Here is a 130,681-nt window from a genome sequence, read left to right on the forward strand (position 1 = left end):
AGTAACAGAGACTGTTGCCGAGACACCATATTTCCTGGGTGCTGTTGCAGATTCACACAGGGATGATGGGCCATTTTGATACTGGTGCTGATACTTGATACTGAACATCATGTGTGAAGAAACATTCAGCTTGTTAAATCCTGAGAGAGTGTTAGAGCAGTCAAATGTTACACTGTGTAGTCAGGCCATAGCGGCTCACCATGACGCAGTGGATGGTAAGTCGTTAGGGAAGCACGAACTTGGAACAGGTGCTCCACAGGTTCTGATTATTTCTATAATCTCCTGTGATGTATTTTCTGTGGGACGGTCCCCCTGCCGGTGGACCCGTGTCTCCCTTGGGCAGAGTTCCCTCTGTCCCCCGGTCGCTGTGTTTGTAGAGCTCCTCACCATCGAGGCAGGACCTACCACCACACCACTTCCATAGGTGGCTGGTAAGCCCATGTGACGTATTTTGCCACATGTTAACCTCCCCTGCTGGGTCTTTTCCCCCTGAAAGAATAGGATAGGAAAAGAACGCCTTCCCCGATGCGTGTTATAGCGTTAGATGGCCCCAGCCACATCTAACACTCTATGGAGAGAAAACATAGAGAGAGAAATGGCCACAGCTGGCACAGCTGGTGCGGCCTGCTCCCATGCTAGTTACGTCGCCCCGGGATGTGGGGAACTCTATGATGTCTTTTGGGGCATTGGGGAAGGTTACGTGCAGTCTGATGCACCTGCTTTTTTGCATGCAGCAGCTTGTTTGCACCTGCATCAGCAGTCCATGTAACACAGTTCAGTATTGTAATAACAGAAAGGGAACGTCTATGGAGGGAACGAGACGTTGTGTCCCTCTTGCCACAACACTGTACTAGCCACTGAAATGGCCGGGACCTTACTCTCGGCTCCTCAGCTCAAAACCTGTCTGAACAGACGCACTCTTTCCTCTTTTTATACCCGTATGTCCGGGGGAGGGGCATGCAAATTCTGTTCGCCAATTCTTATTGGCCTTTTCTCAAAGATAAGAGGTAACCAAGGCTCTCAAGAGAGACAAACACACTGCATCAAAGTGATGAGAAAGGACCTCTTAACAGTAATTGTTGTGTAAAACAAACACAGATTCAGCAAACATAAGACTCATTCACACGACTCGTGGAGTGAAGCAGTCAGCGTTTCCTCGCGCCTCGTTGCATTTCTGTTTTACCGGACTATTTGGATAAAGTATAAGTATGAGGGAAGTAGTACCGCTAAAAGCAAAACTAAGCCCTGTTTGGATGGTCATTGTTTCTCAAAGTGATGTCTGTGAAACAATATTTGCATGGCTCCTCTGTGATAAAACTCATGCATTCGGGTAACAATTTATTCACGGTGGGTGAGTTCGGTCATCCCATGAACCCAGACATTTGCTTCTCATGTGGTTAGTCGCATGTAATGTTTGTAATATTTGAATTAGAGAGTAGTTTAGTTTACTTGTTGGTTCGTTCTCCCACTAGTCTCCCATTATGGCCAGTGGTGGCTCAGCGGTTAAGGCTCTGGGTTACTGCCCAAAAGGTTGGGGGTTCAAGCCCCAGCACTGCCAAAATACCACTGTTGGGCCCTTGAGCAAGGCCCTTGACCCTATCTGCTCCAGAGGTGCTGTTTCATGGCTGACCCTGCACTCTGACCCCAGCTTAGCTGGGATGTGAAAACAACTGCATTTCATTGGCTCTTTACCTGTACTCTGCACAATGACAATAAAGTTGAATCTTAATCTTAGTCAAAGCATTGGATTGATGGCTACTAGTCAAGGATCACATTCATTAATTTGCTCTTGTTCCATATGGTGATAGCAAGAGGAATATTCATTAGTCCACAAACTGCGTTTTGTGTATTTTGTGAAAATACATTTTCAAATTCATTTTCAATTTTTCTTCTATATAAGAGCTCCCACCCAGTGTGGTGGAGTGGGAATGTAACTTAATTAATGTGAATAATTTCCAACATCTACACATGTACATTAATATACATCTCGACAAATAAGATGTATATAATGTCATATTTCAGCATTTTATAAATCTGTGATTAACTAATCATCACAATCATTCAGTAAAATATTTTAAACAACATTGCCAATGATGGGTGTTCTTTACATTACAGTACTGTAGTATAGAGGTCATGTAATGTTTTGTGCATGTACTGTATCACGTTCATGACACTTGCTCTGATAATTTGTGAAAAAGGATGCCTTTTTCATGTTTTTCACTTTTTCATGTTTATTTTATACTTTTATATTTGCTAGTGAATGTTTAATTTGAAATATTGCATTGCTGATGATCAGGTGTCTTAATGGCCAGGCAAATCTTTAAAAGCTTTTAAACCTCAATAAACATTTGAATGGCAAGACATTGCTGATTGCTATTAACCCGCATTGTGTTTGCAGTCACTGGTCAAGTTTTGAAGTATTTATAGCACATGTTTAATTTGTAGGAGTGCAGAGTGCAGTTCTAGAGAACAACAGTAGAACTGCAGTACAAGTGTGGTCATTTGGACGCAGTATTCCTGCAGTTTGTAAATACTGCTTCCAATTTACCACACTTGTACTGCAGTTAAAATGCAGTTATTTTATTAAGGGGAAGTGTAGGGAGCTGTCCAACACATCAGTGTGGTGGCCTGGCATCTTGTCTGAAATCAAACAAAAGGTTCAGTCCTGTCAGATATGACTTGAGGTGAAATGAACACAGCAAAAGGAACCTCTCAACTCCTCTCCCAGATAAGCCTTGGAAATACTTGCCAATGACCTGTGTGAGCATGACAAGCACACCTACCTTGTTTTTCTCGCGAATCCTTGAGATAATTCACATGCCAACAACTACTGCCTCAGCAGTAGTGTTAAAAACGAAAGCACTTTTTGTGAGATTCGGCTGCCCTGACAAAATTGTTTGAACAATTGCCCTGAATTTGTAAGTGCTGTTTACATGCTGTACATGTGTTGAATGTATTTCAGTACTAAAGAGATGTGTTTAAGGTATACTTTAATGTTAATGTAAAAAAATTTAAAGGTGAGATGTAATGAGTGTATGATAGAGTGGTGGTGGCGGCGTAGTGGCTAAAGCACAGGGCTATAAATCAGATGGTCACTGGTTCTAACCCCACGGCCACCACCATTGTGTCCTTGAGCAAGACACTTAACTCCAGGTTGTTCCGGGGGGATTGTCCCTGTAATAATTGCACTGTAAGTTGCTTTGGATAAAAGCGTCTGCCAAATGCATAAAATGTAAAAAAAAATGATTAGTTCATTACACTCCATTCAGGAGTGTGTTTGGCAGTTCTCCTTGAGAAAATAAAGGTACTCTGTTGCTCTGTTCAGACAAGTGGCATTTATTGAAGATCATTACAACATTTAATTTGGCACTGCGAAATCCCGCAGGCAAAATGCAGTCATCTCAATTGGAATCTGCGTGAATAGGAATTTCGCCCGATGGACTTCCGGTGGTGAAGAATTTCTCTAAACAGACAGTGTAATCTGTGTATAGGAAGCGGTGGCCCAGGTGAGGGCCATTTTCCCACACCTTTGTCTCTCCTACTATAGACTAATCCTCTTTCACACATAAGCACCAAGACTTTCTCATTTTATGTCACTTGTCTCTGTACTGAATGTCACTAGTGGGCGTTCTGCTTCAACGTTATTGATGGGCAGCACAACTGGCTTTTGTAAATCACATAACATGTGAGTACATTGCCGTTAAAAGAGGATATCAGTCTAATATTATAAGGAATCAGTTTTCTTGCTTTCTAACATTCTGAAATGGAGAGTGTTTTTACATTAACTACAGCAGGGATTATTGCATCTAATCATGATCAAGATGAAACTATCAATAAGTGAATCAGACTCACTCAAAATACCAACAATTTCTGACAAGCTTTTCCATGCATCATTTTTTTAATTATATACATGAATGTGGTTCTAGTCAAATCAAATTGAACAGTGAAATTGCTCACAGAGTTATTTCCTCCTCCATCTTCCCTGCACTTAGCTCCAGTATCAGACAGGACAGACTGATCTCACCATGAATTCGGCAAAAGTAGGTCAAAAGTTCTTCAGCTAATCTCTGTCTATATTTGCCGAAATTTGAACCACTGCCCCTAGAGGTCTTAAGGCCTGTGTAATTCCAATTTGGAGGTTGGAGACCTCCAAATGGGGATGGAGTCTCCAAAAGAGGGCAGGGTTACTCCAGGATGGGGCGGGTTTACTCCAAAAGGGGGTCGTGCCAACTTCAAAAAAGGGCATCACATCCACACACTGATAGGATTAGGGAAAGGTTTAGGTTAGGAGCTCCATAGCGATCCCTCCCAGTTTTGGAGCTCTACCAGCAGCTATATCCTTCTCAGTGTATGGAGAGATATAGCTCCAATATATATGGAGCTCCAAACCACCATTAAAGATGTAGGGAACCCCTATCCTAACCCTTTCTCTAACCTTAACCATGATTGGAAGTGACGCTCTCTTTTGGAGTTAGCACAATCTCTTTTTGGGCAACCACGCCCCTTCTGGACTGACCTGTTCCACTCCCATTTAGAAGTCTCTGGCCTTCTGCTATACCTACTTAAATGTATGGGCACACATGAGCTCCAGTTTTTGCGTGAACTGTCCAGAGATTGATGCCAAAAGCAAGCTGTAAATTATGCAATACTGTACAGAGGAGTGTATCCTAATCCTAAACCTAACCATCAATGGAGTGAAAATGTAGTCTTAGAGGAGAAATGTAATCTCCAAATCGAACTTGTCGACAGTTACTTCCTTGTTTCAACAAAGGACAAGAACCTGGGTGTGGCAGGGCGGAGGGCAGGGCCGGGTCGTGATTCTACTAGGTACTACACTGTTACAGGAAGTACCCCCACCCTATTTAATTATTTCTGTTCCCCTCCCTTTGTCCCCTCCCTCATCCAGGTGGACGGGGATGACCTGCCGGCAGATAGGGCTAAAGGCACGCCGTCTCCAAGGGAAAGAGGGGGCTCCCCTGCCTGAGAGAACGAGGGAGGAATGTGGCAGGGTGGAGGGCGGGGCCGGGTCGTGATTCTACACACCCGGTCCCTTATCAGGCTAATCAAGCCTCCGAGAGGGATAAAGGCTGACTGCGGAGGGTAGTGCGGGAGAGAGAGATAGTTTACGCACATGTCCATCATGTGTGTGTTTCTCTTTTAAGTTTCTCATTAAAATATTATTTATATTGAAAAGCCGGTTCTCGCCTCCTCCTTTCCATCGAACTGCGTTACACTGGGCCTTTGAGACTGCTGAGACAACACAATATAATTCGAGCTTGAGGTAAACAAACTTGGATTGATACAATAATGTGTGATGGGACATGCCATATGTCAGTAACTTTGAATAGTGGGGACAATGTCATGTTACTGGACTATTTGGTAGCAACATTTGGGCTTAATTTGGACTTAATCTCCTGCGTAATCAGGAGATGGAATCTATGAGCTACACAATCTTTACTCCATTAGTAGTCGCTGCCGAAGTTCAGCACACACACGTCGTGTCGCCAATGCTCGCTGTTGCCTGTGTCGTCAATGAAAATAAAGGAGATCAGGTCACTTTGTTGCTGTGAATTGATGACTTTGTGAAAAGGGCTTCATAGTATTGCTAACAGGATTGAAACAGAGGAGAGTGGTGCTCTAAATCTCCTTTCCTGACCTAATTTTTTGAGAGGGTCCTTGCTGCAGACTGTAGCACAATGATGTTGATAACGGGAATGAATACAGTATATATATATACTGTATTCATTCCCGTTAAGTACACTACTGTAATAAAACAAAAGATTAAAATGTGAATACGCATGCGCATTAAAACATCCACTATGTCACTAAAATCCAATATGCATGTAAGTAGATCCACTATGTCATCGCTACAGTCTGCAGCGAGGAGTACTTGAATTTTTTGGCATGCTGCCCTGAAGCTAATGTGTGTAATATTTTTAAATTCCTCAGAAGTGACCTCAGGGCAAAAATGTCAGGTGATGACAAAGCAGGCCAACTAATCGTTTCTATCACTTCCCATTTCAGCAGGCTTAACCTCTAGCAGAAAGAGAGGAAGACACGGAGAAACTGCAAGATGATTGTACTGTTGTACTATGGTGTGTCCCATGTGATAATCCAGAATAATGTAAAGAATCAGCCAAGTAACTCTCATTGAGATGAATGAGAATCTAATAGATAACGCTCTGCAGATATTATAGACCTCCTTGACAGGGGTGGACTGCCCATCGGGAGCATTGGGCGTTTGCCCAGTGGGCCAGTGTGTAATTTGGGCCAGTCAGCTGCTGCACAAGTACTGGACCCATCCTACATGCCATATAGACTGCCTCCCTTGGCTCTAGCATACCCACGCGGACCCCTTATAATATGAAAATTCAATCAACTCTGCAAGGTAAGCCAATTCAATGGCTTTTATTTAGAAATTATTTACACTTCGAAGCTCATATCCATATGAGCGTATGAACTCAATATCTTGCGTGGAACTGACATACAAATCACAATAATAATGAAAACCATTAAGTATAAGATGAGCTCTGAATAATCACAAAATGACAAATAACTGCAAGTTACAGCAAATACAATAACAGCAGCATAAATAAAATGGGCAAATAGTAAAGCTATGAGACGTACACAGCCATTTGAATAATTTATTCATACTGCAAATCATGGGAGCAGAGGTGTGGCTTGCTGAATAATGCTCACGACTGATAAAAATGCAGAAAATAAGTCATAAAAAATATTACTTTGTGGCTATTTGAGTCAACTATTTTGTTTAAAAGATAGCAGAAACAGCACTTGTAAAATCATTGGGCTTTTCACTTTATATCAAGAATAATCTGGGGAAGAAAGTAAAACACTGCAGATTTAAAGACACTAATCTAACATCTGTATGTTGGAAAAATCATTTTCTAACATGTTATTTGTCAGAACTATAAAGTGCTTATTTTTAGTGCTTTCTCTAAAAATTCACTTATCACATTTACAGTGGTTTTATATGTTTTAAAGTTATGCAATTTTTGCACTGGTGGGGCCCGTTGTCGTGACTAGCAGTCAATAGAAATGTCTTTTTATTTTTTCAACACAAATATTGGAAATTGAGCTGTAAAATGAAATTATTGAGCCTGTGTGTTATGGTGTGTGTGGTGTGTTTGTGGGCTGGGTTCGGTGGGAGCCCTGGCCCAGAAAGTCCAGGGCCACTTTTTAGTCCCAGTCCGCCCCTACTCCTTGACTTCGAATGCGGCTCATCCATACAACATATTAAGGTTGTTTAAAAATGTTTGGAGCTTAAGAATTGATGACATGAGATGACATTTACACTAATAAATGAAAATAATAACACATAAAAAAGATGAATAAGAACATATAACATTCGTCTTTATAATATTGACAAATCCTCTAATCATCTTTAAACTAACCTACCTATAACAACAGATATTACATAATAGTCTGACAGTCGTGGGCGACATGGGCAGACTCCCTGGGCGGCATCTTGCTGGGAGCGGCACGGTCCACCAGCCATCTCATCTCCAACCACTCACAACTCACTTAGGAAAAAAGAAAAGAAAGTGCATGAACAAGGTCAACATCAAACCAGTCAGATCCTATGTGAGCTGGACTCAGCAAAAATATTCCAGCTGTGATACGTGCATAAGCTTTGTTCTGCTTGTGGGTGTGCACAGCATACTCTCTGTCTCACCACAAAGGCACAATGTGTACATAGCAATGTCCTCTGTGCAAGAGGAAGTTACGCATATGCTCTCAGCTCACACGTGTTGTCAACATGCTATGTTATTAATAATATAACAAAATGATCTACATCTGATCTAAATAATGACTCTAACTCCAATCTACTGAAAAATAAACTTTTTAAATCTTAATTGTCAAAGACTTTAAGTGTGCTCATGAAATATAATTAAATATTCAGGTGCCATGCATGGCATACTAAGACATATTATGGGGGACCCTCAATATTAAGCTTGCTGACAGGATAAGTGCTGTTAAATATATTGGAGCTGTCCAAAGCTGTAAATTCACAGCCTCCTGCCTGGCACTGACACATGCCTGGTGCAGTCTAAGCAACAGGAGGCCCCTATGCAGAGTACAGAACCACTTCCAAAATGCCCATGCATGTGGTTAAATGTTAAAATGTGCAGATATAATGAACTGAATATTTGGGCCTACAAAAGAGACTTGCAAAGAGACTTTCATGATTGAATATATGAATTGTTGCATAATGTTAACTTTATTGTTGGTATTTAAAACATACAATGAAGAATGCATAGCCTTGTCCCAATATGCAATGTTAACCCACTTTTTGTCCAATGAATTTCAATGCATTTTCCATGATCTTTACAGTCATTCATGAATACTTAATGATTTAAATTAAATCATGTGATAAAGATTTATGTGCAAATTTTTTATTTCAGGTGCCAATCCTTTATTAAACCCTTAAACTGGCTGGCAGGTCCTTGGGTGGGGCCAGGAGAGTGTAATAAGTTTACATTTAATATGTCAAAGTGTCGGATACATAATTAAGTCTTATGTGGTACCATTTGAAAGCTTAATTTTTTTTTTTATAGAACTCCATCACTTTGTATTTATGTAACATAAAATAACAAGATAAGACCTGAAAACCTCTGCGTCACAAATGTGATCTCTGTAAGACAACAAAGACAAACATCTCACATCTGCTCCGACCACTGTGTCTGTAAGCCCTAAATAGCCCCAAACTCTATATCAGCTCTTACCTTCGGCTGTTTTCTTTCAAATTAGTTTGCTTGGGTAAATCCAACAGGAAAAAAGCATGATAACCAACGACACCTAGATTAAGCTTCTAGTCCACTTAGAGGCCGAGATATTCGATGAAACATTGGGAAAGGTGTGTTGGATCACAAAATAGACTGAATGCCTACATATACAAACACTTCGAGTGCTCAGCTGCATTAGAGCACCACCTGCATTTCAGATCTGCATATTGTATGGAAGGTGATAGAGGAAAATGTATATTTCCTAGTACTTGCTGCCATCTAGTAGATTGAACTAACGCTTTTTGCAGGCAGATAGAGCAAACAGAACCTGAATCACAGGTTTTTTAAAGATAGGACAACAAAAAATATGTTATTATTAAAAAAAAACACTATTATTTATGAATTATTGGAATCTTTTTTCTTTCCACTGTAAAATTAGACCAATATTTTGCAGTTAGTCTACTGTATGTGTGTATGGTGAACTTTTAAATCTGGGCTTGAAAATTGCAGGCAGCAGCTAAAATATGCAGCCGATTGTAAGGGGTTTATACATTTAAAAGATTATACTTATTTGAGCACAAATGTCTCTCCCTCGAGACACTCAATGGACAGACAGATGTTAACACTCTGGCTTGCTATTATTTCTATGTATTTTCCAGGCTTGGTAAACACCATTTTTTAAATCTCACAATTTTAAAATCACCTTTAATTTGAGTTAAGGGCTGCATGCATTTAACTTCACCTTTGTACATATTTTATTCAGCTTTGCTGCTATATTCCATATCTGTTTATTTAACAAAGTCACATGCTGGTACAAAACCGTTCCAAAGAGTAAACATGGTCTTTCCTTGTTTGTTTATATCTTGGTTGTGTTTAAGGACACCTCGTAGGTAAGGGGACAGATACCCTGAGGTGACATTTCTGAATTTTCTCCTGTCTGATGACTTAACTTCCACAACCTTGTACTGCACAGTGCATGGCAAGAGTTGTATAACATGTTTTTCTCAGGCCACTTGCAAGAATTGTAGCAATCTAGGTGTGTGCAGATGGTGCTAGCAGGAGCTATTGTACGTGCTACAACGCATGCAAGATCTAAGCTGTTGCTGTTTTTCACTGCTTGAATCTTGGACTAATTTTCCCTTATCAAAGGATGGATGGTAATGATGAAATATGCTTGAAAAATGCATGCTATAGGTTTGTAATGTATAATTTTTAGATTCTTGGTATTACATTTTGTCCATTTTTCAAATAGGGCCTTGAAATCTGGTTTGACACTTTGTGAATCGTGTTTAGTGTAAGAAAGGAGCTGATGTTTTCCATGAAGTTGTTGTGTCAACCTCAACCTTGATATCTGATCTGCTGAGCACACAGAGCACAAACAACATAACTCCATGTAACTGGGGAAAGAAAAAGGTTTTGTGATGTATGCCTGACTACACGTAAACATCTCAGGCAGCACACCCACACTGAAGAGAAAGCTCGCCACCTGCTGGCTGTCTGGTGTAAACGTGAAGAAAAATATTTGAAAAAGAAAACTCTGCCTTTCTTTAAGTTTACTCAACCTTATGCAGTTCCCATGTTCTAAAGGTTTCCCATATGCAATTATTATTATTTTTTTGTAGAGCAAAAAAGTATACGTTTACATAACTCCCTCTATTTACGACTGTTTATAGTTACTATGGAATGGAATCGTACGGAATTAAAAAAAGATAGTTCACCCAAAAATTTATATTCTCTCATCTTTTACTCACCCTCATGCCATCCCAGATGTTTATAACTTACCTTCTTCTGCTGAATACAAATGAAGATTTTTAGAAGAATATCTCAGCTTTGAAGATCCTTACAATGCAAGTGAATGGTGGCCAGTAATTTAAAGGTTCAAAAAGTATATAAAGGCAGCATTAACCCTAAAACGCATATATCGGGTCTTTAGAGACCTGTGACCTCATTCCACCCCATATATATTGAGGTCTATATATATATATATATATATATATATATATATATATATATATATATATATATATATATAATGATTTAAGTACAAAAAGTGTATAGGTCTATAGAGGCCTGAGGTATGTAAGAGTGTTGTTTTTTCTGCACTTCCATAAATTCATATATATTTAAGTTTACTATCACAGGATATCTATTTCTTTGTTTATAACAAGAGAAATGACTTCTGTATTCATACAAATAATCACTATATCACATTGATTTTCCATGCAACAATGAATTATCAGTATCCCAAATGCATGTACGCATATATATTATACTTGTTATTTCTTACTCAAGGTCCCTCTGATGTTTGTGATTTACATTTGACATTGCTAGCTGACGTAGAATCAACATTGAAGTAAACTATAGCAAGTGTAACACATGAACAGTATGATACAACTATTGTCATGGGTGTCACATAGGTGACAGCCAGTTGCAAGTCCTTTTTTATTGTATAAAACTATGAGAAAACTCTCATTTTCCACAGCTGATGTTGTCTGGAGGTTTTTGTCATAGGAAATTTCTTGGAAAGATATTTTTCAATGTTTTGTAAGCAGAATGATCCAAAAACTATTAAGCAACTGTACAATCCATTGAAGAGACTGCACGTCTATCCCTCACAGACTCATTGTCATTCCTGGCGCTGGTGCGAATAAGGTCAAAAGAATATTTAGCAGAGATGGGTCACTTCTATTTAAATGAATGGGAGAAATTGGAATGGTTAACGGATATAGAAAGGAAGTCCCGCCTTAAAGTTAAAAGAGCCAATCACCTTTTAGATACAGACATCACCTGTCACTCAACTCTAGAACGTGCATAAGCAATACAAGCAAACAAAACATTTGTTTTTAGCATAATATGAGGTAAAGAATCAATATTTCTGACACCAGTATTGCCAGATTTTATTGCTGATTTGAAATATGTTATTTGATCGTAATCTTGACCAACCGTTCCCCCATTTATGTAGATAGGATGACTGTAAACATCGTCCAGACCACGTTCCAAAGATGGCTGACAATGGACTGACTTGCTAGAAAGACTTTGATATGGTCTATTGCCAGGATTGGGGAGTTACAGAATACATGTAACAGGATTACATATGTAAAATACTAAATATTAGTAACCGTATTCCACTACAATTACAATTCAAATAATTGGTAATTAGAATACAGTTATATTCAAAAAAATATTGTGATTACTGAAGAGATTACTTTGCCTTGTATTGTAATTTTTTCATTTAGTATTAGTCTAACCCTAAATGCGAAAATGTTATTCTTAATGAGAATTTAAACATTGTTTTTCTGTAAAAATATCTAAATATACTTAAAAACAAATATGTTTAGTTGAGCAGCAAAACAGCATAAGTTTTTTTTTTTCAAAGAATGTATTTTTACAGTGAAGTGTATTTTCTTACATTATTTACTTGTTTATAGTGAAGTGAAATTATCTGCCAATGCGGAAGTAATCCAAAGTATTTAGATTACGTTACTGACCTTGAGTAATCTAACGGAATATGTTAAAAATTACATTTTACAGCATGTATACTGTAATCTGTAGTGGATACATTTCAAAAGTAATCCTCTCAACCCTGTCTATTGTCACTACAGGACTGAAATGTATGACTTTATTCACTGATGATCTTCCCTTATCAGTAAATAATGACAAAATGATTCACTTTTGGGTGATTTATTACTTTAAATAACATTTACGCACAAGGAACGCTCAAAAACCTTAAAACCGTTTAAATTAGACTAAAACCATTTAAAATAGTCTTAACCACCTGTAATTCACAAATCTAGACATTATCAGGTGTAAACGAGTGGTGCACTAAATCCACAGACTAAAGTGTTTTGTAGTGTCCTCTCATGCACAAACAGGAATGATGACCTCTTTCTTTTTTTAAAGCTTGTCCATTTGAGCCAATATATTTGTCTTACTGTAAAAGTGCTCAATGAGATTGTCTTGTTTGGTTTGGTAACATTACAGCACACAGCCAGAAAAGCAGCAGCATGTATGTTGATCACTTTTGCAGTTTATGTCAAGCAGCGTAGAAATCACAGCACAAAAAGACAAACTCAACATCTCAGTAGCAGCATCTGTGTCTCAATAGTATTAGCAATGATATTGAAGTCAGTCACTTGTCATGGCTTGATTCAATATAAGACAAGTTAGGACAGAGAATGTGATTGAATTAAGACACTTATTGTTTACATGCGTCCTCTCCTTGTTTTTTGTATGTTTAACCTGATAGCTTGGCACTCCAGAACTCATTCCTTTAAAATTGCCATCCCTAATGACAAAAACTTCACATAAAATGTATCTTAAAATCATTAGTAGACGGCTTCATCCATATTGTCATCACTCTCTGCTCCTAAATCTTCACCGTTGTCAAAGTAAGACATGATGTAGTCAGTCTCCTGAAAAACAACACAGATATTGTGCTGTTAAAAACACTGAAGTTTCACCATTACTTGTAATTTTAGACTACTTCTGAAAGCTATTTTGAAAATAAGCAAAGCTGACAAAAGATTATAAGAAAATTATGGTGATCTGACAAAATGTTTTCTCCTTACATCTTCAAGCTCTTCCTCATCATAATCTTCATCCCCATCCACCTCCTCCTCATCATTTTTCTGTTTCTTCTTCTCCTCGTCCTCCTCTTCCTCTGAATGCTGCTCCTGCTCTTTCTTCTCAAGAGTCTGTATGTCATTTCACAATATTACAGTTAATAATATATACTACATATACAGACGATCAAATGAAATTTGGACATAAAATTGGAGATCAGGATATCAACAAACCAAATCTGTATTTACAAGCTTTCCATTTTCAAGGCTATTTAGAACAGCTTCAGGATATTTTGTGTTTCATTTAAAAAGCCTGTCACTTAGTATATTTTTCTGATACATTTGAGTCAAAGTGTAGTCAAGATTTATCTCAAAGAATCAGTTTGAGCATGTGACATAGAACAAGAACGTTTTCTACCTCTAGTGTTTTGATAACCTCTTCTTTGCCCACAGATATTTTTGGTCTTTGCTTGAGTTGTGGTTTGGCATCTGTAACAGTAGGGAAAAAATACTGAAAAACGTGGTTTCCCAAAAATGTTGCATTTTAGCATATTTTAGATAGCATTTAAATTAGTATCAAGACTTTGAACCTTCAAGCATTAGTTAAAATAATAGAAGAGTTTCTCTCACTTGGTTTCCGGGGTTTTCGTACTTTAATGCAAAGCTCTTTAGGCAGTCGACTCCAGTCTGGAATCAGTTTGAAAAAAGAACAGAGAAAGAGAGAATTGGCGATACATTTCTGGAAAGGCGTCACTAGGGCTGCACAATTAATCCCAATACAGCATATTTTAGGACCTCTAAGATTTTTTTTTTTGGCTTTCTGAAGTGATTTACATGACAATTAAGCACATTTCCCCCACAAATTCTCATGACTGAAATGCAAAAACATATGATACATTGTATACATAATTGTAACATTTGATGTACTCACTATTTATATTCACATTGGTATTTTTTATTTATTTTTTGCTTTGAAATATTGAGAATGTGGGGGGTGTAATAATTTGTCACGTAAATAACGTCAGAATACATAAAATCCTAAAAGTAGATTGATATATAATTAAATACTAAACCCCAAATTTAGACATCATTTTCTTTATAATTATTTTTTTTTAAATCCTATATGTTTGTCCTCCTTTGATCCTGTCAATACTGGGAAAGGTGTACAGTATGTACCATATATTTGGCAAATATCGCATATATAAAATACCCATACATTTTTTGCCAAGTTGTCAATCGTTCTATAAAAATTATAGAAGGGCAATTTTGAGGTTATTTGTATGGTCAAAGGTGCACTCAGTGATTTTTGGTTTATATTGCACTGGTCAATATGGCAGTAGTGTTGGACTTACACTGACACCTAGTTGTGTGGATGCAGCATCGCCGCAATATTTTTAAGTTACTGATGCCATTGTAGAAATTCACTATACACAGTCACAGTGATTAATTTAATCAATGAGTGAAAGTGTCAAATAACAGGACAGTTACTGAGATTAAGCGAGTAGTATTCAGCCGGTCATTCAAACATGGCAGCCCCATGTTTGGACCCTCTCATGTAGAATAAAACAGCTTTTATAAGATTACTGATATGACTGGTGTCTTCATTTTAATGTGAGTAATCATGACTTCCTACATATATTGCAAAATTACAATTCATGTCTTTAGGGTTAAATGAGGGAGAAAAAATAAATACTTAGTGCACTTTTAAAATTGACAAAAAGGAAATGCAAGTCTATGGGCAATTTCCACTGCTCACCTGGACTCCATTCAATGATGTTGTTCCTTGGCTCTCCGTTTTGGTATTTATCAGAGTAGCGAGCAACATCTAAAAAAAGAAGAAAGAAAAAAACAGTTCAATCATGATCTTCAACCATCAATGCCTGATGGGCCATCGGCTGCCTTGAATATTTCAGTGAACTCGCCACAGTTCAAATGCAAATACAGAAACTGCATGACCTCATTATTTAAGTCATTTTAGCTATCACTACCTTTATCCTTTGTGCTCAAAATTGGCCATTTTTATGCACCACATTTGCCCTGGCCCATCTCACCTTTTTTTGTTCGGGCTGTTCTGACGTGGAAAGGCAGATTCTTACTGGAGGCTCTCAGCTCCTGTTTAAGTGCAAGCATATATTCCACCTCTTCTCCTGTATGCAGAGGCACGGGACGAAACTGCATAGGCTAGAAGCACAGACACAAATGTCTAATACTGTATATTGACTTTTATTAAACTGATAATCACAAATGTCATAGTGCAAAGTTTTGTGTGATGATATAATAACTGTTCGCTGTACTTCACATAACCACACACAAATATCAATAATAACCTTGCTTAAAACAAGGCCATGCTGGTTTATACTAGTCAGACTGGTCTAATATGACACTTTTTGGCCCTACCTAACACAGCATGTTAGGTTGGGCCAAACAGCCGACCATCTAAAATAGAACCCTTCTGCATGTGTGAGCCTACAAGCTCAGTATGAAACAGCGTAACGCAGCGGTCCCACAGACATTCTACTGGTGAGGAGACGAGGCTATTTTTTAAATAGACGTCTATGGAAGAGATACTTCCAGACGCTGTTTTTGTGAGGAAACAGTTCATTACTTAATAATTTGAGTTAATTGACCGCATGTCCACCCATTTTCAACATGTTTTACACTACTAAACAATCTTTTCGAGGTGAACTACGTTTGGAGGTTACTCCGAAAAATATCGCTGTTTTATAAGATAAGACACGGACAATTTTGCGACATGTAGGTGTTGGTTTACGGCTTTCCCTATTGATATGTATGGTATCTGCAAACTGTGGTTTACTGTCGTAATACGCTAGTTGACCGTCACGCTCTCCCAGTGTTAAAAGCACGGAGGATGTTTCTCGTGTATATGATCTCTGGCTGAAACCAGCTTGACCTTTTTAAGCTGTTTTTTTAACGACATAAAGACATTCATAGCACAATACATGTGTAATAACGACCTGGTCGTGATGTTAACATTTTACAACGTAATAACACTCGTAATTACGCTGAAATACTTACAGGAAACAGAGGAGAAGGTGTTTGTGCGGTTGTGGGTAAAGTATCTCCTCTCCCAAAACCCAGAGCGTCCACATTGAAGGTAAACTGGCTTCTACCACGACCCCTTCCTGCCATGACTTGATTTCTGTACCTCTACAGTCAATACACCAGAATTGGTACATAATTAAATTAAAGCAAAAATAACACGAAGCATTATGCAATATCCAAACCACAATGAGGAACAAACCATGCAATATTTTGTTTATATAGTCACAAAACAGCTTACCTCAAAATGTGTCTCAGATTCAATGGACCAAATTCATGTAACTCACGTAGCTGTCCACTACACGTGTGCATAGATCAACAGCTACACACTTACTGTAAGACCATGTGTGAGGCAAAGTAGAGACTGTTTAGCAGAGACGGGCCCCTTCCATCAAAATGAATGGAAGAAATTGGAACGCCCCAGCGGTTTTAGACAAGTCCCGTCTTATAGGCAGAAAAAGCCAATCAGCTTTTCGAAACAGTTGATCGACTCGAGAACGCGCATGCGCATTAGCTGAATCAGCCTGAAAATAGCGTTTTTTAAGCGTCACCTGAGCTGCAGAAGCGCAATGTATAATACAGTTGTTGTGAGTTTTTATTGCTGATTTAAAATATGTTATTTGATCATAATATTGAACAACCATTTTGGAGATTCTGGTCAAGAAGATATGAGCTGTTCTTTTATACCGCTTGTGTACATAGAATATAGCTGCTCAGACTGCACGGGAACGTTACAAAGATGGCAGCCGAGTGGACATACTTGCCATGGAAGCCTCTTTGGGCACCGTCATTAGTAGTTGTAACATGTGGGTTGCTGTGTTTACATCCGGCACATGTACGCGTGTGGTTCACATGCACAGTTGTGGTTGGACTCCGGAAACATTACTTACTCTAACAGCACTGGCGACAGTCTAGCACCGGAGGAGTACTTTGCTATTACACTTGTAATTAAGTGTTTATTAAAACAGTTTTGACTTAGACATTGTTTTCGTTTGATGTACCAGACTAACTAAGTAGAGTAAACGATAAACTTACCATAGATACAGAATAAGCGGGTAGAACTGAATTAAAAGTGCTAGGCTTAGCGGCCCGGAAGTTGTCGATATAATACGTTTTTTTTTTTTTTTTTTTTAACTGTTGTTTTAAATCTTGACTCTGTATTTTCAGCCATTAAAGATTATCAATGGTATTATCCAAGTTTTTTTTTTTTTTTTAATTGTTGCTTATGCCGCTCATGACGAAGCGCATAGACGGCGTATCACATGGTAGTGTTACTTTTCTCAACGCTTGAAAGGATGAACCAATCCCAGTTGTTTAAAATTACAGGATGAAGCATTGGCGGATTTACGTTATATGTCTTGAGACCATTTATTGGAAGTAAAAGAATGGAAGGATTATACAATGTTTTTAACGTATATATGCAGTAGGGCTAAATAGGTCCTGTTATTTTAATACAGATCTGACAAGGGGGAAAAAGATGATAATTTTTATTGCAGTGTGTATCAACAGATTCATGTACTATATGTCCTAGAGCTATTATTAGCCAACATACAAATTAACCTTTGTACAACATTTATTTACTTAGTTCAGCAGGTGGCATGATTGTCCCACCATCTACAACTTTCACGACAATTCACTTTATTGGAACTAATTCTGTTTAGACACAATAGAGTGTTCTAACTTCCCTTCTGAAAAGAACAACAGAAACCCTCAAATACATTTTAACAGCTTTAATGTTTAGGGTTTTTAATTTAATTATTATGTTCCCTGTAGGTCTCTACTGGTAAGGATTAGGGGATGTTGGCATGCAATATCCAGTGGAGACCATTATGGACCAATGCATACCTATACAAACCGTATTGGAATATGGCCCCCCAAAACACATTACATATGTAATGGCATTTGTAGTGGAAACCATTGGAATTTCTGTTGGTGTTATTTTTCAGCAGGTTTGCTCTTCAGATGATGATGTTATTAAGACCTCTCAGTGTAAGAATGTACTGTTATAACCTGTTATTAACAAAACACACAAGCTGTAGAAAGGGATGAGTGATGGTTCCAAATGCAGTTTGTGGACTTTAGACTTAGCTATTCTAAATGAGGATGTCTATTGTTTTTATGTTTTGCAATGACTAACCTTACCCCAAAGTCAGCTTAAAAAGGAAATCTCTAGAAAGTCATTGGGTTATAATAACTACGTGTGAGAAATGTTATATTATATATTTTATATTTTACTAGTCATTTTATATCCTGTAACTATAAGGAAATATGAAAAGTAGTGTGGAGTTATTTGAAGCTCTCTCCTCATCAGGTTAGGAAATGACAGAGATATATGTTTCTTGTGTCCACCCTGTTGATACACTATATTTTCAATAGATTTTATCACCACACAGACACAAATATGGATAGGACTTAAAGTGAGTAATTGCTCCATAAGTCTTGTGATGTTTTTAATTGGTTGCAAGTTGATTTGTACACATAAAGAGTCTGCTTTAGGGTCTGAAAGATATACTGTATTGTTTCTATAGCAAATCCCACACATTTTCCTTAAGGGAGTCTATAGCGTGTTGTACCCTAATCATGAATTTATGAATTTGTAATGGGTTACGATTGATTTGGGTCATGACCCTATGGATTATGAATGGTAAAATGTTCTTGGGTCAACATGAGGGTTAAAAGGTGGTTAAAAAGCCATTAAAACCAATTTTCACTTGTTTGCATTATATTTCCATGACAACACATCCTGTGCAGTGAGCCAAGATATCCCTCTCAGTAAGGTGCAGCAGACCATTGTCACATTATCCCCTGGCCAAATATAGCCAAGTTTATACCGATTTGACGCAATCATATTTCAAGGTGGTGTAGCGAGCGCAGGTCAAACAAACTTTGATGCCAGATCATGATGAACAATGGAAAAGAGGAGAGTAAAACAAAAGAATCAGAATATGATTCATTATTCGTTGCAACTTTTGGCTTTTGCCCATGCCCCGTGAAGCCACACCTTCATCCATCCGCTGACAACCTGCCTCTGGATAAAAGCTCTTCAAATGATAGTTTTCACTTCATTCACCATCAGTACCAATGTACACAAGAGGCTCAGAGTGACTTTATATTCAACCAGAGGAATACTTCATCATTTTGTGAATTTTGAGCTGATTTTTGAGACTTTGGTGTCAGACATCATTCAGAGATCACTTTTCTTCAGGATGAGGCAGACTGGGTTACCTTTCACTGGGGCAGCATTTTGCATCATGCTGTTTGTTGCATCAAGTAAGTAATGAAGTTTCAATTTAATGAAATGGCTACATGATTTCATAAGAAAAATTGAGTGCATACAGTATATCATATGTGCATGTTAGTTTTGCATTAAATTCATATTCTGTGTTTAATTACAAGTTAAGGTCAATCGACAGTATTTGTGGCATAATGTTGATTACCACAAAAAACGATTTTGAAAATTAGTTTTAGTGAGGCACTTACAATGGAAGTGAATGGGGCCAATCCGTAAACATAAAAATACTCACTGTTTCAAAAGTATAGCCACAAGATGTGAACTATATGTGTGTTAACATGATTTTAGTGTGATGAAATCAGTTACTAATATTTTCTGTGTAAAGTTACATTTTAGCCAATTTTACAACTTTGTTGTCATTACAACCCTTAAATGACCAAAAAAAAAAAGAATGATTTTAACAACTTTACAGTTCAAGTAATACACAAGTTTTAAAATGAAAAACTTCACATTTCTGCCTTTAAACCCTCCAAAATTGGTCCCATTCACTTGCATTGTAAGTGCCTACATTTTTGCTTGTTTAAAATAAAGAAAATGAGGGACGAGTTGTATTTTTGAATTATTATTATACCACAAATGCTGTTGATTGAACTTAACTTGTATTAAACCTGGAATATTTCTTTAAAACATCCTCATCTATGATTTGTAGAAAATATCTGACCTTAATCTTTTTTATTTAATAATAAAAAAAAATACTAAATAGAGATGAGTTTCAAGTACAGGTTGAAACTGTGGGGTTAGTGAACTTATTGTGACAAAAATAAAACATTTAAACATGAACAGATTTTTATATGTAAATTACTAATTAATCAACAAATGAATTGGCATGTTCCAACTGCATTTTCTAAAAGCCTATTTATTAAAATGAATTGAGGTTAATAGTGATAGACTAATATATCGGTAAATGTTTGGCACAAAGAGCAACATTTTACATCCTGACTATTTCTAGAACAGACATTTCTCTCATTTCATTTCTGTCAAATAACTGAACAATAAAAAGTAATGAAAGGCAAAGTATCACTGTAATGCAGACGCTGGAGTTATCCATATGACAATGCTTGAGCAATTCATGTTACATTTCTTAAAGTCTGTTCCTGAACCTTTTAGGTGCTCAGCCCATCACCATTTTAGATATTCTTCAAGCAATGCAGGCGGCCCCGCAGAACTACTCCATGCCCACGTATTCATTTTTCCTCAGCATGGAGATCACCAACCGTGTCTTCAATGACTCGCTCCTCAACCCGGCCACTAAAGATTACAAGCAGATGTATGCAGAGGTGGCTGGAGCTGTAAGTCTTACCAATGAATCTCTGATTAATGAACGTCAGTTATATTGAATGAGAAAGATTGTAACAAGTGTAAAACATGCCAATGGTACATTGTATATTACAAATAAATGTGATTACAAAGTGCTCCACAAAATAAATATATTTAATACATGTTGTTCAGTTGCCTACTTATTACCCTATTACTCACATAATTAGGCAACTGTAACACTGACACTGTAAAATATGTCTGAATGCTCTGTGAGGGATTTGAAGGGCAGCTGCTGAGGGTTACAGGACTATAAAAGGACAGGGATATTGTGGAGTATAAAATCTTTAAAAACTGGAGATAAAACTGTGGCTCAGGTGGTAGAACCAGTCGGCCACTAATCGCAGGTTTGGCGGTCCAATTCCCGGCCCACATGACTTCACATGCCAAAGTGTCCTTGGGCAAGACACTGAAGTCTAAGTTGCTCCCAATGGCAGACTAGCGCCTTGCATGGCATCTGTGCCGCCATTGGTGTATGAATGTGTGTGTGTATGGGGGAATAAGTCACGGTGTAAAGCACTTTGAAAACTGCTAAGGTTAAAAAAGTGCTATATAAGTGCAGACCATTCATCACTGTTCATTTTGTGGACATTTCTTTATCATAAAACAAATTTCTAAATATGATCTTGTTAAACCTTCACAGCTGAACATCATATATAATTGCTCTACCTGTGGCACAAATGACAGCTACAGAGGAGTGACAGACATGCAGTTCAGGTAAAGCTTATTTTTGTCAATTAGTCCTAAATGAAATGAGGATACTAATGTAAATGCATTAATGTTAATGCATTTTATGTTATAATAATCACTCATTTGCCAATATTGTGATTCTTGTTTGATTACAGAGAGGGGTCTGTGATCGCGAATTGCAGCATTTCATTTAAGACCATTTTTATCAACCATTTTGTGGTCAAAAATTTGTTCGTTTTGGCCATTGAAAAAAATCCTCAACCAAACGGGCTTAAAATTAACAAACAGTTCACCGGTGGTAAGTATACACACATCTTTTCCAAAAATGATTCTAAATATTAAGTTAATAATGCTGAAAATAATTGCAACTCTACTTGAATGTCCTGTAAGCGAACAGTTGGATTAGCCATACCCCCTTTTCCAAAACCCCTACTACAAAGATAACAAATGAGCTTAATGAGACCCACACAATCAGAATCGGCTGTCAAAAACAACAGCAGAAAAATAGCGCCCTCATCTGACAACTGTTATGAACAAAATGGCATAAAAATGACATTAAGCTTCAATAATTCACTGCAACTAATTAATACTATGAGAACGCGCACAATGATAGACAGGCAGAAAGAGTCATTGACCTCGGCCCATGTACACATTTTTGTTTCGCTCTTTACAGAGTCTAGAGCTATCACAGATGTCTGTATGTGACATTTAATAGTAGTTCTTGAATGTGTTTTGTCTCATGAGTGCTCATATGTTTACAATAGTTCTTTGACCTGTACATTTCTAATAGAATACATTAGATGAGGCACATAATATTGAACAATTTAAAACCATGTAAATAAAGGGAAGCATTTGCATTACATTTTTTGTTTAGGTTTATGCAATCTTCTCAGAGTTACTTAATCTAAATAAGTAATAAAATGATGTTAGATTTTAATTCATGGCAAATTGACATTTTAAGTTCAGTCAAGACAGTTCCTTCAAATGATTAAAAAACATTTAAACTGTTGCCTCTTTGAAAGAACACTGAAACACATCCACACTAATCCGTTTTCATTTTGTAAAACTTTTTCGCTACGCTATTCTAGTGCGGATAAGAGGTGCAAACGTAGCGAAATCAATGCATTTTCAAAAGAAATGTATTAGTGTGGAGATGAGGCAAATATTTGCAAAATATAATTTTTCTTTAGAAAGCTGAGACCATTATTTGAATACAAACATTAATTCTTAAATGTAACTTCCTATGCAGAAACATTCACACCGATCTGGTATTTTCCGAAGAATGATGCTCAGACAACTCCTATGTCTAGAACAACTCACTCTGCAATCAAGGACTTGGGTGGGGCCACAGCAAGAACGATACCTTCGGGACAAAATCCCGCCGCTGACACAGTGACACATAATTTTTATTATTATGGGATTCCTGGTTGGGCCATTGCTTTACTAGTGCTGGCATGCGTCATCCTACTGCTCCTCATCATCCTTCTCATACTACTGGTAAAACAACAAACTTTATAGTTTTATAAGTTGCTTTCAAAGCAGGGTTGTGAATCATTCAGAATTGAATTACTGAATTTGAATTGAGGTGGCTAGAAATACAGAATTGTTTGTCAAACTTTGAATTTAAGGAAGTAGAATTAAAATGGAACAAAATTTAAAATAATTAAACCGACGTAAGTGTCATCGATAATATTTATAAATAATAATTTCTTTGTAGGAATTACCTGTAATCATATGGGGTATTTCCTGAAACATTAGATTATATTAATAATCAATGTTACCAACTAGATTAGTAACACTTTATATAAATGTTCCCTTTGTTGGGGTTTGGGTAGCTCAGCGAGTATTGATGCTGACTACCACACCTAGAGTCGTGAGTTTGAATCCAGGGCGTGTTGAGTGACTCCACCCAGGTCTCCTAAGCAACCAAATTGGCCCGGTTGCTAGTGAGGGTGGAGTCACATGGGGTAACCTCCTCACGGTCGCTATAATGTGGTTCACTCTCGGTGGGGCGCTTGGTGAGTTGTGAGTGGATATGATGGAGAATAGCGTGAAGCCTCCACACGCGCTACGTCTCTGCGGTAACATGCTCAACAAGCCATGTGATAAAATGCGCGGATTTACATCTCAGAAATGGAGACAACTGAGATTCGTCCTCCGCCACCCATATTGAGGCCAGTTACTACACCACCACGAGGACTTAGAGAGCAATGGGAATTGGGGAGAGAAAAGGGGAGAAAAAAAAGTTTCCTTTGTTAAAGGTTTATAAAGGGGTTAATTAAGGACTAACAAAGGATTTACAGATGTATTATAAATAATTAATATGCATTTATAACAACATGAACAAATAGGGCGAGTTCATGCAATACCTACCAAATAGTGATCATTTGAACTTACATGTTATTAATAAATACACTTATCCATACTTACATATTAAAAACATAAAATTCATGATTTTCTGTCACAATGCAGCAAAAATAGATTATTATAGTGAGATTAAAAGGAGGGACTGTGGCATTTTGCTACAGTTCAGTTTGTGTTTATATTCATTACTGGAATGTTTTGACTCACATGTGTTGTCATTTCATTGCTATTCATTCCTCTTCCTATCATTCCAATTCAACATCAGGGGCATGGCCAATTAGATTTAAATTCCAACTCATGAAGTGAAAGTTTGGGGATTTTGCCCAACCCTATTTCAAAACGGTTGAAGATTTAAACATCTGCTTGAATACCGTTCATGACAGTTAACCTAGACCAACAAATCAAAATAAAAGAATGGTAACACTGTAATGGGAAAGTCTTGCAGTTCAAACACTTTGTAGAGGATTTTACTCGTATATCATGCTGATGTATGTAAAATGGGATCTCTCAATTCTCTCTTCAGATATGTTGTTGGTGTTGTGGGAGGAAACACAAAAAGCAAGAAACTACAAAGCTGACAGAACATGCACCTTATGAGAGAACGTCTTTCAAAGAACATCTCGCCAATCCTGCATACAATCCGCACTCACCTCAGATGGATCCAAACCTCCCAGTCGCTGTAAGAATAGCTCTATTACCCTTCATTTTGTCTGCCTGTTATATGTTCATGTCTTTCAAAATCAAGATGATCTGAGACATACTGAAAATCCGTACGACACTGACAGTTGTTTTTTTAGATATTCTATAGAAATGCATTCATTATGTCGTTCTTGAGGTTCATTACACTTTAAAGAAACAATCAACTTTATTTGTGGTAAGATAGGCAATGATCATGATTTTTAAGCTCCACATTGTGTTTTTGGGACATCTTACATGTCAGTTAACTATAACAATAGCTGATAGACCTGATCATTGACCCAGGCTGTGTCTTCTGTTTAGCAGGGAGAACCGCAAGGACTGATTGGAAACCATCCAGGGATGTATGTGCTAAACTCAGGCAGATGATAACCAGGATGCCACTGTAAGTGATGTAAGTTAACCCCTTATAAGAATATTTCAATAAAAAAAAACATCTACAGTAAACCAGCCTGAGACAAATAGTTCATAGTAATCAGGCGTGATGTTTGTGTGAATGTTAGGCAATAATTAACTGATTGACCGACACATATCTTCATAACAATGCTTGTAAAACTTTTTTTATAGATCAACATTTCATAAACATAGAAAGGTTTCATTTTCATAATAATGATATTTTATTTGAAAGGGTTTAATCTGAAAAGACTAATCTTAAATATTCTTAGACTCAGATACCAAGCCATCAGTTTGGAGAATCTGGATGGTTTGCCTGTGATGATGGCTTACAATCTTGCAAACTCTTGTGGGCAGAGCAGAGCTAACCTTTACAAAGAAAAACCAGCAATACAATGCAAATCCATTATACATATGCATTCAGGACCATGGGGTGAAGCTCTCCATTCACTGAGCTGTTTACATTAGTGAGCATAATGCTTGCTCAGTGTGGTTTCATAACGATGGGATTTAAAGCTAGTAAACATATATCAGAAAGGTAGCATTGAATTAGGATTAAACACTGTTTTCATTTCTTTTACATAATACTATTATGTTCCTACATTGTCAAATATTGGATGGCAATGATTTATAGCTATTTAGTTGTAATGGCTCCATGCTACTAAATATAGATTGTGTTTAAAAGTTTCAATCATTTCTTTTAATAACATTTTTTATCTTTTGCATTTTATATTAATCCTGATTTCGTGTGTTTCCTTTCTAAGAAATCTTTCAGAAATTGTGACATCACATTGTCAATAACTTTTGAGCGGTTTAATAAATATAAATAATGTGGTCTTTGTTCCAGAGCCATGAAGAAACCGATGCAAATGAAGGTTCAGAATGGTAAAGAAGATGCTTCACTCTTCAAGGTTCTGCAATGTGGACCTGTAAGGTGTCATCATTACCATGTATAATAGAAGTATTATACTCAGCTTTTAGAATGAATGGACTGCTTTTGAAATATTTATTTCTGTATTATTTATGAAGCACAGGTATAGGGATATGGGTCTGCAATCTTTTGAATCTCAATATTTTGGGGATACTGGGGCTAGCTGTCACACTTTTTATTCCAGTGACTATTTCACAGACAAGGTTTATTTTTGACAGTCAATTTCTGTGTAGGCACATTCCTTGAAGTCTTGACTATAAAAATATTCCGAAAATTCCCTCCATTATTGCCACGGAAAAAGGATAGAGTTAAATTTAGACCATTATTTTGGCAAAATGTAGAAATGTATAAGATGTAACAATGGCAAGCTGCTGTTTATTTACACTAATTTGAGAAGAATACTTTGAACAGTTTTGTTTTGTTTGTTTTGTTTCGTTTTGCTGTTTATTTGCACTCGTTTGAGAAGAATATTTTGAACAGTTTTGTTTTGTTTGTTTTGTTTCGTTTTGCTGTTTATTTGCACTCATTTGAGAAGAATATTTTGAACAGTTTTGTTTTGTTTGTTTTGTTTCGTTTTGCTGATAATTTACACTTGTTTGAGAACAATACTTTGAACAGTTTTGTTTTGTTTCATTTTGCTGTTTATTTGCACTCGTTTGAGAAGAATACGTTGAACAGTTTTGTTTTGTTTGTTTTGTTTCGTTTTGCTGTTTATTTGCACTCGTTTGAGAAGAATACTTTGAACAGTTTTGTTTTGTTTGTTTTGTTTCGTTTTGCTGTTTATTTACACTCGTTTGAGAAGAATACTTTGAACAGTTTTGTTTTGTTTGTTTTGTTTCGTTTTGCTGTTTATTTACACTAATTTGAGAACAATACTTTGAACAGTTTTGTTTTGTTTCGTTTTGCTGTTTATTTACTCTCAGTTGAGAAGAATACTTTGAAGAGTTTTGTTTTGTTTTCTTTAGCTGTTTATTTACTCTCAGTTGAGAAGAATACTTTGAACAGTTTTATTTTGTTTTGTTGTTTATTTACTCTCATTTGAGAAGAATACTTTGTACAGTTTTGTTTTGTTTGTTTTGCTGTTTATTTGCACTCGTTTGAGAAGAATATTTTGAACAGTTTTGTTTTGTTTGTTTTGTTTCGTTTTGCTGTTTATTTACACTCGTTTGAGAAGAATACTTTGAACAGTTTTGTTTTGTTTATGAAATATGTTCCACAACATATCTGTAGTTAAATGTATTAGACTATTTCAAGGCTTTTCAGCATCATTTATTTAAATCATTTTATTTTCATGAATTCATTGTGCTTCATAATTGGTTTACTATTTAGTAAACCAATTATGAAGCACAATGAATTCATGAAAATAAAATGATAACATGTTTTTTGAAGGTAACATAAAAAGATATTAAACCATTGTTTTAGCAAAAAAAGAAAATGCAATTATTAAATTGCCAAATACTGTTAATACTTAGCAGTAACTTTACTTAACTTTGTTACAATCTACCCTGACCTATATATGTGAGAATATTCCCATGTTCTTAGACCATAGTGCCTCCTGCCTTAATGTATCCCAGTATGGTTTTAGTGTGTTCACTTGTTTACCCATGAGCTATAACAAAGAAAAATTTGATGATTGGAATAGAAGCTTTAGTTTGGAGGATTTTAGTCAACAGCTTTGAACTGTAGGTGTTTAAAACCAACCTACAAAACCTCACTGCTGGAGAAAATTAACATTCATTGAATTGGAATTTTTACTAAAACCCTAATAGTTACTGATATATAGCCCCTGTGGCAATTTCTCAAATATAACACCTAGCCCTGGTCTCCCTCATATCTTAACTCTTATATAACTGTTGCGTTAATAATGTACAGGCTACAGTAAAAGAGTAGAGCTCTTACATTAGCATGACTAATCTGAGGATTTTAAAGGCTATATTTCTGAAACAACATGTGGTGGTCTGCTCTTTTGTATCTCCTGATTTCAAGGGCATAAATTTGTAAACGTAATTTCATTTGTATTGCATTTGTATTATCATATACACTCATGTATACTTTCTGTGGGAAAATCTGTTGAGATATGTTATGCAACTTACAAAACTTCTGAAATACAATATGTTACCAAAAAATATTTATTCACCATAGCGACACTTAATAAACTGCATACAGTATCATGATGAAATATGATTTTGTTTATTTGTATTTATTGATTAATTTATTTAGGTTTCTGTGCCCTTGCAAAATGAATACACAGCCGTGAAATTCCAAACTTATTACAGCAATGTGGTTATTCATTAATGCAGTTTGGCTAACAGAGCCTACTCTCCAACACTATTATATGTGGCAAGTAATTATGAGCCTTTTATTACACAAAATTCATAGTAAACATATTTATAGTCTGGAGACTAACAGTCTGGAACCACATTGAATATTTGGGATTTTATTTGATGTAAAATTGGAAATAAACACATTTTTTGCATTTTGAAAAACATTAAAAATCAAATGTTATGACATAAACAGTGTATAAGAAACATTCAAGATTCTGCAGTATTTCTAGATCACAAAAAGCTAATTTGTAGCATTGACCATGTTCACTCTTAGAAAAAAGTTAAGACTTCTGGCACACATGGATCATCATCAGGCTTTGCACAAGCCATCTTGAGTGGATTATGTAATTAAAGCAAAACTAAATGACCAAATGCAACTACAATTAAACCTTTCACTCAGATTGTTAAGATGATAATTGGACAATAGTCTGAAATGAATGACTAAATTATTAATAAACTAAATAATAATAAAAAAATGCAAAACAGAGACATTATAACTAGTTATATATACTACATTATAACTGTAAATAGCACAGCTTATATAGGCATAGAGTGGTGTTACTCAAGAAACTGGGCTCCATACACAAAAGATCAGGTACAAGTTTAAATAAACACCTGAACACTGATGAGTTCTTTCCCAATACTTTTCTGTCTTTATTCTTTCAAGTTTACCGCCAAACTCCTCTGAACACTGAAAAAATGTTAACCAAAACATTTTTGCTTCATGTGGTATCATCTATAGAAACTGGTTTTATATAACTTAAAAATATGATTTAATTCACTGAATCAACCTGAATACATTCTAAAGTTCAGGCATGAAACTCTACATGATGCCAGCTGATCTGGTTCTTTGAACTTGATATCTCTTATCCAAACTGTTCACTCATGTGATATGTGAAGCAAATGATCTCACATGGTGGAAGCTGACAGATACTTTTACACGTAATCGGGTAGCCAATCAACTAATTTATTCTCTCTTTGTCTAACATTTAAATTTCTCAGTTTTGCAGATACTGTAAGCCAGTATCTTTTAATACTTTTGGCCATGACGCATAGAAATGTGTCTTTAAAGGAAATGTATAAAGTTATTGCCAATTTTACAACTTCGTTACCATGTTGATTTAATGTAAACAAACCCTAAAACGACTATAAAAATTATGATTTAAACAACTTTCCAGCTAAAATAACACACAAATTTTAACAGTAGAATTAATTTAAGTGCTTTTATAAAATTATAAGCTTCACATTTCTGCCTTTCAACCCTCCAAAAATTGGCCACATTCACTTCTATTGTAAGTGCCTCACTGTAACCTTGAATTTTGCTTTCATAAAAGAAAAGGAGAAACAAGTCAAAACAATTTTTTGGGGTAATCAACATTATGCCACAAATGCTGTAGATTGAGCTCAACTTGTATTGATGTCGGAACATTCCTTTAACAAGGTACAGTAAGCATTGGCCAAATCTGGCACAGGCACACCGCTATCTTAGGTCATTAGTTTAAATAAATATACACATTGCTAGGCTAAGTCACAAGTTAAAGAAGTTCTTGGCTTTCTTGGTCCAGGTACACGTTATGAATCAGGTAATTAGTTGTCAAAGTCATTCAGCTAAGCTGGCACAGTCACACATAAAGATTTAGTTCATTAGCATTACGCCATTTGGCCAAGCTGGCAAGGCATACCTAGCTAGCACACACTGTGCACATGGCTCTTTAGAGCAGCAGCAGTGCGCAAGTATTGGAGATAGATCAGCTTGTTTGTAGGGGTTTGTGTTTTATGTTATGTGTTTGAGCAGCTTCCCTGCTTTGTTTGGGGATTGTATGTATGGCTAACTATGCAGCAGCATGTTATAAATGCTTGATGCAGCAAGTCTTGATTTTGTCTAATTCTTCAGCAGCAGCAGTATGTCCACATGCTTAACACAGTATGTCTGTATATGTTATAGCCTAATTCTTCATACATGCTCTGGAGTAGCAGCAGTACATAGCAAGCAAAAGTTCAGGTTTACTTCTGTTTAATGAGGAAGCAAAAGCCAACAAACTGTCTAAAATGATCTTGCACAACCTATGTAAAAGAGGGTTTATTCTGTAATCTGAGGCACTCTCCCTCTTGTTGTATCTGTCAATTAGACACAGCCATGCGGAGAATGCATAGAAAAATGAATGGACATGGTATCCATATACAGTATAATCATTAAATACTTATGTATGTGTATACACTGGCAGCCAAAAAATTTGAATAATGTACAGATTTTAATGTTTCGGAAGATAATTGGTACTTTAATTCACTAAAGTGGCATTAAACTGATCAGAAAGTATAGTCAGGACATTACTGATCAGTATTAGGACAAAAATGGCAGAAAAGAAACAGCTTTCTCTAGAAACTCATGAGACAATCATTGTTTTGAGGAATGAAGGCTATACAGTGCTTGAAATGGACAAATAACTGAAGATTTCAATCAAAGGTGTACAATACAGTCTTCAAAGACAAAGGACAACTGCTCTAACAATGACAGAAAGAGATGTGGAAGGCCAGATGTACAACTAAACAAGAGGATAAGTACATCAGAGTCTCTAGTTTGAGAAATACACGTCTTGCATGATCTCAGCTGACAGCTTCATTAAATTCTACCTGCTCAACACCAGTTTCATGTACAACAGTAAAGAGAAGACTCAGGGGTGCAGCAGGCCTTATGGGAAGAATTGCAAAGAAAAAGACACTTTTGAAACAGAAAACAAAAAGAAAAGGTTAGAGTGGACAAAGAAACAGACATACAGATAATTGGAAAAGAGTGTTATGGATCTTAACTCCATTGAGCATTTGTGGGATCAGCTAGACTGTAAGGTGCTTGAGAAGTGCCCGACAAGACAGACACATCTATGGCAAGTGCTACAAGAAGTGTGGGGTGAAATATCACCTGAGTATCTGGACAAACAGACAGCTAGAATGCCAAAGATCTGCAAAGCTGTCATTTTCAAATTGTAATAGTCATTTTTCACGTTATTAATGTCCTGTCTATACATTGTGATCAGTTGAATGCCACTTTGCTGAACAAAAGTACCAATTTCTTTCCATAAGAGCAAAATCTGTACATTATTCCAAACCTTTGGCCACCAGTGTGTGTGTGTATATATATATATATATATATATATATATATATATATATATATATATATACACTCACCTAAAGGATTATTAGGAACACCATACTAATACTGTGTTTGACCCCCTTTAGCCTTCAGAACTGCCTTAATTCTACGTGGCATTGATTCAACAAGGTGCTGAAAGCATTCTTTAGAAATGTTGGCCCATATTGATAGAATAGCATCTTGCAGTTGATGGAGATTTGTGGGATGCACATCCAGGGCACGAAGCTCCGTTCCACCACATCCCAAAGATGCTCTACTGGGTTGAGATCTGGTGACTGTGGGGGCCATTTTAGTACAGTGAACTCATTGTCATGTTCAAGAAACCAATTTGAAATGATTCAAGCTTTGTGACATGGTGCATTATCCTGCTGGAAGTAGCCATCAGAGGATGGGTACATGGTGGCCATAAAGGGATGGACATGGTCAGAAACAATGCTCAGGTAGGCCGTGGCATTTAAACGATGCCCAATTGGCACTAAGGGGCCTAAAGTGTGCCAAGAAAACATCTCCCACACCATTACACCACCACCACCAGCCTGCACAGTGGTAACAAGGCATGATGGATCCATGTTCTCATTCTGTTTACGCCAAATTCTGACTCTACCATCTGAATGTCTCAACAGAAATCGAGACTCATCAGACCAGGCAACATTTTTCCAGTCTTCAACTGTCCAATTTTGGTGAGCTCTTGCAAATTGTAGCCTCTTTTTTTCCTATTTGTAGTGGAGATGAGTGGTACCCGGTGGGGTCTGCTGTTGTAGCACATACGCCTCAAGGTTGTGCGTGTTGTGGCTTCACAAATGCTTTGCTGCATACCTCGGTTGTAACGAGTGGTTATTTCAGGCAAAGTTGCTCTTCTATCAGCTTGAATCAGTCGGCCCATTCTCCTCTGACCTCTAGCATCAACAAGGCATTTTCGCACACAGGACTGCCGCATACTGGATGTTTTTCCCTTTTCAAACCATTCTTTGTAAACCCTAGAAATGGTTATGCGTGAAAATCCCAGTAACTGAGCAGACTGTGAAATACTCAGACCAGCCCGTCTGGCACCAACAACCATGCCACGCTCAAAATTGCTTAAATCACCTTTCTTTCCCATTCTGACATTCAGTTTGGAGTTCAGGAGATTGTCTTGACCAGGACCACACCCCTAAATGCATTGAAGCAACTGCCATGTGATTGGTTGATTAGATAACTGCATTAATGAGAAATTGAACAGGTGTTCCTAATAATCATTTAGGTGAGTGTATATATGTAATTATTTCTAAAAACTCTGTTGCTACAAACATTACGTAATTCTCTCTTTGTACACAATGAAGAGGTAAAACCTCTAGAGACATGATTAGCCATCACAAACCCACTTCCACTATCATTGTTTATCTTCATGGTCAAATAAGGTCAGTTTGTATTAAGAGTCATTAAAATCTATTAAGAACACTACAGAGGAAAGATTCAGAGACAATGAAGATTGTAATGTCGAACAATGGTAGGTGTAACCAAACAGTCCAAATGTTTAAGAGAGGTGGTGAAAACATTCTCCTACGATTTCAAGACCATTAATATCTTAATGACAAAATGTGACATGTTGTTTGACATTAAAATGTACATTTAAACATAGCAAATAGATACATCGGTATATATACAGGCCACCCTAATGTAATGACTCGCACTGGAGAATTGACTCAGATCTACTACAAATATTCCTTAATATGGCAGATGGAGTTCTCAGTTATAGTGGTAATGAAGTTCTCTCTTCAGAGAGTGCCAACAAATAATTTAAGGTCAATAGTTTCATAATTCCAAAAAGTATTTTGACACTTAATCTATTATTTAAAACAAGGGCGTAGCAGCCACAGACAAAGTGGGAAACACGTCCCCCGTACTCTTTAAAAAGGTGATTTTTATCTCTTGCACTTTTTCAAGCTAAACCCATACCGAGTCCAAATGGTGGATTTATATACAGTATTCTTTGTGTTTTGTTACTTTGGGCTGATTGAGCGACCATCCAGCCAATCACAGGTGAGTTTCAGGAGCCGAAACAACCCTTACATAATAGGCCGTCAGTCAGACAGTCTAATCAACACGGCTCCGTTCATTTCTACAAAGTTGCTTTCAACAATGCTAATTTACCATTGTTTTTTATCGGCATTGATGTTGATCTAAAATAATCTAGAGATGAGGAACATTTGCCCCATTGCGTCTGGTGCTGGAGCATCTGGGAAGGGTCCGCTGTCATTATACAGTATGAGAGCGGCCTCTAGAGGCTTCAATGATGCCTTGTGGTGTTTGTTTTGACACATGAGACTAAACTCTGTATGGAGTGCAACACTTTCGATGTGGATTTAAAACATCAACAACTAAAAGGTATGTATACAGTACACTTTATCATATCATTATAAAGTAATTCAATTGTTGACTAGATCCTGCATTAATAGAGAACTGCAGCATGTTTGCCGACAAGGCTGAGAGGACGCTAACATTAAAACTAACCTCAAGCGGTCAGAACAATTTGACAAATAAACAGCACTCCTGCACGAGATACTGAATAAACAAAAACAAAGCGGAACAAACACGTTTGTCTAATGCGTTTACATAGAAAAACAAATGGATGGTTGCAACAGTGTTTGGTGTGAACAGCCCCTTACAGTTGGTGGAGGTCTTTGGCCGTTGAGTCTTTCTCACTTATAAGCATTTCTCAGAAGAGTTGTTTAAATGCTTAGTCAAGAAAGATGTTCAACTTGGAAATATGTGTCTCGAGAACACGTGCTTATAGTCTGAGCCGCTTCACCACCGAGTTCAGCCGAATACCACTGCTGTCTGTGAATATTACTACCCTACATTCAACTGTACTGAATAAAAAACAATGTGGTATTTGCTGTTATTATGAAGTTTGAGTCTGGAGTAGTAGGAATCAGTGCAAGTGTAACACCATGTGAACTGTCTATTGAAGCATTTTCCCACCATTTTACTTTTGACTTAACATTTGCGAATATGGACAGACTAAAACCTATTTATTAAATTATTTTATGTACATTAGTAGAAAATTAAATGTTTTTTTTTTTTAACAGCCAGGATAGGAATGCTCTGTACAATAATACAATGGTGCTGAATGGTTTATATATTTATTGCGCTCTTGTGGACTAAATCAGCTGATATTAACATTCAAATATTAGTTAATATATATTAATATTTATATATTTATTTCATTTAAAAAGTACAATATATTTTCATTGTTCGGTCAGTACTGTTTATTTTTTAAGTAAAGTTCAGCACTATTTTACTTTGAGTGTTATTTTTCATTCAGTATCAGTTTTAAAAACTATCGGTTAATTAATCGGCTATCGGCAGGTACTGCCCAACTTATTTATCGGTACCGGTAAAATCCATTATCAGTCAACCTCTACGTGAAATGCTGAAATTTTGAGCACACATTGTAAGTGGAGTTTATATCAGCGCATGAGTCTTCATTAAGTTATTCTTTTTACATTATGTTTGTGAGGCAAAAGTTTGATCAGTTTCAAGCAGATTACTAGATCAGTGTTCAATATGTAAAGCTATTTTTAATATCAGCTCCTGTTTTTTTACCTCTATGTTGGTGTGCACTCGACAACCTGTAGGAAAAAAGATTTTTAGAACACATGCATTTTTCTGAAGTGAATAGATATATAGACATGCTTTTTTTATACATGAAAATGTACAGACATTATTCAAACTCATTATAATTATTATAAGACTATTATTGTTGTCTTTTGTTAAAACTCATGCTCAGCAGCTCACAAACTTTGTTCTTATAATGCTTAAAACCTTTAGTAAAGTCTCTTTGTAGGTCTGTAGACATACAAATTGTAAAGGATTATAATTTTCTTTTGATCTTTGATTCAGTGACTAATTAATGTCACTCAAGACACTCATTTGTCAGCACCTTCTGGTATTTTGCAGAAATAGTCACTGAATCATTAAATGGATCTGAATGAATTTTGGTGAGCGCAGTCAAAACACTCGAGCCACTTGAGATACTTTTAAAGACCACAATGAAAAAACAAATTTCACATGCACAATTGTCATTATTGGAATTGAGTAAATGCTTTTTTCAGGGCCAGCTTGTGCTCAGTCTTTTATTGTCATGTGTGAAACAGAAGCAATTGCTTTACAAGATGCCCTTTATTTTTGCAGCTAATTTTGTGAAGATTTTGCAATTATTTTACAATACTTGAATCTATAAAATATTACAAATATTAAAAGTAAATAATATGTATACATTAATATAATACTTATATCATACTTCTATATTAATATTTATATATTATGTAATAAATTAATACTGCACTGTTAATGTTGGGTCTGTGCGAGCTACTTACTGACAGCTGTCACCCCCCACATTTAAATTGACTGTTACGCCCCTGATTTAAAACCTAGCAAACCTATTTTTGAAAATGCTTGAAATAAGTACTTGTGCAACACACTCTCAATACCACTTTATTACATATTTAGTTTTTTAATACAATGACATTTGTACAGTTTGGCTTAAGAGTCCAAATATTTGAAAAATTAAATAATATAACACTAAATATTCATGTCAAAGCAGAAAAACAACAACTGCATGCTAGAATTCTCAACACACCCAACACATCCAAAGTTGGACAAAGACCCTGATATAGGCTTACCATCAATACGATTGTGTTTCACATTCAGTGTATTTTATGACGAAAACACTTGTCATCCAGAGGTTTGTGTTTGGTTTCTAAGCTTAAAGTCGCAGGTGCTGCACCCAGTTCTATTTTAGTAACAGGTCTGCGTCAAAAGGTAATCAGAAAAGAGAACAAAGACATTATTTATGGTTTATTAATCAGGGAGGATTACTGTTCAACAGCAATATTTATTAAATCTATAAGAGAAACGTTCATTGGGTGTTCTGAGCATTTGATTTATGACTCACACTCCTAAAGGTTCACACTAACATAGTTGACAAATCAACTGTTAGTTTGCAAGGTTGATAGGTGCTGCAGCTTGCTTCCGGACTTTCCTTATCAAAAGGACCTGTTTCAAAGCAATCAAAACATATATATATCTGCTTATACTGTAAACTCTAATGTTTTCATTATTGGAAAAAAAATCAAGTTGAATTATCTTAAATGTCAAGTTTTGGGCTCATACTTTTGTTAAAAATCCATAGATTTTAAGTGTTAAACTTTAGTGTACAACTGAGTACAAAACTTGAGTCTAGGGGGAATAATCCCATAATCCCTTGCACTTGAATTGTTTAAATAGTTGTTATTAAGACTTCACAGACATTTTAGCTCTTTTGTAGCATTACTTTTTTTTTTTTTCAAATAGTTGTTTAGTGTAATGTCACAATTGTAGAGAGCAGAACAGCATCTCAGAATGCACAACAAGTCGAACCTTGAGGCAGATGGGCTACAACAGCAGAAGACCACGTCGTGTTCCACTTCTGTCAGACAAGATCAGAAAATTGAGGCTGCAGTGGGCCTACCATTTGTGTACCTCAGCAGAACTCGAGATTAATCAGACCAGGCTATGTTTTTCCAGTCTTTAACTGTCCACAATTGTACAGAGTGGTTATCTGAGTAACTGTAGTCTTTCTGCCAGCTCATACCAGTCTGGCCATTCTCTGTTGACCTCTCTCATTAAACCATTTCAATCCGAAGAACTGCCTGTGGTGCTGGGGTGTGGTTAAGCACCCGTCCGGAGAGAAAAAGCGGTAAGGGCCTTCAGTCCCTCGCCGGCATACATCAGGGTCACTAACAAGCCCTGCTTGAGCTGCGCCAAGACCAGGACACCGCTTCTTCGAGATCCTTTGAGCTCAAGCAGAGGACCGGCATGCGATCCAGAGCCTGCTCGACCAGGAGAGAACCCTGGCCACGATCCCGGACAACTGCAGCCCCCTGCCACCGCCAACGCTCCTGAAGATGGGGGCGGAAGATGATGCCGGAGCATTCCTCGATATGTTTGAGAGGACTGCTGAGATTACGGACTACTGTCCGGGGAAGCCCAGAGTGCTGCCTCCAACATTGTAATAGAGGAATCCCACAGTGATTGGTCCTGCCTGGTTGTTCTTGTCCCCAAGATCAGTTCGGTTCTGTGTGGATCATAGAAAAGTCAACGAGGTGTCTAAATTTGACGTATACCTGATGCCCCACGTTGATGAGTTGCTTGATCGGTTAGGCTCTGCTTGATTTTATTGGATTTGACAAAGGGTTATTGGCAGATCCCCTTGTCACGAATTTACCACAAAATAACAGCCTTCTCCACACCGTTTGGAATGTACCAATTTGTGACACTTCCGTTCGGTTTGTTTGGGGCCCCGGATATGTTTCAGTGTCTCATGGACCGTATCCTCAGGCCGCATTTAGATGATATTATCAAAAATAGTAATAATTGGCAGCGGCACATGTAACATCTGAGGGCAGTTCTGAGATCACTGAGACGGGCGGGGCTCACATTAAACCCCAAGAAGTGCGCGATTGGGCAGGTGGAGGTACGGTATCTGGGGTTCTACTTGGGCCACGGCCAGGTGTGTCCCCAAATAGTCAAGACTGCAGCGATTGCGACCTGAACGAGACCCAAGACCGAAAAGGGGGGGAGGCAGTTCCTGGGGCTGGCTGGCTATTATAGGAGGTTTGTGCCTAATTATTCTGACGTCACCAGCCCGCTGACTGACCTCACTCAAAAAGTGCACCTAATTTCTATCTCCCTTTCCTATTACAGATGGATGCTTCAGAGAGAGGAATGGGGCCGTGCTCACGCAGGTGGTGGAGGGGAAGGAGTTCCCGGTGCTGGAGTGTCTGGCCATCAAGTGGGCGCTTGATACTCTCCGATACTACCAGCTGGGACGGGCCTTCGCCCTCTGCTTGGATCACACCCCACTCCATTGGCTCCACCGTATGAAGGATACTAACGCCTGCATCACCCGGTGGTATCTGGCTCTCCAGCCTTTTAAGTTCAAGGTGGTCCACAGACCGGGGCGCAGATGGCTGTCGCTTACTTCCTTTCCAGAAATGGGGCTGGTAGGCAGGCCGGATGACTGATTCACAGCTGTTTAAAACCAAATATAATAAGGATATTTGCAAGTTCAGTTTCACGTTGTAAATTTTCCGCTAAGCCCTACAGAGCCTGAACAGATTAGGCACGGTTGTTTGACACTTCAAGAATAGTGAATAAAAGCAAACTTTTCAGTGCATTTCTTTTTTTTTTAACATTCAGTTTTCATAATCGACTGCTTTTGTTGCCTTATGTGCATATGTGATGACAACATTTCTGTCACAACTGCAGTGATCATTTTTGACATCTGTAGATTTGACCACACTCCACACAACTAAGCAATTTTATATAAATAAATTTGATTGAAAAAGACGCTATCAAATGCTCACCTAAACGGTGCAATCCATGTTTAAGCAAAGCAGTGTTAATATCGCCAAAAAAGCTTAAACACACGGTCCGGCACATGCCATTGAGCATTGTTAAACTCAACACCGATTGCTGAGGCTCACGCCTATGAACTTTGGTATTTCAGATGGCAAACCAATTTGATAAAAAATCAGTCGGAGCGTCAGACAAAGACGATTGGTGGGCCAAATTTGGCCCGTGGGCCACCAGTTGACTAGCCTTGCTCTAGAGACTGTTGTGCGTGAAAATCCCAGAAGATCAGCAGTTACAGAAATACTCAAACCAGCCCGTCTGGCACCAACAATCATGCCACACTCCAAATCACAGAGATTGCATTTTATCCCCATTCTGATGGTTGATGTGAACATTAACTGAAGCTCCTTACCCGTATCTGCGTGATTTTAGACATTACACTTCTGCCACATGACTGGATAAGATAATTGCATAAAAATAGATATACAGGTGTTCCTAATAAAGCGGTTGTGAGTGTATTGCCATTCAATAATTGCATTCAAGGAACCTGAAATTTATTTTCCAGCCAAGGCAAAACACACTAACTACACATATTGTCTGAACTGAGTTAAAACCATAAGAGGTCTTATGATAGACAGTTTTGGCTCAACTATGCTCAGATTCAGAGAAAATGGAGTGAGACTATTTTATAATCCACATTTAGATGGACATCAAAAAACCTTTTCCTCTTTACTGTGCTTTGGTTTTGTATGGCAGTTTACTTTGGACATATTTGAGGGTTGTGTTCTTCCATATTTAAATCGAAGTCGGATAACACTTGGAATCTCAGAGAAGTGTTACACATCAACATTGATCTTTGTGTGTATGTGTGTGCGTCAAGTGTACCTTAAAAAAACTATCATGACAAACATGAGCTAACTGCAACTCTAAGCAACATCTTTTTATGCAATGAAGAGGTTAAAATGTAAAATTAGATACAATAATCTGACATTATTAGTGCACAAAGTAGTTTAATGAGTGCACCTAAAATACAATACACTTCACAAAAATACAATACACACTATGAGAGTGTTTGACAATGTCAAACCAGTTTCTTTGATTCCATCTAGTGGAAACTGAAGTCATAGCACCATGCTCAACATGAGAATGAAAGAATAACTGATGATATAGAAAGAAAAGTTAAACGAGTGCAAACAAGGAAAGTAAATAAAAAGTGAAACGATGGGTAAACACCTTGGGAAGAGTAACAATAAAATGCTTTGGCTTTGTAAGATCTTTAAGATATATTACCTTGGATTATGACTGTATTATTAGCCTTTCCTTTCATACACTGAATTTATATACAAGAAAGATGCTAAAAATAACAGTCTGAGAGTCTGATGAGGGAGTGAAGTACTTCTGAAAAAGTGAACTGTCACTCTATTAATTGGCAAAATTTACACATAAAACACTTCCCCAAAATCTCCAGTTGATCAACCATTGGTCAATTAAGAATACAGAATTTCTATTATGAAAGACATATTTTCAAAATGCACCATTGACATCAGGAAGTACATTATAAGAACAGGGAAGTGATTCTTAAAGAAGATCAACAGTGGAGAGCACAAAAACAGATATGGCCACATATCTTATGTGTTAAAGTTTTTTCAAACCAAGATAATGTTCATGGTTTTAGGTGAGCCTATTGGTTTAAAATAAATACTAAAAGTCATCAGGTTGTATCATAGATGTATAATGACTAGCACTGAAGAGGCCAAATAAAATTAAAACTAAGAGAATATGTCACAATATTTAACATATATTAACATATTCATAGCAACATGTCTCAACCTGCTTTTTTACACTTGTTCTTAGTAGTGTTTCGCCATGTACGTATTTACTGTTGCAGTTAGTCTGATGCCGTTTCTCACCTGACAAATGTATACCTGTGATGCAGTATGTTGAAATGTACAGTTCTGTACAGTTATAACATCATTTAAACCTGCTATATTTACAATTGGCCATCATTCATCGAGTAGCCTGCAGGGGTTTTATTTACATCAGCTGTCTCTGCTTTTGCATCTTATATTAATGTGATCCTTCATCACCCAGTACATTATCCAGACAGAGGCCGCATCGTGTTACCAGGCATAAATGTCAGGCATGCGAGGTTAACTACCATAGCTGACAGCCACAGACGGACTGCAGCCTTTTATAGCAGGTAAATACATTGTTAAGCATAATGACATCATCCTATATTGTAAATTCCTACCATGATTTCATAAACCACTGAAGTACAATTAAAAAAACCTACTACAAAACCCTCATTGATCTCTTCATGTACATACAGAGCACATGAACAAGAAGTATCAAAGGTCTGTTATGGAGTCAATGGGGGCCACTTGAGGTTCAGTCGGTGGGCTGGGGATTTCTTCTATTGGCTCAGATTTTGGTTCAGGCTCAAGTTCTGGCAACGGCTCCACCTCTGAAAACATCTCCTCCACCTACAGAGTTTGGGGTTTGTAAGATAGAGGGAAGAGACAGAAGTTTGACTGCTTAAAATGTATGTTTGTCATTTCTGCGACAGTAATAGCACCAAAGAGAATTGCAAAAATAACAACTAAATTTAAAATAGGTGTCCTGAACATTCCTCTGTCTTCAATTGGTCGTAAAATAGATGATCCAGTCCCAAAACTCATGCTAATGAATGAGAGAGTGTTGCGGTTTACTAGCAGATATTCTCAAAGAAACACAACATTGTTGGGAAGAGCCAGTGCTTACACTTTTCTAGGGAATCTACAAATGTTTTACTTAGAGTTGTCTTTGCATATTTAGCTAGGATAGGAGAAACTATTTTAACCTAAAGTAGTTTTTCCAATCTTCACTCTTCAAGACAAGTGAGAGGGGAAAGGACTGGTTAGCTCTAACTTCACGTAAGTTCTGTTCCAAAACCTTGCTGTTTGCTGCGAACTAAAGCATCATCCTAACTTGAAAGGAAACTCATAAGTGACCGGTTTGGAAAGCTCTAGATATGCAAAAAATCTTTGCTCCACACAAAGAGCATTTCTCACATCTCAATTGACTGAACTCACAATAGATTCCAATAGAGCTTAACTTTAACATTTTGCTAGGCTAAAAACAGGATACTTTTATAAATATAAAAACCCAATGAACACCGTTGGGTGGAACAGATATGGAACGAACTTTTGCACTAAACACCAAGATCGAAATCACTCATCAGAATGGACAGCAGTCCATAACTGGACCGGAACGAGCATATCTGTTAGCCACAGTTCTGCTTCTTCAGCACTCCAAACACGAAGCAGCTGTTTAGACGCTCAGATTCCATCGCTTCTTCTACGTTTGTCTGATCATGGACAGGATAACACAACGGCTTGTTCAAAAACAGAAGACAGTGATGAAAACCGAAAACTTAAAGTCATGTGAACTCTCTATTTGGTTTCCTTTACACTGTGTGAAAATTACCAGAATTTCGGATAACAAGGTTTTCTGGCACTCCGTCGTCAAGGAAACAAAGTTGAAATGCTGGATACATTTACATAGACATGGTTAGTAAACAATTTTATCATACTAGAGTCATGTTTATACGCAATATGCTTAAAGTCCCCATGTCCCCTTGAAGTGCTTTGACGAGCGCGGTTTGATTTGGTATTTTGACGTATTTCCTACTGAAACAGGAAGTGGGGCGGTACATGTCGAACGACTCATCCCATTTTTTAAAATAGCCAATAGACTTTAGTTTATAGACACCCACACACAGACACACACATACCCCTTTCCACCATACTGCTAATTTCAGACGGGGAAACTTGAGAATTGATCTCAATACTGACCAGCTTTTTCACAGACTTTAGATGAACGATGATCTGACTGCATTAATCCATAACAGGCCCATAAATGCTCACAGCACATCGCTGCCTTTGCGGGTCCATTTTAATTGGAGAAAACATTTGATTGGACAAGGCTGCTGAACCTCTGTGTGACGTCATGGGTTTTGCTGCGTCTTTTTAGCCGGAAGAGAGATGGCAGATTTTAAATGCTTAAAACTTCTGAAAACTGTGTTTAGGAATACACTAGCATAGATAGCACTAGCATGAATATGCTATCGTAAATAGTAAAAGTACAGCAAGTTTTGGTGGCAATGCCTGCTTTCACTCTCAAAAGTTTTAACAAAATATCTGAATATTTGATTTGCAAACTGTTCTATTGTCTTCACTCTTCACACGTTCGTCCCATGATTGATATACAGAACTTTATTTCCTCTCACGTTTGGATGTTCAGCCGTCTCTATCATGAGTAAAAGTGAATTTGTGTGCTTTACCACCTCCTGTCCTCCCTTCCTTTCGCTCCACCACCCTCACAGCTTTTTACATCTTTTCATGCCTATTTCATGAGCCATTTTTGACTGTTGCTGAACTAGGGGGGGTTTAATTTAAAGACACTTTAAAATGCTGCACTAGGTTTTGGAACAAAACTAAATAGTCTTACTTTTCAAACCAAAACTAAAAACTAAACTGATAGGACATTATCAATTCCAAGGGGAAATGTTCATTCTTCAGTGAAATTTTCCACCTGGTTGAGTGTAGTAAGCATATGTACCGTAGCGCTGAAAATGGCATCCTATAGGTAAGCCTGGCCCATGATGACTGCAAATTTCTTGGGGTAGAATGACGCTGTACTGCACAATGAAATGCTCTTAAACTGAAGTACTTAACAGACTGCAGTACTGCTACATTCAAGTACAATATCCTTGTAGTCCCCTTTAGTTTATCTGTAGTACAGCTGATGTTTAGTGCAGTCTATTGCCTTTATCATAATATAATTGGAATGACTGTAATTATTATAATTCTACAATTAGAGTTTTTAGCGATGCAGTACAAGTGTGGTAATTTGGATGCGTTATTACTGACATTTTCATATGGAAGTTGTACTGCATCCAATTTACCACACTTGTACTACAGTCTTTTTATATAAGGATGGCATTATTGTACCTGGGGTTGGCTAGGGGTGGCTACCTCAGGCTGAGATGTGGCCGTGCGCTGTCCAAAACCAAGCAACTGCAAACAACAGAGGGATTATCGTTGTATTCTTCAAGTTAAACATTGATATACTAAGGTAATGCTAAGAATCAGAGGGAAAAAAAATTAAATAAAATAATAATAATAAATAAAGAGTAGAGCTGCACTTAACCAAATTGAATGTTTACAGTACAAAACGTGATGAAGAATTTCACATGTATTACAAAACTCTCCAAATCTGCCACAATATTTGGACTAAATACACTGACATTTTTTTTTTATCATTTTGGTTAAGTAAACATAACAGAAAAGATTAAGTACTTTCTGCATTGAATAAATTTGTACTCAATTCAAAGATTAATGATCTAGTTTTTAAGCACATATTATTTATGATTGTTTGTTATATTTACCATGCGTCATCCTGTATCAATCCAAAAGTCATTATTACTTGTCATATTTATTTGCTTAACTGAGTAAATTTCACAGGTAAATAAGTTAATTTTAGTCCAACATGCTTGAATAATTAATGAGCTGACATGGTTTCAGTTTGTAAGTTTATTTACACTGTTTTTATTGTTGATATTGTCGTTCAATTTGGGAACTTCTTGTTTTGTGTAGTCTTAAATTCATTTTCTACTTAAAATATACTGTTCACGATCTGTTGCTTGTTTCCGACATCGTGTTTTGTGCACCAAGTTTAGAGGTATTTTTTATCTATCGCCAATAATGCAAGGTGATATTGTCTAATACACTACTGTACATAGATTACAGTTTAGATTTTAATAGACTACATAGCCTCAACTAAGCATTTAAATTTTACTACGTTTATTTAAGTATAGTGAACATCATATTTGTAAGTAAAGGGTACTGTGTTAACTGAAAAGCTTAAGTTAAATCTTGCTTACTCAATTTAATCAATAATTTGGCATGAAGTGAAAGGTGATGTAAGCGATTTTAGTGTTCTGAAGTTTCCTCGTGTCTGAGCCGTTGAATTGGCCACACCCCCTCATTCCAAAACCCCACCCTACAAGGATAATTTTGTGAACAAAATAGTGGTTTCTAGAAGGGATCCCTCACTTGTCAACTTCTCATACATGCACATTCTGTTAAGATGCTTTTGTCTGCACTTTTTTACTCGCATCTGAGCGTATTAATGATGGAAAGCATTAGAAACTTTCATAATATCAATAATATAACATGATTATTATTATTATCATTATCAAAGACTGATTTTTTGCACTAGGTGAAAATACCTGCCACATAGTGTGACTATTTGCACTGAAATATTCTGGTGAAAACAAAGAAATTAAAGACAAACTGCTCCTTGAGTGTCTCTGCAATGTCTTAGTGTGATAAGATGATGTGAATGTGCTTTTTCTATGCGGATAAACTGGGTTCTAATCCACCTTATGACCCAGTTTTCCCCATCCTGTTTCCTGTCTCCACTCTTAATATTTTTCTTTAATACTACTTATAATAATAAATAAAATGAATATAAAGTTGATTTCCTCGCTGTGATTGGTTGGTGTTGGGTGTCTGTGGGGCTATAAATAAACACACTGCAGTGATGCCTTGTTAGTATTTAAATAGGGGTGCAAATATTATCTGTCTAACACTATTTACACTTTATTATTATTATTATTATTAAGAAATCCTTTTGTATTTCTGAAATCTCATATAGCATCTTGTGTTTCTTGGATACAGTCATATTTTGACACAAGTTCATGTTACTTTAAATCTTGGATTCTGTTATTGTGACGTAATTGACATTAATAGTAATTCATGAATTAAAAAGTCTTTGTGTTTAAATAAACTAGCTGCTATTTAAATATGTTTATCTCTTTTAGAACAAATCTTGTTTGTGTTCTGCAGTTTGCGCTCCTTTCCAGTCTAATGTGTCCCCACTCAAGATATACGTCCACTGAAGTGTGGATGCAATCTTTGTTTATTAAAATATAACATTGCATCTGAGTGGATTAAAACCTGTGACTTCTTATATTAGAAATGAATATTTTACCACTTGAAAACCCAGTCAGACCAGAGGCGTTTCCAGCATTGAAGGACATCCAGGGCTTAGCCCAGACCATTTTATTTTCACACTAGCAACCACTTCTCTGTAGTCCAAAGCTGGTGAGAGGGTATTCTTTGAATTTTGCTCTTGCTGGGCCTGTTTCTACAGTTCCTAAATCTTCCACTCTAGTTCTATCCTCAACATCCTCTCTCCTCCCTGAATCATCTGTGATGCAAAAGAACAGATACAGCACATAACGCATTGCAAATCAGCTTCAAACAACTAATTCATCAAGTGCTACATATGTCAAATTGTAGACCAATACCACTGAAGTAAATGTATTGGGAAGAGCAGATCAGTGGGATTGCCCTAAGATCTATCATGATTCTTGAATTTTCATGTACATTAACATAAAGTCATCACAAAAGAGTTATATTATAGTCAGTAAAGTGAGGTTAAAAAAATATTGAATATAAATAATTAATATTTTTTGACATAAATAGTCAAAATGATGTATAAGATCCTAAGTTAAAGAAATACATGAGTAACTTTAGTCTATGTTCATTGACACACCATGGCATCGAACTGTATATAATTCTCCATGTTCATCTGTCAAAATCCTTTCATTAGGATCATTGGGATAAGAAATGTTTCACTTTTAACTTTCTCTAAAGTAAAGTGACTGATTAATTGTTACCAGTTTCCATGCCTGATTCTGGCTCATCTTTGCTACCCTCAAAGTGTATATTTACTACAAAGTAATATCACAAAACAAGTCACACATACATTTTATGCTAATGCTTATTGGTTATCCTTAGAGAAAGCAACACCTGATAAACAAGAAAATATGCTCCAAACGGGACTCAAACCGCAGTCTCCAGCATGAGAGGCGGATGCGTTAACCACAAAGCTAGAAGCTATCAGTTGGTAGTAAATGTCTTGAAGGTTTAACCTACTGTGGGTGAAAGCCAGCCAGATGATGATCTTTAGACTTTAGGGACAAAAACAAATGTGAATTCTTACCCACTGACTACTTTCGGAAATTTTAGAAGCCTCATTTGCTTCATTTTTGCTGTCTTTCCTGCTAACTGCTGTTAACTTGCCACTAAGTAAAGTAAGTTGATGTCAGCTCCTCCCCTACCTGCTGCATATTCAACAGAGAGGAAGAAACGGAGTCGCCCATAGGCTACCGACAGCAAAGGAACTTATTCTATAGGCTAGATTATGCCTATGTCTATTTTTACAGGCTGTATGCAGTATGTGCAAAGCCAAAACACAATGAAATAAGGCAACTTGTGATTTCGGAGGTTTACATAGGCTGTTGTCCGGTTTCACATTTGTCAGTCAACTTTTCAAAATTCATTCGGGGCTACACTCAAAACATTCGGGGCTGAAGCCCCCGCAAAATCGGCTGCCGCCGCCTCTGAGTCAGACTCTCAACACCTGAACTGAGTGATGTACTTCTCCAGTGACCAACAATATCTCATGACCGAACGTAACAGAGCTAAAGTTATCAAAATTATTATGTGAAATATTTATTTTAGAGCTTGAATTGTTCATCAAAACCGACTGTTCATATAAACAGATGATTTAAAGTCATTGTTTACGAGCTCTCCTCTTTGCTGTGCGACTTCAAATTAACGGCGTGTAAAAATCTCGTGAGATTGACGAGAGAGGGATCCCTTCTAGACACGACCGACCAAAACAGATAAAAAAAGCAGCATTTTCCCGCCAAAACTGCTCTATTGATTTTAAAAACTTTTTTCATGTTATTTATTTATATTAATTTATTGTATGTTTAATTTCTATTGCTTTAGATGTTTTGTAGACTATATCTGTTTACTGTATCTTGTTTGAAAATGTACATTGCCACGCTCTACCTCGAGTTTCATGTTTTCTCAAGAGTTTTTTTCTCTTTTTTTTCCCCTGTGATATATGTATCAACTGTATTTGTTCAATAATAAATAAAATAAAAAACATTAAAAAAACTGTTTGTTACTGTGGCTGTCAAATTCAACAGTGGCACAACAGCACCCTCAGCTGACAAACAATTTTAGCATTCTTATCCATGAAAAAAATCGCTTACTGCACCTTTGAGTAGATTTTAATTAATGTTATACCATTATATGTACTTGAAATAAAAACTAAGTAAGTCTTAGTATTTTTTTTTCATTGCACTGATCAGTCATAAGATATTCTCTCTGTCTGGGTTAATGTAAGGGTTATGTTGCTTAGTAGTTTATTGTGCATGTGTTTAACTGACCTGCAGGCCACCTTTAGTCAGGGCACTGAGTCCAAACAAAATGGTCACAATGCAGATTGACAACTCCACCACCAGAAACAGCACCAAGGTGGCCAAGAAGCCATCAATCAAGATCTGATGATGCCACAAAAGCAAGACAGAAAGAAAAGGAAAGAATAAGCATTGTGGTTTTTAAACCTTTAAACCTCTACCACAAATCCTGTTTATCTACACTACCTCAAAAACACACAAGGCATGTACAGTATGCTGGCCATGTCAATTAATACTAGATCTCTTTGGTAACATATAACCATGCGGAAGAGCACATCAGTTTGGCATATTGAATATCCACAAGTCATACGATTTAATTTCTCATAGCACATTTGTGAATAATTGCAAAGTTTCGCCAAAAAAATAAATAAAAAATCCCACAGCTTCTGTTATTTTGAAGCATTTTCAGACAACTGACCCAAAGTGCAAAACTGACAAAATAATCTTAATGAGCCAAACTCTCAAAGCAAACCCTGTTACCACATGCATTCACTATACTAAGTGTCTCAAACACAAATATACACAAAACTGATAGTTGTCTGGTTACGACAATAAAATATAGACCCTCTGTTGTGTCTGTTGAGACAGGAAATACAATGTGTTTGAATTGCAGCTGTAATATGAAAGAAACTATGATGTCACTATCAGTTCATGTTTATATATTGTTCTTGTTAAATGCATTACCAACAAACAGCACATTCATATCAACAAAGAAAATACAAAATAGATCACAATGACTTACTTTACAATTTCTCTCGATAGTATACGTGCACTTCTTGTAACAATATTGTTGCTTTGGAAAAGCAGACACAAAAGACAAAATGGTGTAGAATTGAATCAAAGACCAGGCTCAGTTAACAAAAAAAGCTTTACAGCTCTGTCCATTTATAAATACAGCTTGAAATTCTGACCAGCAAACCCAATTAACCAACCGAGTGAAACTGTTACAGTTTTTTGGCTTCCTTGACAAACTACAGTGCCCTCAGAAAGCTTTTGGACTTCTGAGATTACGACGTAAAACATGAAATTAACTTATTCAATATTTTTCTGGCTAAAAACGATACCATTTTTATTTTAGTTTTTACATTTTGGTAGACATGTGAATTTAAATAAAATTAAAATAAACAAATAAAGCTAAGGATTTTCCAAAACAGCAACATCTACATCTAAAAATATCTAAAAATTGCACTTATAGTTTCATTTCAGTACTAAAATGCTGTTTGATGAAAAAGTATAGTGTCACAGTCCAAATACATTGGAAGGGCACTGTTTGTATTTTTTATTTTATTTTATTTCTCTAGAATGAAAAAAGTCTGTACCAAGTGCAAAGGGTCACTATTTTTAGGGTTATCTCTATTCAGGTGTTTTTAAAGTTAATTCGATGCAAGATGCAAAACTGGTAAAGTTAAAAATATAATAAAAAAATTCAATAACAAATACAAAACAAAATATACACACTTTTACAATTATATATGAAGAAATATACAAACAAAAAATGTCAACAATTATGATAAACCAATAAACATCCCAATAAAAATATTTTCTCCATGTCCATTTATGCAATTATTCTCAGATTTAACAAAACATAGAGAGGAATATACATTAACACCCACACCAAACGTCTAGTGCAGTCACAGATGAATATATTTAGCTCACATTTCCAAATATCTTCATCACTTAAAAATGCCTCTATTTGCATAATTCTTCACCTCAGCTCTTTATATTGGCTAAATGAATTAGTACACTTGTAGATGAATCCTAATTCCTTGCAATATGTTCAATATATTAAAAAAGAGGGGCTTTGTCATCATTTTGAACATTTCTCTCCCTTTGCACAACTGGGTAAATTAACCAATCAAAATGAACATAAAAAGGCTTGTTTAGGTCAAACTTTTCCAACAAATCGTTTCCATTTTTGTAGTCACTCAACTTCCCATTATTCACATTCTTAACAACTCTTTGACCTGAATGATATATTTGGGGTTAAAGATATGAGCCTGGTCTTTTGACAGACACACATCACTAGATTCTGTTTAGAAAGTTTCATATTTTGAAGATACTACATTTTGCACTTTGGTACAGTCCTTTGAAAGGCCTCAAGGAAATGTTTTAAAGAAAAAACTGTAACAAGATTGTTGTTGTAAGAAGTTGATGTAGACAGTTCATCACACCACATCCAATTAAAAATGTTTCATCATTCCCACTCAACCCAAAACTCATCACCATGCATTCATCATCTATGAGTTACATGTGCAGAAAAGTATGAATGTATGATGCAACCCCACCAGCAGAGCATTAGCAGAGTATCGGTTTTGTGTGCTCACCACAGCATAGATCTCCATTCTCCTGCAGTGCTCACAGTGGTACGTGTCCTGACGGTAAGGCAGGTGGCGGGACAGCAGGCCAAGTAAGGCAGTGGAAAATGCTGCGCTAATCAGGTGAGCAACAAGTGTAGCTTTCACCTTCACATGGACAACAATTACTGCACAACTACACAAAGCTTGATTAACTGAGTCAGATTAGATATGCATTTATTTAGTCTGAAATGACTGTTTACATGCACAAAAATATTCCTATATTAAACAGAATATGATCATGTATGTGTCATGTATACGATTGCCATAATCCGATTTAGTCAATATTCAAATTTTTAGAAATCCAAATAAACAGCTGACATATGCCTGTATTAATCTGAAATTAATTTAGATCTTCACATGTGCAACGGCAGAATTTTCAAAATCAGAAGTTGATTGATTAAAATAAATGAATATTAAAATGATCAATATAAATCAAATGGTTTCTCCTGGTATTTCGGACAATATCTGCTTAAACAACATTTACGTTTATGTCTGTGCAGTGTGCAAGTAACAATATTATTCTAAAGGCACGAGGTGTCAAGCAATTGTAAAATGTCAAGAACACAATTTGGAGCGAATATTAAATACAAATATGAATATTAAAAGAAATGAGTAGGCGGCTTGGGTAGCTCAGTGAGTATTGACGCTGACTATCACCCCTGGAGTGGAGTGTGTGCTGAGTGACTCCAGCCAGGTCTCCTAAGCAACCAAATTGGCCCGGTTGCTAGGGAGGGTAGAGTCACATGGGGTAACCTCCTCGTGGTCAGTTGTGCATGGATGCTGTGGAGAATAGCGAGTGGTGGTGGCGTAGTGGGCTAAAGCACTCAGTAATCTGAAGGTTGCTGGTTCGATCCCCACAGCCACCACCATTGTGTCCTTGAGTAAGTCAATTAACTCCAGGTTGCTCCGGGGGGATTATCCCTGTAATAAGTGCACTGTAAGTCACTTTGGATAAAAGCATGGTTTACAAATCCTTATGTGTGAATTGTGTGAAACATTTGTCGTTAATGTGATCAGACTTGTAAAGAGTTAATATTCTTTACAAGCTTAGATATCTAAGATGATTTCTTCCACAATTAATGGAAACTGCAAATGGAGTTGAGAATAAGGCCTCCCAATCTGAACTTAAAATCAGTGCGCACTTTCATTCATAAGGTTTACACTGTATATTGCTTAATTTCTGCGCTCATTGAATGATCAGTCTTCCAAATATTTTTTATTTTATGCGGATGAATTCATTACTTGTTTTGAAGTCATTATTCGTGCCTTTTTGAATAAGGTATTCGGCTTCGGACACATCCCTACTGCTTACGTACAGGGATATAACAATAATTGTGAACGATTTAAACAACTTTACAGCTGAAATAACACGTGAGTTTTAACAGAAGATTTAACGTAAGTGCTTTTATAAAATGATAAGCTTCACATTTCTGCCATTAAACCCTTTTAAAAATTGCCCCATTCACTTCCATTGTAAGTGCCTCACTGTAACCTCCATTTTTGCTTTTTTTAAAGAAAAGGTTGGGGATGCTGTCGATTGAGCTTAACTTGTATTGAACTCGGAATGTTCAATAACACAGAGTCCATTTACTGTCCTAGCCTACCCTTATTTATCCTGCACACATTTCTACCTTTACTTACCCAGAACAGGGAAGGGAACCTTCCAGCATGGATTAAAATCGATCCAGACACAAGCAACTAAAAACAACAGATTTAAAAATGATTAAAGTCCATTACATCCCTAGTAGCACATTTCAAATGTTTTTTTTTTGTCTAGAATCAAACAGACCTGCATGTGTATTTAATAAGCACATTTTAACATACAACGACATTCATCTTACCTGAAAAACAATCACTACTACGACAATGACATCGGGAGAGAAGTGGACCTCTTCATAGAGCTGAAGAATAGTGATGCTCAGACACAGACACAAGACAGCAATGATGATCTGAATGGACTGAAGAAAACAACAGACCAGTGACGTTAATGAATTTATGACATGCAGCTGAGAATGTGAAGGTTTTATAACTGAAAAACAAGTAGAATAATTTGATGTCAAATAACGTATAATCTGACACATTTTTTTTGTCACTCTTTTAATTTTTTTTTTATTCATTTATTATAAAATTAAAGTTATTACAGAGCCATTTTAGCATTTACATTTGTGAGATTTTGTATTATTCTTTCCTATTGATTTAACCTTTCATATTGTATAACAATGAGCAGGACATGGCTTATATGATATTAAAGGACCTAAACTAAAAATAGCCCACTTTTTCTGCATTCAAGGCATTTCTTGGTTTGCTGCCATTCTGAATTTGACACTCACCCCCAGTGCCTTTGGCTCCACATTCTGAAAGGTCTTCACTTGTTTTGGTGTGAGATTTCCTGCAGGCGGGGCGGGGTCCTGACTCTCAATGCCCATGCTGATGTCAGTCAGTGTAAGCCGTGTCTATGCTAACATCAGAAATATAGTTTGATATAAGGAGTGAAAGAACAGTTTATAGAAGGAAACCAAACTCAAGAGGGAAACAGAGAGATGAGGACAAAGGTTAAGGGAATAGTTCACTCAAAGGTAATTCTCTCATCGTTTTGAACTCATATGATTCTCTTTCCACTGCAAAACAAAAGAAAAACAAAAGAATCCACCATCTTTGGGTTGTATCGCTTCAGAAGACTTTTTTTTCCCTCTCCCCTTTTCTCCCCAATTTTGAATGCCCAAACTGCACATGCAATTCCGTCCGTACGTGCTCTCCCTACTCACCTCAATCCGGCTGGTGGAGGACGAATCTTAGTTGCCTCGGCATCCGAGACAGTCAATCCGCACAGCTTATCATGTGGCTCGTTGAGCGCATTACCGTTGGGCGCATTACCGTGGAGACGTAGCGCATGTGGAGGCTTCACGCTATTCTACCGCGGCATCCATGCTCAACTAACCACACGCCCCGCTGAGAGCGAGAACCACATTATAGAGACCAAGAGGAGGTTACCCCATGTGACTCCACACTCACTAGCAACCGGGCCAATTTTGTTGCTTAGGAGACCTGGCTGGAGTCACTCAGCATGCACTGGATTCAAACTAGCGATACTAGTCAATACTCGATGAGCTATAAAGGCCCACGCTTCAGAAGACTTTGAGTTGTATAAACCACAGGAGATGTATAACTTTTATGCTGCCTTTATGTCTTTTTTGGAGTTTGAAAGTTTTGGACCCATTGACTTGCATTATATGGACAAAAATATCTCATACATTCTTCAAAATAAATATGTCAGTTTGTGTACATTAGAAGAGTTTGAGATGGAAGAAGAGTTTTTCCTAAATAATGAGAGAATTTTTATTTTGGGTGAACTATCCCTTTAAGTGTATATCTTTGACATTGATGCACCATGAAAATTTGTCAACTTGAACTAAATGGAGTGAAATTAAGCTGTAAAATGTTGTTTTAAATAAATGCATTTAATCATCAGACTTTAAAAAAAGAAAAGAAAAAAAGAAAGAAAATCCCCCTCTATCCCTGGCTCAATTGCCCAGGACAATGCTTATTTCTTACTGTGTTTAAGGTAAGTATAATGCAGGGGAACCCATTGTTATTGTAACATTAACCAACATCACAGCACTTAAAAGAAAGATTCTTGAGTCCTATCAAACACCAAAGTCTACCTAGAGACCATGCAATCATTTCCATTTCAGTCCAAAACCCATCATACAAATGTTTTATAATGTAGCTTAAATACGTATTTAAAGTGCATACTCTGTATATGAAACCATCCACAATTCCATATGTATTTACTGTATATCTTCTGTAATATATAACCTAATAAATAACGTTCCGAGACTTGAGAAAAACCTTGCGTATTTTTAGTGCAAAACGTCTTTGTATGTAGCCTTCATATTATATAGAGCACAGAACATTTCACACGATCAGTTGATGCGACATTAAGTGCTTTGTGTCTTCAGAGATCAGATTGGACATCGATTCGAGAGAAGCAGCTAAATATAGACGCAGCATCATGTACATCCGCAGAGGCCCGCACAATGATACAACATGCAACTTTACTTCCCAATCAATTCACTACGACACGAATAACGTGTATAAAGCTGTATTGTCCAACGAGTTTCCAAATCCACACTGACTGTCACCTTGAGCACCGGCATGGGTGGGGCCGAGGACATGTATGTCCTGTCCCAAATAGAGATTCCTTCAAACACACGTGTCTGTTCCAGGATGTGATGGCGCTTACCTGTCCTCGGCTCAATGAAAACGCGTTGTATTATCCTTTTTCTCTTCAAACGAAGAACGGCATACAGTTATTCCATGCGGTTAAAGGGAAAGAACAAATTAAATCAATGTGTGTGACATGCAGCTTACGTGCAGTGCCGCAGTGAGGATGTGGGTGGGTGTGTGTGCTCTGCATCGGGATGGAAACGGCAAGTGATGCGGCGCAGGCATCTTCCATAACTCTGTCTCATACTGTACTAAACTAAAATAACAAAAATATTTCGCATTTTATAATCAACGAAGCGCGCACGTGTATGCATAGTTGATGAAAGCAATATAATGTCAAGCTTTTTGGACTTGCGGAGTTGTTGAGATGAAAATAAAACTTGTAAAGGAATATCTGATCAGATTTTTTTAGGTTGCACCATATATTTGTAAAAAAAGAACAGAAAACACATTTACTGTAACACAATGAACCCTTGCAAGGTTTAAAGCTGACACGTGTAACTTTTTCGAGGTTAAAATACTTTCCCTCATCCCAGCCTAAAGAAACAACTAGCCTATAAGCTAACCGTATGCTAATTTCCTAAAAATCATCGCTAAACACCGTATCTCTGTGGCGCTATAGACATTCCTTTGTTTTCAGCAACCTTGACTCAAATAGCGAGAGTTTGGGCAGGACTATCGTTTGTTCGACCAATGGCAGACAGGAGGGTTGTTCAAAAAAGCTGTTTGACAACAATTTTTATTTGAGCTATTTTAGCAATTCTGTTTGGTGATGCTAATGGCACAGAAATGACAAACTACAGCTATGAAAATAATAAATATGAAGCTTGTTTTGTTCAAGGAATAGTTATCACAAAAATAAAAATCCTGTCATCATTTGCTAACTCTCTTGTTGTTCCAAACCCTTATGATGTTAGGCTCAATCAACATTTACTTTCATTTATGAAAAAAAAAAAACAATAAAAAAAAAAAAACAATGAAAGTAAATGGTGACTGAGGCTAACAGTCCCTACTCCTGAAACAAAACCAAACAGGTTTGAAACAACATTATGGTAGATAAATGAAATTCATAGCTGTGTTTGAAACATCCAGAAATGCAAAATTGTAAAAACTCTTAAGGAGAATGATTTAATATACTGTATACACTTACAGTGTGACGTACAGTCCCAGACAAAATGTAAAACTATTTAATTTCAATTTTACAGTATATACATTTATATTCACTTTGTGCAATAAATCCCAGCTTTGATTGCATTGGCCTGCTCACCCTTAAAAATATTTACAATAGTTTCAGCCAAAATATAATTTACTGTGAAATCACAATAAACATAGTTTCTCCTTAAAAGAGTGAAAGAGGTTTTCTCAATCTTTCTGTAATTTAATTGTAATTGATTAATGTTAATTTAGTAATTGATTTTCTGCTATTTATAACAGTAGTGGTTAATACTATAGGTCCCCTATAAAAAAAGGCATGAGTTGTATTTCTGTAACAATTACTTGCTTTAGTACTTTGGTGAAAACCATTTTGTTGATAAAGTTTGTAAAGGTGATCCCAGCATGATGGAATAGTGACCTTTCAAAAAGACTAGTCATCATCTTCAAGATTTTCTTTAAATATAATCTAATGTAGCCTAGAACAAAAATCTCTAAACAAATCATCATCTGAAGACATCGGTCACTATAGATTTTTATGTATTTATTATTATTATTTCTTTTGCAGGCATTCTTTGGGGCCACCTAGTGTTGATAAACAAAGAAAACATAAAAGACTGTAATTTTTTAGAAAACACCTTGAAGTCAAACTCTTTAAATCATCTTCCTTTTTTTATTTTCAAAAAGCCTGTTCATTTTCAATAAAAAACTTATAAAATAAAATACTGTGCAGGTCAATGTATTTAGTCCTTTGACAGGCTTCACATATCGGGCTTTGATTATCCAGCTAAAACAAATAAAAATGAAACCACAGAAAGAACAGTCTAGCAACATTATCCATCATTGGATTACAAAACTAAAAAAAAAAGTGATTTCCACAGAATGAGGATTTCAATAATATTCAGCATTACATCACAGTCTGGGGAAAACAGATGAGTGATTGGTTCAGTAGAATTGTTTGCAGTGGTTTGCATGTAGTTGAGTGGTCAATAGGCTACATACCTCTAAATCAGGTCCAAATTACCATAATAAAACTTTTTTTTGAGTATTATTTCTATGTTGAGATACTTTTATATTTTGAGATATAAATGATAGAGAAACATAAAAATGTCACTAATAAATCATCAGTACCCGTATTTCTACATTCCTGATCCGGCACAACTCTTTACACAATAATTATATAAAAAAAAACTAAACAAATATCAGCAATTAAATTAAACCACTTTGTCTTTGAATTTGTTCACTGGATCAAAGTTAATACTATGAAATGAAAAAAGTTAAACAATAGTGCCATTTCTTAACATTCAAAATTAGGAATAAGACAAGAACATGGAACAAAGGCATGGGTTATTCTCACGAAATGTATCAAGAAAATGTCTTGGTTATATTTAACACGAAAAAAATATAAAAAATTATATTCATCATTAAGAAAATTAAGCCTACATTTAGGACCACTGTGATATTTTGCGCTGTGACTTCATTTTCAGCACACGTAGAGTTCACCCAAAAATTTAAACTCATACTCACCCTCGTGCCATCCCAGATGTGTATGAATTTCTTTCTTCTGCTGAAGACAAAGGTTGTTAGAAGAGTATCCCAGTCTTGTAGGTTCATACAATGCAAGTGAATGGCGGCCAAAACTTTTAAGGCTCCAAAAAGCACATAAATGCCACATAAAAGTAATCAACAGATCAATATTTAAGTCCTTTTTCTTTCATATAAAATCTCCACTTTCACATTCTTTTGTTTTTGGCGATTCACATTCTTTGTGCATATTGCCACCTACTGGGCAGGGAGGAGAATTTACAGTAAAAAAGGACTTAAATATTGATTTGTCTCTCACAAACACACCTATCATACAACTTCTGAAAACATGGATTTAACCACAGGAGTCATATCGATTACTTTTATGCTGACTAAATGTGCTTTTTGGAGCTTCAAAGTTCTGGTCACCATTCACTTGCATTGTATGGACCCACCATGAAATATTCTTCTAAAAATCTTCATTTGTGTTCTGCAGAAGAAAAGAAAGTCATACACATCTGGGATGGCATGAGGGTGAGTAAATAATGAGAGAATTTTCATTTTTGGGTGAACTATACCCTTTAAGCAAAAAAGGCTTCTTTTTTTTATTTATTTTTTTACACAAAATATATGTTTTTATTTGTTTCTTTTGATTCTAGAGTAAAACAGGACCAATACATTTCTCTGACATGTTTCACAAGAATCACCTGCATAGATTAGATTAGAATTTAGAAATAATTTCAGTTACCTGTTAGATAAAGATGTTTCAGAATAAATTAGTTATGTCATCTCTCTAAAGATGTCGTTACCATTTAGGTTAATCAAAATTACAATTGTAATAAAGGTTTATTTAACTGAACTTATAACTTTAAGCCGGGGCTGCTAAAAGAAATAAAGGGGGGATCACTTCTGCAATACCCTGTAGCAGGCATATGACTGTTACCAACTGATTGGACTAAAATACCAAGTTAAAACTGTTGAGCTCAATTAAAAAAAAAAATGAAATTTGTGTAATTAATTGCTCAGTTCACATGAGTTTGTCTGAAAGTGGTTTGACAGAGGTATACAATCTATGATACATTTTACACAGAAAGAAACAGTTGTCACATAAATTACAGCTTAAATATTTACAAACCAAAACAATACATTGTACCAACTTCTAGAAAGCTCAGAGAGTGGATCTTTGAATCTTACAGCTCCAAAGGTTTGTAAAAAGTTGCAATGTGCAATTTCTTTTTGCATTTTTTTTTCTTTCTAATGGCAAAGTGATCCTGCCCACTAAGTGGTTTAGAAACAAAGCTCAAGGTCAGACACAGCACAAGCCCAAATATGGCTCAGAAAAGAGGATAAACACAGGATTAAAAAAAAGGCCAAAACAGCACCAGTCTGCGTCCTCAGATGGGTGTGTTGGGTAGATGGCCATTCGAACCATTCAGCATACTGTTGCTCAGTGTGATGGGAGATTTGCCATTGGGCGTTTGACCATTTTGTGATTGTCCGTTGGGTGCTTGTCCATTCCGTATTTCCCCACGTGGTGATTGCCTTTGTAGAGCCTCTCTTTCCTGGGGTGTTGCAGCTCCACCCCTCTCCGCATCCCTGTGAGAAGAGGGCGGCTGTGGGACCGTTCTGCTGTGAAACGGTTGCCTTAACTTGAAGAGGGCGATAGTTAGCAAGACGCTGACACACAGAGCTAACAAAACAGACACCACCACAAGTTCCTGCAAGTAGCTGTGCTTGTCAGTGAGCTTGAGGTTTCCACCAGGCTCGCTCACACGTGGCTTCTTCTCTTCGGATCCAAACAAGCTGCTTTTCAGTGTGGTGACCACTGGCGTAACTTTGTGGGCAACAGTGGACTCTGGCTCCTCAGTTTTAGGACTCAGTTCGGTCCGTTTGGGTGTCGTCCACCTGGTCGTGTAGACCGGGGCTTTATTGCCTGTACTAGCGGTCAGGGTGCTCTGTGGGCGGCTTGGGGCGACGGGTAGAATTGTGGGATTGCTTTTCTGTTTAATGTGGTAGACAACTAGGGTTTGGGTGTAGCCGTTTTCCACAGACTTGCACAGGTAGTGTCCTAGGGTGGAAGGGGTTGCCACGAAACTGAGGCTGCCACTGTCTAGTTGAATGTAGATTTTGGACAAGAGCTGGCTATTCAGACGCTCCCAGTGGCACTTGGCGAGGTGTGACGCTGCGGGACACTGCAGGTGTACCACTTCATTTAGAGACACAGAGACCACCTCAGCTGGAGGACACACAGCCAAGGAAGTCAGGGATCAAGTGTCAGCATACACACAGGACACCACGACAGACATTCAGGCAAACAAGTACTTCTTTATAGCACTTTCCATGAAAAGTACGAAATGGGGCTTGAAACTCCACCACCTCACGAGGTCAAAGTAAATGTTATGAGCTTTATTTTATATTTATATTTAATGAGGTTAACATTTTGTCCAATCCTGTTAACAAATTAATAGAGTTTACAACACAGATTTCTACCATTTCATAATTTTCTAGCAATAAACACAGAATAAACAATAAAATAAATGTAACTTCTAAAAAAGAAAAACAATCCAAAATGGGCAACAGGGTTGCATTTGACAGGATTGTAGATATAGCCTAAATGAAGTTGTCCACCACAACAACTACAACAACAAAAAAGCTCAAATCTGGGTTACAGTGAGGCACTTACAATGGAAGTGAATGGGGCCAATCCGTAAACATTAAAATTAGGGCTGTCGATTTAACGCGTTAATTCAGTGCGACTCATTTTTACAAAAAATAACGCGTTAAAACAATTAACGCAATTAATCGCATACCCACGGACCATAATAAGGAAGATTCCTGAGAAATGCAAGCTTGTAGTACCACCTGTTTACTACAGAGGGCAGTAAGTGAAATTTCAGCTGTCTGAGCAACGCACAGTTTATACAGTGAAGAAAACACTTCAGTAGGCAGAACACCAGAAACATGTCACTTTCTTGTGTTCAAAACACTTGAAGGAGCGCAAATGCGATCTAAGGGATCTTAAGATGTGTTTAAAATTGAGTATTAAACTATATTTAACTTAAAACAGTGACCTAAACATTTTATGTTTATAATGCAACACACTTGAGATGTCTGACACAGGTGTACATTGACGGGTCCTTAAACAAGCCCTCATAATAAATCTCCAACTGATTGACAAATTCACGTGTGAAATGGATTGCTGTGAACTGTGTGCCAATGATTGACTTATGTTCAATAATATGGTAGTAAACAATACATTGTAGTCTAAAGCCATATTGTTTTATCAATGATTAACTCTTCTGCTACAAGAATGTAATGCATTATAATTATCTGAATATTTATATATATATATATATATATATATATATATATATATATATATATATATATATATATATATATATATACACACACACACATACATACAGTATATATATATAATTTTTAATATTTAAAGATAACTATGTATAATTATATATTGATATAAATATGTATAATCATTATATATTGAATTATTGTTATATGAGGGGCTTTCTCAGCAAAAATAATCGCGATTAATTAATCGGGACACTATGTAATTAATTCAGTAGATGAAATTTTTTAATCGATTGACAGCCCTAATTAAAATACTTACTATTTAAAATGTATAGCAACAAAACATAAACAAAATGCCTTTTAACGTGATTTTAGTGTGATAAAATCAGGGATTTACCAGGTGAGAAAACAGATCAATATTTAAGTCTTTTCTTGCAATAAATTCTGCTCCGTGTCCAGTAGGTGGCGATATACACAAAGAATGTGAATTGGCAAAAACAAAAGAATAAGAAAGTGAAAGTGGAGATAAATAGTAAAAAAGGACTTAAATATTTATAGGTTTCTCACCCATACCTATCGTATCCCTTCTGAAGACATGGATTAAACCACTGGAGTCGTATAAATGACTTTTCTGGTGGCTTTATATGCTTTTTGGAGCTTCAAAGTTCTGGTCACCATTCACTTGTATTGTACGGACCTACAGAGCTGAAATATACTTCTAAAAATCTTCATTTGTGTTCAACAGAAGAGTAAATAATGAGACAATTTAAATTTTTGGGTGAACTATACCTTTAATGAGTATTGAACTGGAATATTCCTTTAAAATTTTTTAAAATAATTATTTTCTAATTGAAAATAATTGTCAAAAATGACTCTGTAACAGTCAAGATGGTCAATACCAATGAGTTGGGAAAGGCTAAAACTTCTCCATTTCATGGAATGTGCTGTAAAATATTCCTAAACACAATCAAAGATCTATGTTTACAAAAATATCTATATTTATATCAATCATCTATGATTTAACAAGGACTGAAATTTAGAACTCAAGGTTATAAAACCCCATAATAGATACATTCGCGTATTTATGTCTAAATATGAAAACATGTACACTTCACTTCTGCTCACCTGAGGAGGATCGGCCCTGGCCTGAGCTTGACCTTGGGGTCAAAGATTTACACTGTTCCGAAACATTACCCCCATCAATATCCTGGGCACTGTGAAAGGACAATAAAATAAGGCATCAATGACAAATGAAAGGTTTAAGCCCAACTATGCACTGCTTAAGCCAACTACAAACTGTTTTTAACTCTTTAAGTGGCCCCAAAATGACTTATGATAAAAACGTATGACTGTCAAACAAATGATGCTACAGCTTTTTCAGAACTAACTTTTAAATCAACTGGTGTCAAGTTGATTATTTTTACTCAACATATGAAGTCAGTTCCCCTCAGGTGTGCACAGGTGTCCTAGCAGAGTAACCACAGGTCATTAACTATAGACATGTTTCACTAATATTTGACAGAGAGAAAGTGTGCAAATACTTTGTCTTTTGAACAGTAGGCCTACATGTATTATTTTAATCTTTATTTTTTTTATTATTCTATCTTAGTTTGATATTTTATTATCAAATGCACAGATGTTCAAGCATTTAAGTGTGACTTAAGTGTCCAAATACTTTTTGGGGGCCAGAAAACGCTCTTGTGTTTTCCTATTTTGAAATATTATTATTGTTACACGGTTTTATCCTGGCTTAAATGGTGGGGTGCAGGGATGATGCTTACAGCTGTTTCTGATTTGTTATGTCTGTGCAGACTTTTATCACAGGGTCCCAGCCGCAGAAGGGGTCTCTGGCCAGAATACATTCAGCACAGCTCCAGTAGTATGAGCAGTTGGACACAGGAACTGATGTCACTCCTTCTGAAGAGCCTATCAACACTGCACCCTGCAGGAGAGAGGAGAACATTTACTTTTCATTGTGTAACAGACTTCCTCGCAGCAATGTCATTACTGGACTTAGCTATGGCATTGAGAGGGCATAGTAACTTTGTGTAGCAATTATTGTGGCAACTTTAAAACAGGGAAAATACAACTTCCATTTGTATTCTAAAATGTGGCAAATAGTCATAATAAAGAATGAGTAGGTGCGTCCAAACAGTACATTAAAAACCTAGGAAACCTGATTTAATGGCTTTAACAGACTGGTAGAGTCAGATATTTTGTAAGAATTGATTGTAACATGCCTTAGAGATTGAAAGCAGGAGGTTTTTCACTGGCTGAGGTTGATGGAACACCTGGATCTCTTCAATGATGTGGGCTCCTTTCTCCAAAACCACAGCTTTGTGCAGGTACCCCGACTCTAACAGGGGAACAAAGGGAACAGTGTTGAGACAATACTACGATCATTTAAAAAAAAGAAACCTTACCATGCAGTTTATCTGGACAAAAAGTGATTATGATGCACCAATATTTACCTGTGAGCAGGTAAAGCACAGTGTAATCTCTGCCGTGGGCTCCCCGCACTCTCTGAGCTGCGATGTTGCTGTAGCTCTGATCAGATGACACAATTGACAGGTCCCGATTGACTGGCGAAACACTTATATCAGCTAGGAAGTTCTCCTTAACAAAGCGCAGTGTGTTGTCTGATGCATTATGGAGGCCACACTGCAGAGATAAAGAGCAGCAATTTGACTAGCTTTATAGAGTTAAGGGCAACCATCTAACAGATCCAGATAATTTGATTAGATCTAGACAGAAGCACAAAGGAACAAATTGAAACAAACCAAACTAAACAATAAAACCCAAAACCAAACCTAAATAAAACCAAAACAAATCCAAACAACAAAAACCCCAAACCAAACCGAAAGCCCATCCATCCATCCATCCATCTTCAACCGCTTATCCGAATTCAGGTCGCGGGGGCAGCTAATCCAGCAAACTTCCCTATCCCGAGCCACATTAACCAGCTCTGACTGGGGGACCCCGAGGCGTTCCCAGGCCAGTGTGGAGATGTAATCTCTCCACCTAATCCTGGGTCTTCCCCGAGGCCTCCTCCCAGCTGGACATGCCTGAAACACCTCCCTAGGGAGGCGGCCAGGGGGCATCCTTACCAGATGCCCAAACCACCTCAACTGACTCCTTTCAACGCAAAGGAGCAGTGGCTCTACTCCGAGCTCCTCACGGATGACTGAGCTCCTCACCCTATCTCTAAAGGAGAAGCCCGCCACCCTTCTGAGAAAGCCCATTTCGGCCGCTTGTACTCGCGGACCTAGTTCTTTCGGTCATGATAGCCTTCATGACCATAGGTGAGGGTAGGAACAAAAATTGACCGGTTACAAAATAAAAATTAAACAAAACCAAAACCCAATACAAAAACGAAACAAAACCAAGCAACAAAACCAAACTCAAACCAATACAAAACAAAAAGCAAAAAAAATAAAACAAAAACATTGGACAGCCAAGCCCAGAGATTGGATTCAACCCTCCTGCAAACACTGGTTCATTGGTGAGGAGGAACAGAAAGTCTGAAGTTGGGAGTAGGGCTGAGACGAGCATTAAACCACTAAGAACACTTCATGTTAATTTCTCATCAATCCCTGTCCATCTGACTAAGCGATGCATATTTATGCTCTTAGTTTATCATTTTTTTCTCCAAAATAGACTTGTGTTGTGATACTTCTCATAAGACTAAATTTATTGAATGCAGCTTCACTCTCAGGGTGCTATGACACTAACCTCTCCAGGGTTTGCCACTTTCTCCTGCACCCTTTTGCTCCATTTCAGGGTGTCCCGATTCAAAACCTTGTAGTTTCCAGCAAACACCTCTTTAATGCTTCTGAGGCTGAAAGCACACACCACTGAGTGAACCATGTTTACCCGCCTGGCCAACACCAAACCAAAAAGAGGGGAAAAAAATATTTTAATAAATTAATTTCAATTAAAGCATATTATTAAGATACATACAAATAAACCTGTTCCACTTTCATTGAAAGAAAAAAAAAATATCTAATTTTATAAACTACAGCAGGTTTCCTCACCACTGAGAACTGAAAATTCCATAGAATAGCGTTTCGTCCTCAGAAGCACCCTCTGGAGGTGGAAGGGTGACAATATCCTGCAGGACATTGTATGGCAGCTCTTGGTCGGCTTGACACAGTAGCTGAGCCTTGGCAAATGTGGTCCAGCGTTTTTGAAGAGTTCGCTGCCCACCCACATCACTCTAAACAAAGATTATTTAAAGGTATTATTTAAAGGTTAAAAAGTTGTCGTAATAAATTATTTCACCTATTGAAAAAAAATGAATGGGACGTTTACTGCTTTAATGGAACCACACTGATGCACTCTATAAGGGGCTCATAAGAGAATAACTGTCATTTTTATAAACACACTCTCACATACACATGCACAAATACACACACACACACATACTAGAGATGTATTACGTAACACTTACGGTGCAAACTTGGGCAATACGAGACACAGTAAACTTGTCAATGAAGTCGTACTCTCTTCCAGTCTCACTGAAGAAGAAATAAACCTTCTCCTCACTGGGAATATAGGTGGAGCTGATGAATGTAGGATCTGGAATTTCATTATTGTGAAAAAAGAAAAAGGATGCATAAATTACGAGAAGTCAGGAAAACAAAGCTCTCTTGTTCCAGCTAAATTAAATCAGTAAAATCGCTCTCACTGTGCGTTTTAGGTAGCAATAAAAAAATATTTTCTTACCTTCTAACCAGCCAAGTGTATCATCCAGTTTGAGATCAACATGGCTGCCCTCACTCAAGTGTCGTGAGATGACCGGTCGATTCCCCCTATAGTCAGCTACTGTTCCTGTGTACAGCTCTCCATCTGAAACAAAGAAATGTAGAATACTGTGTGAAATCACATACAAATAAAAACAAACATCCACAACTCTCCTAAGCATTTATCATTCTGACTGATCATTCATGGGGGTCTGGGTAGCTCAGCGAGTAAAGACACTGACTACCACACCTGGAATCACAAGTTCGAATACAGGGCGTGCTGAGTGACTCCAGCCAGGTCTCCTAAGCAACCAAATTGGCCCAGTTGCTATTATGGAGCAATATTAGCCAAATGGCTTGCACAACTGCATACTTCCAAACTCAAACAGAAATACGACAACATTACAAAATACAATTACATTACAAAAGGTTGGAAAGAATGCCAATTGGGATTCGTCCAGACTTTAACCAGACAGTAGGCCCGAGCAGAATGATTGATTAATGAGTCACAGCTGAGGTGGTAAATGTGAAGTGAAAACTCTCAGACCTAATGCCTGCTTGGTGTGCTCTGGTAGCAGAGGGATTCTTACCTACAGTGATGGCTGTGTTCTTCTGGTATGGGTCGTAAGGGCAACGACCTCTGCCTTCTTCGTGCTTACCGCTGGGGCCTGTGGCCATAGAGAACGTCTTTGAATTCTGTGGGATGGGAGCACATGAATAAATTGACCATTCAAATGAACTGCGATCAAAACTTGATTCACTTAACAATTCTGTTTCTTTTTTTTTCTTTCTCTTTTCTCCCCAATTTGGAATACCCAATTGCCAATGTGCTCTAAGTCCTCATGGTGGCGTAGTGACGCGCCTCAATCCGGGTGGCGGAGGACAAATCTCAGTTGCCTACTCATCTGAGACCATCAATCCGCACATCTTATCACGTGGCTTGTTGCCGCATTATCGCGGAGACATAACGCACGTGGAGGACCACGCTATTATCAGCGTCACGCATGCACAACTCACGGCGTGCCCCACCAAGAGTGAGAACCACATTATAGTGACCACGAGGAGGTTACCCCATGTGACTCTACACTACCTAGCAACCAGGCCAATTTGGTTGCTAAGGAGACTTGGATGGAGTCACTCCATTTGAACTCATGACTCCAGGAGTGGTAGTCAGCATCAATACTCGCTAAGCTACCAAGGCCCCCCGACATATCTATTATTTTTGAAGTTCCCCAAAATAATAAGCAAAACCAAAAAATGTCAAATAAATGGTAACATATTGTGATATGCAGAGACTCACAAGCCTCAAGAACACATTAACCGATAACTCATATGATAGAAAGGGTCTTTTCGACCTGTTAATTTAAAAGTCATTTTTAATATAATTATAACAGTTAGCATTTTAGTACAGGGTTCTGCACACTTTGATGGAAGAATACAAATGATCAAGAACTCTTAAAAGATTATTCTGGGTTTAATACAAGTTAAGCTCAAAAGCAACAGCATTTGCAGCATAATGTTGATTAGCACACCAAATAATTGACTTGTCCCTACTTTTCTAGAAGAAAAAAAAGCAAATATAGAGGTTACATTGAGGCACTTACATTGAGGCACTTGGAAGTGAATGGGACCAATTTTTAAAAGGGTTTAAAAGCAGAAATGTGAAGCTTATAAGTTTATAAATGCATTTACATAAATTCTTCTGTTAAAACTCATGTATTATTTCAGCTGTAAAGTTGTTTTTACAGTCGTTTTAGGGTTTACAGTATTACGTTGTCGTGGCAAGTTGTAAAATTGGATATAGCTTTACAAAGGAACAGTTAGTGTTTGATTTTATCAAACTAAATTCATGTTATCGCATATTGTTTACATCTTGTTAGTATTTTAACGTTTACGAATTTTCCCCATTCACCTCTATTATTGTAAGTGCCTCACTGTATCCAAGATTCTAAATGTATTGTTGTGGTAATCAACATGATTAGCCATAAATGCTGTCGATTTAAGGCCTGTTCACACCAAACCTGCTTTTTTCGTTACGAATGTTCATTCCGAATGTTCATTCCGAACGAGCTATTGTACGGTAAGAATGGATTCCGATGCCGCTATTCATTCTGAGTCCGACAAACCGTCCTCCGACAATCCAACGTTTTTTTTTTTACAGATTTTTTTTTTCAGACAGTGACGAAAACTGACTGACCAATGAGATAAGAGATATTTGTCAGTCACTGCAGCTGCTCAATCCAGTGTGTTGGTGGCACTAATCAACTGGTAAACACCAGCATTGGAAGTGCATAAACTGGTTCTGTTTTTGGAAAGTCTGCTTATGCTGTTTTGTCTTAATGTGCATTATTTAATATGTATATCACTGTGCCTGTTATATTCTCATGCCATTAAAAACAGCAGCGAGGTTCAGCAATTCAGAGACTGAGCTCTTTAAAGGAAACACCCCGGTGTTACATCTTTAATGCAGTTATATTTAATGTGTTATAGCTTTACTAAAGTTCAAATACTATGTTATAATAATATTATAATAATAAGAAATCTGGCAATACGCAGCTTTATTAATACAAGTTTTTTTTTTGTGAGTTAAAGATGGATTGAAGTGAACAGAAAGGTGAGAGAGGAAACCTTCGTTCCATTATACACTGCAACAAAATATGTTTTATGATCTCTTGGAACCCTCCCAAGCAACTTGTTGTGATGTAGTTGTCTTGTTGTCTGACTGTAGTTTTGGAGACTTTCTGAACCCAAGACCCAACTAATTCCTGCAATGTTTCATTTGTGATTCTTGGAGAATTTTTGGCCACTCTAACCATCCTCCTCACCGTGCTTGGAGACAATATAGACACGCGTCCTCTTCCAGTCCAATTCTTAAGATCTCCAGTTGATTGGAACTTCTTAATTATTGCCCTGATTATGGAAATGGGTATTTTCAACTCTTTAGCTATTTCCTTATAACAACTTCCCATTTTGTGAAGCTCACCAACCTTTTGCCACACATCATAACTATATTCTTTGGTCTTACCCACTCTGATGGGTGACTACTGGAATGTGGTTTGTGCCTTTCCTCATATTTATACCCCAGTGAAACAGGAAGTCATGGCGAAACTATTTCATGTTCCTAGTCACCTAGGTGCACTAAATATGAATGTGAATATACTTCAGATATATTTTACTCATAATAATTTCTAGGGCTGCCAATAATTGTGGCAATTTAATAATGATATTTTTCTCCCCTTTAGATAAGTTTGCTTTAATTAAAGGATACATATTTGTGAATATTTTGAATGAAAGATCACTTTTTCATATTTACCAAGGGTGTCAATATTTTGGCCACAACTGTACATTTATGCAACTGTGCTCTTTACTCATCTCACTCACATTTAAAAACTCAAATAATATACTCCTCAAAATGCATCAACACCATGGAAAGAACATAATGGAAAAAGTTATGCCGATTTAGGTACATAAACGTTTTAACAGCATTCATTATATTAATCTCAAACAGCTGAAGGGAGGAGACTGGTATAACAACAGCACCGCCTATGTACAGGGGTTAAATAGTTTTGAATAGTTCTGTGTGAATAGACCTTCCGTAGGATTTGAGGTGAAAAGTTCTTTAGATTAATTTGTATTAAACCCAGAATATATATATTTTTTTAACAGAAACAAACATCACAAATATCATTAAGTTCCAAATAAATAAATAATTATTATAAATAAGAACCGGTTTCTTGATTTCCAACGCTATTCACACACACTAAACCTTTGCCCTGCGGAATTTTTTTAAATAGACACTGAGAAAATCCTGCACAGGCTGAGATGGTTTCTCATGCAAGGTTTACTTTTTGCCATGCCCATCTGCCATGCACATCTCTCGTGACACACACAGACACACACACACACACACACAGAGAGAGAGAGAGAGAGAGAGAGAGAGAGAGAGAGGAAGAAAGAGGAACCAGCACTCAAAACTGCTGTGTTCACATGAGAGGATTACAGAATAGCAATGGTGTGTAAAGAACAAGCACGCAAGGTAGATATGACCATAAAAGCATTTAACAAATTATAATAATAATAAAAAATAATAATAACTTACTACTAATAAGTATATATAAAGAATGTGGATGATTGAACAAATGAAAAACACAGCACGGTTATGCAATATCCCAACATACAGTAGATACTGGGATACGACACAAACATGTATCCATGAACATTTGAAGTCAACCGAAACAGCATTCACAACCCATTTTATTTCTGTAATGTGACACATTTCTGAGTAAAACTCGATTTTATCCGTTGTTATTCTTTTCAGTGATTCGGCCAAAGGGGATTGTAAAACAGTCTGAATCGATACGTGATTCAGTACAATTCATTCAGAGCGCTCTCTCACTGAATCATTTGGAGCGGTTTCTCACACAGTAAAACAGTATTGGCATATTTACGAACACATAACAAAAAGCGCCGAATAAAGTGGATATTTACCTACAATCAACTGAAACAAAATGCTGCCATTTTGAGAGGTAATTTTGAGAAACTTGAGCTAGTGCTGTGTCATGTGAATAAGCGGTCGGTCACAACGAACTTCGCTCATGCTGTTTTTCAATCATTTCCAAAAATTCGCTAGATGGATGTTTTTGACCACTTCGTCACTTTTACTGTTTTTAGCATCTCTAACAGCATGTTTAGACACCGTGTCGAGTTAAAAAAGAACTTCAACTGTTAAAAACGCATCTCTAGACACCAGCTCTTACTTTAGTAGCGCGAGAACGCATTTGTTCTGAACGGTTCCTGTCTTTTAAGTTTTAGCTAGTGCTACTTTCAACCGTTCAAAGTCACCAGAATCTAAAAATAAGATGAGTAACATGTATTAAGAAAGCTAATAGGATCAAGTTAGATTTCATGTTGACTTCAAAAGATAGAATAACAGGAAAAAGAAAAAACTAGAAAGCTACAAAGATGGATGGAGTATGTCTTACGATGTAGATGCAGCGCGGGCTGAAGGCAAATGTTCCGCAGGTGTACATATGGGTGGAGTTGAGCACTTGCAGAACCCTCACAAAGTTGTAACAATCCATCTAAGTTGGAGAAGGGTGTTTGATTATGATATACAGACATTTTCCTACTTTGTTTCACATAAACCTAACCTAAGTAACCCTAACCCTAATCCAAATGTAAAATAAAAAATATGAAATAGGACTAAATTCAGGTGGTTGTCAACTGAGGTACAAACCAAGTAATAATGATACATTTAAAGCCATCACTAATTGCATAAGTTCCAATGCTTATACACAGATCAGCCACAATATTAAAATCACCTGCTTGATAAAGAAGGTCCCCCTCTTGCCTCCAAATCAGCACCAATCTGCATCTCAGAATAGCATTCAGAGATGATGTTCTTCTCACCACAATTGTACAGAGCGGTTATCGGTGTTACCGTAGTTCGAACCATTCTGGCCATTTTTTCTTGACCTCTCTCATCAACAAGGCAATTCCGTCCACAGAACTGCCGCTCACTGGATTTTATTTTATGCACTGCAATGCTGCCACGTGATTGGCTGATTAAATAGATGAATGGATGATTGTTGGTGCCAGATGGGCTGGTTTGAGTATTTCTGTAACTGCTGATCTCCTGGGATTTTCACACACAACATTCTCTAGAACAGCGTTTCTCAACGGGCGGTACCGCCCCCTAGGGGGCGTTTGGACAGTGTTGGGGGCGGTGTGAACGAGGCAGCAGAGAGGGGGGCGCTCAGGCACAAATGGGGGGTGTTACTCAGAGGTACTCAACAGGCGGCCTGCGCAAAAATATTTTCAGCTCTTCTCCTTAACCTATGTCTTCGTCTTGCTCGGATTACTGCTGCCACTTCACCAGGAGGATATGCCAGGAGAGCCACTTCCTAAGTTACACATGCTTTTAAGAGGTGGAGAATTTTCAGCGCAAAATAGAGGCGCGCTTTCACCGGCTTTTTCTGTACATAACGCGGAATACATAATTAGGCGCATAATTAGTGCTCAGGGCTCACACTAATGACCGTAATTAATAAAAAAAAGTGGCTGTTTTTGACGTCGTTTTTTCTTCGGTTCAGTTCAGGTGGCCGAGCTGTTGTCGTCTTTGTTCGTCATTTGAAATCAAATGACCGTTTGTAGGCTATTCAAATTTGAAGCCTAGTATATATTGCCTAATTGAGTGCACGAACGACCGCTGCTTTTTCATTGGCAATTTAGGTTAGTTACGTTATTGTTCACGTGATTGGTTCATCTTAAAAAAATTTGTGTGTGAGACTGAATTTGTTTGAATTTCTAAATACATTTGCAATACCTTTCAAACAATCCATGTGTTTTTGCATTTTTTTCCAAACACAATATTACTCAACTTGAGGCTTTTACATGTAGTTTAAATACAAGTTTACCAAAAACTCAGGCTTCAGGTATCAGTGTTGCAATTGTTTGGCTGTAATAGTATTTCTGAAGTGTTTTTGTTTTTTTTTAGGGGGGCATTAAGAGGATCATGAAGAGGTCAGGGGGGCGTTTGTTCAAAAACGGTTGAGAACCACTGCTCTAGAATATACTCCGAATGGTGACAAAAACAAAAAACATCCAGTTCTGTGGACAAAAATGCCTTGTTGATGATAGAGGTCAAACGAGAATGGGCAGACTGGTTTGACCTGACAATGTCTATGATAACTCAGGTAACCACTCTGTACAACTGCGGTGAGAAGTATAGCATCTCAGAATGAGATGCCGGTTGGCGCTGTTTTTGCGGCACGAGGGGGACCTACAAAATATTAGGCAAGTGGTTTTAATGTTGTGAATTTATCTGTAAGTATTTCCATACCTTCATTTTTCCTTTCATGGAACAATCAGCAAGGTCTTTTTCTGAGGGCGACCAGTCCATCTAAAATTGGAGAGTAATAAAGAAATAAACAAATGGTGTAAGCTTGTGCATTCACCAGACTCAAAGAAAGCGTATCACAAATGTATTTGCATCATTAGGTTGAATCTCTGATTGGGTGTGCTGAAATACATTATATTGTTATATTATAACCTTTAGCCATTCATGTACCACAGAAAACCACACTGACCTTCTCCTTCATGGCCATAGTGCCAGTCTGACTGACATCTATTGAGAGAATGGTGTCTCGTGCTCCGACAAATAATGTGCCCTCATCGGAACTAAGCAACAGCGTGGTGGTGTTGTAAACGTCAGGGTTTGTGAAGACAGTCAAGGAACGACCTGGACTACCTGTGACAGAGCAGAAAAAACAATTATTACTAATTTAGTATTTACACTAATTACCACTATTTTTATTTAATTGATGGGTAAATCTCACAAAACCTGTCAAGGAATGTCATAATTCTCCCAAAAGAAAAAAATATAACTTATTTTTTATTTCAGCTTTTATTTCTTTCATCACATTCCCAGTGGGTCAGAAGTTTACATACACTTTGTTAGTATTTGGTAGCATTGCCTTTAAATTGCTTAACCTTGGTCAAACGCTTTGGGTAGCCTTCCACAAGCTTCTCAAAATAAGTTTCTGGAATTTCGACCCATTCCTCCTGACAGAACTGGTGTAACGGAGTCAGATTTGTAGGCCTCCTTGCTCACACATGCTTTTTCAGTTGTGCCCACAAATGTTCTATCGGATTGAGGTCAGGGCTTTGTGATGGCCACTCCAATACCTTGAATTTGTTGTCCTTAAGCCATTTTGCCACAACTTTGGAGGTATTCTTGGGGTCACTGTCCATTTGGAAGACCCATTTGTGACCGAGCTTTAACTTCCTCACTGATGTCTTGAGATGTTGCTTCAATATATCCAAATATTTTTCCTTCCTCATGATGCCATCTATTTTGTGAAGTGCACCAGTCCCTCCAGCAGCATGAAGCTGCCACCCTTGGGATGGTGTTATTTGGCTTGCAAGCCTCACCCTTTTTCCTCCAAACATAACAACTGTCATTATGAACAAACAGTTACATTTTTGTTTCATCAGACCAGAGGACATTTCCCCGAAAAGTAAGATATTTGCCCCTTATGAACTTGCATACTGTAGTCTGGCTTTTTGTTGTGGTTTTGGAGCAGTGGCTTCTTCCTTGCTGAGCATCCTTTCAGGTTAATTCTATACAAGTCTTGTGGGGCTTTTCCACTGCATGGTACAACTCGACTCTGCTTACGTTTTTGGGGTTTTCCACTGTGGATAGTATATATATACGGTACCTGATACTTTTTTTAAGTGAGCCGAGTCAATACTAAATGTGATGTCAAATTCCTGCAGATCACTGATTGGTCCGGTAGAATAGTCACTACCAACGTCACTGGATTTCCGACGCGACATCAACCGGCTACTTTTAAAGTTAGCAATAGCGATAACCATATCATTTGTTCACGCGACTTGCGAATTGTGAAAAAAGGAATGGCTATGCGCAAAACCAAGCCATGGTCAGGTGCAGATAGTCCACTCGTTAGCGATGAGTGAAACGAAAAAGTCTCTCAGGAAGTGCACACGGCTACCACAGGACCTACCAACAGTGTAGGGAAAAGGTAAAAAAAACGTAAAAGTGACTACAGATCTATCAAGGAAAAGTGTAAGTGGTTCGACTAAATGGATGCTAGCTTAACTGGCGAGCAATGGGAGGGAGAGTGCCCTGGACTCAGCCACAATGTAGGATGGTATGTTTTGTTATTTTAACTCTATACTCTGCTCGAAAGCTTCACTTTATTTAGTTGACCAGCTACTGGAAGCTTGTGTCTAAAACAACCAGGAAAATTGAACTGTTACACTTGTGTAAAATCACCATGCAACAACTGCTTTATGCAGCACAATGAGCTAGTAGCTAACAGCTAGCGGTTGTGTTATTGTTTTGTTCAGTTTGTTTTATGTTTAAAATGATGTCACGGCAGTAGAGGCGGCACAACTATGACGATCAGCCTATAATCCCACCCACGTTGAGGGGCATTAAACTGCAGTGGAAATGCAGGCTCTGAAAAGTAAAGCGAGTAGAGTTGAGGCGAGTTGAACCGTACCTTGCAGTGGAAAAGTGCCTTTGTTTTACTGTGGATATAGATACTTGTCTACCGGTTTCCTCCAGCATCTTCACAAGTTTCTCTGCTGTTGTTCTGGGATTGGTTTGCACTTTTTGCACCAAACTATGTTCACCTCTAGGAGACAAAATGCATCTGCTTCCTGAGTGGTATGATGGCTGCATGGTCCAATGGTGTTTATACTTGCATACTATTGTTTGCACAGATGAACGTGGCGCTTCAGGTGTTTGGAAATTCCTCCCAAGGATGAACCAGACTTGTGATGGTCCACAATTTTTTTTTTCTGAGGTCTTGGCTGATTCTTTTGATTTTCCCATTATGTCAAGCAAAGAGACACTGAGTTTGAAGGTAGGCCTTAAAATACATATACAGGTACACCTCCAATTCAGTATACCTCCTATCAAAAGCTAAATGTCTAAAGGTTTGACATCATTTTCTGGAATTTTTCAAGATGCTTAAAGGCATAGTTAAATTCTGACCCACTGGAATTGTTATATATAGTCAATTAAGTGTCTGTAAACAATTGTTCGAAAAATTATAACCAAAACTGTAGTTTGCTAATATTAAATCTGTGGCGTGGTTAAAAAAATTAAGTGTATGTAAAGTTCTGTCTTCCACATTTACACATACACACATATATACACACACACATATATATTTTACTATGTAATATTACTACATTACATAGTTCTTAATTACAAAAGCTTTGACTAAAATACTCAATGAAAGCAGAAAAGTGCAATAGCTCAATGTTGTTATGATACAGTGATCCCAACAGCTACAGTAGATACCTTTACGGTGACTTTATCACTCCAAGCACATTCATTTGCTACTGACATCAGCTGATGTAAAATATTATGACAGGTGTCGCATTAAATTTGTCAAAACTGGTGGTATCTGTGTAGTGAGCCATGGAGATATGTAGTATAAATAAACACTTAAGGGAAAAGACTCTCTAGGACACACAAATAGAGGGAAAAAAATAAAGAGAGTAAAATATAAAATGGAAAAAATACTGGAGAAACACCAGGGGGCAGACATACCACAACAGAGACACCAAGCGAACCTAGAAGTGCTTATTAATTGTAAACAGAATTCAAAAACACAGTTTGCATGACAAAGAAGGATGCAGACAGATGTGTTTTGTTTACACCTTTCAGTGTGCGGGCCTGTGTTAGAGAGATCTGGGTAAAAAAAACGCATAATACATAAACAACCATTCTTTTATATTTTCTATGGAATCTTCTCACATATTTTATTGTTTGCCACACAAACATCAGTCTTAGAAAGCACAGATAGCTCCTCATCAAGCTGCATGATGAGAGGTATCATTCATGTTAATACCACAAGTTACATGCCCATTTTTAACATTTAGGTTAAGGGGTTTGTTCAAACCCCTAACCCTAAATATGAGCAATAGTAATAGGGCTAGGTGAGCAGTGATAATATTAACCCATTAAGTGCAGTGACTTAATGTTAAAGAGTTAGCTTTTCAAGATAACATTTAGTTCAACGCGGCCCTGGACAAGCAAGATATTTAGCAATTGTTTCTTTAATGCTTTTCAAAGCTCAGAATGTCTGACAAAAGTTTATCTTGCTTTAAATCTGAGGCTAAAACTATACAGTAATCTGAGGAAGCAGAGAGGCGTGAAGTATGTCTCTCAAGATGAAAGGCACTATGCTATTTCCGAGAAGTCTATTCTCAAAGCATATGAAGAATTTCACTTCTTGTTAATTCTTTTAAGTCGAGACTCTTTATGGTATCATGTTGTCATGCATACCTAATGTGCTCTTGGTCAGTTTATAATTGTATTTATATTGTCAAGTGGTTTCTCAAAAATATGAACTGCTCACCTCAAGTTTGATGTTTGTGTGTAAAAGTGCATGTGGTTGATGTTGCTTGCTCAGAGCAAACACTTGCTTAAGCAGCCAATGCCTGGTTTCTGTAGCACAGTCTTCATTCAGAAACCACAACAGATATATTTTATTATATAAGTTTATTCTAGATTTGTTCAGAGATCAAGAGAAGGCTCAAAGGGATAGTTCACCCAGAAATGGAAATTTTGTCATCACATTATGTTGTTGCAAACCATACGGATTTCTTTCTTCAGTGAAACAAAAAGGGAGAAATTTTGAAGAACGTACTATTTGTAGGAACTTGAGATTTTTAAAAGGCAAAAGCACCTTGAAAGTATCATAAAACCGACTTGTACGCTATATCTCAAGTCTTCTTTAGCCATACGATAGCTTTGTGTGAGGAACAGTTCGAAATTCATTTCTCCGAGGTGAACTCGAGGAGAGTGTTGGCCTGATTACAAAGAAATTGATTACTGTAATCAAATTAATTTTTTTGTTTAAAAGTAGTGTAATGTATTATTGTAATCTTGTAATTATAATACAATCATGTAAAGCTGCATATTGTAATCAGATTACAGTTACTGACTTTCAAATTTAAGTTAATTGTCTTTAAGTGCATTCCTGTGGTTACAATTTTTTTTTTAATTAAGTAGAATACTTTTAAAGCATTTATTATGTTAATAAATATGTCAGCTTGCATTGCAGTGACATCAGAAGAGTCACTAATTAGTTACTGTAAGTTACTTTAATGTGACTTGTGTGCGATAAACAACAAGTAGGAAATATAGACACTATTTTACATTTGTTGAGCGGTAAAACAAACTTCTGGGAAGTGTTTAAGAAAGTAACAAAAGTAATTAGAAATGTGAATACTTTATTGATAAGGTAATCAGTTAAGTAATCTTATCACAATTTTAGAGAAGTAATTTGTAGTGGATTGCTTTTTTTTGTAACTTACCCAACACTGCTTGAGAACTGAATGAGTCATGGACCATTATTCAGACCAGTTCGTGAACCAGATCAACCGTTTAATAAAAAAATAAAATAAAAAAAAGCAGACATGATGTGTTTACAAATCAGACATTGTTATTTCTCTCATTCACCCAATCTAAGATTTCCATTAGAGCGGTCAACAGGGCTACTGAAACAAAATTCAATATTTTCCCACATATATATATATATATATATATATATATATATATATATATATATATATATATATAAATATTCACAAAGTTCAAATTAAATTTGAATTTTAAAGACATTAGTTCAGATAGGGGGAAAAAGCTGCAAGACATCTGATTTTTAAAGCAACATTGCCCACGTCTACAAGAGGGCACAATTAATCAATATAAACTAAACTAAACTAAACAGCTATTGCTTATTGCAACAACAACAAAAAACATATCTGGCGGTCCATAAAAAAGTAAAATTATAAATATTTAACCAGTTCATACTCTCAAATCTCACATAAAAAAGTAAACAGTTCTATGTTAACTTGTTGTTGCACAGTAGCATATACCGGTGCCATAGTACTACCATGGATTCAAGCTTCATAATACTGGTGGAACCACAGTGTTTTTCATTAAATACATTTGTATGTACATACTTTATGCTTATGCAGCGAGACGCTGTAAGAGAGCAAGACAATGGCCAAAGACCTCTACCAAAGGCCCGTATACTCAAAACGCGTGCGCTAGACAGACATCTTTGACCATTGAGCCGCGTCTGTTTTTTTAGCGTTCGATCAGGTGTTCTGCATCTGATTAGATGCTGTATCAATTTAAAAGAAAATTCAACCTTTTAAATGCATCCCAGTACACATACATTACATTTTATTCATTGTGCTGCAGTCTGTTTTGACCCAAGAATGAGATCGGTTATTACAATTTTACATTTGACAGCATTAATTTTCAGTGAATAAAGACTAAAATTTCCATCTGTTCCTTATATAACAGTATCCAGCTGTTCCATGAAAGCTATGCAGTGTGTAAACCTCACTCTCTGGCGACCGAGGCTAGAGGCCATGGCTTTTATAGCCTTCTTGCTAGCGCGTCTGACTCCCATGCCAGGGATTGCTGGTTTGAATTCCGGTCAGGGCAGGTCGATTAGGACTGATGACACTCACACAAAGCTATTGTATAGCTTCAGAAGAAATATATACAGTATAAATCACATATGGACTACTTTCATGATGCTTTTGCGTCCTTTTTTATGCTTGTCAACACGATTGTTGCCATTGGTGATGTCTATGATATCATTCAAAAACAAGCATGCTAGACTGGCATTCAGTAATGTTGTGCGTGGGTTGCGTGTGAATGGTTGAATAGTTTGTGTGAGTTTGGGATAAGGGTTTATCATAGAAGAGGTGTATTACAGACTTTCACCATTATACAATGCACTACTCTCATCCTAATCTACCTGAAGTAGCATGCCCACATTATGCAGTTTTATTCAAAATTTTTATTCAGCAAATTAATATTATGCCGTTTTTATGCAAAACAGTCTTTTTTGTCAATTTTGTCTGATCACATACAACCCAAAAAAAAAATATAAAAAAATTGTCTTCATGGTCGGTGAAGACAGTACAGACAACCACAGAACACATCATTGCTATGGGCAATGACATGTTAAGAAAGTGTAATTGTGGTTGAGGTAAAACAACCAGAATAATGCCAGGTCTAAAAAAGCTATCACAAAAATCCCCTTTTACAAATGGAAAAATGCATCTATGTGTGGGTAAAGTGTAGTCTACATCTACAAAAAGAGCTGCATGAGAGATTAGCGACCGTTTCTTTGTCTGTTTCCGACACTTGGCAAGCTCTCGTCTTGAATAGGAAACTTAAAAACAATTTCATGTCAAATTTAATTTGTGTAGTTTCTGAACAGCGAACAACAAGCCACAAAGTGCTCACCATGAGAAAGTGTTCATTTTCGCATTCATTACAAGCCACATCTTACACCATAAAGTAAAAATAAATACTTCTAATGTACCAAAATGAATTGTCAAACCACAAGATAAATTAAATGGAATTAGTGAATTAACAAGTATGTCATATTGCAGGCTGTAGAATGTTACCATAAACACAGAGTACTGAGTAACTTTTGAGCAACAAAACATAACTAATATAAAATGTAATCTTTATAATAACTTAAATATTATCTGGATGTTATACAGTATAGATTTGACCCCAATCCTAATCCATACTTCAGTAAGCATGGGACTGAAAGAATTCAGACACATTCTTCTGTACAGGAATCTGGGGGAAAAGGACAGAGGTGGTGTTACACAACAAAACAATTAAAAACTGAGAATTCCTGCCAATGCTTGTGGAAACAAACCACTATCTGGGCCTTTGCTAAGTTTTTGGGAGAGTAAAATCTTCAAGGAAGCTCTCTGACTTCACAAAGAAAGCTAATCGACTGCAAAGTCCTATCAAAATCAACACTGTTCAGCCCCAAGCGCAGTTCTTTTTTCATCCCACTGACCCTGGGATGAAAACATTCTGCTCCATAGGGAGGCTAATCCCCAGGCCTGAGTCATGGCATACCATCTGTCTTCTCAAAGCACCCCTCTGAGCGAGCGAGGCGTCAGCACTTTTCCTCCTCCTATTTTTTACAAAGCATCATAATTCATTGTAAAATGAATGAGTAAATGGGCACTTGAATATTCAAGTAGATTTTAATCCTTTTATAGACTAATTTAAAAAAAATGTCTCTACATGAACGAACGTACAGATGCATGTACCGGTGTGCTCAGTAGGGATGGGCATTTTGGTCATTTTGTCTTAAGTACTCGTCAAGTACTCAAGGGGCAATTACATGTTCATAACTGTATATATATAATAACATGTCTGCTGCATTGCGTCTTATTGTTCCAGTGTATCATCTATTCATTATTATATGCTGATATAAAACAGTGTTACAAAATGAACAAAAGATTGCATAATCAAAATATAATGCATCATATTTTGTCATTATGTGAAGATTCGCTGCCCACCTCTGAAAGAAGGTTACCGTAGCAATCTTAGTAAGAGCACACCAGTTTTTTTAGTGACTGTCTGAACCATCTATTTTCAAATAGCAGGAGATGCCATAACCATTGCGTTTTAATATATGCGTTAAGTTCAGTTTTAAAGATGCCGCATTGTGTTCCATTTAACTGGGCTATGTCTAGCTGTTTGAAACACTGGCACATGCGACTGGTGTGTATGTGTAAGTGTGTGTCCAAATGTTCGCTCTTGTGAGGAAAGCAACGATGCTCTGTATTGATGTTGCTGAGATTCATGAAGCATTCCATTGAACTCGGAGGATCTGAATTTCCACCTTTCAACTGAGGAAAGTGCACTTTATATCGGATATCTAACTTGGAAACCCAAGAAGAAATCGACGAGATGCAGGTGTGTGTTACGTCACGCAGGGCAGGGTAATAAATAATAATGTTAATAAAGCGTGTTTAGCAAATGTATTACAGAGACAGGCTTTCAAAACACGGTTAATTACAGTCTCTTTGTTTTGATTGTTTGTCTTGAGAAGTCTCTGATAATGAATGTACCCCTCAAAGTCACAATGTAATCAATCTCAAAATTAAAAATAAGCTCCCTCTTTGACACGTTTGTGTTTAGTTGTCAAGTAACTGTCACTGGATTTCGAATTAAGTGAAAAGTCACATCATGCATTTTCACGATCGATCATTGCTGCCATGTCCGAGTACCCAAGTCCTCGAGCCCATCCCTAGTGTTCATGTTGACTAACTGAACAACATAAACTGAATTAGCTGTCAGCCTCAAGGTAGGTGGCGCTCCAGGTCACACCTACTGATGACGAGGCCAATGGCAGTAAGAAAGTGTTTAGCAGCCGGTTAGAAGTTTTCCTAAAAGTTTGCCTAGTTTTGTTCTAAATAATGTCACACCAGATCTTTCTTTGATTTCGTATGAAGTATATTGGGCTTTAAGTGTAATTCATTCTGAAATAGGACTACATCAGAAGAAATGGATGTTTTGTGCAGTACATTTACAAGAACCGGCTCATTAGATTCATTCGTTCGGGAAAGGGAAAACACTGGGGTTACTGTGTGTTTCATGATGCAGGTTCAAAAGAACAGGTTCATAAGATTCATTAGTCAGAGTACTTTATTACAGCGTTCATGCATGCTGTACAGGCAGTGGATGGAAAAATGTATGTTTTACAACAATTATAAATTTCCCCCATCAAAAGTGACAAAATGGCAGAGTAAGAGAAGTTTGTTTTGCTACCAACCTGTACCTATGCTGCTTCCTAATTCACAAGTGATGATCGAGGTGCTTAAATTAGTCTTATCATGATGAATCACATTTTTCATGATCGTTTGAGATGGAGTTCACTGTACTTTTGAAAGCAAAGTGTAAATTTGAAACTCTTTAAAATCCCAGCAGCAATTATTATGTTTGCACGTGTCACTGCATATTGCCTGTCAGCATCAAATCAGACTCAGTCACCTGCTTAAGTGTGATCTGTTTCATCCTGGAATTGGCTGTAATTGGTACCGCAGGGACACAGGGACTACAACAGCCTGAATTAAACCCTTTAATCCTCACAAACGATCAATAATTTACATTTGGAGGTGCAGCAAACATTCACAGTTTAAATGAATGATCTTGAATCAGCAAAACCATCATATCTGGATAGGTAATCATCTGTAGTCTTGTCCCTCTGTTATTGATGATTTCAGATGGTCAACTCCGCTAAGGAGAAGCTCATTGCAACTAATTCTCATGACTCTCACAGACAAATCATGCCAGGTCAGCCTCATTTAGCCCTGCTTTTAAAAACTTGTGGACAGGCCTCTTATCAAATAACTGTGGTTGAGAGAACAAGGGACTCTATTCATTAAAATAAGCCACAAAGACACAAAACAACTGTTTTCACCTACATCCGCAGATTCAATTGCTTGCTTACTTCTCCAAAGTAGGCCATTCTTACTTCCTTGTCTGTGACCCCAATTTTCATGACCCCTAAATCAATCTGCCAAAATCAATTAACCATAGTGCCAGAAGAGCTTGTTTTGACATAAATCAAAAAGATTGCAAGTTACTAGGTTCACTATGTCACTCTTCCCACAGTTCAGAAACACTGGAATGGACAGCAGCGATTAACTAATCTGACCACCAAAGACAACAATCTTAACCTGAATGCTTAAGGCAAATGTAACGTAAACACAGCAGTCATCTCTTAATATTTATTTTAAAACAGACACTGCACCCTAATGTTAGAACTATAAAACAGAAAGACCTAACACAAGGAGGACATGATTGCCAGATCACCACTTCATAGCCTCAGACTAACCAGAAACAACGTCCAAGTATTTATGACCTAGTATCAATAACACAGGCTTTTAATAAACATACTAACTTTCCTTTACTGGAACACAAAATCCATGCATCTCTCGTTGTGAATGAATGTCTCTGTCACTTTGCTGCAACAGTCACCTGCTTGTTTGCTTACACTATATCCATTCTAGTGCGTAAAACATTCGTTACGTGAACTTGAATGCGCTGACGCAAAACAAATATCTAGCAATCAGATAGCATGACTGAAGGAAGGAGTTTCTTATTGGCTAACTCATTTAGGTAAGCATGCTTACCTTGGCCCTTGGGCAGTAAACAATGCTTTGAATCGAAGTCAGAGAAACCATTACATAAATTGCTAATACCTAAGGGTGGCACCAAAGCGAATAAATTAATAACTGTATGTTTTGTTCAACTGAAATTAAAGATGACAAATTTGAATGAAAACAGTAGTTTATATTAACAATTGTCAAAAATCACAAAGTGAAATATGATTTCTGTAAGTGATCAAATACAAATATCTTTTATGTGCGATCACTGCTGCAGTAATGCCGAAGTACCAAGTTTTCTAAAAAATTCGACATTTTTTACTTGCCTGTGCGTTGCTTGGCATAATAATCTAATGTTATATCTTCGATTTCCAGAAAAAAATATGCCATATAGCAGAAAAAACATGCTAAAACAATAATCAGAAAAAAAACATGTGACTATGGATGATAACATGTTAAAGTGCAACCTACATTTCAGATCTGTAAATTGTGATGGAACATTATAACATCAAGTGGAATTAAATAAGACTTTTCTAAGTGAGGTAGAGTGAACAGAACCACAATTTCATGTTTACAAAGTTTGAACAACAGCAATAATAATAATAATAATAATAAATACTTTTTTATCATAAGATTATGAACATATGCAATATTATTTATGAATAATTGGAGTATTTTTTAATTCATCATTAGCCAAAGTACTGCTTTTTCAGTGGTGTTACACCTTTTAAACAGTGATAAGAACAAGTAACACTACTGGCAGTGACACAAATTTAGGATAAAAGTTATTAATTTGATTATCATTACAGCCCCACTAAAAAGAACAAAAGAAGTGTTCAAAAGATCACTTACAATATCATGATATTTTCAAATAAAAATTCTGCATGACCCTCATCATGCGTTTATGCTAGTCACCACACTGCAAATATTCATCAGCCAGAGAAAACATTTCAAAGTGTATAACATGGCTGCATGATTATGCCAAAAATCATAACATTAATTTAATATTGTAATAGTAATTATTATTATTGTTGATTAATGGAAGTTATATTAAATACTTATTTGTTCAACTTCATGACATATTCTTTTTGTATGCTACATATCCAAAATAAGCTAAGAACTTTTGAGGGGAATTACTTTATTAATGTTTTATACATCAGTAAATCAACTTCACATTGGCCTACTTAGTAGCATGGCAAAACAAAACTTTTATACATTTTAAATAAACTGAAGTATTCCTCCCATAACCGTCATTAAAATTTGTGACTTGTGCCACAGTATGTTGGTTCAGACCAGACTTGATCACACATTGATGAGATTTGGGCCCCCAGGACCCTGTCACTGGTTTGTCCCTTCTCGTACCACTGTCAGAAGGTACTCACCACTGCTGACCGGGAACACCCCTCAAACATTGACTCTGACCCAGTCATCTGACCATAACAATTTGGCCCCTGTCAATTTCACTAAGGTCTTTATTACTGCCCATTTCTCCTGAATTCAACACGTTGACTACAAGAACTGATTGTTCGCTTACTATCAAATCTACCCAGACCTTGACATGTGGCATTGTTTGGAGATGATCAACATTATTCGCTTCACCTGTGAGTGGTCATGATGTTTTAACTCATCTTTGTAACAAATACGGAAATATTAGGTATGCATGATAGAAGTCATATTGAAATTATCCTGAAAAATATTGTGATTGTGATTTGAACAGCGATATGAAAATATAAATATAAAAAGTAGAAAGTGATTGTCAAACCAGAGATTGTTGTGCATCCCGAAGTCGAAGCTGAAATGTAGGGGTTACCGTGCCTTTTCGGTAGCTGCACCCAGATTATGGAATGCTCTGCCCCTCTGTATTAGATCTGCACCATCACTATCTGTTTTTAAATCTAAGCTAATCTAATCTCTTTGATTTGGCATATAACCAATGAGGAAGTTTCATTGCACTGTATTTTAGTAATGATATTGTATTGTCTAATTGTTCTGTCCTTAAATGTGCAGCGCATTGGTCAACCCTGGTTGTGTTTAATGGTGCTTTATAAATAAAATTGACATTGACATTGATTGCAATAGTAACTAGTGATATAAAAAAAATAGCAAGTGTTTCCTTTTGATAAAAATATTGTCATGTTCTACTGCCGATAAAAAGACTTTGGCTACTTTTAAAGTTGACATTTGAGTCCTTTAAAAAAAGAACCAAACTCAGACCTTTTGCACTTTGTAGCTTTAGCTATACAAACAAACAAACAAAAACATAAAAAAGTGACACAAAGAGGAAAAAAAAACACCGTCTTCTTCCGGCTTGCATTGTTCCAGTCCTGCGCAACCCTTGTACATATAACTATACAAATATTTGCAAGGCTTCTTGCTTTCTAGCTAATTGAGCAGCAGCATTTGGCACCACAGTTGTACAAGAGGTGCTTAACTCAAAAAGGTTATTTTATTGCAAAAAATATATACATATTTTTTTTTACAATATCTATGGCACATGAAAAAAAAATTCCTGCTATAACATCCATTTAAAAATCTTAAAAAAATACTTTTATACTAAGTATAAAACAAAGAGTTCTATAAACTTACCCATGGGAAAGGAGAGGCGGGGAATGACATGGCATGTGCTGAGGACAATCAGAAAGGACAAACAGGCACAGAGTGACCCCGAATGTGCCATCCTGTTGGAAAATCAGGAGGCCGCTGAGCAGAACAACCAAATCCAGAGACAGGTCTATCGTTCAGTGTTGGATTCTGTTACTGGCCTTTCAGTTCTGAGTAGCCCACAGCGACACAACTTCCAACAGTCAAAGTAGTCAGCCGTCATCTCATCTACACAGGAATCATTTAATGCATGTTAGACTCTATAGAGGAAGGCGATAGCACTTAAGTCATTACTTCCTCTAAAGACACAGTAGCTTCTTCCTCTTTCAGTATTTTGCACAAGTTTAAGAAGCAGTAAAAAGACGACATCAATAAGCACATGATTGCCGTAGAGCAATTATCTGTGATATTGCTGCTAATCTAATGGCTATATGATGGAAATTCATGAGCCAAGAACAAAAAACATTTGCCTTGCCATTCATCTTATACAGACTAATATGGAAGAAAGGAAAAACTAAACAGTGTTGCATCTGTTGGGAAGAGAATCGTATGAACTTTATGTTTCAGTAAATAACAATACTTGGGTGTTTACGGTGGTTGCCAGAGTGTTGCTATGTGGTTGATTAGGTGTTCTAAAGCAGTCTCAAATGACGCACTATACATTTTTCAGACTTGGAATGTTCATCAGTAATCAACTAATAAAAGTTCTCATTCTACACCAGCTAGTCGACTATTAAAAACACTACTAAAAGTATCCCTAGTTTATTTTTCTTTGTGCATTTTCCTGTCATGGGCAAAGCTGAATTATTCCATACTTTCCCTCTTAATCTGAGACTGTGAAATGGTACAAGAAACTCAGAAGCTTATCAGATCATTATGTGTATGTGCGATAAATCTGAAAATGGGCAGAACACATTTTATAAAAAGCCAACTTTCATAACATCACAATAAGTATTTATTTATTATTAATTAATATTTTTAATTTCTTTTCCCCCCAAAACAAAAACAAAGTTTGTTGAAGATAGTTTATTTTAAAACCGTTCTTGGTAACGTTTGTGAATAAAACTAAACATAGTTTCAGGTACGTCTCATACTTGATAATTATAACTGACATTTTCAATTTAGAGTAACTGATTACTTGTTTTTTTTTTGTGGGTTAAAGTACTTGAGTGCTTCAAGTTTTTTTTTGTCTACACTGTTTCTATGGTATTCTGGCTTGTTCCTAGGAGGTTGATTAAAACTTTTTTTAAATAACTACACACCTACACAACAAAACAAATTGGCCAACCTTATTTCTTGTGCAATACAATGTAATTCTGCAACCTTCTTGACCCAGAAATCTCCTGACGTACAAACCCAAATTACTCATTCATAATTCAGGCAGTGGGTATTAGTATGTCTACCCACTTGGCAGTAACCGGAACAGTCATATAACAACTGCCCAACACACAATTAGTTCCTCAAATGTCAATGATTGGTTGGTTAATACTAGTGGCTAGAAGCATGTTCATGTTGCAGCTTCAGCGGGTCAGTAAGAAACAGTATAATACACTTGATCCCAGCCCAAAAAAAATAATTCTCAGTTGAACAATCCTATGTTAATGATGCATTGAAGCACAAAACAGCCAGTAGTTTGGACACAGTTGAATTCATGAATTTATGTTTCTCATGATATTTAAATATTTTATTCTAAAGTCTGAAATCCTTTTTTTTTTTTTTTTTAAATGTATGGATTTAAAAGAATGGATTTAATAAATCGTTTTGATTTAATTAGGCTATGCAGTAACCATTTTTTGCCCTAATTTACATAGTGTACTTTATCTTTGAAGACAAAAGAATTAAAAGATTAAAAAGCAGAAAATAAAACTGTAGTTTCCAGCTGGATGCATGATTGAAACTAAACTAAGTGCTAGAAAATATAATAGATAGTACTGCCTGAATGGGATTTACCTGGGGACAGTACCGCCGAATGGGAGTAATACTTGACTTCCAGTCATATGACAGCAGATTTGTATCACTGCAAATGAGGCATTCACATCTGATGTAGCACAAGGGTAGTTCCAGCTAGAGGTCTGCATGGGATGGATTTTTCAGTCCCGATCCCCTAAGATTCTGTCCCGCTTATATCATCGTAGGCATCTATTTTTCAATTCCCACCCGAAAAAACAAACAGAACAAGAAAACATGTTTCATCAACACTCTTTTTATTTGTTTATTTTAACGTGTAAAGGGAAAAATATGTTTTGTAAAAAAATAATTTACAGCCTCCATATTAAGGTATAGAGCCTAACAATTAAGGTTGGGTGATATGGCCAAAATTGTTATCACGATAATCTTTTTCATATTGTTCAATATCGATATTTATCACGATATACATTTACACATTGCACTTTCTTTTTTTATTTCAAAGTTGACGGAAGAAAATAAGAAAAAATTTACTCTAAACAGTCAAAAAAGTCCCTACAAAACTAAACAGGGGCTCCAGAGACGGCCAATGCAGTGGGGTCTGCGGGATCCTTTACCAATTTTACCGTCTTTTACCGTTTATCAATTGAAAATGAATGTTAAAAGATCATCTGTTTGTTCTGACGCATAGTGACAGCAGTCCATATTTGTTGGAATATTTTTACATTATATTTCTTTAGATTCAGATACACAAGTATGGGGCATAGAAGCCCTTGTGACTGTGGAATGATGCTGAATGTGGGTTCAGGGGTGTCCCGAGAGAAAATGTAGAAAACATTTGTATATTTTCATTAAAGTGAGAGACTAGTCTACCAACTAGTAATTTTAGTCTTTCCTTATCCATTCCAGACATCTAATTTATTCTCACAAAATTTTCACAGAAATCGATTTGTTTATAATTAAAGGCTCGTAACATGCTGATTAATAAAGATACATTTAGAAAGGAAAAACTTTATGGTCTAAAAGGTGCTTTGAAACCACGTTAACTCATGCAACGCTTCATGCCTATACACATGCAGGAAAAAGAGGTAACGCGTGCGGAGCGGGACAGGGCAGAAATGATGCATGTTTGCTGCTAGAGAACAATATTCAAGAATACTGTGCAGAAAGATCAGAGCTGTTGTCCACATCACTGTTGTTCTGTCGCGCTCTTCACTAGAGACGATGAGAGGGCGCAACCGTTGCCATGAAGTCTTGCGGTGTGGATGGACTCAATCCGGTGTCCGACGTAACCTAATTGTTAGCAAGGCAGCTAGCATTAGCAAGTTCATCCAGTCTGACCCTACGTTACCATTGGTGCGTTGTGAGCGAAGCTGAGAGCGTTTTCAATTCATTCCTATGAAAGCCGAGTGTCATGATCGCAAGGTGGATCATAGGCTTGGCAGCGGTGCGGAGCAAGCTCTCTCCTAGCGCTGCGAGCACCTTTGAGCAGATTTCGTCCGCCCCAGTGGAAACGCAGCCTGAGAAAGCCAAACTGCTTGTGTTTTAGCGACACGCAGTAAATATCGAAAATTCATTCATTCAAACATTGTCTTTCTAGCCTTTAGCAATAATGTTTGTCCAGACAATAAACTAAAATATACCCACATAATAAAAATATCTTCAACACCATTGAGATAAAAGAAAAAGAAAAATGAAAAATGAACAAAAAGCATCTGCAATAAAATCGTAATAGGCCTATTTATTTAGGCTTGCTTAACTGGCCTGTTGGTCACAGTTTAACTTAAACCTAATAAACTTAAGCAGACAAGGCTTACTGAATATGTCCATGTAGGAACTGGATGTCGTTCACCGATGAGGGCTTAAATATAGTGTGTCTCTGCTCAAGTATGTGTCTGCAAATACTATAAGCTCGTTCCGATGGTGTGCTGGAAGCTGGGATGCAAAGTACATAGTGTGTTAGTTTGCTTGGTCTAGGAAACCGTGACAGTTTCTCTTCCACCACTGGAGGACATCCTTGGGTCCGTGTGCTTCAGATAAATCCAGGTGGACTTTTAAATAGTCTGAGATCTCGGAATCTAAAGATGTCACCAAGTTGCTGACCATGGTACCTTCATCCTCCCATTCCTCAAAGTCATGAAAAGTCACCATTTTAACTGGCGGCTCTTGGTTTTCCTCGGCGAGTCTGACATCAAACCCTAACATATCAACCAGCATGTTTACAGCATCGATCACAGATTGTCTTTCATTTTCATCAATCATCTTTAGCTGACGTAGTCTGGGAGTGAGTAATGTCACTAATTTGTAGAGCAAGTGAATTCCATTTGCTTCCAAGCTGTTCAGCGACACCAGTTTGTCCAGCATACAGTCGGCCTTGGCTGCTTTGCAATGGTTTCTTAGTTTTACTGACCACAGCAGAACAAGGGACCCACATAAGGCAGTATCTTCTGACTCCAAGTCATTAGTTGAGTCTTTGAACTGTTTAAAAAACGACACCTGGGTTGTAAGAGTATTCTTGTTAATATACCCTACTTTATCATACCGTTTATTATCCAACAGGATTGATGCAATGTCATCATACTGTTGTAACACAGAATCTAGCATTTCAACATTAGAATTCCATCTTGTCTCCATTGAATGTTTAAGAGACTTTAGAGCTTGACTTGCAGGCCCAAATTATTGAAGTAGGTGACACATTTTTTCACATCTCTCAGAAGCTGGCAAACTTCAGGTGCTTTATCCATCACAGCAGATGAGAATGCATGTGAAAGAGCCATACTGATGTGGGCACTTCAGTTAAATCTTGTGAAGCCATGCAGGGCTGCCACCATGTTCACAACTCTATCAGTGAAGACAACAAGTTTTTTTGCCTGTAAGCAATCAATTCCAAAGACACTGAGGTTTTGAAATAAAACGGTTCAGATGTTTTACGAACTGTACTTCCGATAGTGTTCAGTATACATCAGTTGTCACAGCACATTCGTATTTCACTATTGTCTCCATCATGTCACTGACCACAGCCTTTCTAAGTTTTTGTGCCCTTTTACCCAGATGTTGTGACCCTGTTGTTGGATGGGGCAACATCTCCCTCACATAACATTTGTCTATCTTGGCTGCAGTGTCTATGAGATGCTGCATTAGTTTAATGAAACCCTCGCCAGAGACAGTGTCATAAGTTCGTAGGTCTGCAAAGTCAACGCATTTGTAGTTTAATTTCTTTCTCCTGCTTCCCGTGCACACATCAGTGTCTTCCCACCTGCACCTGCACACAGCAATCAAAACTTATCCTGTGCCACACTCTGTTGCGCCGGGTCCCGATGGGTGTCCCGTGGGAGTGCAGGTCTCTAGTTCCAGCCACTATTAACCTACAGATAGTAAACATGGTGAGAACAGCTCAGATGAGAACTTCACAATTTACTGAGGTGTGAAGATTCTAGAGATGTACCAAAGTCATCTAGTATGACAACACCAGATAGGGTTTCTTTTCCACCTGTTCTGTGATCATCCAGCAGTGTTCTTCAGTTTAGAAGGTCTCGGAGATCTTGAATACCCCATGGAATAGTTTTGCGAATGCAATTTTCATTCCTGTTTGACACATTTTCCACTGAAAAAAATAAGTTAGGATGGGCTATTTCTATTGCTAGTCAATCATGGTATCATGTAGCCTCTTCTAATTTGGACTGACAGGCACCTGGAAGCACTGCTTATAGATCAAAGCTCAAGGTGCAAAATCTTTGCCATTGTCCATTCCTGGACAAGTCTCTTTAATAGGTTTAATAGGTTTGTTGAGCCAGTGGAGGATCAAACCGGTACAAAAATAACCATGCCACTGTCAAATGAGTGGTAGCGATACACGCTTTTCTGGTTATAATGTAGGACTGTAGGTTTTTTCCTCCTTTCCATGATGCAGTCCCACTTTACCTGTGGCTGGTGGTATGGCAGGAGTAAACAGGGTACAAAATGTTTTGAAAATTCATCCACTTCAACTATATTTGGAAGTGTTAGAAAACAAATGTGACCACATTGCATTTGTAAACACTAATCCATCTTAATGTGTCCTGGACAACAGTGAGGGACTAAAAAATAACCATCCACATCTTGGAAAATTTCATACAGACTTTACAGAACATCATCAGTATGCCGGATATCAACCATGCAGTGACACAGATAATATGAAGCAACTGAAGTTAAAACAAGTAGTCCACTAAAATTGCTGCTTGAAACATCATGTCTGTGTTACCAGTAGATTAAAATTATAAAATTATATTCCGGAAAGAAATATTTTTCTGTATTATATCTGTATTGCAGTCATGAAATCAGAGAGACAATCCCCTTAAAATTCAAACACAAGTTGTCATAGTCGTCGCATAAGAGACACCGATGTGTAAATGCCGATCGGTCTCTGCTAACCACTTGTGGTTAAGATGCATCTTAATACTTGGTAACCAAATTGTTATGGCCAGATGACTGTCAGAGCATCTCTGAACCAGCAAGGCTTGTGGGGTGCTCCCGATTAGCAGTGGTGAGTGCCTACCGACAGTGGTCCAAGGAGGGACAAACCACATACCGGCAACAGGATGTTGGGCGACGGCAACGGAGGCTATCCTGTCTGGTCTGAACTGACAGAAGCTCTTCTAAGGCACAAGTCACAGATCATTTTTATGATGGATATGGGAGGAATGTGTCTCAACACACAGTGCATCACACCCTTCTGCTTATGGGGCTTTGTAGCCGCAGACCGGTCAGAGTGCCCATGATGACCCCTGTCCACCGTTGAAAGCACCTACATTGGGCATGTGGATCGGAACTGGACCTTGGAGAATTGGAAGAAGGTAGCCTGGTCCAATGAGTCCCGTTTTCTTTTACATCACATGGGTGGCCGTGAACATGTGCAATGTTTGCAATGTTCTGCTGGGAAATCCTGGGTCCAGCCATTCATGTGGACGTCAATTTGACACATGCCACCTATCTAAACATAGTTGCAGACCAAGTACACCCCTACAGGGCAATGGTATTCCCCAATGGCAGTGGCCTCTTTCAGCAGGAAAATGTGCCCAGCCACACTGCACACATTGTTTGTGAATGGTTTGAGGAACATGATGAAGAGTTCATGGTGTTGCCCTGGCCTTTAGGTAAAGTCATGTTAAGTGGAAATAAAAAGTATGCACACTAAGAATTAGTCAGAATTAAAGACGAGCCACTTTTGACACGCGGCGAAGATCTCTTCAGCTTCTTGATAAATGATACACAATCGTTTGTCAATATGTTTGTGAGGACAGGTGACACCTCTAGTTAAGGAAGTCACACAAGCTCAGTACAAACACAACAATCTTTATATTACAACTAACAGAGACCTCGGGGCCTTGCTGTACTTTTCTTTGCATTGCCCTAAACAAACATAGTCACGTGTGTCATACTATACAGCATTAAATTACAAGGAGCAGAAACATACACAAGGCAAACAGGGAGTAAGTCTTCATTAGCGATGCCAGATATAAACTGAAATCTACACGGGGTCAAGAAGAGTTTCAAAAAAAACAATGGCTCATTTAACTAAGAGAGTTCCTCTTCTTCATTACTGTAAGAACACTTGACAATTTTCATTTCTGTATGTGTTGTTTTAAAAATAAAAATAGGAGATGCAGGTGACTGAGCGGCCTCTCACCCATAACTGAAATATTTTGTTTCACATTCTGGAAACTTTCCACAGCCTTGGTTTAATCCCAAATAAACACAAACAGATCTATGACAATATTTATTTCATATACCGTAATTTCCGGACTATAAGCCGCAACTTTTTCCCAGGCTTTGAACCTCGCGGCTTAAACAACGATGCGGCTAATATATGGATTTTTCCCGCTTTCAAATTTTATTTAAAAAAAAAAAACATTCTGTGACGTGCTCAGTTTTTTGGCGGTGTGAAGCTTTCATTAGACCAATGAAATTGCCGAACGGGTTAAGGTCAAACAACTTTTTTGTTTACTGTTTAGATTAAATCGAGCACGCTCAAACTTCCCATCATTCTGATTACGGTAGTCATTTTGTCACCCTCAAGACACGGAGAAATGCATATGATGCAGCTTTCAAGTTGAAGGCGATTGATCTGGCTGTTGGAAAAGTAAATAGAGCTGCTGCACGGGAGACGTTGGAAACAGCAGCGTGAGGAATTGACTCAGTGCAAAAAGACAACTAAAGCTGAGGCTATCCAACTCCGACACCGAAGGAGATGACTTCAATGGTTTCATGTGCACAAGAGGAGGAAGATAGTGACCAATGACTTTCTTGCTAGGCCATTGTTTACTGCTAATTTGTTATTTTTTGTTACAAGCCGTGTGTGGCAGCGGGGGCGTGGTCAAGCGCCCGTCCGGGAGAGAAAAGCGGTAAGGGCGCTTACACCTGAGCTAATGTCTAACACCTGTGTCTAATTTCAGTAAGCGTGGGGAGAGCGGCATAAAAAGGCAGCAGAGAGAGTGTGTGTGAGTGAGTGAATGAGTGAGTGACAGACACACGTCAGTCTAGTGTTGGCGCATAGAAGTCCAAGAATTGAGAAACTTACATTGCTGTGGCCATTAAAAGCCTTACCTGGAACGTCAAGTGCCCTGCTTCACATGTCCTTCTTGGGAAAACTGTCACCCTGGCATTAGTGTGACAGTTTTCAGCACTTGATGTAAGCGCCCTTACCGCTTTTCTCTCCCAGACGGGCGCTTGACCACACCCCAGCTGCCACACCATGTTTCGTTAAAGCCTATTTATTTTTGTTACAAGGCGTGTTTCGTTAAAGCCTGTGTAAAGTTCATTTGTTTCAATGTACCGGTAGGCACCTGCGGCTTATAGACAGGTGCAGCTTATTTATGTTAAAAATAATATTTTTTTGAAAATTCAGTGGGTGCGGCTTATATTCAGGTGCGCTCAATAGTCCGGAAATTACGGTAGGTAAAGGAATAGATCACCTAAAATGGAAAATTATGTTATTATTTATTCACCCGCATGTCATTCTAAACCTGTATGACTTTCTCTGAAACATAAAATTGGTTGAACATAAAGATATTTTGAAGAATCTCTAAGGTAATCTTTTCCATAAAATGACAGCAAATCAACATATTAAAGCACATTAATAACTTACATTTTGGTATGTTCCTTACACAAAGTTAACAGTGAAATTCCCAAAGACTTGGAATATAGAATATAGCTGGGAATAGAAAATTCAAACAAGTGACAGAGCAATATATTGACCGATATTTGGTAATTTTGCGATTATCAGAACCGGCCGATAGTAATGTACACATGGCCGATTAACAGAAGTGTTTCCAATCCTTTGTGTCAGTTCCAAAATCGACCAACAAATTTGTCAATGGATAGTTTAAATCTGCTTAAGGTTTTGTTTGTTCTAAGTTTAAGTTTAAGTGAAAAGGAGTAATTAATGTATCAGTGTATCTGTCACTTAAGAACTTTTGTGCACTTCTTTTTTGCTCATGTAAAATTGTATTATTTATGTCTGCATTTATATCATTCTTCCTGCTCTCTAGATATCAGTATGGGCATCGGACATTATAAAAACTTGTATCAGTTGACCACTAATATGCTGCTTTTATGCCCTTTTTGGAGCTTGACAGGCGTTGTCACAATATGCTTTCATTTTATAGAAAAGAGCAGCTCGGACAGTAACTAAATGACACAATTTCATTTTTTGGTGAACTATTCCTTTAAGTTGTTGTCTATTTTTGGAAACAAGCATCCTTTCTATAAGGCATAACCAAATTATTTATGGACAAATTATGTGCATCTCATTCTTTGACATCGAACACAAAAACATATTTAATTGGTCTAGTTGACAGCTCAGGCTGTAACAAGGCCTTGAAGAGAACTACTGAAAATAAATAACTCACTGAAATTATGGGTGTAATGTCTACAGGTACAAGACCATATCGCATCAGGAATACTTGCCATACTTGACGCAAAGACTCTGGAAATAACAATCACAACTAGGGCTGGGCGATATAACACATTTTTACGATAAAATTGTGATGATTACCGTGACTCTTAATGCGCTTTTTATTTGGCCATTAAGTTTCATAAATAGTGCATCAGCATACAAATTTCACAATTCTTCAGGGCTGCATAACTAATCAAATTAATATCCAAATAGCGATACGGTAATATGTAATAAGTAAATTGCAAATGGGGTCAAGACATGAAGAATCAAATCGTCCTTGACTTTGACATACAAGAGGTCACTGTAAAGTTTCAGAACTCAAAACTTTCTCCTAACTGCAAAAAGAGCATTTGTTGAAATCAAGCTGCAAAAACGACTTGTTCTCTTCTTCCTCCACATTGTGATGTCACACTGTGGTAGACAATAGCATCTGACTGCCTCCAAAACAACATATTACGGCCTAATTTACCTTCTCACTTCCATAGCCTGCTGAGTAGATGTGAGTTCAGTGTAAGGAGTAACAGAGCACGTGCTCAAAATGAGCATTTTAAAGCAGTAGTGTGACATTCATACTGCACACTGGTACCGCATTGAGTTGGTGCTATGTATTAATGGTGCTGCAAAGACATGGTATATGATGAAATGGTATATAATTAAATCACAGCAGCATTTGCAATTTAATCTCAACTCAACTATATTTATATCGCATTTAAAACAACAGGGTTGACCAAAGTGCTTCACAGTAATAAAATGTAAAACATAACATTTAAAAATGACCATATACACAAACACCAGTAATCTAAAATACAAACACTCTGATACGGTGTCCTACATTTCATTTGTCAGACTCAAAGGTCAGTGTAAAGAGATGCGATTTCAGACGTGAATTAAAAGTCTGTGCAAACTGTTTCTCCGGAAAGTGAAGCATCAGCAAAAAAATAAACGTCATAATAAAAGCACGTTTCAAAATATAAGCTAGAGACCTGAAATTGAAGAAATTGGGGTGTGGTGGGAAAGGACGGTGTGTAGAGACAAATCGGCCACTGTTTTACAGCTTGGATTGGATTGATCGCTTAGATTGACAGGTCTTGATTTACTATGCGCACAACTGAAACAGTGCTGGATCTTATTACTTGTTACGTAATTATGTTTCTGGTTCATTGTGGCATTTACAGATGTAAGTAGTTCTTAGGTTCAGTAAAACCCTCTGATCACAGCAGTGTTGTAACATAAGAGCCTCCAAACATGACATGTAAATGTTGGCATTTTTGGGTAATCAAGATTATGCGGGGTTAGTAATTTTTAAGTCACTGAAATAAGGCCATGTCTACAATAGATTTTGTAGACTCACAAAATTAACTTTTGTGGGACACTTTGTGTGTTAGAAAGGCCGTATCAGATCACGCTCTTCTTCTGAGGTAAATTCACAGCGTGTCTTCTTCCAAAAACTATAATGAGCTCAAACGGGAAAGACTGTACCTCTCACTGGTTTCATACGGATAACACAATCAGAGAATATTTGATTTAAATTGGTTCATTAGACAATTCAAGCTTTCTATATACATTTCTCATGTCTGTGAGGCAAGTATACGCTGAGTTTCGGTTTGTTTTCGTGACACGCTCCAGACAGAAGTTCACAGAGACCGAGACGGCAGAAAGTGCATCCTGTTAGATTTCTTTATTTTACAAAACCACAACGTTTTGCTGTTATTGTGAGTGTACACAAATAAAAGTTAACCCTTTAATTTCGAATTATGTCTTACTCTTATCTGTATGACCAAGTATTTCTTTCTGCTGTTATCAGGGAAAAAGTCAGGTGATCGAGCGAGTGCCTCCAGTGACCACAGAGGATTGACTATGTTATCTTATCAATATAAAAAAACAACTCAAACAGGATCAATTCAAATATTGAATTTTGGGAATTTTTGCAGCCATATCGCCCAGCCCTAATCACAACTTGACATGCACAAGCCCAAAAGCAAGTTGATATGGTGGGATATTAGGTGGGGTACACCAACATTCCTTAGGAAACTGTACCAGGGAAACACCTTAGGGCGGTGATAAAGCGTAATCAAAGCAGGTCTGATCGTCTGACCTTTAAAGAAGAGCAAAGTGTGAAGACTTCACAAGGTGACTAAAAAGCCCAGTGTTGATGACATGATTAAGCACTGACATCTGAAGCTGACTGGTGCCCAAGGGACCTAAAGAAATTCCCTTTCCAGTGGTTTTGTGGTAAGCTCTCAAATCTCATTCACACATAGATTTATGAAAGGTGAAAAAAGGAGGAGAAAGGGAAGAGGATTGAAGGGAGAAAGGGTCTTAAACTTGAGGTAAGATAATATCTAACTCTGGCAAATATTTCACATAACTGAATGAAGCTTAAAAGGGCTGAACCTTAAAGAAATATTTCATCAAAGAAAAAGAAAATTATTTTTTCATTATTTACTCACCCTCATGTCATTCCTAAACCACATATTGCTATTTTTACATGGAATATACAAAGAGAAAAATTTATGAATCTTCACACAGCTTTTTACACTCAGCAGTATATGGAAATTCTGGGCCTATATATACAGTGAGGAAAATAAGTATTTGAACACCCTGCTATTTTGCAAGTTCTCCCACTTAGAAATCATGGAGGGGTCTGAAATTGTCATCGTAGGTGCATGTCCACTGTGAGAGACATAATCTAAAAAAAAAAATCCAGAAATCACAATGTATGATTTTTTAACTATTTATTTGTATGATACAGCTGCAAATAAGTATTTGAACACCTGTCTATCAGCTACAATTCTGACCCTCAAAGACCTGTTAGTCTGCCTTTAAAATGTCCACCTCCACTCCATTTATTATCCTAAATTAGATGCACCTGTTTGAGGTCGTTAGCTGCATAAAGACACCTGTCCACCCCATACAATCAGTAAGAATCCAACTACTGACATGGCCAAGACCAAAGAGCTGTCCAAAGACACTAGAGACAAAATTGTACACCTCCACAAGGCTGGAAAGGGCTACGGGAAATTGCCAAGCAGCTTGGTGAAAAAAGGTCCACTGTTGGAGCAATCATTAGAAAATGGAAGAAGCTAAACATGACTGTCAATCTCCCTCGGACTGGGGCTCCATGCAAGATCTCACCTCATGGGGTCTCAATGATCCTAAGAAAGGTGAGAAATCAGCCCAGAACTACACGGGAGGAGCTGGTCAATGACCTGAAAAGAGCTGGGACCACCGCTTTCAAGGTTACTGTTGGTAATACACTAAGACGTCATGGTTTGAAATCATGCATGGCACGGAAGGTTCCCCTGCTTAAACCAGCACATGTCAAGGCCCGTCTTAAGTTTGCCAATGACCATTTGGATGATCCAGAGGAGTCATGGGAGAAAGTCATGTGGTCAGATGAGACCAAAATAGAACTTTTTGGTCATAATTCCACTAACTGTGTTTGGAGGAAGAAGAATGATGAGTACCATCCCAAGAACACCATCCCTACTGTGAAGCATGGGGGTGGTAGCATCATGCTTTGGGGGTGTTTTTCTGCACATGGGACAGGGCTGACTGCACTGTATTAAGGAGAGGATGACCGGGGCCATGTATTGCGAGATTTTGGGGAACAACCTCCTTCCCTCAGTTAGAGCATTGAAGATGGGTCGAGGCTGGGTCTTCCAACATGACAATGACCCGAAGCACACAGCCAGGATAACCAAGGAGTGGCTCTGTAAGAAGCATATCAAGGTTCTGCCGTGGCCTAGCCAGTCTCCAGACCTAAACCCAATAGAGAATCTTTGGAGGGAGCTCAAACTCCGTGTTTCTCAGCAACAGCCCAGAAACCTGACTGATCTAAAGAAGATCTGTGTGGAGGAGTGGGCCAAAATCCCTCCTGCAGTGTGTGCAAACGTTTGACCTCTGTAATTGCAAACAAAGGCTACTGTACCAAATATTAACATTGCTTTTCTCAGGTGTTCAAATACTTATTTGCAGCTGTATCATACAAATAAATAGTTAAAAAATCATACATTGTGATTTCTGGATTTTTTTTTTATATTATGTCTCTCACAGTGGACATGCACCTACGATGACAATTTCAGACCCCTCCATGATTTCTAAGTGGGAGAACTTGCAAAATAGCAGGGTGTTCAAATACTTATTTTCCTCACTGTATATATCATTTTGCCATAAATTGTACATTTGTGTCATTTAAAACAATATTAAATTATATTAAAATTATAATAATCTATCATATTTTAAATAATTTTAAGAGATCTTGAGGCCCCCCTAGAAGTGTGCGGAGACCCCATATCAGGTCCCGACCCCCTGGTTGACAACCACTGGTTTAAAAGCTTGGAATCTGGATTGAACAATCTCAACAACTCTTAACTCTTAAGCATTTTAAGGTTTGGCAGATGTAAACTGAACCAGAGTGTGGCTATTTTACAGATGCATGCTGATTTGAATGAGAAATAATGATATTACACATGCATAAATTGTGGGATGTCCGTTCATTTACTGTAAACCTTGTATCATGTCTATTTAAACGAGGATTCATTGCAATCCTGATGAATCGTGAAGTTAAACATAGAGAGGCATACGTAACAATGAATTAAACCAAAATGAGACGTTAAATTAACACTAATTGCTGCAAGCAAAAATATCATAACTACTAATACCACTTTCAGAGTGATATAATCAATTTAATCATCATAATTATCTGTTTATAATATATTGGCCACTAATATATCATGAACTACATGACAGTTCATAGAGACCCCTTCTTTTTCAAGTCAAGTGGTTTTTAATGTTGTTTCAACCATATACAGTTAGTACAGTACACAGCGAAACGAGACAACGTTCCTCCAGGACCATGGTGCTACATAAAACAACATAGTACAAACACAGAACCACATGAGACTACACAACTAAACATAGAGAGCTCCTTCTGTCAAGCTCCAAAAAGGTCCAAAAAACACTATTAATCTGAAGTAGTCCATATGACTTGGTTGTTATATTCCAAATATTCTGAAATAACTTCTATAACTAGTCACTGAAAAGCTTCCCCTCTGCTGCAGCTCTCAAATCTCATTCTACATATTCGATATGGCGTGCACCTGTTTTTAATTACAACACACTAGCACCAACAGTATTTGCCGTTAGAGCTCAGGCCATTTTTTTTTTTTATATGAATGCAGAAACAAATGAGATTTCAGATTACCCTGGTCATAGGGCTTTGCAATAAAACGAATCGGTTACCTAACGTAACCTCGGTTCTCTCTAGACGAGGGAACGAGTATTGCGTAAGCTAACTTACGCTACGGGAAAGATTCATCTTTTCTGAGATATTGAAGCCAAAAAATTATTCTTAATTTTGTATCATTTGTCAACGCAGTGCAGCAACTGCAGACCTTGAGCGGGCTAGCTAGCGAGCTCATTGGTTGCTCTGCGGCAACTGCTGCAGCCTATAGACGAACTTGGGCGAACTCGCGTCCAATGAGAGGCGTCCAGCGCTACTGCATCAAAGCCCGCCAAAATGGGCATGGCTAGAGTGCATATAAGCGTAGTTCGTGAGGCTGGAACCCTGGTTTTCATTGAATGAAGCGTAAAGTCGCCGTGGCGCTGAAGCACGGCCGGCTACGCAATACTCGTTCCTCGTCTAGAGAGAACCGAGGTTATGTTAGGTAACCGATTCGTTCTCTTACGAGAGGTTCTCTCAGTATTGCGTAAGCTAAATTACGCTACGGGAACCCATTGTCAACGCCGCGCGCTCAAGCATCCACTGCATGAGCCCCGGGGTGGGAGGACCCGGGGAGCCCTTGTGAGTGGGGAAATAATATTTGGCCGGCAAGAGTGCGGGCCAGTGTGTGTGTAATACATAAGCACATTGTGGGAAGGGAACGACAGAGCGGCGGTGCCGGTCTGTGTGGAATGAGTCCCATCAGTGCAGCTCACCAGGGGAGCTGTAGCGTATTAAACCGCTAGTAGTTTTGCCAGAAAGGCGGGCACTTCCAGATTGTAAAATCTGACAAAGGTGGAGGGGGAAGCCCAGCCCGCTGCCACACATATGTCGTGAATGGAAATCCCGCTGGACCATGCTCACGATGAGGCCATGCCTCTAGTGGAGTGAGCCCTAATGCCCAACGGGCATGGCAGGTCTTTTGATGCGTATGCGGCAGCAATAGCGTCTGCTATCCATCTAGACAGTGTCTGTTTCGAGGCGGCGAGACCTTTGGTGCGCCCTCCGAACGAAACGAAAAGCTGCTCAGAGGGTCTGAAAGAGGCGGAGCGCGCAGTATACAATCTCAGTGCTCTGACTGGGCAAAGGAGATTGGCGTCGCGTTCAGCTATCGGATGCTGGCAGCGCCGATAGGGAAATGACCTGTGCTCTGAAAGGAGTACCGATCACCTTGGGAACATAGCCGTGTCTAGGCTTTAAAATGACCTTGGAGTCACTTGGTCCAAACTCAAGACACGCAGCGCTGACAGACAGCGCGTGAAGGTCTCCCACACGCTTGACTGATGACAGGGCAGTCAGAAAAACGGTTTTGAGTAAAAGGTATTTCAAATCCACAGATTGAAGCGGTTCGAAAGGGGGCTTTCATAGTTTCGAGACCTATAGAAAGATCCCAGATAGGAACCGATGGGGGCGCGGGGGTTCATCCTTCTAGCTCCCCTGAGGAAGCCGGATGACCAGCTCGCTTTTTCCCAGTGACTGGCCGTGCAGGGTTCAGCGAACGCCGCGACGGCCGGCACATACACTTTGAGCGTGGATGGGGATCTGCCCTTATCCAGCAGCTCTTTGTAAAAACACGAGCAGCGACGACACCCCACATGTCCGTGGGTCCAGGTCTCTGTCGGTGCACCATTTTGAAAACACAGACCATTTTGACGCATAGAGTCTTCTCGTGGAAGGGGCTCTAGCGTGTATGATGGTGTTTATTACCCCTTCTGGCAGAGTGACGGGTAGTCGCTGAGCACCCACGCTGCAGCGCCCAGCGCTCTGGGTGGGGATGCCAGATCATGCCGCGAGCTTGAGAGAGGAGATCTGCTCTCACTGGGATGGGCCACGGCACTGTCAGTGACAGCTGCGTAAGCTCCGGAACCATGTCTGATTCTCCCAACGCGGGGCTATGAGGAGCACCGAGTGACGCTGCTTCCTGATCCTCTGCATTACCTGTGGCAATAGCGAGACGGAGGGAAGGCGTAAAGCGGGCGGTTGGGCCAGTCCTGGGCCAGCTGCCCTCGCTCGAGAAAAATATTGGGCAGTGAGAGTTCTCTTCTGACGCAAAGAGGTCTATCTCTGCTCTGCCGAATATGCGCCATAACTTCTGGACTGTTTGAGCGTGCAGGGACCATTCCCCTGGGGGAATATTGTCTCTGGACAGTCTGTCTGGGCCGCCGCTCAGGTGGCCTGGCACGCGCGTCGCCCTCAGCGAGCGCAGGTGACACTGGGACCAACTCAGTATGCATTTCGTCAGATGGAAGAGGTTCCTGGATCTGACACCGCCCTGACGGTTTAGGTAGGATACCACAGATCTGTTGTCCGAACGGACCAGGACGTGGTGACCCTGAATGACCGGGAGAAAGCGCATGCGCGTACTCGACCGCTATCATTTCCAAACAATTTATGTGAAGGAGCTTTTCCTGAACTGACCATAGGCCAAAAAACGGAGAGCCCTCGCGAGACCGCGCCCCAACCCGTGTTGGACGCCGTCTGTCGAGATGACTTTTCGGCGAGATACAGCTCCCATCGCCACTCCCCGCTGATACCATTCGGCCACTGTCCAGGGCTGCAGAGCTGAAATACAGGTCTGAGTCACCTTGATCGGCTGGCGGCTCAGTGGCCCAAGCCCGGCGAGACGCTGGTGTTTAGCCAATGCTGAAGCGGGCGATGCGCAGTAAACTCAGCTGAAGTACTGCTGCGGCTGAGGCCATGTAACCTAGCACTCTCTGAAATTTTTTCAGAGGCGTGAGGCTGTTCATCTGAAAGGACGCGGCTAGTCGCTGAACACGGTGCGCGCGCTGTGTAGATAAGCGAGCCGTCATTGCCACAGAGTCTAGTTTTATTCCAAGGAAGGAAATTGCCTGACTGGGCTGTAGTGAGCTCTTGGTCCAATTGACTGCAAGACCCAAACTGTTCAGATGGCTGAGGAGAACTGTTCTGTGAGACAGAAGCTCCGTATGTGACTGTGCCATAATCAGCCAGTCATCCAAATAGTTCAGAATTCGCAAGCCCTGACTCCGCAGGGGTGCGAGCGCCGCATCCATGCACTTCGTGAAAGTACGGGTGCTAAAGACAGGCCGAACGGAAGGACGGTGCATTGATAAACCTGGCCGCCGGCTGAATCTCAAGAATGGCCTGTGACGGGATTTATCTGAATCTGAAAATAGGCATCTTTCAGATCGAGAGAGATAAACCAGTCCCCTGGCGCGTATGCGCGAGGAGTTTCCTGATTGTAAGCATTTTGAACGGTCTTTTGCAAGCACCTTGTTCAAAACCCTGAGATCTAATATTGGTCTGAGGCCGCCGTCTTTCTTGGGAACAAGAAAATAACAGCTGTAAAACCCTGACTCGCTCAGCTGAAGGCGGCACTTTCTCTATGGCCCTTTTGCACAGAAGGTTTGCTATTTCTGAACGAAGCATGCAGGCTGCTTCCGTGTTCACAATAGTTTCAAGCCGCTCTGAAGCGGGAGGGCGGCGATCGAACTGTAGCAAATAGCCCTGTTTTATTGTGCTTAACACCCATTTGGATATCCTGGGATAGCTTCCCACGCTTTGAAGCGTAACGCTAGAGGGTGAATGGCCAAATCACCCTGATTGCTGCACACAGCGCGCTGAACAGAATGTGTGAGCACGCTTACTGTGCTTATGCATGACTGCTCGCAGACAGCAGGGACAGGCTGTTCTGTGAGTGACTTCCCGATTGAGGTGAATGGGGAAAGAGTCACATCTGTTAAGTGATGCGCGAGCATAGTCACGGGCACGGGACTTACATACAGAGAAGTGTTTGCTGGCCGTGTGACAGAGCGGGCAGAGAATGGGCACGGATTCGTGGGCGCGTTTATTGACTCTAACACTCGAGCGGGCTGTGTCCGCTTTATGTGAGTGGGCTCTGATAGGAACACGGGAAGTGTAATGCTTTTGTGTAGGGGTGAACACTGGATTGTGGGCACATTTTCTACACATAAGGCATGTTTGCTCTTTACAAGATTTCTTTGGGTCGCCGTGAAAACGGCGTTTGAGTGCAGGCAAGCGGGCAGTATCACCGGCTTGTTGGCTGCTGAATCCACCACTGCAGTAGCTTGAGAGAAGGGGACTGACAGAGGGCTAAGCTTTGACGGCTGTCCGCTGCGGCGGGACTGAGCCATCGTTTTCTCAACAAAGCTAGGAGGACTTCGGTTGCTCAGGTTTCAACGCAATCTTAGGCCGAGGCCCGCGGGGGGGGCGGCGGTCTGCGGTGGCTGTCTGAACGCGACCTAGGGCGGCCGCCCTGTCGACACTGAAAAGTCTGGCTTTGCTGAGCTGGGCGCTGTGAAGAGGCTCGTGCAGGAGGCTGGTCACGTGGGCGGCCTGCAGAGGAGCTAGCGCGACGAGGCAGGAAGAGATTCATGGCTTGGGTGGCTTTCTGGACTTCCGTGAAACGGTCAGCAATGCCACTCACCGCGGAACCGAAGAGACCGGACGGAGAGAGCGGCGTGTTGTCCGTCGCGCTCCTTAGATCTGAAACAGCCTCTGGGTGTCCGCCTTTCTCATCCCATTCTCGAAGGAGGTCCGCTTGGAGGATCTGTAAGACGGCCATGGAATGCAGAGCAGATGCGGCTTGACCGGGCGGCGGCATAGGCGCCGCCAACACAGGCGGAAGTAGTTCTGCAGGCCTAGACGGGAGCACCGGTTTAGACCGCCATCTCGCGGAGGGCGGGCAAAGGTGTGCTGCTACTGAATCCTCTGGATTCCTGGGCCGAGGAGGAGGCTTGGGAGCCTGACCACTCCGCTGTCCGAGCCATGATGGAACAGCAACCCTTATCCTCTGCCTCGTCATCCCAGATGGCAGCAGTGCGCCACTCGGCGGCAACTGCGCTGGCCCGGGGCGGGAGGGTGAAAGCGAGACTCGAGGGAGAGGCTCCGGCGAGGCAGTCGCTTCTAACACCGGTTCCGCAGCCTTTGGGAGCGGGCGCTTATTGCGCTGGCGAACGAAGGCGCGCGGCGGCTTCGGTTTTGCATGCTTCGAGTCGAGCCCGCAGGGTCGACATCGAAGCTCCTCGCAGAGGTCGCATCCGCCGTCAGCGAGGGCGAGCTCTGCATGCTCCCGTCCCAGGCAGAGAGCACAGATGAGGTGGCGGTCTCCGGTGCTGAGAGGAGCGGCATGAGCCGCAGGAAGTGCGAGGCATCTTTAAAAAGACGCCGATACTCTTTTTGTGAAGTTCGCTGAGGAACTTAGCTTGCTCTAAAAAAGGATACGTCGCCGGATGGCGTAGCTCGCAGGATGGCTGAAGGTGGCGAAGACGGCCGGCTTCTTCGAGCGCTGTCCAAGCTTGCTAGATGCCCCTCAAACGGCGACGCGGCTTCCAGTTCAGAGATGCGAAGAGCTTCGCTGAAGAGATGAAAATCAGGGTTCCAGCCTACGAACTACGCTTATATGCACTCTAGCCACGGCCATTTTGGCGGGCTTTGATGCAGTAGCGCGCGGACGCCTCTCATTGGACGCGAGTTCGCCCAAGTTCGTCTATAGGCTGCAGCAGTTGCCGCAGAGCAACCAATGAGCTCGCTAGCTAGCCCACTCAAGGTCTGCAGTTGCTGCACTGCGTTGACAAATGATACAAAATTAAGGATAATTTTTTGGCTTCAATATCTCAGAAAAGATGAATCTTTCCCGTAGCGTAAGCTAGCCTAAGAGAACCTCTCGTAACAGAACGATTGATATATATATCACGATAAAAAAAATCCACGATAAGCTTTTGAGGAATTTTCGATATTTATTGCGTGTCGCTAAAACACAAGCAGTTCGGCTTTCTCAGGCTGCGTTTCCACTGGGGCGGACGAAATCCGCTCAAAGGCGCTCACAGCACTAGGAGAGAGCTTGCTCCGCACCGCTGCCAATCCTACGATCCACCTTGCGAGCATGACGCTCGGCTTTCATAGGAATGAATTGAAAACGCTCTCAGCTTCGCTCACAACGCGCCAATGGTAACGTAGGGTCAGACTGGATGAACTTGCTAATGCTAGCTGCCTTGCTAACAATTAGGTTACGTCGGATTGATTCCATCCGTACCACAAGACTTCATGGCAATGGTCGCGCCCTCTCATCGTCTCTAGTGAAGAGCGCAACAGAACAACAGTGATGTGGACAACAGCTCTGATCTTTCTGCGCTGTAATCTTGAATATTGTTCTCTAGCAAGAAACATGCATCATTTCTGCCCTGTCCCGCTCCGCATGCGTTACCTCTTTTTCCTGCATGTGTGTAGACATGAAGCGCTGCAAGAGTTAACGTGGTTTCAAAGCACCTTTTAGACCATAAAGTTTTTCCTTTCTAAATGTATCTTTATTAATCAGCATGTTACAAGCCTTTAATTATAAACAAATCGATTTCTGTTCTAATTTTGTGAAAATGAATTAGATGTCTGGAATGGATAAGGAAAGACTAAAATTACTAGTTGGTAGACTAGTCTCTCACTTTAATGAAAATATACAAATGTTTTCTACATTTTCTCTCGGGACACCCCTGAACCCACATTCAGCATCATTCCACAGTCACAAGGGCTTCTATGCCCCACACTTGTGTATCTGAATCTAAAGAAATATTAAAAAAATTTCAGTTTAATGTAAAAATATTCCAACAAATACTGGACTGCTGTCACTATGCGTCAGAACAAACAGATGATCTTTTAACATTCATTTTCAATTGATAAACGGTAAAAGATGGTAAAATTGGTAAAAGATCCCACAGACCCCACTGCATTGGCCATCTCTGGACCCCCTGTGCAGTTTTGTAGAGACTATTTGGACTGTTTATAATTTATTTTTTCTTCTTTTCTTCCGTCAACTTTGAAATAAAAAAAAGAAAGTGCAATGTGTACATTTATATTGTGATAAATATTGATATCGAACAATATGAAAATCGTGATAACAATTTTGGCCATATCACCCAGCCCTACCTGGTCACTATAAACTGTCATTGTAAAAGACCTGGAAGAATGCCGTACACTTGGAATATAGTGCACAAGTCCTATGGACTATTTTTATTTTTAAGATTCTTTAAAAATTCTCTTTTAATGTTCAAAAGAAAGAAATAACACCATATGGGTTTGGAACTAGCCTAGGCTGATTATATAATGACATAATTTTCATTTTAGGACAAACCATTCCTTTACATACTGATTAAATGTTATAAATTCAAATTTATGAGGTTTGATATCATCAAATTATGAGTTTTGAGATCATCTAATCTAATAAATGGATTAAAATCATGCATAAAAAGGTATAAAGTAAAAAAAAAAAAAAAATGGTGTTGCATCAAATAAATAGAAAAAAAAAACAATGATGTTAAAAAAAAAAAAACAGGCATAAGCCTTACATCAAGATGATGCAGAGAAATCTGCCTCTGGAAGAGCATTCAATAATGCCCTGAGGGAAAAACGATGGTGGCATTTGCGTGCAAGAAGGTAACTCGTCTTAGTCTGTGGAGGAAAGCGATGAGTTAGTGAAGGGGAAGAAAATTGCTCTCTCAGTGAAAGCTTTTGATCCCCATGCACAGTTGCCATGACTACAACTGATATGATTACCAGGCAGCACAGGTGTTATGTGTGTGCCAGTGTGCTGATGCATGTTATAAAAGCCGACACGCAAAGGCATGGTGCGAGAATGCGAGAATGAAAATAACTTGTGCGTATTTGTTTTCTGAATGAAATCCAACAAAACAACCACAATACTGCTCCAGGCAATTTGTGATGTAAGGTTTGTTGTGCTCCAAGAAAGAAATGAAAACAAAACCAAGAGCAAAGAAATGGCGTTTGGGTGATTTGTGCCTCTGGATAACAATGAGAGGACAGACAGATTTGACAAGAAATAACATTTTATGAATCTATTTGTCTTCATTTAGAACAGAATACCTACATTTATTTTTTATAAAACCATTTTGTAAAATGTTGGGCTTAAAAGTGTTCTTGATCTATTTTCCTTTAAAAATACACACCACTTAGCTTAAAAACAGTTTAAAGCTAATGCTACCTTCTAACTAGGTACTTTATGAAAATATTAACTTTAATAATTAAATTTTATTCATTTTTCATAATTTTGGTCACATTTAAGCTTTTTAAAAATGAAAAAAATCAATGCATTTAATTAATAAATATAATATTTGTTAAATATTTAAATGATTTGATGGTACAAGACTATGCAATGACATGTCTGGAACCGCCCTAAAGGGGCCCCCTTTCAATGAGCTTGCAGTCAAAAGTTTTGTAGTTTCAGAGCGTCAATTAAATGATGGACCATGAAGCGGATTTACCTGTCCGGGCATATTAAAAGGAAACGAAAGCAAGAGGAAAAGGCCCTTTCAGCCTGGGGCCCCCAGAGTCCCTAGAAATGCCCCTGGTTGTGTACTGTGCATTTAGAGAGCGGTGGTACTGCTGTACAGAACTTTTAGAAGAATTTCTCAGCTCTGTAGGTCCATATAATGTAAGTGAATGGGTGGCAACATTTTAAAGCTAAAGAAACAAACATAAATCAGCATAAAAATAATCCATAAGACTCTAGTGTTTAAATCAGTATCTTCAGAAGTGATGTGATGGGTGTGGATGAGAAACAGAGAAACAGATCACTTTCACATTTTTCTTGTGTTTTTGGTGATTCACATTCTTCTCTGCATATCGCCCCCTTCTGTCAAGCAGAAAATTACAAATATTGATCTGTTTCTCACCCGCAATTATCATATCACTTCTGAAGACATGGATTTAACCACTGGAGCCTTATGAATTACTTTTATACTGCCTTTGCTTTTTGGAGCATCAGAAATTTGGCCTACAGAGATCAAATATTAATTTAAAAATCTGAATTTGTGTTCTGCAGAAGAAAGTCATACATGTCTGGGATGGCATGAGGGTGAGTAAATGTTGAGAGAATTTCTTTTTTGGGTAAACTAGGCCTATCTCTTTAAAGTGATAAAATGTAATATTCTGTCATCATTTCTCTACCCTCATGTTGTTCCAAACCAGTGTGAGGCTTTGTAATAAGTGGAACACAAAATATGTTAGACAGAATGCTAGAGACTGAGTCTCGGTCACCATTCACTTTCAAAATATATATATAATTCACTGAAAGTAAACATTCTGTCAAATATCTCCTTATTGTGTTGCATGGAAGAAAGAAAGTCATAAAGGTTTGGAACAACATGATGGTGAATGATGACAGCAAAATGTGTTTAGCAGAAGAAAGGAAGTCATACACATCTGGGATGGCATGAGGGTGGGTAAATGTTGAGAGAATATTATTATTTTTTTTGTGTGAACTATCTCTTTAAACCACTCGAGTATGCTGCCGATCTTTGAACTTTTTGGACCCAAACTTGCATTTCTTTGACATAAGGGTGAGTACATGATGAAAGAATGATCATTAATAGGTGTATTAATACCTATATATCCCATATTCCGATATCTCATTGTGAGCAATCGGTAAGACCAGGACAAATGTCAGTTTAGGAAAACATAAAAACTGCCAAATTAACTCAGAATCAGCCAACAAGCCCACCAGTCGAAAACTAAAACATCCTGCAAACATGGACATACAGGATGAGAAGCACGTGTTTTTCTATCTCCCTCTTTTCGCCAAAGATCTTGTAAACAGTGCTTACTTATTATATAACCCCCCAGCACCAATGCTAAATCATCAGTATGATTGACGCAAGACTTACACGGTTGTACAACTCAACTTTACATGACGCCAACCGTCCACTTTCAGCACAAACACATTTTACTCTCATTTATTTGTCATAATAACCGTTTAGGGTTCAACCAACAAAAGTAAGTCTTTACTGACTTGAGATCAAATTTGACCAATACATTTGAACTTTTAAAGGCTGTGCAACGGTTTCATGGTTGTACTCACATCACAATGTGCGTCTCCGGGATCGGTTATGTTGTGCTCTCGTGTGTTGTGTTGTGTTGTGTTATGATAGTCCTCCGATCATGAATATTGTTTCTGAATTACAAAAAAACTCAAACCGACGTTCCTAATCGATGTTAGAAAATCAGAAACACAAAGCCGCTGTCTAGTGGCAGAACTCGTTATAATCCAGAGTTGCTCGTCCACATGTATACGCCAGTATCTTTGTGTCTGTGCACGCTGTTGATAGTCGTTGTGTCCACTAGGGGCTGTTACACTTTACACGAGCGCCATCTAGCGGTCACACAAGAACAGCATGGCGCCTAATGAAGACTCTTCCTACTACACTATTTACTAATGTATCATTATGTACAGTATATATATAGGCTTACAGACTTTACATACTTGGGGAAGATGAGAGAAGAAATGTGATCTGTGACATTCTATCATGCTGGATATTTAAAATGGTTGATGTCTATTTGTTAATTGGGGATTTTATTTTGTGACAGTTATGAATCTGTATGTCGCTATTTCTTATAACCTATAGGCTAATTGAGTGGAATCATTCAATCAATTCCATTCAATAAAAATATGGACATCTAAATATGTATCTGTAAAATATAAAATCCATTGAAATGCTTAACTTTCAGATTAATCTCTTAGACTAGGATTCTGTCATTTGATTTGTCTGTCATTATTCAATTATTCAACTAAATTGTGAAAATGCATAATGACACAGAATATTTTTTTAGTATTTTAAATGTCAAAACCAAAAAAATATATTTTTTGCTCACTGTAAGTAAATTTCCCTAATTTTAACAGTAAAAGAATGTAAAAAAGGCTACAGTATTTGGTTAACAGGTAAGTTACTTTAACATATGGTAAAAAAATATAAAATATATAAAAAGACAATATATGTCATATATGGGGGGTCCTGTGTTATATTTCATGTAGTTTAGTTAATGTTTATTGCATCATTTTATTGTTACATGTGTTGTGTTTGTAAACATGTTTATTAATTATTGCTCCTGTAAAGGTCACTCTTGATGAATTTTAAGTCATCATGTGACCTTTCGTAGTTACTATGGTGATTAATAATTAATTTTCCTGAAGGTTAGAAAATTACATTTCTATAATTTCATCATATAAACAGTTGGGAACCATAAAATATACAGGCAACAACAGGACATTCCGTAAAGCCTGAAACTTGGTCGCCTTATCATTTCTGGTGACCACAGCTGCAGATATTTTACAGTAAATGTAATAGATTTCTTTTTACAGAGCTGTAAATGTCAGATGACAGCTGGGACAAGTTTTCTCTGAAGGGGCTTCTTGCTCCAGGATCATCTTACATCAGTAGTGGGGTAAAATGTCCCTTTGTCCTATTTTTTTATTTTGTGCAATGAAAACTAAATTATCACATTTTTCTATTTATATCCTGTGATAATATTTTAGATGATGCATGATTCACATGTACATGCCAAACTTATATCTAAATATGTTACAATTTAAAAGTAAATGTATCTTGTTCTTAAAGGGATGCTTCACCCAAAAATGAAATTTCTCTCATTATTTACTGACCCTCATGCCATTCCAGATGTGTATGACTTTATTTCTTCAACAGAACTCAAACAAATTTTTAAAAGAATATATCAGCTTTTTAGGTCAAAACAATGCAAATGAATGGCGATCAGACCATTCATTTGCAAGACTCCAGTGGTTTAATCCATGTCTTCTGAAGTGATGTGATTGGTGTGGGTGAGAAACAGATAAATATTTAAGTCCTTTTTAAATCTCCACTTTCACTTTGGGAAAAAGAGTGCGAGATGTTGATTTGAATATGCTAAGTAGATGTAAGACAAGTAAAAAAAGATCAATCACAATTCCATATTCCACATGTCATTCGCAATATGTAAATTATAAGGAGTATTTTCAAACTTCAATCTTAAATGTCTTTCAAAAATAACACGTTTACAAAAAACATAAAGAAATAGCACACCCACTGTCGGATTAAAACAAACAAACCCCAAATGCTGAGGAATAGCAATCCAATACTGCCTTGCAAGTATTGGATTTTTTTCTAAAAAAAAATAAATAAAAAAAATGGGAGTGTTTATAATGCACACAAGTGCATTGTTTTGAAGTTTTCTTTTTCCTGCTTGACCATATCTGAACAGAAATATGTCACATATAGCCCAACCAACCATGCCTCCTCTGCAATATGCAAGTCAAGTCAAGTCAAGTGGTTTTTATTGTCGTTTCAACCATATACAGTTAGTACAGTACACAGCAAAACGAGACAACGTTCCTCCAGGACCATGGTGCTACATAAAAACAACAAAGGACCAACATAGGACCACATGAGACTACACAACGAAATAAAATACCTATATAAACTACCTACAAGTGAACTATATAGCTAATGTGAGTGATTCAATTAAAAATTGGAATCAAACTTTTTAACTATGGGCATAGTTAGGCCTAATGGATAGAATTCGAACCCCGTGTAATTAGCCACAGTATTGTTGTTAGGTCACCACATACACAGTAAATGTATTTAGCTGTGATTTGACAAGCATTCATATTTACTCATATATATATATATATATATATATATATATATATATATATATATATATATATATTATTAATGATTAAACTTACCAGGCTTTCTCAAGGCTACACATTAGGCTAATGTAATTTCATTGACCTCGATTTCTCCTTCGATTATCCCAGATATATTAAAGACTTCAATAGGTTGAAAGCTCAATTTAGCGTTCGTGCTCAAATAAAAGATGAAGCCTTAACCATTCATCACTAGGAGTAACACTAAAGCCCACCAAGCCAAACGCGCAATATTACACCATTGCATAAGTTAGTACACAATGCAACACAAGTTACTGACCGAGACTGTCGTCGGTATGACTTGCTCTGGCTTTCATCTAAAGGTCACGAAATAACACGACAGCCAAGCGGGCGGAAAGATTACTAATAGGAGCAAAGAAGATTTGAGGCTTAGCAACGAGTTGCTTGTACACTTCACTGTAATGTTGCTTATTGTCTGTTTGACTTGTATTGTGGCTGAAATCAAATCTGTGGTGTGCTGATATAATTGGCTGATTTGAAATAGGCCTATGTGCAGCAGCAATTCTCAAGAGCAATATTTGAAGGGGACACCAAGGTTTTTTTTGTTGTTGCCCCGTTTGCATTTGTATTATTTTATTTCTTAAACAATTATTTTAAGAATATATCATTATATTATTTACAATAAACATATTTTAATGATATTTTAGGGGGGACAACCCTCAGATGGGGGGGGGGTCCTGACCCCCTCGACCCCCCCGCGATTTCCGCCTGTGACTATGTGCAATGTGCTTGGGTGTGATAGTCTTATCTCAATTTATTTGTTTTAATGTAATTATTTATCGATTTATGTATTTGTTGATTGCTTAAACAAAACATATCTGTCTCTATTGAAAATAGTTTAAAAAGAACATTCTGACGCAATAATACACCTGACCATATCCTCACTCGATCATGCTTTAACCCCAAAACGCTTTTTAACTACAATTTACAAACAGGGTTGGGAGGGTTACATTTGACATGTATTCCACTACAGATTACAGAATACATGCTGTAGAATTTAATTTTCCATTAGATTACTCAAGGTCAGTAATGTATTCTAAATACTTTTGATTACTTCTTCAGCACTGGTAGATTTGTTCACTTGTTTTGACTATAAAAACTTTATAAATAAATACATGTTAAAATTACATTCTCTGTAAAACCTAAATATCTTATGCAGTGTTATTTCTAAATCAAATTGATCTGGTTTTAATGATTTTAGATATTTTTACAGGAAAACAGTATAACAATTATTATCAAGAATATGATTTTTGCCCTAATATCAAAGGTGTTACTAGAAAAAAATTAATTATGATCTAATGTGAATTTTCTTGATAATAAATATGATTGTGTCTGGTAACATGTGAATGTAAAACAGCATTTTAGCTTAGCATAAATCTGACAATTTACACAAGTTTTATTTCTATTTCTTCTGCTCCAAACTTACTTCTCTGTCTGCTCATATGAATGTAACATCATAAGAAAGTGTTTCAAATACATAATCCATTACATGTTTACATTTATGCATTTGGCAGACGCTTTTATCCAAAGCGACTTACAGTGCAATTATTACAGGGACAATCCCCCTAAGCAACCTGGAGTTAAGTGCCTTACTCAAGGACACAATGGTGGTGGCTGTGGGGATCGAACAACAACCTTCTGATTAACAGACCTGTGCTTTAGCCACTACGCTACCACCACACCAAGATGTATTTCTTATAAATGACGAGGTATTTTGATATGCCAGGTGTTCCTCTATTAAGGTGTCTTTGGTCATGAGAATTGGCTTTTTAAACATTATATATATATATAAAGATAATTTTCATTACTTTATGTGGGTCATATATGACCCATGTGTTTACTATGGTGTTCAATGCATTTTTCAATTAATTAATCAATTGCACTGTAGTCGTGTCCACACATACAGCCTTTTCCAGAAAATGACCTTTAATTTCCAGTTCAGAGGTCATATGAGAACAACCCTTTTGAAAACACTGGTAAATTTTGCTCTGCCAATTTTCCTTAATGCGAAGTTGTAACATTATTACCTAAACATTTCCTGAATGATGGTATGTGTGAACAGCACATTGAATAAATGTACCAGTAAAGGCAACACAACCATTTTCCTGTATTTTACCTGGTTGCTTGTGTGAATGGGGCCATTGATTGTTTTCAGTTTCCATTTGTTATGTAATTAAACATGTTAAATACCATGTTCATGTTTCATATGTGTTGTATGCAATAGAAAGTTGTCATTCAGCCGATGCTTTTATCCAAAGTGCATGACATTATGTTTTTTACAGGGAATGTTATCATAGAGCAACATGAGGTTATGCCCAGTTCATGGCAAGGGCACAATGGTCAGCTCATGGACCACTCAATAGAACCTGCAATTTTCTTTTGTCAGTACCCTGCACTTCAAAGATTTATGTCTATTTTACCACCACACATATTTTCACATTTAACACCATCACCCAAAGCTTTTCATTTCTAATGTGACTGAAAGTCTTCTGAATTGAATACAATCAACCATTTAAAATGTAAATTATAAATACAATTATAATTAGTTAATTTTAATTGGGAAAGAAAAGTAGTTTTTATAAATAATAAGCATCTAGATTTCAAATGCATTGAATGAGTATAAGGTTGCATGTTCGAGGGTTAATTTCCACCAGTGCATTGTCATGTCATCTTGTCAGCATCAGTTGTAGATTGCAGTTGCATTTAACTGCAAGCCAGTCCACTGGTCTGTATAATACAGGCATTTAAAATGAAAGTATTTGACAGGCCTATAGCCCTGTATCATGTTTATGCTTTATATTAGTATGTCTAAGTATTTCAGCATACATTTAATGTACTAATCTGGTATCGGATGAGATCTGGCACTTGATATCATGTGATGTTGAGTCTCACTGATGTCAATGTCAATTTGGACAGTTTGAGGTTTATCACAAACACCAGCCAAGTGAAGTGAACACTGGACATTTAGTTTTTTCATCATGGCAGCTGGCACAATGTTTCTTTTTTACTTCTTTGCTTTGGGAGGTAAGTGAATTGCATTTCTCTTTATGTAATTAACATAAAAAAAAATATACAGCAGCCTATTTGATAAGGAAGCCACAATGAAGTAATGGTTATTCTTTTGATCCTTTCATTTTCACGCTGTTAAATTGAACATGTTTATTCGGCACCTTAAGAATAGCTTATTTAACCCTTAAAACATTTTACAGTTGAATAAAATGTTGTTTTTTTATACTTTAATTATAAACAGTTTTTTTTATGGTTTTGACTGAATAAAACAGTTTATTTATCACATGAAGCACCTTTATGTTAACTGACATTTTTACAGTCTGTCCTACTGTAATATTGTATTATAGCAATTCTATATTTAGAAATTCTCATTTTAATACTGCTTCTCCATTTGTAATCCTTTTTTTTTCTTTCAATATATAAAGAAATGTATAAATGAACCATTTAAATCCATTTTTCTGAGTGTGGCCAATATAGGCCACTGCACATTTATCCCTTATTACAGTATTGGTCTGTTATTGGACGTGGGGTTTCTTTTTGTCCGTATATTTGCATTAATTTTTATTTTATTTTTTTTTTGTTACAGCTGTTTATAGTAATTTACAGCAGTTTCCCGGGTTAATGGAGGTGCCGATCGCTAGCGACATTAATCTCAACTGCCACAAATCGGATATGTTGATATCTTGTGACCACATTTCTTGGTTTAAAGTATCCACAAGTACAAGAGAGATGAAAGCAATAACCGTTGTGAGGGATCATAAAAGCCACTCAACTGTGTCGCATCCCAACAATCAGAACCAAATGTGCACTGGCATCATCCCTAATGCCACCCTGAAGGACTCCGGCACTTACTATTGCTTTGGATTTTATAGTGTTTTATCTTATATTGGCAATGGCACCATCGTAGTTGTCATGGGTACGTGCACAAAGCAGAGAAAGACTTTTGTCATTATCAATAGCTAATATTTATTACTTGACTTTTATTAATCACTGCATTATTTTTTTGAACAACTCGATTGTGATTGTTACGTTTAGATCCCAATGCCAACCCCTCCATAACAGTGTTCATATCGGAGGACAACACCGGAGCAACTACTAACGATAATTACCCATCCATCATCCCTCTCCAGTGTCTGGTGATGGGGGTAGTTCACTCTCAAATCCGCGTGGTATGGATGATAGATCAGAAAGAGCGCATTGAATGGACGGAGTCGAGCTGGACAGACGACAGCGATTCTTCAACACAATTCATACGAGCTCATGCCTCTGTTTCAGCTAAGGAATATACAACGGGTTTTGAATTTAAGTGCATCGTCGAATTTAATGGAAAGACAATCTCCAAAAGTCTGCAAATTAGAGGTGAAATCTTTCTTTACATCCGTGCCTACGTTTAACGGTAATATTTGTTTTAATCCTTGATTTAATACACTATTCTTCACCGTTCAGGCTCAGATTCAGCATGCGCATTGTTGCTGTACGCGGGCTCTGGAGCAGCTTTACTTATCATTACTGTAGCTGTGATCGTATTCGCTTACTCACGCCGAGGTACATATCAATATAGTTTACTATACTAGTCTAAAGAAGTTACGAAAATGGACATCAATGTAGGCTGCAGCCAAGGGCGTAGAATATGTGGGGGATGTTGGCAACACGTCCCCCTAACTTTCAATAAAACCAAAGTTCATCCACCACACCTTTTCACAGGGAAAATGTTTTAATTCTGTGTCTTTCATACAGCAAATGTGTAAATGTGTAAATGCAAACATTAAAATTCACTGGCCGTTCATGTAATTAATTCAATAAAAAAATGTAAACGATTGTTAGCCCTATATATATATATATATATATATATATATATGTATATATATATATATATATATATATATATATATATATATATATATATATGTATACATATATATATATATATATATATATCTTATATATTTATGTTCTTGCTAATCATTCTGTCCCCTCACTTTTTAAATGATTTCTCCGCCCCTGGCTACTGCTACATTTGTGGATTCTACCTTGAAAACGAAATGTTGCACATTATTAATCTGAATTGCTGAATAATTGTTTTATTATTTCAGGTCTAGCAGCAGGTGAACACACAGGCATCCATACGGTATATATACAGTGCATTATTCCAGTCTATTTTCTCTATTGTAGCTAAATTATCAGTTTGGATTGTTGCCTAATAGTGTTTTCAAAGTTTTTTTTAATGCAGAGCACCCCCAAATATTCCTTAGACATATAGGTCACCATATTTTCATGTATACAGGCCAATTAAACTGTGATAAAAAAAAAAAAAAGTGTTATTGTATAGGGACAATTTAAACTATTGGCTTTTATATTGGTATTGTACAAAAGCCGAAATAAATCTTTTAATATTGTCAGGAAAATATTTAGCCTAATTTATATTAAGGTATCTTTTTTCTACCTTGCATTGAGCAATGTTGAATGTATGAACCTAAAGAGAAAAAAATTGTACAACATTAACATTTTCAAATTACTTGAATTATTATTTTTATTGTTATTTTTTTGATTTATGAATACTATTTTTCTTTCTCTGAAATTTTCCACGGACCCCTTAGAACCCCCTTGTGTGTCTCGAACCCTAGATTGAAAACCCCTATAGCCTCGGTTTTACATGGAAGACAATAATTACACTATTAAAATGTCACATTCTTACAGAAGCTTGTGGAGTAAAACTGAGGCATTCATTTGCATCTGTCATCTATTTACTGTGAAGAAACCTATCGTTTGTAGTATTTTTATTATTATTATTTACTCATAATGACATTTCAGTAATCTATACCTTCTTTCTTAACAGGAAGTGGTATATGCAGATTTGGACCCAATCAAATTTCTGCAACACAGAACCGCAACAATTCAGCCGAAATTCGATGAAAGCCTACAAATGTAAACATTCAGTTTTCACTTGATTTAGGCAATGACTTGTATGTACTGTACAGGAATTTTGGATGGAAAGAAAAATCAGTTGTATTTCTTTTTTGTTTTGAGTGTAAAAAAAAAATAGTGCAAAAGAAAAGATTATTCAATGTCCTTTTTTGTCCGGAAGCAAAATAAGGCCATCCAACACATTGGATGTACAGTTGCCATGTAAATTAGTAAGTAAATTGGTTGCCTGAGAGATTCAGAGGGAATTAACTGGAAAATGAATTAACTGAATTAGCCATGCCCACACTTTCCAAAACCCTGCAATCCAAAAATACCAAATTAACTTTATTGAGACCGACATCATGCAGAAACGGTTGTTAAAAACAGTAGCAAAATAGCACCCTCATCAATAGCACCTTTTATGAATAGCATGGCATAAAAATGGCATTAAGACTCAATAATTTGCCTAAACTACAACACTATGAGAACCCACAAAATCATTGACAGGTCGAAAACCTCATTGCTCGTGGATGGCATACACATTTTTATTTGCTTTTTACAGTCTAGAGCTGCCACAGAGACAGGTGAGATATCTCAGGACTCCTATTTCATTAATGTCTTTTTGCATACCTTTTCATAAAAAAATTGCTTACAGCACATTTAAGCATGTTTATCACTTTCACTATTCTTCTTAGCAAAGGTAGTTAAAAAAAACTTTTAAAAAGGTTAACATTGGATAAGTTATGCATTATATGCTATACTGAAAAAAATGTTTACCTAAAAATGTGCTTCATTTGGTAACATCTACATTAACTGGTTTTGTTGAGTAAAAATGTTAATTAACTTCAACCTAATTACATTAGGTTACACAAACAAAACTAATTTTAAGTTTATTACCTAAGTTAGAACAGGGTAGAATCATCTCCTAATTGTACAAATTGCAGTTCATCACTTTTTACAGTGTAATTTGTCTTCGACAGTAAACAGTATGTTTGAAATTATGTGCATATGCATTTCAATTGTGTGAAGGGTTGAAAAACCACAATGTATACTAACAATAAAACGCGTGGGTATCATGATGGCCTTTCTGTTCTTTTCTGAGCACTGTGTGGTTTGGCCATAGTAAAAAAGTGCATGAATACATACAGAGCAGGATGTTAGAGATGAGGGTGTACTATGACATATACATTCCTAAAGACTGCCATGTAAATAACTGCATTGTTGTGGATGTTATGATGTGTTGACCAATAAATGGGCTCACATTTATTTAAGGAATATAATGATTAAAATGATATGTATTCTTAATGTAACACAGTAAACAATAAAAAAAAAAAATAAAATAATAATGAGTCAGAAACTGAAGTGAATTACAGCAAAGTCAATAACACTGAGTACCTTATTCCCAAATTGGAGAAACATTGCATTCTGTTCATTGCATTTTGTTCATTAGTATATAGCACCCTGTAATGCTTTACGACTTCGTTTGTAAAAATCCCTTAAAAACACCTGAACTATTCAATGGGAAATGAAATATATTTTACAATAATTTATATTTAAGCTGTTCATAAAATACATATTTTATGCACATATAGATGTCTGAAGAGCAGTGTGTAGAGACCATATTGTCAATTTGCAAGCAAAGTTGTGGGCGTTGAGCATTGGCCTTCTTCTCTCACCATGCTGCTCTTTTTCATCTTCCATACGTGTGGTTAGATCAAAACAAGAGGCAGCCTCCAGCTTATACTTGTCAAATAGAGCAACTGACAAGAGGAACACCTGCTAAGTATTGACCTTTCTGGTGAAATTGGGAACTGTAGGTTGACATTTCTTTAGCTAAAATCGGTTTGTGCTGAAATAGAAAACACTGCCTCAGTGGCTAAAACTGTAAGTGTAGTTGGGCGTATGAGCACGTGTGAGCTCCTTTTACCAGGTGTAATGTCCACGGAGGGGTGCCAAAAGCAAATTGTGAAGCAAGTTGTTTTCAGCTGTACACACTGTAATACAGTAAAGATAAACTGTACTCCCCAACTCAAAACTCAAACCTAAACCTAACTATCAGTGGAGTACAAATGTAATGAGCTCGAGTCAGTAGCCCACACTGCTGATACAACATGCTTTCGGTTGTGCCACTTGGGGAAAGTAAACATGCTAGAGATGATGCAAAAACGTAAGTTAGGAGATGGCGCTTGTCAGTCAGCATAATGTGTCCAATCCTAGGCTACCAGAAATCTCGGAAATAACACGTCGACTTCCCCTGTGATCATGTTGCCTGCCCGTATCTACTCCAAATTAGCTGAACCACCTGAGAGTGGAGTCTCCACTCTCCCTTGCGGGTGACCTGTCACGACAGCGCATCCGCTGTGGTGTTGAGGTCGCCCGGGATGTGAGTGGCTCACGGCGATTTGAAGTGCTGCTGAGTCCAGAGGAGGAGACGGCGGGTGAGTTGTGACATGCGAGGGGAGCATAACCTGCCTTGATGATACATGCCACCGTTGCTGCGTTGTCTGTTCAAACCAACATGTGCTTTCCCATGACCAATGGCTGGAACCTCCACAGAGCAAGCAGTATTGCCAACAACTCAAGGCAGTTGATATGCCAACGTAGCCATGGGCCCGTCCAGGGGCCGGCGGCCGCATGCCCATTGCATATAGCGGACAGGCCGAAAGAGAGGAGTTTGTACTGGTACGCCTGACCCTCGAATGCAAACCGCGGGAAGGGTCTGTATCGAGGTCGAATCGAGACGTGGAAGTACGCGTCCTTCAGGTCTACCATCGCGAACCAATCTTGATGTCGGACGCTCGCTAGAATGTGCTTTAGCATCAACATCTTGAACGGAAGTCTGCGTTAGGCGTGGTTAAGGACTCCTGAGTCCAAGATTGGCCGCAACACACTGCCTTTTATCGTTACAATGAAGTAGGGGCTGTGGAACCCGCTCTTCATTTCGGCTGGAGGGACAGGCTCTATCGTGTGCTTCTGTAGAAGGGTGGCAGCGTTCTCGCCTTTCACTGTGGTGAAGTGGACGCCAGCAAACCTGGACGGGTGCCTGGCAAACTGAATTGTGTAGCCGAGTCGGGAGGTCCAGGTCAGCCATCACGATACTCACCGGCGGATCGGTTGAGGAGGGAGGAGGAGGTGTTTCGTTCCCTCGGTCCTGGTTTGAGTATGTTTGTGCCACAGCTTGGTGCGCAGGGGCAGGGATACTGCTGCCTAGGTGCTGGACCTGCCAAAGTGAGATAGAACACAGTGGTCAGGGTGACGGCCGTTCACACCGTTTATGTGACCCAGGGACTGAGGAAACTGTTCCTTGGGTACCACAGCTACATCAATCCCGGGCAGAACTACCCTCGTGCAGTTCTTTCAGCGCCTTCGGTTTGTGGACTTGCAGGAGAGCCATGGTGTGCAGGGTGGAGGCGGCCGAGTAACCCCTGGCCGCTCCGCCATCGAGAGTAATGAGAGTGGGGGGGGCCTAGAGATCGGGACCGGGCAGTGAATGGTTCCTCCCACGTACTAGTCAGCTCCTTGTGCACTTCCAGTAAGAAAGGCACTGGGGCGGGGCGTGGCTGTGAGCGAGCCCAGATACCAATCATCAAGCAGCGAGTGTACACGGGAGTGCGGAGGGTTCCATGACTCTCGCGGCCACCCGTGAAAGCATGTACATCATTTCAGCATCTGCCTGTGACTGGGCGACCTTACCCGAGAGGTAAAGCCCAGAGGAGGTTTCCACGTCAGACAGGACGAGCCCACTCTCCGATGCTGTGCTCGAGAGCCCATCGCCTTCACGGGCACCGAATGAGAGGTCGGACTCGCTTTGGGATGAGCCAGTGCACTCATCCGAATGCCTAACCGGAGCAAACGAGCGTGCCGGGGAATGGGGGGTCAAAGGGGATTTAACCAGTGGAGGTGGTCCATTGTGGTCCCCAAATCGCCCCCAGTGCTCGCTGCGCTGGCCTCAAACCCGTAGGTAGAAGGACTGAGGCAGGGAGCCGCTGGTGTGGCTTGCTTTCATGCTTTCTTCTACATGTGATATCAAATCATATCAATTTATATTTCTATGTAGGAAAACAATTTCACAATACACAGAAATGCACATAATAGTACACAAATAAAACAAATAACCATTCATTCTTATGTAGGCTATATGGTAATACAAGATAACGTGTTAATGTGAACATTACTGCAATTTTCATAGTAGCCTAAAAAAAGGAACATTAATGACACCTACTAATTTAAATACATATTTAACATCAGGTTACCATATCATTGTTCTTAGTAGAGTATTCTGTACCATGCCAGCAAGAAACTTACCCTGATATACATTTTGTAAGTTAATGTGGGACTATAATTACTTTAATGGAATATATATATATATATATATATATATATTGTGAGCATCCTGAGCAGCTGCATCACTGCCTGGTTTGGGACTTGCACCGTTTCGGACCGCAAAGCCCTGCAGAGGATAGTAAGGACAGCTGAGAAGATCATCTGGGTCTCTCTTCCCTCCATCAAAGACATTTACAAAAAACACTGCATCCGCAAAGCCACCAACATTGTGGATGACCCCACACACCCCTCACAAAAACTCTTCACCCTCCTGCCATCTGGCAAGAGGTACCGAAGCATTCGGGCCCTCACGACCAGATTGTGTAACAGCTTCTTCCCCCAAGCATCAGACTCCTCAATACTCAGAGGCTGGTTTGACACACACACACATGTCCTGAGTTGCACTTTAATTATTGTCAATTTATAACTGTCTGCTACCTCAATAACTGCTATGTCCATAGAACACTATCTCATAGTATGTTATGTTTACATTTGGCATTTTTAGAAACTGTCATCTTTTGCACTACTGTGTACTGTCGGCGCTGCACTGTCTCTCACTGTGCCTATTGTCCTGTTTTATGTAGCACCATGGTCCTGGAGGAACATTGTCTCGTTTCGCTGGGTACTGTACTAACTGTATATGGTTGAACGACAATAAAAACCACTTGACTTGATATATATACATATATTAGGGCTGTCGATTTAACGCATTAATTCAATGCCCCCCCCCGGACCATAATAAGATGTGTTTAAAGACTGAGTATTAAACCATATTTAACTTGAAACAGTGACCTAAACATTTTATGTTTATAATGCAATGCACCCGAGACACTACACAAGCATGTCTGACGCAGGGTGTGGCTGGATTGAGATGGTGCAAAATTTGGAAATTACCCATAAAGATTGAATCATGAATAAAATCAAAGAAATTTCCTTCAAACTTATTTATAAGTACTACCCCACTAATTATTTTCTTGTAGAGAGATTTTTTGTGATGTCGATATATTCTGCACATTTTGTGGTCTGCAGGCGGAAAATGTTTTTCATTTATTTTGGAGTTGTCCCTCCTCGACTTGTTTTTGGTTTGATTTCTGCAAAATAATTAGAGATCATATTATTCCCAATGTCAACTTTGTTTTGAAAATGTTTTATTCGGTTTTTTTTTCTTGTTTTCATGTTTCTTCATAAGGAATATTATTTGATTAATGTTCTGCTATTGTTGGCAAAGTTTAGTATTCATAAATGTAAGTATGGTGGTTATAAACCATTAGTTTTTAATTCAGAGGTTCAGCAACACCCAAGAACAATTTCCAATTTGAGTAACAAGAAAGCTGTAAAGTGTATTGAAATATGTAAACAATTTGATATTTTTATTAAACTGTTTATTTATTTTCCTTTTTGTTGTTGTTTGTTTTAATATACCTCTTGGCTCTAGATGTAAAAGTTTTGTAAGCATTTGTAAAAAATAAATAAAAAATGTCTGACACAGGTGTAAATTGCCGGGTTCTTAAATAAGCCCTCATAATAAATCTCCAACTGATTGACAAATTCACTTGTGAAATGGATTGCTGTGAACTGTATGCCAATGATTGACTTATAATCAATAATATGGTAGTAAACAATACATTGTATTCTAAAGCCGCTTAATCATCTTATCAATGATTAAGAATGTAATGCATTTTAATTATCTGATTTCTTTTTAATATATATATATATATATATATATATATATATATATATATATATATATATATATATATTCCATTAAAGTAATTATAGTATAGTATAATATAGTATAGTATAGTATAGTATAGTATAGTATAGTATATATATATATATATATATATATATATATATATATATATATATATATATATATATAAATTTAGAGAATTTAGAGATTCATGGTTGCATGAGTTTTTTTTTATGAGGGTTTTTTCATAAATTCACATTATGCCCACCTCTTCAGGCACTACTACACAGAAGCGGTGTCAGCCGATTTTGCCGGGGCTTCAGCCCCGAAAGTTTTGAGTGTAGCCTCGAATGTATTTTGAAATGTTGACTGACAAATATGAAACCGGACAATAGACTATATAAACCCCCGAAATCATAAGTTGCCTTAATTCATTGTGCTTTGGCTTTGCACATACTGCATACAGCCTGTAAAAATAGACATATGCATAATCTAGCCTATAGAATAAGTTCCTTTGCTGTCGGTAGCCTATGGGCGACTCCGTTTCTTCCTCTCTGTTGAATATGTAGCAGGTAGGGGAGGAGCTGACATCAACTTACGTTACTTAGTGGCGAGTTAACGTCTAGGTTACGTATGTAACCTCAGTTCTCCGATGGAGGGAACGAAACGTTGTGTCAGAGAACGACACTAGGGGTCTCTCTTGAGCGCCGATATTCACCTCTGTACTATGAAAAAAGGCCAATGAGAGTTGGCAGCCAGTATTTGCATGTCCCGGCCCCGGACATACGGGTATTTAAGCGGCGCAAATCACGGGAGTTCATTCAGGATTTTTCTGAGGAGCCGGAAATGGTCCGGCCACAACAGGGGCTCGGCTCAGTGACGTGGCAAGGGGGACACAGCGTCTCGTTCCCTCCATCGGGGAACTGAGGTTACATACGTAACCTAGACGTTCCCCTTCTGTCGCTCTCTTACGTTGTGTCAGAGAGCGACACTAGGGGTCCACTTAAAAGCGCCATGCGCTGAGCCGTATGCGTGATCCGCTGATACAGGAGCGAGCAGGTATTCCTACGTGCAGAACGACCAACTGTATCAGGCCGCACGTACCCTTCTCCAATGCCCCATTTAAGCCATCAGGATTCCTTATCGTTACCCGGAGGGGGAACAAGGTGACGGCCGCCAACATGGGAATGGGCCAGCCTGGCTGGGCCTCTTTTCTCTCTATGTTTCTTGCATAGAGCAACTACGGCCGGGGCCCTTACACGCATTGAGGGAAGGGGGTCTTAGCCCTTGGTAGGGCGGGAAGACCCTCGTGGAGGCCACACCTACCGGAGGGGAGGCAAATTTGAGTGGCACATACATCGCATGGCCTATACCTAGGCCTTATGCTTGAACAGTAGTGCGGTGGTAGCACCAGCCTCAGAGAGGGGGAGCATACAGCACGGCACCTGAGGTAGCTGTGACTGCCTAAGGGAAACACGGCGTCAACTCACGTGAGGGGACAGAACCGTGGTTTTACACACAGGGGAGTCCGAGCAGGAGGCCTTACCTGTGGGGCCCCTATACCAGTACAGGGTAGCTAGCGGTACCCGCAGTGGTTTGGGTCGGCGAGTCCCTCCGCAGAACTGCGACCCGCAAGGGCTAGGGGAGGAGCCAACCAGTGTCCCAAGCCTGGGATCTCCTGGGAAGAAGGCGCACTGTTTTCCCTGGTTAGGGGGAAGGGCGCTGGGTGCAAGCGATCCACCCGGTCAGATCGTCGGCGTGTCACCGAGTTCTACGGGCTCGGTACCTGAGAGAACATGGGACGAAACTGACTCAACTCGGAGATTGTAGAATCTCGCAAAAGTGTTAGGTGTTGCCCAGCCGAAGCAGACGAAGAGCTGCTCAGAGCGTCTGGTGCTCTGTGTGCAGTCCAGGTAAATACGTAAGGCATGTACCGGACACAGCAGTGAGAGGGCTGGGTCTGCCTCCTCCCGGGGCAGCGCTTGCAGGTTCACCACCTGATCCCTGAAGGGTGTGGTAGGAACCTTGGGCACGTAGCCCGGTCAGCGGTCTTAGGATCACGAAAGTGTCTGCCGGACCGAACTCCAGGCAGGCGTCGCTAACAGAGAACGCATGCAGGTCCCCGACCCTCTTGATGGAGGCGAGCGCGATCAGCAGGGCAGTCTTGAGAGAGAGGGCCCTGAGTCCAACTGAGTCAAGCGGCTCGAAGGGGGTCTCCGAGTCCCATCAGGGCGACCGAGAGATCCCAGGAGGGAAATAGGTTAGGCCGGGAGGGAATCATCCTCCGGGCACCTTTTAGGAACCTGACGATTAAGTCGTGCTTGCCAAGAGACTTGCCGTCTACCGTGTCATGGTGGGCCGCGATAGCAGCAACATACACCTTGAGGGTGGAGGGGACAGCCTCCTCTCCAGCCTCTCCTGAAGAAACACGAGCACTGACCTAACTGCGCACTTCTGCGGGTCTTCGGCTCGGGAAGAACACCAGTTCAGCGAACAGGCGCCACTTCAGGGCGTAAAGATGCCTGGTCGAAGGGGCTCTGGCTTGGTTAATAGTGTCTATGACGGCTAAAGGTAGGCCGGCTAGACCCTCCAGCGTCCCATCCAGGGACCAGGCGTGGAGTTTCCAGAGGTCTGGGCGCGGGTGCCAGAGCGTGCCCCGTCCCTGAGAAAGAAGGTCCTTCCTCAGGGGAATTCGCCAGGGAGGGGCTGTCATAAGGAGCGTGAGATCCGAAAACCACGTCCGGTTGGGCCAGTAGGGGGCCACCAGGGCTCCTTGTCCTCCCTGACCTTGCATAGCACCTGTGCAAGAAGGCTCACTGGGGGAAAAGCGTACTTGCGCAGCCCCACGGGCCAGCCGTGTGCCAGAGCATCTGTCCCCAGGGGAGCCTCTGTGAGGGCATACCAGAGCGGACAGTGGGAGGTTTCCTGGGAGGCAAACAGGTCTACCTGGGCCTTGCCGAACCTGTCCCAAATCAGCTGGACCGATTGGGGGTGGAGCCTCCACTCTCCGCCAGGCAAGGTTTGTCTTGACAGTGCGTCCGCTATCACATTGAGGTTGCGGGGATGTGAGTGGCGCGCAGCGACTCCAGTCGCTGCTGACTCCAAAGGAGGAGGCGACGGGCGAGCTGTGACATGTGGGGAGCGTGCTCCGCCTTGGCGGTTTATGTAAGCCACCACCGTGGTGCTGTCTGTCCTGACCAGGACATGTTTGCCACGAATCATCGGAAGAAATTTCTTCAGGGCAAGACGAGCGGCCAGCAGCTCTAGGCAGTTGATGTGCCAGCGCAGCGAGCCTTGGTTCCACCGGCCTGCGGCTGCTGCGCCCGTTACACCGGCGCTCCAACCCAATTTGAGGCGTCGGTTGTAACCAGAACGCGACGGGACACCTGCTGCAAGGGTACCCCTGCCTGAAGAAAGCAGAGGTCTGTCCAGGGTTTGAAGGTTTGGAGGCAGGCAGTGGTAATTTCCACGCCGTGCGTGCCGTGGCGCCATGCTCGTCTCGGGACTCGAGTCTGGAGCCAATGCTGAAGTGGTCTCATATGCATCAACCCTAGTGGCGCGACCGCCGCAGAGGATGCCATATGCCCCAGGAGCTGTTGGAAACATTTCAACGGGACCACGGTGCCTGGCTTGAAGGAAGCGAGGCATTCCAGCACTGACTGAGCATGTTCGTTGGAGAGACGTGCTGTCATTGAGACGGAGTCTAACTCCAAACCGAGAAAAGAGATGCTCTGGACTGGGGTGAGCTTGCTCTTCTCCCAGTTGACCTGAAGCCCCAAGCGGCGGAGGTGCTCGAGCACCTGGTCTCTGTGTGCGCATAGTAATTCCTGCGAGGGGGCCAGGATAAGCCAGTCGTCGAGGTAATTGAGTATGCGTATGCCCGCTCCTCGTAGCGGGGCAAGAGCCGCCTCTGCGACCTTCGTGAAGATGCGAGGGGACAGAGACAGGCCGAAGGGGAGGACCTTGTACTGATACGCCTGGCCGTCAAATGCGAACCGTAGAAAGGGTCGGTGTCGAGGGCGAATTGAGACGTGAAAGTACGGCGTCCTTCAGGTCTACCGCTGCGAACCAATCTAGATGCCGAGCGCCAGATAGAATTTGTTTCTGGGTGAGCATTTTGAACGGGAGTTTGGACAGGGTCCGATTGAAAACTCGCAGGTCCAAGATCGGTCGTATGCCACCGCCTTTCTTGGGTACAACGAAGTAAGGGCTGTAGAAACCCTTCTTCGTTTCGGTTGGAGGGACAGGCTCTATCGCGTCCTTGATTAGAAGGGAGGCGATTTCCTCGCGCAGGGAGAGGGCATGTTCGCCGTGCACTGCGGAGGAACGAACGCCCAGGAAGGGGGGCGGAGACCTGGCACACTGAATTGCGTAACCGAGTCGAATGGTCCGGTGCAGCCAGCGTGACGAGCTTGGAGGGTTCCAATCCAGGCCCACGCTATTGGCTGCCCGGGAAAGCATATCGGACATCTGCGCGTCGGCCTCCTGCTGGGCGTGCAAGCCCGAAGGCGGCAGCCCAGAGGAGCCCTCAGCGTCAGAGCCCACGCCCTCCGATGTCGCGGCGAACTCATCTGCTTCCATCGCCTGAGGGTAGGCAGACTGGCTGTGAGGCGAGTCGCCGCCACCTCGAGCGAGGATGGGAGTCAACGAGCGTGCCGGGGCGCGGGTGGTCCGAGGGGGCGTACCGGTGGAGCTGCACCGCTGCCATCCCCAAATCGCCTCCATCGCCAGCCGCATCGTCCTCAATCCCGTGGGAAGAAGGAGCGACACGAGGCGGCTGGAGTGGCTTGCTTACGATTGTAAGCAAGCCGCGATCGCTAACGTTGTCATGGTCATGTTCTCGCAGTGAGAACATGAACCATCCACAAACGCAGCCTCGGTGTGATCACTGCCCAGACACACGAGACAACGCCTGTGGCCGTCGGAAGCGGAGAGTACTCTACCGCGATCCAGGAACAACACAGGGGCGGAAGGGCATCTTTAAAAAGACGCGTTCTTAAAAGGACGTTCACGCCGCTGTGTTTTTGCTCTTTAGAGAAATTACTCTTTTAGAAGAAATTAACTCTTTTATGAAAGAAAGACTCGTGAGAGATCTTTCTTATTTCTGCTACTGTCGATGCGCTCAGGGCAGGAAGTGCACAGCCGTGCAACCAGGAGAAAGCCACTGTTGTCGCCGCAGAATCCAACAGCATGCAGCAGAGGATAGCAGGAACTCGGTGTGTAGTCACGCAGCAAACTGCAAACACGACCATCGGCTCGAAGAAATTTTCTGAATGAACTCCGTATTTGCGCTGCTTAAATACCCGTATGTCCGGGGCGGACATGCAAATACTGGCTGCCAACTCTCATTGGCCTTTTTTCATAGTACAGAGGTGAATATCGGCGCTCAAGAGAGACCCCTAGTGTCGTTCTCTGACACAACGTAAGAGAGCGACAGAAGGGGAACAGCAGTTAGCAGGAAAGACAGCAAAAATGAAGCAAATGAGGCTATGGGGATTTTTCCAAAAGAAGTCAGTGGGTAGCCAGGAAGTTTTAGTTTTATCACACTGC

At 38.7% G+C, this 130,681-nt stretch overlaps 5 protein-coding genes across 10 annotated transcripts; 2 read left to right on the forward strand and 3 right to left on the reverse strand.

Moving 5' to 3' along the window:
* Window positions 1-12,415: 12,415 nt before the first annotated feature.
* polr3gla (RNA polymerase III subunit GL a) lies at window positions 12,416-16,757 on the reverse strand. The gene is made up of 8 exons (XM_052093435.1): window positions 16,608-16,757; window positions 16,343-16,474; window positions 15,358-15,487; window positions 15,063-15,131; window positions 13,937-13,993; window positions 13,725-13,795; window positions 13,313-13,438; window positions 12,416-13,156 (listed from the first exon to the last, which is right to left on the reverse strand). Exons 2-8 carry the CDS (start codon window positions 16,454-16,456, stop codon window positions 13,070-13,072), a joined length of 654 nt encoding a protein of 217 aa, XP_051949395.1. The 5' UTR covers window positions 16,457-16,474; window positions 16,608-16,757; the 3' UTR covers window positions 12,416-13,069.
* Window positions 16,758-19,448: 2,691 nt separating this feature from the next.
* On the forward strand, window positions 19,449-26,815 carry si:dkeyp-92c9.4 (mucin-1). 3 transcript variants are annotated; one of them, XM_052093426.1, is made up of 8 exons: window positions 19,449-19,636; window positions 20,766-20,947; window positions 21,616-21,689; window positions 21,818-21,960; window positions 22,912-23,159; window positions 24,550-24,705; window positions 25,026-25,116; window positions 25,963-26,815. In XM_052093426.1, the coding sequence occupies exons 1-7, from the start codon at window positions 19,573-19,575 to the stop codon at window positions 25,089-25,091; spliced, it is 933 nt and encodes a 310-aa protein (XP_051949386.1). In that variant the 5' UTR covers window positions 19,449-19,572; the 3' UTR covers window positions 25,092-25,116; window positions 25,963-26,815. The 3 variants fall into 3 exon arrangements, with proteins under 3 accessions (XP_051949386.1, XP_051949387.1, XP_051949388.1); XM_052093427.1 differs by having other exon boundaries at window positions 25,026-25,107; XM_052093428.1 differs by having other exon boundaries at window positions 25,029-25,116.
* A 13,128-nt stretch (window positions 26,816-39,943) lies between these two features.
* On the reverse strand, window positions 39,944-55,034 carry si:dkey-81h8.1 (uncharacterized protein LOC100034657 homolog). 3 transcript variants are annotated; one of them, XM_052093431.1, is made up of 10 exons: window positions 54,947-55,034; window positions 54,819-54,861; window positions 52,906-53,033; window positions 52,417-52,533; window positions 52,217-52,273; window positions 50,543-50,680; window positions 48,961-49,011; window positions 48,189-48,302; window positions 43,888-43,953; window positions 39,944-41,379 (listed from the first exon to the last, which is right to left on the reverse strand). In XM_052093431.1, exons 3-10 carry the CDS (start codon window positions 52,999-53,001, stop codon window positions 41,245-41,247), a joined length of 774 nt encoding a protein of 257 aa, XP_051949391.1. In that variant the 5' UTR covers window positions 53,002-53,033; window positions 54,819-54,861; window positions 54,947-55,034; the 3' UTR covers window positions 39,944-41,244. The 3 variants fall into 3 exon arrangements, with proteins under 3 accessions (XP_051949391.1, XP_051949392.1, XP_051949393.1); XM_052093432.1 differs by lacking the exons at window positions 54,819-54,861; window positions 54,947-55,034 and adding an exon at window positions 53,341-53,434; XM_052093433.1 differs by lacking the exon at window positions 48,961-49,011 and having other exon boundaries at window positions 54,819-54,968.
* Window positions 55,035-56,607: 1,573 nt separating this feature from the next.
* LOC127620257 (semaphorin-4A-like) lies at window positions 56,608-110,757 on the reverse strand. 2 transcript variants are annotated; one of them, XM_052093420.1, is made up of 15 exons: window positions 110,560-110,757; window positions 85,618-85,860; window positions 72,624-72,784; window positions 72,377-72,436; window positions 70,518-70,616; window positions 66,126-66,231; window positions 65,519-65,641; window positions 65,244-65,371; window positions 64,828-65,009; window positions 64,526-64,670; window positions 63,265-63,454; window positions 63,034-63,149; window positions 62,575-62,735; window positions 61,919-62,007; window positions 56,608-59,714 (listed from the first exon to the last, which is right to left on the reverse strand). In XM_052093420.1, exons 2-15 carry the CDS (start codon window positions 85,706-85,708, stop codon window positions 58,873-58,875), a joined length of 2,493 nt encoding a protein of 830 aa, XP_051949380.1. In that variant the 5' UTR covers window positions 85,709-85,860; window positions 110,560-110,757; the 3' UTR covers window positions 56,608-58,872. The 2 variants fall into 2 exon arrangements, with proteins under 2 accessions (XP_051949380.1, XP_051949382.1); XM_052093422.1 differs by lacking the exon at window positions 110,560-110,757 and adding an exon at window positions 87,583-87,673.
* A 5,165-nt stretch (window positions 110,758-115,922) lies between these two features.
* LOC127620263 (uncharacterized) lies at window positions 115,923-120,567 on the forward strand. The gene is made up of 6 exons (XM_052093430.1): window positions 115,923-116,226; window positions 116,798-117,127; window positions 117,247-117,570; window positions 117,658-117,756; window positions 118,305-118,339; window positions 119,048-120,567. Exons 1-6 carry the CDS (start codon window positions 116,181-116,183, stop codon window positions 119,138-119,140), a joined length of 927 nt encoding a protein of 308 aa, XP_051949390.1. The 5' UTR covers window positions 115,923-116,180; the 3' UTR covers window positions 119,141-120,567.
* The last annotated feature ends 10,114 nt before the right edge of the window (window positions 120,568-130,681 follow it).

This window comes from Xyrauchen texanus, chromosome 26 (genome assembly GCF_025860055.1).
Source record: "Xyrauchen texanus isolate HMW12.3.18 chromosome 26, RBS_HiC_50CHRs, whole genome shotgun sequence".
NCBI lineage: Eukaryota > Metazoa > Chordata > Actinopteri > Cypriniformes > Catostomidae > Xyrauchen > Xyrauchen texanus.

What these genes read in the sequence shown, in the direction of transcription:
- LOC127620263 (XM_052093430.1), top strand. Translation starts at nt 116,181, where the DNA reads ATGGCAGCTGGCACAATGTTTCTTTTTTACTTCTTTGCTTTGGGAG. An exon ending in CAAAAGTCTGCAAATTAGAG is followed by an intron (nt 117,571 to 117,657) that starts GTGAAATCTTTC and finishes TTCACCGTTCAG; the next exon opens with GCTCAGATTCAGCATGCGCA. An exon ending in AACACACAGGCATCCATACG is followed by an intron (nt 118,340 to 119,047) that starts GTATATATACAG and finishes CTTTCTTAACAG; the next exon opens with GAAGTGGTATATGCAGATTT.
- si:dkeyp-92c9.4 (XM_052093426.1), top strand. Translation starts at nt 19,573, where the DNA reads ATGAGGCAGACTGGGTTACCTTTCACTGGGGCAGCATTTTGCATCATG. An exon ending in GTGACAGACATGCAGTTCAG is followed by an intron (nt 21,690 to 21,817) that starts GTAAAGCTTATT and finishes GTTTGATTACAG; the next exon opens with AGAGGGGTCTGTGATCGCGA. An exon ending in TAACAAACAGTTCACCGGTG is followed by an intron (nt 21,961 to 22,911) that starts GTAAGTATACAC and finishes CTTCCTATGCAG; the next exon opens with AAACATTCACACCGATCTGG.
- LOC127620257 (XM_052093420.1), bottom strand. Translation starts at nt 85,708, where the DNA reads ATGGCACATTCGGGGTCACTCTGTGCCTGTTTGTCCTTTCTGATTGTC. An exon ending in GCCCGCGCTGCATCTACATC is followed by an intron (nt 66,232 to 70,517) that starts GTAAGACATACT and finishes CCCATCCCACAG; the next exon opens with AATTCAAAGACGTTCTCTAT. An exon ending in TGTGCTTTACCTGCTCACAG is followed by an intron (nt 63,150 to 63,264) that starts GTAAATATTGGT and finishes TTCCCCTGTTAG; the next exon opens with AGTCGGGGTACCTGCACAAA.
- polr3gla (XM_052093435.1), bottom strand. Translation starts at nt 16,456, where the DNA reads ATGGCAGGAAGGGGTCGTGGTAGAAGCCAGTTTACCTTCAATGTGGAC. An exon ending in CATCATTGAATGGAGTCCAG is followed by an intron (nt 13,994 to 15,062) that starts GTGAGCAGTGGA and finishes AACTGATTCCAG; the next exon opens with ACTGGAGTCGACTGCCTAAA. An exon ending in AGGTTATCAAAACACTAGAG is followed by an intron (nt 13,439 to 13,724) that starts GTAGAAAACGTT and finishes AATGACATACAG; the next exon opens with ACTCTTGAGAAGAAAGAGCA.
- si:dkey-81h8.1 (XM_052093431.1), bottom strand. Translation starts at nt 53,001, where the DNA reads ATGGGCATTGAGAGTCAGGACCCCGCCCCGCCTGCAGGAAATCTCACA. An exon ending in GGTTCCCTTCCCTGTTCTGG is followed by an intron (nt 50,681 to 52,216) that starts GTAAGTAAAGGT and finishes GTCCATGTGAAG; the next exon opens with GTGAAAGCTACACTTGTTGC. An exon ending in TGACTAAAGGTGGCCTGCAG is followed by an intron (nt 43,954 to 48,188) that starts GTCAGTTAAACA and finishes TGTTGTTTGCAG; the next exon opens with TTGCTTGGTTTTGGACAGCG.